Source organism: Ascaphus truei, chromosome 8, assembly GCF_040206685.1.
Source record: "Ascaphus truei isolate aAscTru1 chromosome 8, aAscTru1.hap1, whole genome shotgun sequence".
NCBI lineage: Eukaryota > Metazoa > Chordata > Amphibia > Anura > Ascaphidae > Ascaphus > Ascaphus truei.
This window is the reverse complement of record NC_134490.1, coordinates 69,397,993-69,500,012: the sequence shown is the minus strand read 5'-3', so window position 1 is coordinate 69,500,012 and position 102,020 is coordinate 69,397,993. Positions and strand designations below refer to the sequence as shown.

Below are 102,020 nucleotides of genomic sequence, written 5' to 3'. Positions count from 1 at the left end.
AGCTGAAGCACACTCATTTTAGCTATGGGGAGAGGGTTAAACTAGCTGGTGCTAAACCGCAAGCCAATAGGAAGCTGCAACGGATGATGTTGCAGCTTTCTATTGGATGACTGTGGGTACCATCTTTGAAAATCCAGGAAGTAAACCGGCAACACGGGCATGATCGCTGCATTGAGCTCGGATTGTAAACATTTGTAGTCTCGGGTGGTACTCACAGAGATTGGCATTAATGACTAATAAAGATCCCACAAATTCCCTGTAGATTAAGGGAAAACAAATGTATCTTCACCTTATTGATGCTGGAAGGACCTACCCAGCCAAGGAGGAGAGAAACTGAAACAGACACACAGTGCAATTCCTCGGGTCATTTATTGAATTAATAAACAAATTACAGTGATAATCATATTCTACAAATAAAATCAAGGGCATTAGTGATAGTTTCATTTAGTTCATATTTTTCCTTATTATGGCAAATCAAGTGAAAATGTTTCCTTCTGATCTTTGTTTGTAACATATTATGACGAATAAGAGTAGAAATGTGTTCTCCTGACCCCGCTTTGTGCACCTACACCTCTGCATTACCCAGCATTCCTAGCAGCAGCCTGTTGGTCCACCGCAGCTGCCAGTGTTGGGAGTGTGAACTTTATCTTTCATCTCGTCTGCAAACTGAAATGGGTCCCTGATCAATTCCTGTTGGGAAAAGAACATTCAAAATTATTTAGGGAAAATAAAATAGCTGCAAGCAATATCACTCCAATAGTCCTCGTTTTCTTTATTCATTGGTGTTAAAAGAAGCACAGCCCGAATCTAACATAGGGCCCGGAGCAGAAGAATGTTTCTTTTTTCTCTGTTTGGATACTGTAGACTCATTTAGAAATAATATATAAGTGTGAAGTTCAAGTTGAGTTTGCTCCACTCCTGTAAGGGTAGCTATAAGGAGCAATTTAGGAGGAGTTACTAGAAACAAAGATTTGAGACACTATGGGGCCAATTCTCGTAGTTGTCAGGTCAGAAGTAGCGGAATGAAATGCGAGAAAAAAACCCTATTCTCTATTGCAAGTAGTTTATTCTAAACTGCTTCTATAAAAAGTAATAAACCACACGGTCTAACAGCCAATGCACACGGGTTGCACGTGCTTTAGAAGTGGAATGACCTGAGGTGGTGCGAACTCCATCCTCAGTCTGACGTATGGGTTTTGCCCTCTCAGTCAAACCCACATTTCAGGTTCTGGATGTAACTCGCAAGACCAATCTCGCCACCCCTGAAGTGGCATGAAAAAAAGAGAGTTTGCAGAAGCGGTTTGCATAACGGAGCCATGAGAATTGCAGTTTGTAAACAAATATTGGACAAACCAATCGGATTGGCAGAGCCAGAGTGAAACCGCTTCTAAAAAAGCCTTTTAGACACGAATTGGACATGCGAGAAAAGCTTACAGAATAGCAAAGCGCGCCAATACACCTCGAAGGTGCACTTTAGAAGCGGTTTGTCACACTTTGAAGCTACGAGAATAGGGCCCTATTTATCCAGCAGTGGTGCGCAACATGGGGGGCGCGAGAGTTTTATGGGGGGGCGCGAGGTAAGGGAAGGGTTGGCGCACCACCGGAGCAGAACAGGCAGAGGGGGGGGGCAGCAAAAAAAGTTTGCGCGCCCCTGTCTTACAGTAATTGCAAGATTTTGCATCAATTAAACCTCCAATTACTAGCTGTGGTAAAAATATATGGTAATATGTATCAAAAATTGACACTTAGTCTAAAGCCAATCTTTCTTATGATACTGTACACTATTGGTAAGAATGGTGTGGGCAGGCTATTTCCTATTAGCTTGTGGGAGTGATAGTGAGATACACCACAGAATGCCCTAAAACATTTTTACACAAGTTTGATGCAATGTATTTAGTAAAATGTATTCAATCCCAAGGCATTGCTGAGGTGGATAACATCCTAAGTCACCCAATGATGAAAAACCAACCCCACAGAGCAAGGAGCTTTCACACTCACTGCCACATGCTGATGGTATTGCTGCTGAGAATGCTCACGGTTTTGTGTTTTTGCTCAAGTTCTATTAATTCTATTGTTACAGGATACACACACACACACACACACACACACACACACACACACACACACGCCTTTGATTTTGGATGTAGAGAAATAATAGACCATTTGTCTTTGAGAAGTTGATCTGTCATCACATGGCAGTGGGCGCAGCAAGGTTAGTGATTAGGAAGGTTCAGCCTCCTGCATACTTATTAAGAACATTCTTTTCTAACCTTGTACGGACATAATGTTCCATTTTCCTCATTCATGATAAACCATGATCCTGGAAACATCTTTTTTGGACATCTGTACAAATCTCACACTAACATATTATTCTGCATCATTTTATAATTGGGTGTATAAATTATATCAGAGCTTGGGACCAAGTTACCACCCAGTGTCTTTGTACATTCAACATGCAGTACAAGTATACTAAAGAAGTACACCAAAAGAGAAATCCTAAATGCGGTGCACACCACACAGTAATAGACTGCTGGTAAAATGATAGTAATTAAGAATTGACTTTTTTTTTTCTTTTAAATGGGGTACCCTCTAACAGCCACCATCAGATCAAACCCCAACATCTCCGGGGTGATCATAGGAAAAGATTATAAAATATCTCTATTCGCTGATGGCGTGTTTCTGACCTTCTCGCACCCTTTAACCTCTCTCCCAAACCTCTACCAAACTCTCGAGAGCTATGGAGCCATATCAGGCTTTAAAATAAACCGCACCAAGTCACTGTCTCTAGCTGTCAACTTTCCAAAAGACACGATCAAACTCCTAAAACTCGAGTTTGATTTCACATGTAAATCTCATTACATTCCCTACCTTGGAATTAATATCACTAGGTCGTCCTCTACAGATCTACAGAATATGGTGGGCTACCTCACCCAAACCTTCTGAGATATTACCAAGCTTCCCAAATTAGTCATATACTATTATGAAACAGGTCGAATCCAACCCAGCTAACATTGAGTCTCTCCTCTGGCTAGCCAAAACAAATAGACTGTTGGGTACTCTATCCCATCCAGTGATCAGACACTCATTGACACTGTTGGACTGTCTGAAATACAAATTGAAACTCACATGGGAGTGTTCCACTATGATCCCACTCTTTGATAACCCGGACTTTGACCCAGGAGAGCAGCGGGAGCCTTCCAGGTTTGGAAGACTGCCGGTATCAATAGAGTTGGAGATAAGTTTTCAGAAACTGGGAAAACACAATTCCTGGAATTACAAGAGAAGAGACATTCACCTCCCTCAGAAATATTCCGCTACTTACAGTTAAAACATTTTGTCACACAATATCGTAATGCCAGGGTATCCCCCTCATCTATATACTTTGAGTGCCTATTTAGTGATCGATATATGGTGAAGGGCATGATATCCGCCTTATATCAAATGCTGATCAGCTCTGGGTCACAGTAACTGTGCCTACATGATGGTATGGGTAGAAGAGCTATGTGAGGTACAGGACGATTAGGATTGGGTGAACATTTGGAAATCTGTGATAAAGAGCTTGATATGCACTGTGGTTAAGGAGAACTCATATAAATTATTATTTCGATGGAATATGACCCCGGTCAGGCTCCATGCCATATATAATTTCCACTCACCGATATGCTTCAGAGGATGTGACCAGAATTGTTCAATGACAAACACTTGTTGGGGTGCCCGGTGCTGGCCCCTATCTGGAAGATCTTCTAAATCATAAATAGGATGTTAAGGGTCAATCTGAGACCTGATCCTTGGATGGCCCTTTTGGCAGACCAGTTTCAGACATCCCAAAAGCTCCTGCTAAAATGATCACACATTATTTCGGCCACGAGATCTTGCATAGTGGCGTCTTGGAAAAAGCAAGACGCTCCTACTCTAGCAAATGGTAAAATGCAGGATATGGCACATCTCCGCAATGGAAAAACTCTCACTGCCTGCCAATTTTGCTGAGCAGTCATCCAGTATCTTCACCCAATTGTCCTCAAATTCTTTTGATTGGAAGCCAAAAGATGGTATTTTCTTGACACGCAATCCTTTGGGTATCCTCTTCATTTTAAGATAATTTTTGAGGGTGGTAATATCCCACCAGAGTCTTACATCAAGGAACAAAGCTTTTTCTAATTTGGAGAAGTACATGGACAAATCCATATTGTCCTCACATGGTGCCTGCTCAGTACCTTCAAAAACATGTAAGGCTTTTTGTCTACATCTTGCAATGTTTGTGTACATAGGTATGTTTTTGGAATTCTTGATCCAATGTTTTCCTTGGTTGGTTCCATTATATAAAAAAACTCACAATTGTCACCAATTGATAAAAAAAATAGTGTGTACTGTATGTATTGCATACACAGTGTGTATAAATATGTGCTATAGCCCCCAAATAAATAATTGGTTTCCATAAATCTCGAAAAATGTCCATGAATACTCAAGCTACCAGTTATATAATGTCACAGAGAAGAATAGAACAACGTTCCTTGAACCAGTGCTACCAAGTGATGGGCATAAACAGCATGTGAATGAGGCTGTAATTAGTTAGATGGGAGAGACCCATAAATGTGAGGCAAGTAATGATAAAGATGATGTAAACCTGTCTTCAAAGCTCCGTTGTGGGGGTATGTGTATAACCTGTTGTCGGGGATGATACAGCCAGTAATAGTGCTCTACGCGTTTCGCAAAGGGTTTTGCTTCGTCAGGAGTCCTTTGCGAAACGCGTAGAGTTGCCGTACACCCCCAGCCCAGACGGACCCGGTCAGTGACGTCACATCCTGTGACGTCTCTCGAAGCGCCGACACCCCCAACGAAGGACGCGTGAGCAGAGAGCTCCCACTGGCAGCTGCATGCGCACCAGCTGCTGAAGTGAGCAGCGTCCACTTGAGAAGCTTCAGAACACCGGTATCCACAAGGGCGGACTTCGTACAAAGAACTGTGTATGGGGGTCAAATGTGAGTGGCCATTTTAATTTTTGAATGTACCCACTAAATTGTTTTACTCCCTACACTTAGTCTGCCTCTTCTTGTGTATACATTTGCATGTCACCTGGGAGCTGACACACGATTAGGACTGATGACATCATCATCAAGTCTTCTACCTGCACTCAGAGATTACCTTGGAAGGGTAAACTGCCTACTAACGATTGTCAAAGTGTGAGTGTGCACTCATTAGGTGTTTCATTCATTTATTCCATCACTTTATCACACAGTATTGCACTATGTATTTGTGTTTCATTCTTTGCATATTCCATGGTCCCTGAGCTCCCTGCATTTTCTCAACAAGCTACATCTACAAGAATCCGCTAGGAGGGTTGGATCGTGAGACACATACAGTGCATTCTCATGGCTGGTAACGTAGTATCATACATTGGCTACTAGGTAGGCTGACCATACGTCCCGTTTTTTCACTATTTACAGACCGTCCCGTCTTTTCTATCTAAAAGCCTATTTTGCCCCGTTTTCGGCTTTCAGCAGATCAGAAAACACAATAACTTGCTGCAGTCTTGTGTGGGTGGGGGAGAGTTGTGGTTACCACAGCTCTGCATTGATTGGTTGAATCATTATGATGTCATTTTTACACGGGAGTCTGGGACTTGTAGTTCACATGTCTGTAAATAAAATTGTAAAGGAAGAGAAGCAGGACTACAACTCCCAGAAGACCCTGCAGACAAGAGAGACCACATGACAAGAGATGGCCAATCTCAATCAGTGCAGTTGTGGAGAGAGACAGAGGCTGTGTAAGTGGGAGAGACATCACAGACAGACATGTGGGGTGACACACAGCCCCTTACATCTGTCCCTCCCACTGCAGGGGGACACAGACAGGGCACACAGCCCCTTACATCTGTCCCTCCCACTGCAGGGAGACACAGACAGGGCACACAGCCCCTCACATCTGTCCCTCCCACTGCAGGGGGACACAGACAGGGCACACAGCCCCTCACATCTGTCCCTCCCACTGCAGGGGGACACAGACAGGACACACAGCCCCTCACATCTGTCCCTCCCACTGCAGGGGGACACAGACAGGGCACACAGCCCCTCACATCTGTCCCTCCCACTGCAGGGCGACACAGACAGGGCACACAGCCCCTCACATCTGTCCCTCCCACTGCAGGGGGACACAGACCGGACACACAGCCCCTCACATCTGTCCCTCCCACTGCAGGGGGACACAGACAGGGCACACAGCCCCTCACATCTGTCCCTCCCACTGCAGGGAGACACAGACAGGGCACACAGCCCCTCACATCTGTCCCTCCCACAGCAGGGTGACACAGACAGGGCACACAGCCCCTCACATCTGTCCCTCCCACTGCAGGGAGACACAGACAGGGCACACAGCCCCTCACATCTGTCCCTCCCACTGCAGGGGGACACAGACAGGGCACACAGCCCCTCACATCTGTCCCTCCCACTGCAGGGAGACACAGACAGGGCACACAGCCCCTCACATCTGTCCCTCCCACAGCAGGGTGACACAGACAGGGCACACAGCCCCTCACATCTGTCCCTCCCACTGCAGGGAGACACAGACAGGGCACACAGCCCCTCACATCTGTCCCTCCCACTGCAGGGAGACACAGGCTGGGCACACAGCCCCTCACATCTGTCCCTCCCACTGCAGGGAGACACAGACAGGGCACACAGCCCCTCACATCTGTCCCTCCCACTGCAGGGGGACACAGACAGGGCACACAGCCCCTCACATCTGTCCCTCCCACTGCAGGGAGACACAGACAGGGCACACAGCCCCTCACATCTGTCCCTCCCACTGCAGGGAGACACAGACAGGGCACACAGCCCCTCACATCTGTCCCTCCCACTGCAGGGGGACACAGACAGGGCACACAGCCCCTCACATCTGTCCCTCCCACTGCAGGGAGACACAGACAGGGCACACAGCCCCTCACATCTGTCCCTCCCACTGCAGGGGGACACAGACCGGACACACAGCCCCTCACATCTGTCCCTCCCACTGCAGGGGGACACAGACAGGGCACACAGCCCCTCACATCTGTCCCTCCCACAGCAGGGTGACACAGACAGGGCACACAGCCACTCACATCTGTCCCTCCCACTGCAGGGGGACACAGACAGGGCACACAGCCCCTCACATCTGTCCCTCCCACTGCAGGGGGACACAGACCGGACACACAGCCCCTCACATCTGTCCCTCCCACTGCAGGGGGACACAGACAGGACCCACAGCCCCTCACATCTGTCCCTCCCACTGCAGGGTGACACAGACAGGGCACACAGCCCTAATCTGGGGGTGGGGGAAGGGAAGGGGACAGGGGAAGGGGAAGCTCCCGCGTCAGCAAAATGAGGATAGTATATGAAATCAAATAACACACAAACTGGTGCAATAGAGGATAAACTATAATAACAACATAAACAGACAGACAAGTTCCTCCTTGAATGCACTCAGAAAGGTAAGTCAGAGCGATATGGTTGATAACATTAAAAACCTTTTAATCACCAAATAGTAAGAACATATTGTAAAGAGGGAAATGGTAGAGGTAGTCCACGGCCAGTCCCTTAAAACAAACCAAGAAAAGATCTTCCTAAATAGGTGTATGGAAGATAGTGGGGACAATACACCACCTAGGTGTGGGCTACAGAAAACTGCAAAGTCTCGCCACAAAATAACTTCAGACTTGAGAACCTGTCCTGTTGGCAGGAATTCTATTATCAAAAACCAGCACACCTATAGAAAAAAGTATGCTGATACTAGATCTGAAGAAGGTGTGGGCTACAGAAAACTGCAAAGGCTCGCCACAAAGTAACTTCAGACTTGAAAACCTGTCCTGTTGGCAGGAATTCTATTATCAAAAAACCGGCACACCTATAGAAAAAAGTATGCTGATACTAGATCTGAAGAGGCGGTTCATATACAGTTCGTGAGTCACAGACAGGGCACACAGCCCCTCACATCTGTCCCTCCCACTGCAGGGGGACACAGACCGGACACACAGCCCCTCACATCTGTCCCTCCCACTGCAGGGATACACAGACAGGGCACACAGCCCCTCACATCTGTCCCTCCCACTGCAGGGGGACACAGACAGGGCACACAGCCCCTCACATCTGTCCCTCCCACTGCAGGGGGACACAGACAGGGCACACAGCCCCTCACATCTGTCCCTCCCACTGCAGGGGGACACAGACCGGACACACAGCCCCTCACATCTGTCCCTCCCACTGCAGGGATACACAGACAGGGCACACAGCCCCTCACATCTGTCCCTCCCACTGCAGGGGGACACAGACAGGGCACACAGCCCCTCACATCTGTCCCTCCCACTGCAGGGAGACACAGACAGGGCACACAGCCCCTCACACCTGTCCCTCCCACTGCAGGGGGACACAGACCGGACACACAGCCCCTCACATCTGTCCCTCCCACTGCAGGGGGACACAGACAGGGCACACAGCCCCTCACATCTGTCCCTCCCACTGCAGGGAGACACAGACAGGGCACACAGCCCCTCACATCTGTCCCTCCCACTGCAGGGGGACACAGACAGGGCACACAGCCACTCACATCTGTCCCTCCCACTGCAGGGGGACACAGACAGGGCACACAGCCCCTCACATCTGTCCCTCCCACTGCAGGGGGACACAGGACACACAGCCCCTCACATCTGTCCCTCCCACAGCAGGGTGACACAGACAGGGCACACAGCCCCTCACATCTGTCCCTCCCACTGCAGGGAGACACAGACAGGGCACACAGCCCCTCACATCTGTCCCTCCCACTGCAGGGGGACACAGACAGGGCACACAGCCCCTCACATCTGTCCCTCCCACTGCAGGGAGACACAGACAGGGCACACAGCCCCTCACATCTGTCCCTCCCACTGCAGGGGGACACAGACAGGGCACACAGCCACTCACATCTGTCCCTCCCACTGCAGGGGGACACAGACAGGGCACACAGCCCCTCACATCTGTCCCTCCCACTGCAGGGGGACACAGGACACACAGCCCCTCACATCTGTCCCTCCCACAGCAGGGTGACACAGACAGGGCACACAGCCCCTCACATCTGTCCCTCCCACTGCAGGGAGACACAGACAGGGCACACAGCCCCTCACATCTGTCCCTCCCACTGCAGGGGGACACAGACAGGGCACACAGCCCCTCACATCTGTCCCTCCCACTGCAGGGAGACACAGACAGGGCACACAGCCCCTCACATCTGTCCCTCCCACTGCAGGGTGACACAGACAGGGCACACAGCCCTAATCTGGGGGTGGGGGAAGGGAAGGGGACAGGGGAAGGGGAAGCTCCCGCGTCAGCAAAATGAGGATAGTATATGAAATCAAATAACACACAAACTGGTGCAATAGAGGATAAACTATAATAACAACATAAACAGACAGACAAGTTCCTCCTTGAATGCACTCAGAAAGGTAAGTCAGAGCGATATGGTTGATAACATTAAAAACCTTTTAATCACCAAATAGTAAGAACATATTGTAAAGAGGGAAATGGTAGAGGTAGTCCACGGCCAGTCCCTTAAAACAAACCAAGAAAAGATCTTCCTAAATAGGTGTATGGAAGATAGTGGGGACAATACACCACCTAGGTGTGGGCTACAGAAAACTGCAAAGTCTCGCCACAAAATAACTTCAGACTTGAGAACCTGTCCTGTTGGCAGGAATTCTATTATCAAAAACCAGCACACCTATAGAAAAAAGTATGCTGATACTAGATCTGAAGAAGGTGTGGGCTACAGAAAACTGCAAAGGCTCGCCACAAAGTAACTTCAGACTTGAAAACCTGTCCTGTTGGCAGGAATTCTATTATCAAAAAACCGGCACACCTATAGAAAAAAGTATGCTGATACTAGATCTGAAGAGGCGGTTCATATACAGTTCGTGAGTCACAGACAGGGCACACAGCCCCTCACATCTGTCCCTCCCACTGCAGGGGGACACAGACTGGACACACAGCCCCTCACATCTGTCCCTCCCACTGCAGGGATACACAGACAGGGCACACAGCCCCTCACATCTGTCCCTCCCACTGCAGGGGGACACAGACAGGGCACACAGCCCCTCACATCTGTCCCTCCCACTGCAGGGGGACACAGACAGGGCACACAGCCCCTCACATCTGTCCCTCCCACTGCAGGGGGACACAGACCGGACACACAGCCCCTCACATCTGTCCCTCCCACTGCAGGGATACACAGACAGGGCACACAGCCCCTCACATCTGTCCCTCCCACTGCAGGGATACACAGACAGGGCACACAGCCCCTCACATCTGTCCCTCCCACTGCAGGGGGACACAGACAGGGCACACAGCCCCTCACATCTGTCCCTCCCACTGCAGGGGGACACAGACAGGGCACACAGCCCCTCACATCTGTCCCTCCCACTGCAGGGGGACACAGACCGGACACACAGCCCCTCACACCTGTCCCTCCCACTGCAGGGGGACACAGACAGGGCACACAGCCCCTCACATCTGTCCCTCCCACTGCAGGGGGACACAGACCGGACACACAGCCCCTCACACCTGTCCCTCCCACTGCAGGGGGACACAGACAGGGCACACAGCCCCTCACACCTGTCCCTCCCACTGCAGGGAGACACAGACAGGGCACACAGCCCCTCACACCTGTCCCTCCCACTGCAGGGGGACACAGACCGGACACACAGCCCCTCACATCTGTCCCTCCCACTGCAGGGGGACACAGACAGGGCACACAGCCCCTCACATCTGTCCCTCCCACTGCAGTGAGACACAGACAGGACACACAGCCCCTCACATCTGTCCCTCCCACTGCAGGGGGACACAGACAGGGCACACAGCCCCTCACATCTGTCCCTCCCACTGCAGGGGGACACAGACAGGACACACAGCCCCTCACATCTGTCCCTCCCACTGCAGGGGGACACAGACAGGACACACAGCCCCTCACATCTGTCCCTCCCACTGCAGGGGGACACAGACAGGGCACACAGCCCCTCACATCTGTCCCTCCCACTGCATGGTGACACTAAAATAAAAACCCACAGTCTCTCTCTTCTGTCCCTTTGTGTCAGAAAGGCCGCCATATTTCATATCTGTCCCTCCAACAGCAGGGTGACAACTGTCAATATGTCTGCGCGGCGTCACGGCAACACAGTGTCATGTAAAAAATAATAAAAATCTCCATGTTGGCCGTCAGTCGAAGGTGGCAGCCCTGGTCCTGTGCCTGTCCTCCATTGCGGGGCCATGCTGCTCCCTGAGTGCTCACTCTGTCCTCCTCCTGAAGCTGCTGCTTCACGTGCCTGTTCCACTGCTGTAATTGCCTGGAAAACACACACACACACACTCTATTGGTACTCTAGCTGCGTATACAAGGTATTGGTACTCTAGCTGTGTGTATGTCACGGTAGCTTATGACAAGATATAATGAACACCAAATATCTGGGTTGAACTGAACGAGGCTTAGATATAATAAAATATAATTTATTCCTTAAATAAGGTGAACACAGCAATATGCAAATACAAAATAAAAGTACCGGCGCTACAAATGTCCCAGATACCGTGATCCAAATGGAAAGTCCCAGATGAAAAATTCTCAGATGGATGGTACAGGATATTTTCACAGAGTCCCAGGGAGTTGATAAGTCCCTTTAACGATGTCCGCAGTGATTAAGATAATATCTTGTGTGTTCGAGGGAGAGAATCTGTAACTGTGTCTCTGCTCTGTCTCGGTGAGGAAGTGACGCAGAGTCACGAAACGCGTAGGGAGGAGGAGCCTAGTGTTTGAGCCAGTCCAGCCACCATAGTCGTTCCGATGCTGTGAGAGCGCACCTGCACCGCCCTGTCGCTGACGTCATCGGCTAGGAGTTTCAGAGTACGCCATTCAGGAAGGCTCCCTAGTGTGCATCAGGCTGTAGACATGTTGCGGACGGCATCCGTGAGTTATATCGTCATCCCCCATTTACTGTAAGTGTGGGTGATTTGTGTTTTAAAGTTTTTAATAAAGTGTAAACGTATTACACCATTGTGTCAATCCTCTGTTCCTGCATGACATGCCTGACTTACGTCCCCTGTGAGTGCTGGTCGCTGCATGGAATAAGAGATCACTGCTGCCGGTCACGTGGGATCCGTGAAACACCGAGACAGAGCAGAGACACAGTTACAGATTCTCTCCCTCGAACACACAAGATATTATCTTAATCACTGCGGACATCGTTAAAGGGACTTATCAACTCCCTGGGACTCTGTGAAAATATCCTGTACCATCCATCTGAGAATTTTTCATCTGGGACTTTCCATTTGGATCACGGTATCTGGGACATTTGTAGCGCCGGGACTTTTATTTTGTATTTGCATTTGTTTCACAGGTTGGGAAAATCTGTTTATTAGTTTCTCTGGCAGCTTATATACCACTTAGAAGTGGTTTCACTTATACTGAGTGATCACGTTCACATCACCATTCTATTGCTATATTCACACTATTGTGAGTCAATTGCACATTGTAGATTAGCGCTTGTTAAGGGTAATATTGTTGTTTGTATTGAACACAGCAATATAGTATAATTAACAGACAAGAAGGTAACACTTACTTAGGGTTTGGGGGATGGAGAAGTATCAGCTAGCAATTCTCCAGCAATCCGGTGACATTCCAGGTGGAATCAGAAGCACAACTAAAAACTGTAGGGTTGGCAGTTTATATACCTGTGCAACCCTATTCTTAATTATCTGTATCCAATCCCTAACGTGGAGACACAGACTTACCCATGCCCTCCAGCTAATTAGCTCATGTGTACTGGGACTCTATGGGTAGCCCCATAATTAAATCAGGGGCAACGATCCGTTTTACTAAATGAAGTATCTGCATTGTCTGTAGGTGTAGACATAACACGTACAAACCACTCCAGTTTAATGATTCTCCGCCCTCAGGTAACAATTAGACTGGCAGAGTTTGTTGATTGATACTGAATCTCTAGACATTGGGTAAACTATCAGGGCAGTTACTTTTTGATCATCGTGCTTAGGCTACTCAGCCGTCTGCTCTTCATGACTTATTAGCCTAGCAAATGGCGTCTGCATTTTCAGAACAGATCCAAAATAAAATACATATACTTTAATATCTACACATATCTAAGTTCCATTCTGGTGGGCTCAGTGGGTCGACCTTTGCCAGTTTTTAATGCCTACAGTGACTTCACATATTGGCCAAATATGAACTCTCTGCGACCTCCAGAATTGGAGATACAGAAATGCACTTTAAAACATTAATTTACATGCTTATAATGAAACATGGGAACAGGGGAACATACATTTTCAAGGTATAATAATGTGCAAACCTCATCCCTGGACCGCAGTCGAGTTAACCCCTTGTCTCTCTGGTGAGGTCAGGGGATGGCCATATGGGGTGCAACCCCTTTAATACCGGGCCACCCCCTTTCTCCCTCTACAGGGGTACAAGGTATTAGTACAGTACTTCATACTCCCTGCCTAGTGGCATCACACTTTGAACACTGTCTCCATCTGCGTGATGTAAAGAACCGGTGACAGTTCCCTGTCCTGCTCTGTGTCACCTTCCCTAAAGCCATGTCACCCGGGAGGGGGGAGACAGGAAGAGAGAGAGGGGGGAGAGACAGGAAGAGAGAGGGGGGAGAGACAGGAAGAGAGAGAGGGGGGAGAGACAGGAAGAGAGAGAGGGGGGGAGACAGGAAGAGAGAGAGGGGGGAGAGACAGGAAGATAGAGAGGGGGGAGAGACAGGAAGAGAGAGACAGGAAGAGAGAGAGCGGGGAGAGAGAGGGGGAGAGAGAGGGGAGAGAGAGACAGAGAGAGAGAGAGAGACAGAGAGAGAGAGACAGAGAGAGAGGGAGGGAGAGAGGGAGACAGGGAGAGAGAGAGAGAGAGAGACAGAGAGAGAGGGAGGGAGGGAGACAGGGAGGAAGAGGGAGGGAGGGAGGGAGACAGGGAGGAACACAGAGACAGGGAGAGAGTGAGGGAGAGAGATATAGAGGGAGACAGACAGTGAGATTTTTTTTTTTCGTGGTGGTACCGTGTCCGCCGGAGGGGGAAAGCTGAGAACTCTCTCAGCATTCCCAGAAAAGTGGGGCAAAAGCACACAGCACTTACCCGGCATCTGGCAGCTCTTCTCCCTGTCTCTGCTCCTGCTTCTGCTTCCGTCTTGCGATTGCAAGCTGCCTTAAAGAGACAGTGTGTCTCTGCAGTGTGCTGTGAGAGTGTGCAGTGTGCTGTGAGTGTGTGCAGTGTGCTGTGCGTGTGTGCAGTGTGCTGTGAGTGTGTGCAGTGTGCTGTGAGTGTGTGCAGTGTGCTGTGAGTGTGTGCAGTGTGCTGTGAGTGTGTGCAGTGTGCTGTGAGTGTGTGCAGTGTGCTGTGAGTGTGTGCAGTGTGCTGTGAGTGTGTGCAGTGTGCTGTGAATGTGTGCAGTGTGCTGTGAGTGTGTGCAGTGTGCTGTGAGTGTGTGCAGTGTGCTGTAAGTGTATGCAGTGTGCAGTGAGTGTGTACAGTGTGTGTGCAAAAAAAAACGGGGTTGAGCTGTACTTTGTAAGTTATAAGAACCTTTCCACTACCCTCCCCTTTAATTTGCTGTTGCTAATTTGTATGTTTTATTTTGTGTACTGTACCTTTCAATATGAAACCCCTTGTTTAATAGCTCTATTGTTGTGACTGGGTATTAGCTCACGTAGTCTTTAGTAAGTTGGTATATAGTGTATGTGGTGTAATTTGGTTAGGGTGTTTACTGGGAATTCTGTGACCCTGGCATGTGGCTTGGGCCACATTATCCCCAGTAATGCTTAAGTAGCAGTATCGATAGGGACGCTGATTGTTGAAGTGGCATTGACTCCTTGTGTGAGTCAGGGTTTACCACGAGTGGGTGGGGGTGTACCTTGTGTAGGCGTGGGTGGGGGTGTACCTTGTGTAGGCATGGGTGGGGGTGTACCTTGTGTAGGAGTGGGTGGGGGTGTACCTTGTTGTAGGAGTGGTGGGTCCCCTCATAGCCCGGTTGATGGCAACGCTACCTCCTAGTGAGTTTAGGCTGGGATTGTTACTGTATATCCGCTGTGTTTCATTCACTTTGCTGTGTGATTTCTGGAAGCCCTGGGACCTCTGAATTAGCGGAGGTCCAATTGCCCCCTAGACACTCCTAGGGAATAAGATTTTAGGCTAGAACTGTTATGGTGTGTGCACTGGGATTGTGTACCTTGGGTGTGTGATTTCTAGAAGCCCTGGGTCCCTCTAAGTTGGCATAGGTCCCATTGTCTTTGTCATACATCCACTTGTGTCGTTACGATTTTTGGCCCCTTGTACATGTGTCATGTAGCCCATTAAGCGATTATCCCGTTTCAGGTATAGTATTAGTTTCATATCCAGGCAAACCTTTGTGTGTTTTACCCGTACTATGGATCAACTATGGTTTTACTTGCCTTGTCCGTGAAGCCCCGCCCACTCTGCGTTATTGTTTGGAGATTAAGGTAACATCACGGGTTGCCATGGCAAAGCATTGTGTATATATGGCGCATAGGAGCATAGGTCCGCCCACCCCCGAAGAAGTTCCTATTCGGAACGAAACACGTGTCGGGTGACGTCACTAGTGCGACCGGGCTAGTAGCAGCCTAGCCAGTTCTCAAACACAGCACGGTGTACTTCGTTAGTGCTAGTTAATAAAGATGTGGGCCGAAACAGGATCCCACTAGCTAGCACTAGAAGCCTGTCCAGCCCAATCAGGGTCTTATTGTGGTGGCTGCGGATGTTGAAAACCCAGCGCTTTTATATGTTGCATGTCAATCAGCCACCAAACGCTGAGCTGGAAGCTATATGTTTCCATTCTAAGTCACAGCTTAAACAAGGTAATAACCCTGTGCTAAGATCTTTCTTACTATAGTATGTAACAGCATACCTATTGTTAAGACTATATTATAGCTGTGTGTCTGCTAAATCAGTGAATACACTGCATCTCCTAATTTATAGGAGATGCACTCTGAACTAGCAGGATCTAGACTCTGCATTTCTATATATATTGTATGTCTTTATTTATATAGCGCCATAAATGTACATAGCGCTTCACAGTAGCAATACATATCATATAAAAAAAAATAATATAAATAACAGGTCCTGGGAATAAGTGCTTCAGACATAAAAGTAACATTAAGGAAGAGGAGTCCCTGCTCCGAGGAGCTTACAATCTAATTGGTAGGTAGGGAGAACGTACAGAGACAGCAGGAGGGAATTCTAGTAAGTGCATCTGCAGGGGGCCAAGCTTTATGTATCGTGTCCAGGATTATCCAGTGCTATTCATATGCTTCTTTAAGCAGATGTGTCTTAAGGTGGGTCTTAAAGGTGGATAGAGAGGGTGCTAGACGGGTATTGAGGGGAAGGGCATTCCAGAGGTGCGGGGCAGAAAGTGAGAAAGGGTTAAGGCGGAGAGAGCTTTAGATACAAAGGGGGTAGAAAGAAGACATCCTTGAGAAGAAAGCAAGAGTCGGGATGGTGCATAGCGAGAAATTAGGGCCGAGATGTAAGGAGGGGCAGAAGAATGTAAAGCTTTAAAAGTGAGGAGAATTGAGTGTGAGATACGGGATTTGATCGGAAGCCAGGAGGAGAGGGATTTCAGGAGGGGAGATGCGGAGACAGATTTAGGAAAGAGTAGAGTGATTCTGGTAGCAGCGTTTAGGATAGATTGTAGGGGAGACAGGTGAGAGGCAGGTGAGAGGCAAGAAGGCCGGACAGCAGGAGGTTGCAGTAATCGAGACGTGAGAGAATGAGGGCCTGAGTCAGAGTTTTAGCAGTTGAGTAACAGAGGAAAGGGCGTATCTTTGTGATATTGCGGAGGAAAAAGCGACAAGTTTTAGAAACGTTTTGAATATGAGAGTAGAATGAGAGAGAGGAATCAAGTGTGACCCCTAGGCAGCGTGCGTGGGCTACTGGGTGAATGATCGTATTTCCAATTGCAATGTGGAAGGAGGTAGTAGGGCCAGGTTTGGGAGGAAGTATATGGAGCTCTGTTTTTGCCATGTTAAGTTTCAGTTGGCGGATGGCCATCCAGGATGATATTCCAGAGAGGCATTCAGAAACTTTGGTCTATATAGCAGGTGTAAGGTCAGAGGTTCAAAGGTAAATTTGTGTGTCGTCAGCATAGAGGTGATATTTAAACCCAAAAGATGTGATTATGTCACCTAGAGAGAGTGTGTAAAGAGAAAAGAGAAGGGGTCCCATGACAGAGCCCTGCGGTACCCCCACAGAGAGATCAATAGAGGAGGAGGAGGTGTTAGCAAAAGAGACACTGAAAGTACGATGGGAGAGGTAAGAGGAGATCCAGGATAGAGCTTTATTCCGAATACCAAGAGTATGGAGAATGTGAAGGAGAAGAGGGTAGTCCACGGTGTCGAATGCTGCAGAGAGGTCGAGTAATATGAGCAGAGTGTAATGACCTCTGTCTTTGGCAGCATGCAGCGATACTGGATTTTTTTCATCCACTGTTACACCATTAGACCCTAGGTTGACCCCATTATATTGATTCGAGCTGTACATTGGAACATGTTATATAAAGGTTTTATGTACACAATTGTAATCACATTAACTCTCTGGTTAAATTAGTACCTTGCATTTACTATGCACGCTACTCCTATTGGCTAACCATTTACCCTATTGGGATCTCAGCATGACTGTATAAAAGGCCCCCACATAGGTGTCTAAAATATCGCCTGATGAAGCACAACTCCGTGTGAAATGCGTTGCGAAAGCCCTACAGCGTTATTGGGAACCAGTCCACTAGTGTACCAAGCCTCAGCAGTCCCACAAACATCTAGAGACTCTTCGGTACGCCGGAGTAATTTTCTTTGGGAACCGGCATTTGAGGCGGGCTACCATCTAAGGGTCCTACGGGTCCTGCAAGAGCTGCAACCCGGAAGGAAGAGCAACGTGGTGCCGAGCCAGGCAGCCCCAGCGCGCGGGTCTACCTCGTAAGCCTCAGCACCATCTCCCTGTGCCCAGGACACCACCAGGACTGCTTTCCTCTGCCCTGTTCTACTGGACGTACTTACCCCCTATATGTAAGTTTTTATTATTATTCAATTGTTTTAATTAAATCTTGACCCTTGGTGCGCTTTTGTGTTCCATTTTCTATTGGAACATACTTACCTCTGCTATCACTATCACCAAGTGGTATCCTGACGTTTATAATGGATATCTGAGTGTGATAATTTGGTCAACAGGGTTTTCTTCAGTACCCAGTGAGAATATACTCACCAGTGTTTGTTAACATGCGCTTTATCTTAGGTTTTAATTAGTAGTATTTTTTCTGTTTTCTGACTAGTTATTAAAACTTTATTATTTTTTGGTTTTAGTGAGTGCATCAGAAGGGATTTCTGTTTTCCCTATTTCTGTTTATAGGTCCTATTGTCCCCAGAAACCACCAGGGTATAAGAGTAACTTTGTAGTTCCCAGCGAGAGTCTGTAATCACCGGGATTGGGTGAGAGGTACCCCATGTATAAGAGCATAGCTCTTGGGGTGGGTTCCACCCCAATGGTCATGGGTGGTGATGCTACTATCCTAACAGAGTAGGTTAGGAATAGTCAGTAGGTTTTCGGCACCTATTTTTCGCAAACTGGAATCCCTCACGATCAGTAGGTCCAAGGTGCTTTCCTGGTGGGCAGAGTCTGGATAGACTCAATGTACCGGTGACCCGCTATTTTTGGGTACCATCAGTCTGCCGTTTCATGACACCTGCCATTCCTGTTTGTCACCTGTCCTGATCCACTTTGCTCCGGTGCCCAACATCGTTGAAGACTCAGACCATTAACCAGGGCTGCCCCAGTTTGAGGAAGAGTCTACTGCAAAAATCTCAGCAGTTCAAAATTCTTCATCAACAACAGGAGGCAGAAAAGCAAGTGCGGCAAAGCAGCATATCACGGATCAAATCAACAATCCACAACCACACATTCTGCTTCAGTACAGTCTGTTGTTCTCGAAACTGTCACGTCAGCTACTTCCGGGCCCACAGATAAGACAATCATGAAATCATTTGCAACTGTGAGGTTTTGCCGATGACAACACTCACTCATTGTAATATTGTCCAGTGCTCTATTGCAGTGTGGAACACTCACACTCTGTAATGTCAGACACTTTCGTACAGCAGACCAAGAGCTCCCAGGTTGTTACGTACAACTAATTAGCAGAGCTCTCTGCTGCCAACAACCCAACTCCTCCCTGTCTTCTCCATCCGGTCACTTTCACACCTTGCTTTGGGTGATGAGACCTGGATTATGGAAAGAGAAAGCTTCTCCCCTTTTCTGTCCATAACAGCAGCACTTTTAATAGCTTAACTGAATTGTATGCTGAGAAGGGACCTCCTACTGACACTCCCAGCATTACCATGTTTCCATTCATATAATTATGGGGATAATATATTAAATATGCCATTCATCTATACATAAAGCCTGTGATAGAAGTGTGATGGTCCTAGTAACTCCTTATAAATGAGACTCTTCAGTTATTTGGCATTTTTTATGTTTATCTAATTTCTATTCCCATTTTAAGTCTAAACAAGGAAGGTTATTTAGGCTGAATGGTTTAAGTCTGGCAGGGGCACTTGTAAGGCCGTAGACCATATGCCTCTGAAAATAAAAAACTAAAACACAGTGATAACATTTAACCCACTTTGTTTTATTTATGCTGAAGAAAAATTATTTTAAAAAAAGCAAATGACATCTTAATAAGGTTGGATATTCCAACTCTTAACATTAATTCATCAAAAATATAAAAAGACTAATTTATACATAGCATAAAAATCTGCACTAACTCAATACTAATATTCGCTACACCTTATTTATTACACGCACTCTTCACCGTGTGCAATGTTGTGCAATGTTCTATTTTGCAATTACCTGTACTACTATTACAAGTTTGGCTTTAAGAAAACAAGTGCAAATTGTGTGTGGTTAATATTTTAACAACATTATGTTTTACTTTCCCTGGGGGCAGATTGACCAGGACAAATATCCAGCAGTTTAGGGGAGCTGCCCAGCCCTATAACAATAATAGCCTTACATACATTTCCAGCAACAAACTACCAGCTAATGATGTTCACTTTCCTAATATTCTACTGCCGTGATTTGGGCTCATATGTACAGTACGTAGCGGTGCTAAGTCATGTGACGCCCTATGGCTGCCTATTCACTTTAAATAGCCATAAGGTGTGATACGGCTTTGCACCGTTTAGTTAGTCTGGGCCTTATTGGTGTTGAATTTCTGAAATGATCTTTTAACTAATTTAGGCACAGCATGTTCTTTAGTAAATGTGATGGCTTTATTTAAGCTGGGAATATTAGGACATGTGTACAGTATTTTGTATTGTTATCTTCAGATGCCATAAGGAGGAGTAAGTAGTCAAAACGTAAGTTACAATATATAATAACATCACATCTTTATTGTGACAAAATAGCTAAAAATGAGTTTAGTGACTGGAAAAATATAAAATATATGATTGTACAGTGTGACGGAGTTATGTAGCTGCGTATGTAATTCATCATTACAAGTCTTCCATTAAATACTATGTGATAATAACACTTTGTTAAGTATGTCGGAATTCTTACATCCTACACGATCATGTCCACAGGTAACTTTGCTTTAGGAATATATTTCACAAAACTATTCTCACACAGCTGGGAATGAGCCACAGTGCAACACATTTTGTGTCATTAGCCAGCACTTGGTAAATCAAATATCATGAATGAGGCCCATATGTGGGTGCTATGCAGCTCAGAGTCAGTCCCATCTACTGTATACCAACAAACTAAATATCAATCAATCTGGTCACAATACCAAATATACTCATCTAATGGAATGAGACATTAATTTAAGTGAAACATTCATATTCTAGAGTTCGGATGTTGTGTGTGTGCCAGGCTTGTTTATGTACTACATTTCCACTTTGCTGCCACAATAACGTTGTCCATCATCTTATAATGGCCTGGTTATACAAAGCTATTATGTCAAACCGAAGAGTACAGTATTGAAAACAGTATGAAACACTTCATTACAGCATTAAACTGACCTTCTTAGTGTAACACCCTCCAGAAGAAATTCCTTTTTCAAGGGCCCGAAACAGAAACTCATCGGCAAACCTAGAATTCTTCAGGATGCCGCATAATTCTTCATCCACTTCTGCAACTTCACCTTCCTGACGACAGAGAGCAAAGTGACATCATTACAATGGCCAAAGCAGTGATAATTTCCACACGCATTGCTCATTTCTAATTCAGATCATAAATGCAACCCACAGTGACTGGTACTGATATAATATACGCACTCTTAATGTTTTAAGCTTTCTTTTAAAGACAATTATACCCAGGGCTGCGACGGATCTGGCCGGTGCTGGAAGTTGGACCTGGCCAGGTCCAACTTCTGTGTCCAGCTGCTGGGCCTCTGGTTGTCGGCTGTTGGGCCCCGGCTCTCCCCAGATGCTGTGGGCCCCTCTGTCAGGCCGGGCCTCTCTCCCACCGGTGCGCACCGGAAGCTGAGCGTGACTTCCAGGCGGGCCCAGCTTCCAATGTGCCCCGGCGGGAGAGAGGCCCACCAGCAGCTGGGGAAAGCCGGGGCACCAGAGGCCTCAGACCACTTCAAAGGGAGGTGTGTTTGTTATTGTGTGGGGGGGGGGGGTATTATATTTTGTGTGTGTGTGGGAGGGGGGTATTGTATTTTGTGTGGGGGGGAGGATATTGTATTTTGTGTGTATGTGGTGGGGGGGGGGTATTGTATTTTGTGTGGGGGGGAGGATATTGTATTTTGTGTGTATGTGGTGGGGGGGTATTGTATTTTGTGTGGGGGGGAGGATATTGTATTTTGTGTGTATGTGGTGGGGGGGTATTGTATTTTGTGGGGGGGGGGTGGGGGTATTGTATTTTGTGTGTGGGAGGGGAGGGGGTATTATATTTTGTGTGTCAGTGGGGGGATATTGTATTTTGTGTGTGGGGGGTTTGTATGTGAGTGTGAAAGAGGGATTAGGGGGATAATTAAGTGATGGAGATGGGGGGGAGAGAGGGGGTGGAAGAGGGAGGTGGGGTAGCGAGTGGGAGAGTGAGTGTAGAAAAGAGGGGGAGAAGGGGGGAATAGAAATACATGGGGAGAGGAAGAGGCTCTCGAGGAGGAGTGGGAGGGGGGATAGAAGATGGGGCTCTCGAGGAGGTGTGAGAGGGGGGATAGAGGGAGCTCACGAGGAGTGAGAGGGGGTATAGAGGAGGGAGCTCGCGAGGAGGTGTGAGAGGGGGATAGAGGAGGGAGCTTGCAAGGACTTGTGAGAGGGGGGCTAGAGGAGGGAGCTCGAGAGGAGGTGTGAGAGGGGGAGAGAGGAGGGAGCACGCAAGGACATGTGAGAAGGTGTGATAGAGGAGGGAGCTCGCAAGGACGTGCGAGAGGGGGGATAGAGGAGGGCGCTCGCAAGGTTGCAAGATAGGGGGGGCGTGCTTGCAAGGCTGCCGACATGGATTTAAATAAAACCAAAAATTTCCAGCAGTGCTTTATATTGAAATGCACAAAGTGTTATATTTTCTAACAAAATTTGCTTTCTACATTGTCACCCAGGTCAACCTATTTTCTATCTTCACAGAACCAAGCACTAGAAGCTCATAAGAATATCCCCAAGTTGTTTTCTAGCTGTGCCTTAAATGAGAAGTTCTGCACCTTGAATGTGAAGTTGGCATCAAATTGCAGCTGGTTCTCCCAGCCAGTGACTCCCCCATTGTATATAGCCAGGCATTTTATCTTCTCACGGTTCTGCGGGAGTTTGAACAGGCGAAAGGTGGCAGAGACAAATCTGTAGTCACCTAAAATGAACATGAGACCAGATGTTGATATAACCTTCGTGCATAGTGCTGTAGGATGGGGGCTGGTTGCATCTGAAATGTGTTTGATTGGTTGAAGGCAATTTTTTTGGGCCAAAAAATATTCGTATTCCATATTTTCACAGGTGAATAAACATCCCTGATTCATTACAAATACACCAGGCTTTTCCTGCGAGCTGTTTTTTATCTCGTTATTTTAATAAAACCTGTGAGCAGAAATAATTCATTAAGACTGATCCGGTTTTACGAACATTAAATAAATTACACTGACGCTCAAAACCCATAAGGTCTTTGTCAAAAACCTTGAGAATGACCATTAGTACAAAAAGATGAGGGATCTTCTAAAATAATTATACACTAGAATTATTCCGATTCAAGTAGATACAAAAGATAAAAAAATCTATGATAACAAATCTATATTGTTAGGATACCAGAAAACGCCTTTTATATCTTCGGTTTACCAGAGCTTATTTACAACATGTAAATTTGCACTTGCGTGCCATTACTATATACAGTAGAATGTCATTGGAATTTTTGTTTTATATAAAGAAGTGTCAAGGTTAGGTATAATCTAGCTCATTTCAGCGGGTCTTTTCTCCCTGGCTGCGTGCAGAATTCAGGCAGCACATCAAGGTCTTTGGCTGCAATAACTATCTAAAAAATGTAGCTTTGCATTTGAAACAACCAAAATACCACATTATCTGCAACCAAACCTTTCAATGCAATGATATGAGTAAATTAACTTTTTCATTGTATACTATAAAATATACACAAAAGAACTAAAACATTCTCTAATTAATGCAGTACAAGGTGCACTCTGCTGGTTACATGCTCTCCCTAACTTATATTTTCTACACTCTACATTGTTTTTGGATCTTTTTATAGTAGTTGAATATAAGCGAGTAGTGCCCAACTCTAACCAGGAACTTTAGATACAATAAATTGTTCCCAGCATTTTCTTAGTCTAATCAGGAACTTGTTCCCTTTCACAGGAAGGAATCACCCTGACTGTATCGTCCTACTGAACACCCTGCTGATTCTATTTACTGTTGAGAGAATAAGGGCCATATTTAAATCCCAAAGAGTTGTTAAGGTGCCTATTCATTTAAAATGGGGTGTAAGGGCCTTATAGTTTAACACTGCTTAGTAAATATGGCCCTAAGAATATTTAAAACTATGAAATACACGGAGAACTTTAGTGAAGAAGTGGATTGGAGAACAATTATATCATATGTTTGACCTAAGTGTTAGAAAATCTGTGTTAACTAAAATCATGTAGCCATCTTTTATGTGAGATTAATTTATATGTATACAGCAATAAAGATGAAAGACAGCTACTGGAATAACGCCGCATTAATATGGTGGAAACCTCTCCCAATAAACGTACTGATAATGTCTTCCAGCGCCTTGTTGTTTATAGTGATGTAGCTGGAGGTGACTAAACGCGGGGTGCTGAATCCAATCTCTTCAGCAATCTGGAAGAGGTCCTTCCACCATAATGCTCCACTAATGCACTCCCCTGCATCACAAAAGATAGGAAAACATCATTAAAAGGAAAAGTTGTATGAACCCTTCTGGAGACATGATAACAACACACTTATTTTATGGAAACATATCTGAATACAAGGGTTGTGTGTCCAATGTAGCATAAGCTTTTTAGTGTTTTACTTTTCTAATGGGATACAAATCAGAGTCTCGTCGGCCTTTGCTATTTAGAGATGTTCATTCTTGAAGAATGTTCCTTCTTTGCGACTAATCACTATACAGTATAGAGTGGTTGGTGCGTTATGTTTAATTTCTACATCAGCCACCTGTCATCTACCTGTCCACAAATCATCTGTCATTTTGTATCACTGATTTACTAAAATATCACTGCACCAGTAATAGTCAGATGAATGCATTGCCCCTAAAGTACCTCTGCTTTCCCAAATGTAAGTCACTTCTGATTCTTCCATGCAGGCTGAGGCTCCAGAGAAATCTGCCTGGGTTTCCTAGGATAACATTGTCACCCGAAACAGCACTCCTTTTATTTTCAACTCTAAAAATGAATGTGAGAGTTGTGGGCGGCTTCCACAGACCAGGTTGTAGGCTCCAGTCCATCGTGCACCTTACCTTCTCCCAGACTGCTATGCGGTCATGTAACCCATCTGCACGTGCAGTGGTGCTGTTCTCCCCATTGGACATTATAGGATAATATTTAAAGGGGGAATAGGAATGCTATTTGAGATATGCATTTTATTTTTGGGTTTTTGGTTTCCAGCACTTACCCCACAGTACTTTGTTCTCTCTCAGTTCATTAGGAATTCCTTGGTTAGCATATACATCGCTAAAGTACATTTCTCCGCCATCCTAAGAAATAGGAAGGTTTTTTTTATCAGTATTATCACACGCTACTTGGAAATAGGGGAAAATTATAAATAAAGCAATAATATCAATACATATGCATATAAAATAGACACATGTAAACATATATATCTAACTTAATGACTTTATGCTTTGATAAATTTCAACATAATGTGTTGCAAACATTTTTTTAAACACTGTTGTGTCTAGCTTACCTTTAACACCCTGAATGCCTCTCTCAGCACTGCCTTTTTATCAGGGGAAAGGTTTATCACACAGTTAGATCTGCAATGGAGCAAAATAATTATAATTTATTAGAACCAATCACAAATATCAGGGATCGGTACTGGGACCCCTGCTTTTTAATTTGTTTATTAATGACCTTGAGGTTAGCATAGAGAGCAAAGTCTCCAATAGAGATGTACCGGGTCAAAAAAATGACCGTGTAACCGGTACACGGGGAAAAGAAATTACCCGGCTAGGTAACCGGGTACCCGGCTGGGTAGTTTTGACGTACCTGCACCCGGCGGCGGAGGATAAGGAGGATGTCCTATAGTAACGCTCCTGCTCCGGTCACATATTCCTCTGCTCCCAACGCCACCAGCTGAAGGATGTCTTTCTCTGCTCCCACCACCACCAGGAATGTCACCGTGGTCCTCCTCACCCTCCACCACCGGCTTCAGGTAAGTCTCTTCTGCTGCTCTGCTCCTGCCGTTCTCCAAGAGGAGGACCAAGGGAGCAGAGCAGGATGGAAATACCCGGCACCGGCTCCCAGCGCCCTGGGCCGGTCCCGGGTAATTTCCAGGTACTTTAAATATGGCCAGGTACCGGGTAATGTCCGGGAACCCAGTACATCACTAGTCTCCAACTTTGTTGATGACACTAAATTATGTAAGATGGTAAAATAAGAGCAGAATGTTATTTCTCTCCAAAAGGACTTGGATAGGCTGGAAACTTGGATATGTAAATGGCAGATGAGGTTTAATACAGATAAATGTAAGGTTATGCATTTTAGAAACAAGAATAAACAGGCAAATTACAAATTAATTTGGGATAAATTAGGAGAATCCTTGGAGAAGGATTTAGGAGTGCTTGTAGACAGCAGGCTTAGCAATAGTGCCCAATGTCAGGAGGTAGCTGCAAAGGCAAACAAGATCTTATCTTGCATTATATGAGGAATAGATGGAAGGGAAGTAAATATAATAATGCCCCTCTATAAAGCATTAGCAAGACCACACCTTGAAAATGGAGTACAGTTTTGGTCACCACTCCATAAAAAAGACATTATGGAACTAGAAAAAGTACAGAGAAGAGCCATCAAATTAATAAAGGGGATGGATAATCTGTACTGTTTCCATAATGAAGATCTTGAGGATAAGGTGTTAGAGGTACATCTGGCACTGAAGGTTTTAATAGACAACAGCTAAATATTACTTCTCATCCCCTGATCTGAAGGTTTCTCAAGATTCCCTGGGACCTACATTACACGGGTCAATGGTATTTATACAGGGTCTTGTTATAATTAAAACTATATTATAAACCTTTATAACAGACTATAAATGTGTGTTAACCACGTTGTAATTAACACATTAAGCTAGGGAAACATTTCTTTTATAAACATTTGGCAATATAGAATATATAAGCTTATTTAATTACACGATGTAATATGCAAATGTTCAATAAAAAGCTACCTACATGATAATATCATAGCTCTCGTCCTTTAGGATGGCAGCTTGAAGATTTTCAATGTACCCAGAAATGAAGTTCACATTGGGTTGCTGGAAACCAAATCTCTTTGTGTGATAGTCAATGTATCGTCTTGCTACTTCCACCTACAAAAAAAAAAGCTTGCCATGTGTCTCCTAAACATGAGTAACCTCTACTGAGGTGAGTTCAACGATGGGTGCTCTGCAGAAGGACCCTGAAAGGGCAAAGTAACATATTGTTTGGGGAGTATAAATGCACAATCTATGGGAAGACTACAGAGACAGAATGCAGTATAGGCAAATCTTCTGCACTAATGTCTACATTCACCTTCATGTTGCAAAATGTAGCATGATAATATGCAATGTAAATAAATATTGTAATTCGCAATAGAAATGGAGATGTTAAGATTACTTAAGGGTAGTAATCCGTTTTATATAGCGCTGCAGTATTGATAACAGTCACTTAAGGAATTATATGCAATATTTGGCCAGTTTTATGTGTAATTAACAAGACGCTGTTGGAGAGGTGGGATCTTTGTAGTCTGTGCACAACTGGATTACATTTTCCCCTTAAATACATCTAACCCAAGTTACCTACAGGAGTGGTGAAGATCTGACGGGCGTAAACAGTGCAATGTTCTTATTTACATAGGGATATGACATTTTGTGTGTTAAGACTTCCCTTATGAACATTCAACTCAGTGTAATCTCAGTGTATTACAAGCCCGCAGACAGTGTAGGTAAATGCTGCAGATATATATGAGTCACAAGCATTGAAATAATCTGCAGGTGTAAACTCACATCCAGGAACCCGCTCCATATCGTGTACATTACTGTACCTGCTCGTCAGTCATGTCTATCCCAGTGACGTGTCCTCGCTGTCCCACCAGCTTGCTGAGCACGTAACAATCCCTGCCACTCCCACTGCCCAGATCCAAGATCCTGCAGTTCTCCAAGCACTCCGGTACCACAATGCCACAGCCATAGTACCTGCACAAGCACAGACATTGATGGCAGCGGCAGAACTACTTGGCCCAGCCACCTACACCAGCATTTTTCCTATTTACTTTAAAGGTTTAATCTCTGTTACATATATCAACAGATGTGCTTTGTGATCTAGTGATGAGCGCAATGTGGGTTCGGTTATAGGTTAGATAACTTACTTTTTTTTAATGTTAAAAGAAAACTTATAAAGTTTCCACCATGTAATTCTTACAATGAACATACAGTAATACTCACTGTGACTGAGATACACAGGGAAAGGTGGTCACATTACAAATAATCAGCATTGCGTTCTAAACTGATTATTATTACACACTACTCTGCTCCTCATTGAACATGGATTCCATACCGTGAGGAGACGTCTTCATGAACATCACTCAGTGCGTCTCTTATGGATTTCGGTAACGGGTTAGATGGAGTTACACAGGCGTTGGTTTTCAGATCCTTTGCCGTTTTTAAATATTTTCCATAATAATTCTGAAGAAACAAAAATCTGCACCTGAAACCTATATTCAAGAAACACATCCCATAGATATTACCAATAACTCAACATTGTACCAAATAACGTGGGATCCTTCCCTTGCCACCCTACAAGCCCGCGTTAACTCCGGTGCTTTAATTTAAAGCAGCAATCCCGACTAGGTTTTTTTATTACATAATTGGAACCAGGGGGGCATCCAGAGCCAGATTGGGCTATTTTCAGCTCAGAGGACCCCAGTTTACAGAGATAATTACTGCCTAAGTTGCTGGTGTCAGGTCTTCAGATGGGGAAACAACATGGCCATTTCAATCTGACGAGATCCACCAATAGGAAGCTACGATCATCAGTTGCGGCTTCCAATTGGTCAAACAGTGGCCGCCATATTGGATTCAAGGTGAGGGACACCAGCAACTAACACTGTAGTTATCCCAGTAACCAGGGGGCTCCCAGAGCTGAACAATATTCAAAAATATTTAACAGACAGCACTCAATAGTGTCCGACATCTCCTTACAAGGATCAGCAAAACTTCAGTATAAGTACTAAAACTCTTCATGTTATTGGAGAAGAACAGCAGAACAGTACAACGTTTAAGGCCTTTTATGAGGTAGGTATGGCTAACTAAACATAAATAGAAACGCTGTTTAAATATCCCACCAAGTAAAGAATAGACCCGGAAGTGACATAAGCAATGACTAAGCAGTATACATCAATGGGAATAACAGAAGTCAAATCGCAAAGCCAGTCGGGGAGCCATCTTGGATATGACATCATGCGTTTTAATGCTGATTATCCTTGAAACGCAGGGAAGAAAACTTCAACCTGATCGTCTGAATCTCAAGGCTACCGGACTCCCTGGCAACGCTCCTAAAACTGGAAACACACAACGGAGAACAGGAGGCACGAGATAAGAGCATGAGATAAATTACAACTTCAACACCAGGAAAAGGACAACAATATATCAAAAAGAGATAAATGAAAATGTAAACCAATATATGAATATAAATATAACAAAAGTGTACTGGACCAACCGACACCAATAATATAATAATAATTCCTTATAAAATAAATAAATAAATAAAATAAAAATGTAAGAGAACTGTAACAAAAGATTTTATGTAATAAAGTGTACATACCCATACAGTATTTCAGAATTGAATAATCCCTCAACCGAACAAACTTGTTGTGCTATAAATCTATGTAATTAACACACTAGTGCCTATATAAATATAAAAAAGATTACATACACAGAAAATCACATACACAAACGTCATTAAAAAAGTGAATAAAATGGCAAATATACATTATAGGAACACTTTAAAATCATTAATTTCATTCATCCCCATGCAATCTAATTCATAAATGCAACTGCATTCTTTCTGTAACAATGCCTTAACTCCCTCACCACCACATCTCCATGGAGAAACCCAACCAGTAATTTGAATGCGTAATTGAGATATATTATGCCGCTTCTCTCACTGTAATTATCCCGGTAACCGGGGGGCTCCCAGAGCTGAAAGCAGCACAGAGCAGATCCAGGGGCCCTCCTGGTACCAATTATGTAAAGAAAAGTCACTTTTTTCCTGGGATTGCTACTTTAATGCATTGCAGGTAAATGCTTTAAGGACATTGGGTGAAGGCATCATTAATGCGGCACTACCATCTGCTTCACCTCGGAGTTTGTTTTCACACCAGGAGAATGGGGAATGTGCCGCCCAGATTAGGGTTTCAGGAGACAAAACATTCCAACCACAGTGACTGTCACATATATGGTCTTAAATAAGAAAAACATTGTATACTAGTTGAGTGGATGGAACTTTTTGAAGTGAAACTTCCTTAGTGGCGCCTCATTCGTGATGGGGCAAAAAAGAATTGTGGAGACAGAAATGAAACGGATGTGACGTCAGTGCTGGCAGTTGAGGCCGGGCTGTGTTCTGGCTCAGCCCGACCCCAACACTGACATCACACCCGCTCCACAAATCAGATGCGGCGGCGGCGGCGATAGCCGCCGGCGCCGCTCCTAATCACCCCCCTCCCCCCCCCCCCGAGCCCCACACCCCCCACACACCGTGACATATGCGGCGGAACTGCCGCTGCCATGCCGCGCAGCCTCTCTCCTCCCTACCTCCGCTTTCCTGCTGACATGCGGCAGCGGCGGCAGCCCTCAAAATTTAATTGGCAGCCGGTGATTCGCTGTCACGTAAGGTGTGTTAAGGGGTATTTAATTCCCCTCATCCGGCACGGGCTCTGTGGTGCTGCCCGCCGTGGAGTACGCTGCTCCGTGGTGGGATAGCTGAGGCTGAGGCTCCACCCCCTGCCCTGTCACTCCTGCTTTGGTAACGGGACCACGTGTCGCCGGGGGGGGGGGGGCTGGGAGTCCGCAGCTCCGTGTCCGCATTCACACAACACAGAGAGAGAGACACACACTGACCAGCTCCTGGGACCAGGCCCGCTCTCTGTCCCAGCCAAGCGCTCTGCCGGGTTGGAGACTCAGACAGAGCCCCCCTGCGCATGCCATTCCTCCACCGCCGTAACGGCCGCCGCTGCCCGCGCCCGCTGACATGCGCGGTAGTCATGGCGATGCTCACAGGCGGCTCGGAGTCCTCCTTGCGCTGCCGGGTGAATGAGGACGGCTTTCCCCCCCCTCCTCCTCCCCCGCTCAACATACTCACCGCCGTCACAGCTAACGAGTGCCGAGATCCTGCACTGGTGCGGCTGCGCCGAACTGCTGCTGCTCTCCGCGGGGGCCCACCAAGTTAAGGAGTTCTCCAGCTTCGAGGCTGGCGCTGCCAACCAGTCGAAGGCTGTGTTCGTGGTGAGCTGCGGGGGTGAGTGGATGGGGTGTACTTCACGGCTGAGGTGATGTGGGCGCCGCTGCTGCTGGTCCCGATCTCCCCACACATATTCCTGGCCCCGGCCTTCTCCTCTCTCTTCCCGCTGCTACCTGGCGGAGACCTGCAGGCTATCAACTGCAGCTGGCGGACAAGAAGAGGATCCCGGGGTTGAGGACGTGGAGCTGCCCTCCTTGCCCCCCGAGCTACAGCTTCACATCCGGAGCCTGGTTTCAGGACTCAACCACCTGATGGAGGGTATCGGGGTGAGAGAGGAGTGCTTCTCGCCTCCTGCTCCAGTAACGCGGGAAGCGGGGGGGTTTGAGCGTGCCGCTTCCCACGCAGCACTGCCGGAGGGGGGGGGGGGCCTCTTAAGCACAGGGGGGGGGTGAGAGAGAGTCAGGAGACTCTGCCAGAGCCCCTGCGGTCCGCAGCTCGGGGGGGGGGGGGGGGGAGAGAGAGTCAGGAGACTCAGCCAGAGCCCCCGTGGGTCCGCAGCTCGGGGGGGGGGGGGGGGGGAGAGAGAGTCAGGAGACTCAGCCAGAGCCCACGTGGGTCCGCAGCTCAGGGGGGGGGGGGGGGGAGAGAGAGTCAGGAGACTTAGCCAGAGCCCCCGTGGGTCCGCAGCTCGGGGGGGGGGGGGGGAGAGAGTCAGGAGACTCAGCCATAGCCCCCGTGGGTCCGCAGCTTGGGGGGGGAGGGGAGAGAGAGTCAGGAGACTCTGCCAGAGCCCCCGTGGTTCCGCAGCTCGGGGGGGGGGGGGGGTCTTGGGAGGGGAGTCAGGAGAGAGGGGGAAGGACAAAGAAATAGAGACACACATACACATAGACTGACACACATACACACACACAGTGCCTGACACACATACACACACACAGTGCCTGACACACATACACACACACACACACTGACTGACACACATAAACACACACACTGACTGACACACATAAACACACACACACACACACACACACACACACATAAACACACACCCACACCCACACACACTGACTGACTGACTGACACACACACACACACACACACTGACTGACACACACACACACACTGACTGACACACACACTGACTGACACACATACACTGACTGACACACACACACACACACACACACACACACTGACTAACACACACACACACTCACACACACTGACTGACACACACACACTGACTGACACACACAAACTGGCTGACACACACACACTGGCTGACACACACACACTGGCTGACTGACATACACACACACACACACTGACTGACACACATACACTGACTGACACACACACACACACACACACTGACTGACACACATACACACACACACACACACACACACACACACACACACACACGCTGACTGACACACATACACACACACACACTGACTGACACACACACACACACACACACTGACTGACACACTGACACACACACACACACACACACACACACGCTGACTGACACACATACACACACACACACTGACTGACACACACACACACACACACTGACAGACACACATACACACACATACACTGACACACATACACACACACACTGACACACTGACTGACATACACACACACTGACACACTGACTGACATACACACACACACACACACACACACACATACATACATACACACACACTGACTGACACACACACATACACACACACTGACTGACACACACACACTGACTGACACACACACACGCACGCACACTGACTGACACACACACATACACACACACTGACTGACACACACACGCACGCACACTGACTGACTGACACACACGCATGAACACACATACACACACTGACTGACACACATATACACACACTGACTGACACACATACACACACACTGACTGACACACATACACACACACACTGACTGACACACACACACACACACACACTGACTGACACACATACTGACTGACACACGCACACGCAGTTACACGAGGAATTCACACTTATTGCAAATACAGGGGATGTATGCCAAGCACGCACGTTCTAAGTCCAAATTTATTTGTGTTTTGTCAATGAAATTGTATTTTGATTTTTAATTAAAACATCACAAATACAATTTCTGTGACAAAAGTCAAAGAAGTTTCACTTACTATGCGCGTGCACAGCACACACAGCTTTTTTTCATGTCAGATTCCATCTCAGGCCTCTATTCAACACGCCTCAGTCATCTTCTCCTTGCTTAGTGCAGAGTAAATGAGTACTTCAGTATTAGGTGATACCTTTTATATTTGGACTAACAATAGATATTATTAGACAAGGTTTCGAGAGTTCGTCAGCAATACTGATTCATAAACATTCCATGAGTTTAACACAGATGTAAAAAGAAAACAAGATAGCCATCTAAGGCCGAGTCCATGCTCCCTGCTTGCTCGCTGAGGCGCGCTGAGGCTCAGGGAAAGCGGGTGCTTTCCCTGGCCTTGTGGTTGCTTACCGCACGCGCTCTCAGCAGCCGTCAGGGGGCGGTCCGGGGGCGGGCACGTCACTGGCCGGGGGCGGGCCAGTGACGTCACGGAGCTGGTTCGCCCTCATTGGGCGAACCGCTCATGTGACCGGCCTGTCTCGCCGGCAAGCGGGGGAATTTAAAATTCCCCTAAGACCTGCGCTTCCACAAGCGAGCGGAAGCGCAGGTGAGCCCCTACTAAAGCCGCTCTAATTGCGGCTGTAGGGGCTCAGTGCTGAGCGGGAGCGCGCGTCAGCAAGCTTCCGCAAGCAAGCAGCAAACATGGCCGAGGCCTAAGGCAGATGATGCAGAGAAGGAATATTATTAGGGTTAGGGTTAACCCTTGCAGGCGCACTTACCAGAACGCCCTCCTGCTGTCTGTACGTTATTCCTACCTACCAATTAGATTGTAAGCTCTTCAGAACAGGGACTCCTTTTCCTAAATGTTACTTTTATGTGTGAAGGACTTCTTCCCAATATGTGTTATTTATATTTGTAATTTATATGATTGTCACGTGTATTACTGCTATGATGTGCTATGTACATTAATGGCAATTAATGGAAATATATAAATATAGACATACATATATACATAAAGAGAAAGGGCAATAGATGGATGAAAGGGAGAATAAGACACATGACCCTAAATCTATCAGCAGTATGCAGGGGGTGGGGATGCAGGGGGGAAGGGGTTCATTGTAAAATTCACAGAGGCAGGGAGAAACATTACAAAACTATATGGTAGTGGGTTAAACCCCCTATATCACCATTGAGTCCTCTTATTTACAATCTCCTTGCTTAGAAAGATTCCAGCTCTATAACATTTACGGTGGGAGTTAAGCACATAGGGCCATTTTTACTAAGCAATGCTAAGCCAGAAGACACTTTATGCCATATTCAAATGAATGGACTATAAACTACATTACAGCTTAGCATTGCTTAGTAAATATGGCCCATAATGCTTATTATTTGACAGTACCATTGATCCATTGGCTCCCTAATGCCTCTTACGGTGGCATCACAGGAGCAGATAGAAGCCCAGGACTGTGTAAATCATGTCAATAAAGCGAGTCTTGGCTCGGGAGAAATGAAATGATGCAATAACAGCCTTGCACATATATATATTATTGGCATTGTTTCAACATGGAAACTAATTAAATGAATAAGTGAAGAATGTGTGTGATGCACATAGGAAGCCCTGGCTTCATGGAGGTATCACCTTGACATCTTCATGTGTTTGTTGACCTTGTGAGCAACAGCTGGACCCGGCAGCACTAAAACAAGAGCAGATATTCAGACATTACATTAGCAGTTTGTATCCTCACAGTTTCATTAAAACATGGACTTGGGGCTGTTAGGAGCCCGGTCTCGCTGAGGAAAACCCTACACGTGTTCTTCAGAAGCACAATGTTTATAGGAAATGGGTTGCTGAAGATGAGCAGGTTTGGCTTAGAAAAGACTCATCACAACTCTCCTGGGTCTGTTCAAACATTAAAACCTCCTATAGTGTTATAGTAAAACTACATAAACAATCCATCATACCCTACTTCATATTACCCAATTTTTAGTTGGTGGCTCCTTTCAACAAACCGTTTAATGTTTTGTACATCAAGTCTTACCTTTCTTTTTACACCCTCCTACTGTCTCTGTATATTCTCCCCATTTACCAATTAGATTATAAGCTCTTCGGGGCAGGGACTCCTTTTCCTTATGTTACTTTAATGTGAATATGAAGCACTTATACATGTTATGTGTTATATTATGTCACGTGTATTACTGCTGTGACGAGTTATGCACATGTATGGTGCTTTATAATGACACACATACAGGATATCTGTTTCTACAGTATAAGACTGTGCAATAGAAAACAATTACTGGTATTATCTCCATAACAAATTATATGGGTCAGTGTCCAGCTAACGAACATAACCACAGTTACAAGAAGTCATTTTATACATGTGTCACTGCTACAGACCTTGCAATTGGCGTGAATAAAAGGTGAGAAATGCCTGATCCTGCACATACACTTACACCACATACAGGTATATCACAGGCAACCCTATGACCCTCAATCTATCCATAGTGGGAAATGCAGCAATATGGTGGTACTGTATGCATTCATTGTAAACTTCTGCTTGTGTTACTTTTCTATGTATCTGCCACAGTGCCTATCAGAGGACTCCTTACATTGCATTGTCTCATTTAATGTATGCACAGTAATTCTGTTATATTTCTCATGTTTCTGAAGAAGTTCCCCACACCCCGGCTTGTAAAGTACCTGCTATTTAAAACCTGAATTTTCTCTAATAAACACCATATTTTGCCCCCTACAGAAAAGGATCAGACACTTCTTAACAACACACATAATATACACTCAGAGAGCACTCTGGGCATGTGACCTGTGCACCTTATATTACGTGATACTTTAGAGAACACATTTACTGCACGCACATTAGCTAATAAAACTAATCAGCAATCTTTCAAGCTGTTACCTGCACTTCGACATTTTCCACGCCCTTTAAAAATGGCAGCTCCCTTGCAGCCCATGATGCATTGCTGTTTAAAGCTACAGAGTACGGGATATTATGCTACAGATAGCAACATAGGAAAATACACATCACAGCTCCTAAAGAGGATAATGGACAACCCCCTGCCTAAAAGTTTATTACACCGTTTTTTCTGCAGAAAATGAAGATTCTTCATTCATTTCCTTACATATGATGCGTTTCTTGGTCACAGGCATCTAATACATAGCACAGCTTCCATCACACATTAGACTGTGCAGTTTTTTGGACAAATCTTATTATTATTTATTATATACCATTATAACCGTTACAGTGGGGAGGGGGGGGGGGGTTTATGTATGGGGCTACTTACCAACGTCTACTACTGGCTGCAAAACTGGAAAGGGTTGGATAACAGATTTACCAAAAGCTGAAATCTGATACCAATGTTTCAGCGTTGGGCTTCGTTAGGCGCCGCACACAAGGTACAGCCCTCTATGGGGCCGGCCCCAGTAACTCCCGGCGAGCGCCTGCACAAAGCGCGGAGCGACCACCTTTGCCAAAAGACGGCGGCCGGACGTGGTCCATGTCACGCGTGATGTCATGGCCGCGCTCCGCCGCGCCCAATCCCCCCGCGAGTTGCCTGGAGTCCATCAGATCGAGCTGATGCAAGGAACACGCACAACTCGCACTCTGGGGCCGCAGCCTTACACACATCAGGGTGATGTTTAGTATTTTTTAAATACAGGTGCCACAATTATTCTTTGTATTCAAGGTCACACCCGTGGAGAATACTCATCCATTGACCCTATTGTCTATTTTGTGGACAGTTACCCTAATATTGCATGTGTTCATAGGACTTGTATGTTAAAGCTGCAGATGTCCCGCAAGGCTCTGCTCTGGGGCCCCTACTCTTCTCAGTGTTCATCATTGATCTTCCTACAGCTTATAAGGGAGCTTCAATACACATGTATGCGGATGACACAATCTTATATGCACACAGCCATAGCCTCTCCGACCTTGGGCACATACTTCAATCTGACTTTTGAAACTTGAAAATTGGATTTACCAAAACAAACTGTTTTTAAACACTGACATGACTGTAACAATGGTATTTGGGACCAAAGCTACATTTTTAAAGCTTACAATGAATGAGGTCCAGATCAGAAACAAAGCTAATACCATCCTAGCCCCTGTTACTAGTTTTAAATACTTGGGCATATGGTTTGACTCCCATTTAACATTTGGGTTGCACATTGATACCCTGACATGCAAAACCTATGCCAAACTAGGTGTTCTTTATTGGAACAAATCCTCCCTGGTTCGCTGGTCAGAAAGCATCACACAGCAGATGCTAATGCCAATTATAGACTATGGGGACAGTTTGACTAGATGATTTCAAGTGCTGGTTGTATTAAGTGTGCAGTCAGAACCAGGAGGAGTTTGAACAAGGAAGGGGTTAAACAAGGTATAGTAGTATATTAAAGTACCGTTTATTGTTGGTACGTATAACTTCATAGTTGCAATAATGAGCAGGATTGATGCACATCTTGCCACATGTATGTGCACTTGGAGCAGCTGTTCCAAGGAGCAAACTGCTGTGAGAAGTGTGAGCAGGTGGTCTCTTTATAGTTAGAGATTGCTGATCTGAAGAGGAAACTTGCAATATCGAGGGACATTGACAATCTTGAAAAGGGTTTAGTGCTCACTCAGCCGGCCCTTGCTTCGCCTAGTGGTGCTGATGGTGGGACTGTTAGTGAGGAGCAGGTAGGTAGCTGGGTAACAGAAGGGGGAAGTAGGGGCAATAGGAAGGCCAGTTCTGAGCTGACCCATCCCAATAGATTTGCCATATTGAGTGAAGATATTGGGATTGTCAGGGCAGAAATGGTAAGGCTGGGGGAGACTGATTCCTCTAGCAGCCAGGGGAATCGTTCCTCCAGCACAGAGGGGACGGAGGATGCTCAGATTCCAAGAAAGATTGTTGTGGTAGGGGACTCCATTATTAGGAAGGTAGATAGGGCAACCTGTTGCCATGACCGCATGAACCGAACAGTTTGTTGTCTCCCGGGTGCTTGGGTTTGGCACATTGTGGATCGGGTAGACAGATTGTTGGGAGCGGCTGGGATTGACCCGACGGTCTTGGCACCAATGACTAAGTTAGAGAAAGATGGAGGGTCCTAAAAAATGATTTTAGGGATCTAGGCCAAAAGTTTAAGGCAAGGACCTCCAAGGTAGTATTTTCTGAAATACTACCAGTGCCATGCGCTACCGCAGGGAGACAGTCAGAGATTAGGGAGGTTAATGCATGGCTAAGAAAGTGGTGCAGGAAGGAGGGTTTGGGGTTTTTAGAGCACTGGGAGTCATTTTCTGAGAGGTGCCATCTTTATGCTAGGAATGGATTGCACCTCAATGAAGAGGGATCTTCTGTGCTAGGGGGGTGAATGTTAAAAAGGTTGGAGGAGATTTTAAACTAGGATTGAGGGGGGAGGGGAATGAAACAGATAATGAACTAAATAGAATAGATGAGGAAACAATGGGTTTTGGAGGTAGAATGGGGGCAAGTGCGAGTTTGACAAGCAGCGAGACACCCATAGTAAATAGAGATAATACTAGAAAACTTCTAAAGACTAAACCGAATTGGCGCAGAAAGGAAGGAGCAGATAAGATTATAGTACAGGCTGAAAAAAAAAACCTTAAATGCATGCTTGCTAATGCAAGAAGCCTGACAGATAAAATGGGGGAGCTTGAATTAATAGCTGCAAGAGAGCAGTATGATATCATAGGCATTACTGAAATATGGTGGGATGAAACTCATGACTGGACAGTTAATTTAGAGTGTTATTCCCTTTTTCGGAAGGATCGAGCAAATAGAAGAGCTATCTTGCTCGTGGGCAGCGCAAGCGTTACAGAAAAGACATTATGAAACTAGAGAGAGTGCAGAGAAGAACCACCAAATTATGAGGAGAGGCTAGCTAAATTAGATTTATTTACATTAGAAAAGAGAGGATAGGATAACATATACAAATATATTGGGGACAGTACAAGGAGCTTTCAAAAGAACTGTTCATCCCACGGGCAGTACAAAGGACCCGGGGGCATCCCTTAAGGTCGGAGGAAAGGAGATTTCACCAGCAACAAAGGAAAGGGTTCTTTACAGTAAGGGCAGTTACAATGTGGAATTCATTACCCATGGAGACTGTGATTGCAGATACAATAGATTTGTTCAAAAAAAGGTTGGACATCTTTTTAGAAAGGAAAGGTATACAGGGATAAACCAAATAAGTAAAGATGGGAAGGATGTTGATCCAGGGAGTAATCCGATTACCAATTCTTGAAGTCAGGAAGGAATTTATTTTTCCCCTTTTGAGATATCATTGGATGATATGTCACTGGGGTTTTTTGTTTGCCTTCCTCTGGATCAATAAGTGTAGATATAGGATTAAGTATCTGTTGTCAAAATTTAGCGTAGGTTGAACTTGATGGACACATGTCTTTTTTCAAGCTCATCTACTATGCAACTATGTAAGTATATGGCACGATACCCCGAACCCACCTTAGCAAACCTGATACCCTCTACAATTTAATATGTCGTATTGTCCTCCAATGCAACTACAACACACATCACTGCGAAATGCTCCAAGAACTAGATTGAACATCATTTGAGTCTAGGCGCAAAGTTCATCTTCCCTGTCTTGCCTTCAAATACTTTCTGGGCAAGCTACCCCTATATCTGAACAAGCTCCTCACCCCTACCACATGCAGCACTTATCTGAGATCTGACTCCAAAAGACTGTTCATGGTACCAAGGCTCAACAAAGTATCCGGCAGCTCTTCCTTCTCTTACCGTGCACCTCACAACTGGAACGATATACCGGAGACTCACAGCCGCCACCAGTCTAAGTTCTTTCAAAACTAAGGCTAAGGCCCCGCTCCCTCCATCAGCGCTCCCGCACTGCAGACAGGCGGGGCGCTGACATACACAGACCGCGATATGCGGTTTGTAGGGAGCCGGAGCCGGAGCGGGAGGTGGGCGGGAGTGGGAGGCTTGAGTGGGAGGGGGGGCGTGGCTTGAGTGGAGGGACCCGCTACTCTCCCCCCCCTCCCTCCACGGGCTCGGGCTGGACCTGGAGCTGCTGATGGAAGTAATCACAAGCAACTCATACACACACGCAGGCACTCTCTCACACACACACACACACACACAGACAGAGGCAGGCACTCACGCACTCAGGCACACACATACACAAACACAGATAGGCACTCAGACACACACATAGACACACACAGACAGGCACTCACGCTTTCCCTCCACACTCCTCCCCGCTCCCCGAAGCCTCTCCTCCTCCCGAAGCCTCCCCACCTCATTGGCTCACAGCCACACCACGTGACGCGTCGACGCTTGGGATTACAATTCTCTTGTATCCCCTAGCGGCTGACGCGTCACAGCGTGTAGTGAGCGGTGCAGCCAGGGGGGACCGGGACCGGCTCGGGAGGATTCCTCTGCTGGTGGGGAAAGCACGTGCAGCCGCCCGCGCCGCCGGGCGCAGCGGGTCCCAGGCCTAAGGCTGTCTCACATTTTAATCTGGTCTGTAACTGTTACATACGCCTATAACATATGTTATCTCTTAGGATGCGGCCACGCTGCCGCTGACCGCACGGTGCTTGGCGAGGTTACTTCTAGCAATTTAAATTTAGACGTCCCCGCGCTCGTGCTCGGGCACACACGCTCACCCACGCTTGGCACTTAAATAAACAAAAAAACTGTATTTGAACCGCGCTCATCTTGCCTGCAACGCCCCCCCCCCCCCTCTCTCTCCCACCCGCGCGCTTGCGAAATAGCAAGGACACCCGGGCTCATGCTTGGAGAGCTGGTAACGTCACTGCTCTCCAAGCATGAGTGCTGTCAGCGCCAGCATGGCCGCAGCCTTACTGTGCATGCAATGTCTTGTCTATAATGTATAACCCTGCTCATTTAATGTAACCATATATTTGTCATCATAACTCTGTGCCCAGGACATACTTGAAAACGTGAGGTAACTCTCAATTTATTACTTCCTGGTAAAACATTTTATAAATAAAATAAATAAATAAGCAATATCCTTCATGTTTTTTTTAATAAATCAGTTCTGTACTATGAGAAAATATGTGTAGCATTTTATTTTTAAAACAAAGCTTAATGACATTTTTTATGTATTATAATGTAACAAGTATTTTTTGTTTCTATAGCAACCATTTACAAAGTCACATCCACTTCCTCTTCTGAAACAGACTGGCACACCCCTTTTTGAGCCCTGCCCTCTCTCTATCAGTGCATCAATTGTATCTAGTGACTGCCTGGTCACATGATCTTCCCCACAGAACTTTGCATCTTTGGTCCTCTTCTGCTACACTGACAGCCATTTAGTGAACCCCCGAGCCGGATCTTCGCCGATCAATCACAGGAGAACGGATCTATCGACAACTTAGCTAATTACTTACCATTGTGTGGATTGTATTGATGCACATATTAAAGGGAAAAAATGGAAACATTTTTTTTTTTTTAAATGGCAGCTTGGACTACTTATTTAAACTTATATAAAGTTAACACCAAAGTAGATCAAGATAAGATACCAATGAGCACAATTCCTGAATTCAGATAAAAGGTACTTTCTTCATTCCGCCTAAATCAGGACATTGTCTTTTCACCATCATTCTATCCCAATCCTGTAACACTAATCGTTTCATTGTCTGGATCCGGTCAGAGCACTCGCGGCTTACCTGAAGCGTACCAAGTCCTTTCAAAGATCAGACAGATTGCTCATTCTTTATGAAGGTCCTTGCAGGGGTCTAACAGATTTTAACAGTACTAGCTCTGGGTGGATAAAAAACACTATTCAGATCTCATATCAAGCTGCAGGATTCAAAGCTCCAACAGCCCTTTGGGAACACACCACCAGTCCATGACGACTCCTTGGGCAGATAAAGGATCACCTGATGTAGAACAGATTTGCCTGGTAATCCATTTCCACTTTTATTAGACACTATAAAGTGGACGTGTGTAACTCTTCAGATGTGTAAGGTGCTACAAGCAGTAGTGAAGTAATTATGGGGGTTCCCCACCATCATTTTAATAAGCTTTGGGAAATCCCATTCGTTCCTGCAGCCATGTGGGATACAGAGGAAAGGGAGAAATGTATTTGTGACGGCAGGGGCAGAGACCAGAATATTAAAGGTTAAGCCCGGTTTCTGGCCCCTATCCGTCTGATATACAGCATTGCCCTGTACACCCATCTACCTGTGGTTCATGTAACCAGCATGTTATCTGTTGACGACCAAGAAAATATGCCAATGAGCATTTTTTAAGTCATAAAATACCTGGCTGCTATAAATGCAAGGGATGTTCTGTATGTAATTCTCTTATTGTTGGGGACTCCTTCTGCCACCCGATAGATGGTAACAAATGAAGGATTAACCACAGAATTACGTGATACCACACGTTATTTACTACCTTAAATGCCCATGTGGGCTCACATACTGTATGTTGGGAAAATCACACTGGCATTGAAGACCAGATTCATCGAGAACCGCAGCAACATCAAAAGGGGCGAGGACAACACTACCCTGTTAAAACATTGCAAAGATCATAGATATAATGTCTCATCCATACGGTTCACGGGGAGAGGGGACGATATCGACAGACTATTGTTAACACGTGAGTCATTTTGGATTTTTTCATTGGAGAGCCTCAAGCCTCATGGATTAAATGATGACTTTGAATTAACTTTCTATAAAATATTTTTTGGTTCATGACTCCTTAGGTTTTTTATTTAAAAAAAATGTTATCTGTAATTTTTTTTATGTGGTTTTTTTTTCCATATCTTTTGATTGCATACAGGCAGTCCTCGGTTATCTGACACAATGCGTTACTCAAAATGGCGTTGGATAGCGAAACGTCTTAAAACGAAACACTTTTTCCCATAGGAACACTGTTTAAATGAAAGGTTCTGTTCCTGAAGGCATTTTTAACACTAAAATACACCAAATATTTTACGCAGGCAATAAGATATGCAGCACGCACACATAAATTATATAGTGTATATACTGTATTATATATAATATAACATAATATATAATAATATATTATATAGTATAATATAATATATATATTATATACACATAAACAACTTTGCAAAGCGTCGTAAGAGCGTTGGATAAGCCGTTTTGGCGTTGTAAAAATGAACATAGGAATGCATTGCATAGCGTTGGATAAGACATTCGTTGTAAAACGAGGACTGCCTGTATATCTATATATCTTTTCTGTTATTTCAGTTATTCTTTGGTATACAATTTTTTCACTATGGTCCTAAAAACAATTTGTGCATAGTCTAACATTTTTTCATATTTTTTTTCCTTTTCTCCCTTTTTTGTGCTATTTGTCCTTTTTCCCTGTTGCCTAGTTCCTGGGATCCCCCGCGCTGTTCCTTATCTCAGTAACACGGACCATGCTGAGGCAGCGTCGGAGATGGACTAAGCGGTGTACTCTGAGGTTGTGCCAGAGACACCCCAAGACGAGGCTGTCTGCTTTTCTGAAGCAGGCGATTTAAACTTTTCTGCCTGCAACTTGCATCCAGTGTTGCCTGGAGTTCCCAATACCCCGCAGGAGTGGAAGCTGAGCAGGGTAAGCTATTTCGGAGGCGCTAGGCACCTACGACTGATAGGATTCCCCCTCTATTGTGTTTGGAGTGAGTATAGCTCTGTTGGTGATAGTGTGTTGTCTGCTGACTCCGGACAGAATAAATATACTTTTATTTGATCTCTGTCCTGTCTGGTGCTTGATCCCATGAAAGAGTACTGGTCTCCCGTAACAGTATTCACTATATTTTCCTTTCCTCTAGTTCCGTCAAGGCAGCATACCCCGCTTCCTAAAACGTCAGTCTCCTATAAAGTAAGAGGAGTTTTCAGGTGTTATATACTTGTGCTGTATTGACTATGCCTATGTTGAAGCCTGAAATATTTTGGAAACTGGAGTCCGGAAGAAGAGGAGTTATTTACCCCCAACACGATGACTTCTTGTACTATCCCTAAGAGGCGGTTAACAAATTAGCTGCTGCCATGACAGGACAATTTAAAGGGGGTTATGCTGCACTCCACAAAATAAATAAAGTATACAGTTTACCGGTGCTGCTTGTTTAAGGAGGTACCTGTCAGGTATGTTCCAAAGTGATACTCAGGAAAAAAGGATCCAGCGCTCCACGTTTTTTTAAAGAAAGTAAATTTATTGTGCCACACAACGTTTCGACCAATAGGTCTTTCTCAAGGGACTAGGCATACACCAACTGAGGATAAACCCAGTATATATATCATCTACCAAAGACAATACAACAGGTGAAAACAAGTAAAAAATCAGCTGGGGTTTATCCTCAGTTCGTGTATGCCTAGTCCCTTGAGAAAGACCTATTGGTCGAAACGTTGTGTGGCACAATAAATTAACTTTATTTTAAAAACCGTGGAGCGCTGGATCCTTCTTTCCTGGCCATGACAGGACAAGAAGGAAAATATTACGAGTAGAATTCTCCATATTGTTTTATTCTATGGTTTTCCATGCTAAATAATCGTTTTACATATTTAACTATAATTTAAAATACTGTGTTTCCATTTTGTACTTTACAAAAAGTTGCATTTTGGCACTTCCTTTTACATTACGTCATGCACTTTACATTTATGTGACCCTCTTGGTTTGGGGTTTTGACAAACCGTTGGTTTACGATACTTGAGTTGAGTATCAATGGTCTATAACGCCACTATTCAAAACATAATTTGTTACGCTAACTTTGTAAACGAACAAGAACTGCAACTATTTTCAGAATCCCAAAATGTGTTATGCACAGAGAAGAAAATGCCAATTTCATCGAACTAACATGTTATTTAGTGTAAAGTAAAACAAAAACAATGTGCAAAATCCATGCAGAATATAATGTAGGGTGAAATCTGGCACAAAATACACTGACAACCCCTAGAACTTGTCCATGTTGGGGGAGGCCATTAAAGCAGCATGTTTGCACTTTGCAACACTCCAGTTAGCTGTGTAATAATAGGCCGGGTAGGGTTGGATCCACATATCTTTTTTGTGGTACTATGCCCAATGTCCAGTTTCTATAGAGCTTCCAATAACTTCCATTTAGCCAAATACGTTCAAGTGGAAGCAGCAGCTACTGAAGGAACTTTGTGGTTTTTAAAGTTTCACGCTGCAAAATTAATATTTTATAAATATAGATTATAGATGAAATATAATGGAATATTGTAAAATAAACTGCACTAGCATACCGAGTAGTATGTGCACAAACGAGCATCTAGATTTTAAATAGTAGATGATGCTGTTTTATTTGGATGTACATAATATACTGTTTTTTTAAGGCATGCTACTAACAAGCTATGCTCTCAAGTCAAGCAGTACTCTCATTTAAGTAAAGAAGCACAGCTCTTTTGCATAATCTGTCCTCCAAAACAAAAAAATGCATCACTTACTATTTAAATACTTATTTTTACAATGCAACTGGACTAATATACTGTAGCTGATAAAATCTAACTTGTAATGCTGAGGTAGAAACAGCATTTAAACTGCACTGTATTGACCAAGAAGGTTAATTTTCTGCATGTGTTCTAGCCCAAGTCTACATCTTGGTTCCTAAACAGACACAACAATATTTCTCATTTTCATTATGTGCATATATTTGTATATAAACATTATACACCGTTCGCAACACTGCAAAAAAACAGAACATTTTTTATTATAAGCATTATAAAGTTTGAAGTGGCAGTTATCATGCTATACCGTACCAGCATTACAGTGGCTATTCATAGATAAGTGCTGACATTTTTTACGGTGAGCTGAAAGTTAAGTAAAGATGGCAGCAGCAACACTGAGCCCCCTACTCTATAAATGGCAATAGCGCCGACACGATCACATGGAATGCCCCATCGAAGTCAGTGACAGATGCACAATGATGCTGAAAATGTTAATTGCAGGAGAGAGCTGTGTAGTGCTAGGAAGTATTATAGAAGTAACTTAAGATCCTCTTGCATATGATGGAAACAAATAGATGGAAGTTAATACATTGCTAATTAGGTGTTACCCAGCTTCTCCATATCGTAAATGAGGAGTTAGTCCATAAAATAGTGCAAACATATCCATTCATTTCCATATTCATGGTGGTTGCATCAACATGGATAGCTGAATCCCTCTCAAGTAAATCACAAAAAAACATCCTCCTGTTACAGTGGTATCCTTCCGATCTGTCTTCTGAAAAAGTCCATTGCATATCAGGAGCTTCTCATTTCAACAAATGCTTCAGCTGGTCCTGGAGGTTTGAAGATTGCTCAATACTACATAAGGAACAGATTTGAAGAAAGTAAACATTAAACACTGAGCAGTATTTCATGGCTTCCTGGAAATGAATGAATGTTTAATATGAAGCAGTGTGGATTATACCAAAGTCAGGGCTAATGTGACCACTGCATGCTTGAATTTGTGTGTTTTAAACTGTCCTCATTCTGTCACAAGATCATTCCTACACTATAACTGGACTGGGTGATTCCTCATTTGTGAACAAGACCAAGTTGTGCTGTGGTTAGTAAGAGGCACATTCCATGTGAGAAAGGTTCTGGAGAATGAAGAGGGCTCCTCCCCACCACCTTAATGAGGCCATAAGTAAGGACTGGGAGAGGAAACCTATCTACCACAGAAACCTACACATTCCAGGCATAGAATTACCTAGTTTATACTGTAATGTTTCATAAGGACTCTGAAGCCTTTGTTTCAACATCCCAGGTGTGTATTCAATATTTTCTAATCCTGTAGGGCCTACTTGTTCAGGCTCTTTAAGGAGGCAATCCAAGCATCTTATAAAACATTTTTTTTTATGTATATATATGTGTGTGTATATATATATATATCTATCTACTCGCCACCTAGTCCCGCTCCCAATCCCGCCCTGCTTGGTGTCGGCCATGAGGAGGTCGCCACGGGGTCAAATCCAGTCGCCACGGGCCTGTATTTTAATGGATTTGTCGAACACTGTATATATATATATATATATATATATATATATATATATATATATATATATATATATATATATATATATATATATATATATATATATATATATATATATATATATATATATATATTGTGACAACCAGGGGTTGGTAATAAACTCCATATACAGGGCTCCCAGGATACTGAACAGTTTCTGTCCTGTCTAAGCTGAACAGGGCAGCCTCGTAGTACAGGCACTCCATTCCACAGTTTGTCTGCTGCCAGTTTCTGTCACCTGTCATGCTGATTAGAGTTCAGGTATATAAGACCTGTTTCCTGTTTCCTCTGGGCCCCGCCCAAGAGCCTGGGAGGCTGCTGAACTGCAGAGGGGTGAGAAAGCCTCTTTCCCAAATCGCTTCATTCATTCTGTTAGTTTGTCTAAAGACTGCAAAGGTACTTATTTTGTTGGTGGAAGTGGACAAGCCACTTCCAACTCTGAGTCAGGGACATCTAAGTTTTAAGTTATCGCTCAGACGAGCAGCTTTTTGTTTGGCTTTGTTTTCTGTTTACACTGTAGCAGTCCCAGTGCCTGGGACTGAATAAACCAGGTATAGCCTGTTTAAAGGAACAGTACGTGACGTCTCATCATTTAACCTACCCTAAAAGACCGTGTTCTAACAGTCCCGGACAGACGGCGGAGCCCCGGAGTAAGCCGTTTGTCACATATGGTGGAGAATGCGGGCAGAGCACTAGGGGGTCTGCGGGTTGAAGAACTTTGAAGAAAAAAAAAAAAAAAAAAGTTTTTTTCATCCTCTGCAAACAAGATGGAAGACGTGGTGGGTGCGCTGGTACGCAATGTCGCTGCCCAGAAAGACGCGAATGAAACCCAGCAACAGCTATTAATAGCCCAGCAAGAAACTAATGCAAACCAGCAGCAGACGAATGCAGCCCAGCAACAGCTGCTAATAGCCCAGCAAGAGATTAATGCCAACCAGCAACAGGCGAATGCAAACCAGCAACAGACGAATGCAAACCAGCAACAGACGAATGAAGCCCTGCAAAACGCGAATGCACACCAGCAAGAGACAAACCGCTTGCTGAGAGAGGAGCAACAGCGGTTCGCTCAGGGCTTACAGCAGGAACTCGAGATCCTGAGGGGGACTATCCGTAACCTTCCACTGGCAGCGGCAGCCCCAGTTCCGAAAATGACCAGGGCAAGCCACTACCTTCAGAAGATGGGACCCTTGGATGATGTGGAAGCCTATCTTCTCACGTTTGAACGCACGGCACAGAGAGAGGGATGGCCAGAAGCTGAGTGGGCTGGTCTAATCGCACCCTTCCTAAGCGGCGAACCCCAGAAGGCTTACTTTGATCTAGAGCCAGCCGAAGCTAACGTCTATGCAAAGTTGAAGTTCGAGATCCTCGCCCGCCTTGGCGTAACCACGGCTGTTCGTGCCCAAAGGTTTCACGCATGGTCCTTCACGATGGATAAAGCCACCCGAAGCCAGATGTATGACCTCATCCACCTCGCCCGGAAGTGGCTACAACCCGAGATCAACTCAGCAAGCCACATCGTGGAACGGTTGGTCATGGACCAGTTCTTGAGGAAACTTCCCTCTGCCTTACGCCGTTGGGTCAGTCGGAGTGACCCCCACAATGCGGATGAGCTTGTGGCCCTTGTAGAAAGGTACAGTGCAGCAGAAGAGCACCCACAACCCACAGTCGTGGAGCAACCCCACTACCCGAGGTTCCAGGACTCTTCCAGAGACGGTAAAAGGGTACCGGGGTTAAGGGGCGCTGAAGAGCGGCGACCACCTTCACGCCGCTCCAGCAACAGTGGTTCGCACACTAAGGGCAATAGCCAACATGGGGAGCCGGGAAAAGGCTCTAAGTGGGACACAGACTATGTACCTAAATGTGTAAATTGTCATGAGAGGGGCCACACAGCAAAAATCTGCCCACTAAATGATGAGCCCATGCAATGCAACAGCGTGGAACCTTATTCGCTGTTGTCCCAATGTATGGGCCCTAGCCCAGAGGACCCCTTGAATAACCATCTGTGGGCATTTGTAAAGGTTAATGGTAAGAGGGTTCGGGCACTTCTTGACTCTGGGAGCATGGTCACACTAGTGTCCGAATACCTATTGCCCATTAAGAAGAAACAGGTAAACAGTTCACAAAGAGTGGCAATTTGTTGTATACATGGGGATAATCATGAATATTCCACTGTTGATGTTTTTTTTGAAACAGAATTTGGTTCTTTAGATTTCAAGGTGGGTGTTGTACCCAAACTGGCACATGATGTGTTAATAGGGACCGACTTTCCCCATTTTCTAAAAATGTGGTCCCCAGCTCAGAATAGCGCCCAGAGTTCAATAGCGGACCATAACGAAGTGTTAGAAGAAACAAATCCTTTCCCTTTTTCAGAAATGGATGTTGACGAGGGCCCAAATAAGAAGGGGGAAAAGGAGGAGTGCTGTGAAATTCCCTTCCCCATCACTACTTTGGTAGGGAATACCCCAAATCAAGATGTTGATCAGGCACTTACCACCCCAGTACAGGATAAGACCCTCGCTGACCTAGAGGTCAGTCCTGGGAGTTTTAAGAAGGCCCAGTGGGAGGACCCCACATTAGCGGTAGCAAGGGGAAATATACGGGACCAGAATAGTACTCATGGCCAACCAGATAGGTCACTTGCTTACCCCTACTTCGAGGTAGAGAACGACCTAGTATATCGGGTTGATAAAAGAAAATCAGTTACAACTAAACAATTGTTGGTACCACGGACATTCCGTAACGTAGTATTACACCTCGCACATAGTCATCCATTGGGGGGACACCTAGGGGTGGAAAAGACAAAAGAAAAGGTTCTCCGAAGCTTTTATTGGCCTGGGGTTCTGGCAGAAATTACAAACTATTGTTCCTCATGCCCAGAATGTCAGATCACCGCCCCGTTCAAAGCATACCGCAGCCCATTGGTACCCCTTCCCATAATAGAGGTACCATTTGACCGGATTGCTATGGATCTAGTAGGACCCCTAATAAAGTCTGCTAGGGGACATCAGCATATATTGGTAATATTAGATTATGCTACCCGATATCCGGAGGCAGTTCCCCTACGTAGCACCTCTGCTAAAAACATAGCAAAAGAGTTAGTACTTCTGTTTTCCCGGGTCGGAATTCCTAAAGAGATCTTATCTGACCAGGGAACACCATTTATGTCCCAAGTAACAAAAGAGCTATGTAAACTCCTAAAAATCAAGCATCTCAGAACCTCAGTCTATCATCCACAAACAGATGGTTTAGTGGAAAGGTTCAATAAAACCTTAAAGAGCATGTTACGCCGGGCGGTCGATAAGGATGGGAAAAACTGGGACTGTTTGTTACCATACCTGTTATTTGCCATTAGGGAAGTTCCCCAGTCATCCACAGGCTTCTCCCCGTTTGAACTATTGTATGGCCGACACCCAAGGGGCTTACTGGATATAGCCAAAGAGACTTGGGAACACGAGGTTACCCCTTACAGAAGTGTAATAGAGCATGTTGCCCAGATGCAGGACCGCATTGCTGCAGTCCTACCCATAGTGAGGGAACACATGGAGAAAGCTCAAGAAGCACAAAGGAATACGTATAATAAGGGTGCTAGGGTCAGAATTTTTTTTCCAGGTGATAGGGTACTAGTTCTGGTTCCCACCGTGGAGAGTAAATTCCTTGCTAAATGGCATGGGCCATATGAGGTCTTGGAAAGAGTGGGAGAAGTAAATTATAGGGTAAGGCAGCCAGGTAGGAGGAAACCTGAGCAAATTTACCATATAAACCTACTCAAGCCCTGGAAAGATAGAGAGGTCTTGTTAACCCTAGTACCCCCAGGTCCGTCAGAGAATCAAGAAACTGACCCAGAGGTTAGCATAGCTGAAACACTGTCCGTGCATCAGAAACGAGAGGTCCAGAGTTTAGTGAGAAGGAACAAAGAAATCTTCTCTACACAGCCAGGTAAAACTAACGTAATTAAACATGACATAGTCTCTGAACCGGGGGTCCGAGTTAACCTTAAACCGTACCGAATCCCAGAGGCCAAGAGAGAGGCTATAAGTTTAGAGGTTAAAAAAATGCTAAAACTAGGCGTAATTGAGGAATCCCAAAGTGGGTGGAACAGCCCTATAGTTTTAGTCCCAAAGCCAGACGGTACAACAAGGTTTTGTAATGACTACCGGAAACTAAATGCGGTGTCAAAATTTGATACTTATCCTATGCCCAGGGTGGATGAACTTGTAGAGAGACTGGGCAAAGCCCGATATCTCACAACCCTAGACCTAACAAAAGGGTACTGGCAGGTTCCCCTCACAGAAAGGGCAAAAGAAAAAACAGCCTTCTCAACCCCAGACGGCCTCTTTCAATATAAGGTGCTGCCTTTTGGCTTACATGGAGCTCCCGCCACATTCCAAAGAATGATGGATAAAATTTTAAAACCACATGTTCGGTATGCTGCCGCCTACCTGGATGATGTGGTAATCCATAGTGAAGATTGGCAGTCCCACCTTCCAAAGGTCCAAGCTGTGCTCGACGCAGTTCGGTCTGCTGGACTAACTGCTAACCCCGCTAAATGCACTATTGGTCTGGAGGAGGCCAAGTATCTGGGGTATTCTATTGGTAGAGGGTTACTCAAACCACAAACACTCAAAGTAGAGGCGATACAAAATTGGCCAAGGCCAGTCACAAAAAAACAAGTAAGGACCTTTTTGGGGTTAATTGGCTACTATAGGAGGTTTATTCCCAATTTTGCAACTAAGGCAACCCCACTAACCGACCTCACAAAAGCAAGAGGACCGCTAATGGTAAAGTGGTCCCCCGAAGCCGAACAGGCCTTTAGAAGCCTGAAAGAAGCTCTCTGTGCCCAACCAGTGTTGGTCACACCTGACTTCTCCAAAGAGTTCGTAGTCCAAACCGACGCATCTGAGGTAGGGCTGGGGGCGGTACTCTCCCAGGAGTCTCAAGGGGAGGAGCACCCCATCCTTTATTTAAGTAGGAAACTAAATCCCCAGGAGAAAAATTACTCCATAGTCGAGAAAGAGTGTCTCGCAATAAAGTGGGCTGTAGAGACACTCAAGTATTATCTGTTGGGGAGAAAGTTCCGATTGGTCACAGATCATGCACCCCTTACCTGGATGTGTCAAAATAGGGAGAAGAACGCTAGGGTGACCAGGTGGTTCCTAAGCCTACAGCCCTTTAAATTTTCTGTGGAACACAGGTCGGGGCACAAACATGGCAATGCCGACGGGTTGTCAAGGATGCACTCCCTAATATCCATGGTCGCTCACCCCTCGAGGTCTGAGCTGGGGGGGAGGATATGTGACAGAAACCAGGGGTTGGTAATAAACTCCATATACAGGGCTCCCAGGATACTGAACAGTTTCTGTCCTGTCTAAGCTGAACAGGGCAGCCTCGTAGTACAGGCACTCCATTCCACAGTTTGTCTGCTGCCTGTTTTCTGTCACCTGTCATGCTGATTAGAGTTCAGGTATATAAGACCTGTTTCCTGTTTCCTCTGGGCCCCGCCCAAGAGCCTGGGAGGCTGCTGAACTGCAGAGGGGTGAGAAAGCCTCTTTCCCAAATCGCTTCATTCATTCTGTTAGTTTGTCTAAAGACTGCAAAGGTACTTATTTTGTTGGTGGAAGTGGACAAGCCACTTCCAACTCTGAGTCAGGGACATCTAAGTTTTAAGTTATCGCTCAGACGAGCAGCTTTTTGTTTGGCTTTGTTTTCTGTTTACACTGTAGCAGTCCCAGTGCCTGGGACTGAATAAACCAGGTATAGCCTGTTTAAAGGAACAGTACGTGACGTCTCATCATTTAACCTACCCTAAAAGACCGTGTTCTAACAGTCCCGGACAGACGGCGGAGCCCCGGAGTAAGCCGTTTGTCACAATATATATACAGTGTTCGACAAACCTATACATTTGCTCGCCCCGGGCGAGTGGATTTAACCCCCGGGCGAGTAAATATTGGCCCAAGCAGCACACGTTTGGTACTAGGTGGCGAGTAGATTTTTTTGTGTGGCGAGTAGATTTTTTGGTGATTTGTCAACCTGTGTGTGTGTGTGTGTGTGTGTGTGTGTGTGTGTGTGTATATATATATATATATATATATACCACCTTTGATTACCTTTATTAAAAACTAATTACCTAAGCTTCTGATCAATTTGTTCTCCTGTGATCAATCAACAAAATCCTACTTCCCAGGGTTCACTAAATGGCTGCCTTTCAGTTTAAAATGAATCCTTCAGTCAGTGTAACTCAGCAGCTACAATGTATCCTGATATTACTAAAGTAAAATTATATATTGTTACAGTTCAATACTCAAATTGTTGGGAATATTAGCAACAAATTATCACAAGCAGGAAAGTGTTACAAAGATCTTGTACTGCTGGGAAAGTGTACTAAAGCATACTATAGAAATCAAAGGATTATCCGTATATTACAACTCATAAAAATGGCATTAAGAGTTGAATTACATTTTTTTTAAAAGGTAGTAAGCATCTAATACTACAGAAGTGATTTTTATTTATTTATTTTTAAAAACACCTTGGATATCGCTTGGATTGCTCCTTTAAATTGTTACTTTATATGCTTCTATAAGTAGCATACATAGGAATCTAATTCAATGCACAACTCAAACACCACAATGCAATAATCTTCGGAAAAGGTACTAAAACTGACTTACTTCTTCTGAATAGCTTCTTGTCTAGAAACAAAAAAGATAAACCTATTAATAGAGTTTGTGGGGTTCGGACATTATTAAATATATAGAGAAAACAGAAGGAATCTTACTGGTACTGCAGGTGAGTAGTTATAATTGCCATTTTCCTGAGGCTCTGTAAAGATGTAAAAAAAAGGGAATTTTAGTGTTGTGCAAGATAAGCAAAAGCTGCAATATTGTGTGGGCTAGAGGGTATACATTATAATTGGGTGTTAAACTCCACCAACCTGAGTCTTAGTGGGAAAAGGATCTTAAAGTTGACGTTTTTATTAATGATAGCAAATTAAGCCATTTTCAACAAATCAACCAAGTACTTATTTGTCTTAGGCTGCGCTTATAGTGCCTGGTGATGTGACGTCGCTCCAAAACAAATCCATTGACTCAGTCGCAAGCGCTTATAGTAAACGCGACGGGGCGACGGAGCAACCAAAAATGTTGAAGCCGGGTAAATTTGATTTTTTAGAAACAGTCGCCACATGTGACTGTCTCTAAACCAATCAGAGAGCTGCCCGCCCCCTTCGTGAGGTCGCTGGCCTTATCGCCAGCGACGTCGCTTAAAATTAAAGTATAACTTTCTCTAGTGGCGACGGCTGACGTCATCGGTCGCGTCGCCGGCAGTATAAGCGCTGCCTTAGTTGTTTACTCACTGTAGTCTTACATAAATGGGCAGACAACCAGCAATATTCATGGATTTGGTAGATATTTAAAATATCTGCATTCACAGATTTGAGTCAAAAATAAAATGGAAATGATCAAGTATAATAGATTAGGAGAGCTCAACTCCAGTGCTCTAGTCCCCCCAAACAGGTCAGATTTTCAGGATATCCAAGTTTCAGCACAGGCGGCTCAATCAGATTGAGACACCTGTGCTGAAGCTGGGATATCCTGAAAAACTGACCTGTTTGGGGGGCGGGGAGGTTGAGGACTGGAGTTGAGCACCCCTGTAATAGATAACTGTAATCAACAGGGAACACTACTGCAATGGTGCATGGAGGGGGCATTACACATTACCATGTTTTTGAGGTGTCATTGATATGAATTGTGATGACCACTCTGGGTTTTTAACATAGAGTTGTCCCTGTAGATACTGCTGCAGTAAGGCACTTGTGTAATGTGTTTGCAGGTGCGACAGCCCTCAAGGGAAAGTATCTAGTAATAACTAAAGACCCGACACTAAATATACCTAAAAAGCTCAAGGATGAAGAATCGAATTTAATAACTAACATATTTTTCTTACATCTTCAGAATGTAAAATGGTATCTTCTTGCATTACCATATTTCTTGCTGCATGGCCAAGGAGCTAAAAGAAAAGAAAAACAGGCAAGGAACCTGTAAATAGACCAGTATTGCAATGGACTGCTATAAATCAATGAATGCGTATGCATACTTTTGTAGAGGTACACTGAAGGTCCTTAATGTGTGCAACATTCACAAACATTTATACACTTAAATAATAACCTATAGAAGGAAATTAATGGAGAAGTTATTTTGTACCTTTTGCTAATTGTTAAAAGTTACTTTTTATGTACATTTCATTTCATTTATTTTTTTTGTATGTATTTGGGAGTGGGAAGTTTTTTGCATTGGGGGTGGGAAGTATTTGGTATAAATCTTGAGTGGGGGGGTGTGAGGGAATGAGTGCGGAGGGAGAGAGGGGGTGAGTGAGGAAAAGAGTGAGTAATAGTGAGACACTGCCGACATGGGGGCTGCTTAAAATGTTTGTCCTGGGCCCCACGACTTCTGTTGGCGGCCCTGCAGGACTCACACTCACTCCATCCGCAGAACTCACACTCACTCCATCCCCAGGACTCACACTCACTCCATTCCCAGGACTCACTCCATCCCCAGGACTCACACACTCCATTCCCAGGACTCACTCCCCAGGACCTACAATCACTGCATCCCGGACCCTCCAGTCACTCACTCCCCGGGACCCACTCTCACTAGCCACTCCCATCTGTCACTATCCCCGCCCAACTCCCGGGGTAACAGCCAATAGGCTGCGTCCCTCACCTCTGAGCTGCGCGAGCCCTTCAGCACCTGCTTGGTGAGGGCGATGACGTCGGTGCCGCACGTGCCGACCTTCTCGATGAGTAATCCCTTCACGGACTGTCCGAAGCGCACCTGCCCGTCTGCGGACGCCGCCATCTTGGCAGCCGCTTCCCTCTCCATGACGTCACAACGACGGGGCGTTTAGCGGCTCAGGAAGCTGAGAATGGCGAAGGCGGCGCTGGGGACACGTGGTGTGTGGCTGGCGGACCGCAGTACTGGTCTCCAGACTCTGCTCTACATGTGATGTCCAGCTAACATGTGTCACTGTCTCACATCACAGAACCCACTGTGCTTTCTTTCAGTGAAAGATGTAATAATAATAATAATGAAGAAGAAGAAGAAGAAGAGAAGTATCCCTGCTGTCTGCTGATTAGGAATGGGTAATGATGTGAGTGACTCCTGTAGTAACACATCTGGCTGGTGTGTGACGCGCACTGTCACTTATCAGCCCATTGATCTGCTCACAAATATCTGCTGATTGTGGAGCCTTTTAAATATTTTATTTATTAAAAAATAACTTTTTTTTTATGGTGGGGGGGAAAAAGTGACAAAAACCCTAAGTATAGATATACATATACATACATACATATACACACACACACACACACACAGTATAGATGTAGAGGTATCTGTACCGTGTTAGCTGAGCTTAATAATAAAAAATGAATAGGCTATACCGCTCTGTGGCTAACACAATGCTTTTATTTGTGCGAGCTTTCGAGATACACTGATCTCTTCCGGCGGTGTTACAATGAATAAAGCAAGCAAAAGCTATACTATAAACAGTGTCTTTTGGAATGTATCTGTGACTGGGACTGTGAGGGATAGGTTTCAGTCACAGATACATTCCAGGGCGCACTGTTTAAGTTTAACCTTGCTTGCTTTATTCATTGTAACATCGCCGGAAGAAGAGATCAGTGTATCTCAAAAGCTCGCACAAATAAAAGCATTTCGTTAGCCACAGAACGGTATCATCTATTCATTTGTGTGTGTGTGTGTGTGTGTGTTAACCACTGACGTTAGCGATACATTACATGAACTCTGCGTTTTCACATCTTGCGTGGTATATCAGGGGATCACGACAGGGCCGACCTTAGGCTTTGCAGGGCCCAAGGCAGCGGGCCCCCACTGTGAAAAAAAAAAAAAAGTTAAGAGACTTACTGATCAGCCCTCTAGCAGCGTTGCGGCGTCATGACGCCGTGATGTAATATGGCATTACGTTGCCATGGCAACGCGACCCCATGGTGGCATGTGACATCATGTCGCCATGGTATGATGCCCTGGTGCTACGCTACTGTTGGTGGCTTGCTCCACAAAAGGCAAGTGAACATTTGCTCATTAGATGGGTGCAAATAAATGTCCAACCTTTCAATATATATGAAATAGTCCCCAGTCCGGTTCTTTTCTCAATTTATTCAGAGACAATAGAAAACGTCTTTTACAGCATAATCTCTGTCAGTTACATCAGGTTTTCAGGCAGATAGAACGTAGTTATAGAGTAGTAATTAGACTGTAAGCTCCTCGGAGCAGGGACTACGTTTCCTTAATGTTACTCTTATGTCTGAAGCACTTATTCCCATGACCTGTTATTTATATTATCTGTTATTTATTTGATTACCACGTGTATTTCTGCTGTGAAGCGCTATGTACATTAATGGCGCTATATAAATAAAGACATACAATACAATAGAGTAAGAGAATCCTTAACTTAGTTATTCTTAGGCTAAGGCCCCGCTCCCTCAGTCAGCGCGCCCGCACTGCAGACAGGCGGGGCGCTGACAGACACAGACCGCGATATCCGGTCTGTAGGGAGCGGGAGGTGGGCGGGAGTGGGAGGCTTGAGCGGGAGGGGGGCGTGGCTTGAGCGGAGGGACCCGCTACTATCCCCCCCCTCCCTCCCTCCACGGGCTCGGGCTGGAGCTGCTGATGGAAGGTAATCAAAAGCAACACACACGCAGGCACTCATACACACACACACACACACACAGAGGCAGGCACTCATGCACTCAGGCACACACATACACAAACACAGATAGGCACTCAGACACACACACACTCCTCCCTGCTCCCCGAAGCCTCTCCTCCTCCTGAAGCCTCCTCATTGGCTCACAGCCACACCATGTGACGCGTCGACGCTAGGGATGACAATTCTCTTGAATCCCCTTGCCCTAAGGCCGACCCTGCGTCTAAGGCTAAGATTATAGTAGGCGCATGACAGAGGGCATGGTGTCCCACGCACCTGTCGCACGAGCGATGAGTGCACAGCGAGGGAGCGATTGGGGAGGCGTGGCGGACGCGTCACCAGGCTGGTTCGTCCTCATTGGCTGAACTGCTCACATGACGTGGTTGCCGCACGGAAAAAACAATCATTTGTAGTTTCAAAAATCTGCCGCGCGGTGCTCTGTATCGTGCTTGCGCTTGCACACATTATGGCTGGCCAGATACAGCTGCTGCAGTTTGTTTGCAAAATCGCACGCTCCGACGTGCCTACTGTAATCGCAGCTCAAGTATCAATGTTTCACATTAAATACCCCGCTCAACCAATCCAAACAGACCAATAATTATCTATGGCAATTTAACATATTATACATACATAAACAAATAAATACACACAGTATTATCAAAGTGTACAAAGCAAAGATGGGAACAATCAAATCTTAGAAAAACACTAAAGTGTATAAGGGCAAACAGTGCATTTGAAGTGAATAATCATATCATATATGTAGGATAGGGATAAATAAATACATAATAAAAGAAAACAATTTATTTTATTTATAATAATTTAATCAATTAATTTGTCTCTGTGTGTACAGTATATATAAGTGAGTGCATATAACTAAACGTAAAATGTGAATATACAAACCAACTTAAATGGATGCGTTAATAAATATCAAAAACACAAATGTATACAAATGAATAATTGTTGGTTCATACATAATTATGTGATATGTATATTGATAGACTATTTTGTTAATGAATATTGTAATATATGTAACTGTGTCTTTAAAGGTAGTAGTAACATTTCAGATCCTAAGGGGCCAGCTCATTATTCTTGCAGATGCAACAACATGGGCAGTAAGCAGTCTGCATGTACTATTTCATTGATGTGTTTGTACATTCAATAAACACCATGGTTTAAAAAAGTAAGAGGTTCCTGGTATTTGATATGTTCCTAAGAATCGCACTAGAGAGATCAGAAGTTTAAATAGTAAACAATACACAACAACATATATATATATATGTTGTGTATTGTTTACTATTTAAACTTCTGATCTCTCTAGTGCGATTCTTAGGAACATATCAAATACACAGCGATATATGTGTGTGTACATTAATAGCACTATTTAAATGAAGATATACATACATACATATATGAATTTACATAATTTTTTTTAAGTGCAACAAACATACAAATTTACAATAACACTACTTTTTTTTAGTTTTTATAAATGTAAAATGTAGTCATTCCAAACTGGGTTTACAAGAACTTTAATTAACTTAACTATTGATAAACTGTTGCGTTGGGTAAATAGTGGTTCCTTGTAGGAAATATGGTTAAGATGCACTGTTGTAGGAAATATGGTTAAGATGCACTGTTGTAGAACATATGGACACTTCCAGCAGCAAAGGAGTTAAGGCTTTGTGGTTTAATACACCCTGATTGGCTGCTGCTGTCAGTCCCACATTATTTATTTGGAGTATAAACTGAGATTACCATTTCAAGGTGATGAAGAGACTCCAGTATGATAGCACTGCTAGCCGGCGCGTTGCTTTTGGCCCTTGCTGTAGCTCTCTTCTCTTTCTGGAAGCTACCAAGAAGAAGTCATGGGAAAGTCAATTACCCCAGGAGTTTGCCTTCCTTGCCTGTTATTGGGAGCTTACTGCACCTAGGAAGCCACCTACCTCCACACCTCCTCTTCTGCAGCCTGCAGAAAAAGTATGGCAGCCTGTACTCTCTGATGATGGGCTCCCATTATGTAGTTATTGTAAATAACCACGAACACGCCAAAGAGGTTTTACTGAAGAAAGGGAAAACGTTTGCTGGAAGGCCTCGCACAGTGAGTATGACAAATATGCTTTCATGCCACGAAGTCATTACGAAGGTTGCTACCTCCCTTACATACTGAAGGTTGGACTCACAAGGGGTTATTGTCTTAAGGGCTGCTGTCAATGCTCAATAGTATTATGGTGGTATGGGGAAACACTACCTTTTTTATTTATTTAAAAGGGACAGGGGAGGGAACCCTTTGCTCCAAATATTGCTTGGAGGGAAAGCGAAAAAAGGAAAATCTAGTGTAGTATATTATGAATTCTCTATGATCTCCAAAAATTAATAGATACTGCACTCACATTTAGTGCCCAACATATAGGTATTGATTCATTGGGTGAATCTCCTTCTTGGTTTTGCTGTCACAGGAATTTTCTCACAAGGAACATGGGGGGGGAAATAAGAAAACACAAAGGACACAGCGCAATATGTAAACCAGTGTTTTTCAACCAGGTTTCCTAGGAATCCTTGGGTTCCCCTGACATCCCGAAAGGGTTCCCTGCAACTTTCTGGTCATTTGAAAATTGTATAAAATACTGAAGAATTTACAATGCATCCGATCTCAGCCACGTTATTAGAGAGGGCTGGGGTTCCTCAGAATTTCACTTGGGGTTCCTTAACAAAAAAAAGGTTGGAAGCTACTGATGTAAACTATAGTCTTTAAATAGTAGGTAACTACAAAATGCTTACAAGGTTGCAGTTCTTTTAGGCATTGGTTAAAGCTTTTTTGACACTTAAAACTACCAGTTTGTTGCAGTAGGGGAGAGTTTCCCTTCTCGCGTGTAAATCCGTTCCGATTTTACTGGCGTCTGACGTCACCATCCGGTATGTCGCGTCACATCACGGGGGTCTCGCTCACTCACTGCGTCTCATTTGCTTCTGCAGCTTCTCACCCTTTGCGTTTCACAAGCTGAACTTGCTTCCTCAGGGGATCATCAGAATAAACCACTATGTTCGTTTACAGTTCCATTTCCATGTATTAAGAGATGGATTTTACAAAATCTATGATTTTTAGAGCACCAAAATGTATAAACCTTTCCAAAATGAGTTTCACCCAGCAGTGAACAGGTAAAGAAATCAAGCGCGGTGACACTCATTTTTGAAGGCACTTTAACCACTGATTTTGTTGACTTCATTTTGCAGAATTGGGTTAATATTGGCAAAAAAAATAATTCACTTAAATTTCAATAGGAATTTTTCTCCTCTTTGACTAATCTGTTCTTTGTAGCAGGAAGGAAAAGAAAAGGCGTAGTAGTTAATACATTAAAAAAAAAAGATATTTCAGATTTATTTTCTCTATATTGAAAAACAAAGAATGTATGTAAAAGGAGAAACAGATTAAGTTTAACATGGAAAGGTATTACAAAGCCCTTGTAATGTCTGTGTTGGGTGCTGAAAATGAACCTTGGACAGGTTCAGAGATGTCCCCACAGAGCAGAATATGCAGGTTATGACCCCCATACAACATCCTGTGAAATGTAAAATGCAACACTGGAGAATAGATCAGCTCTGCAGAAATGGGACTCAAATCTTCTCCAGCAAAGGGGGCAGCTTCACAGCATACAGTATTTAATGAGGGTTTTTTTGTTTTGCTCTCTGAATAAAACCTTGGACATTTAAAAAAAAATGGAAACAATGTGTTCCGAGATAAGACTTTTAAAAGCAGCGGAGTCTGGAGCAATAATAAAAAGGGTATTTTATAAAAAGAATGTCATGTTTTAATCAAGAGTGGCAAATGCACCACTTAGTACATAAAGCCATATACCTTTTATTAGAGAACTGGTGCATTGGTTGTAGTTCATTAACCCTTTGCTGCCAGAGGGGCCTGCAACACATTACTCAACAACATGTCCCTGCAACATGCCAGTTAAACAGCACCGTCTATACAACACACATTAGAAAACACTGTGAACCTTGATAAACGCGTCTCCCTGTTTTATCTATTTACTTAGAAGAACGATGCAATCTTCAGACACACTGAATAAACACATTTATTGAAGCACTCGGCAGCCCCCCTTCACTTTCTGTTTAAGTGGTACAAGAAATAGCCTGTGCTAATTAGTGAGGCATCGCCTCATTCAGACAGGTCTTTGCTACTAATGTGCTATGCTTTCTATGAGTTGTGCTTTTTGTCATGAGAAATACACTGCAACCAACCTCCAGAATCCCCACTCCTTTAAATGTCAGCACATTTCATTTTATGTTTGCAAATGGTCACCCCTGTGATCTTCTTAAAGATACCGTATGATCACTTCAGCCTTGGAATTGCTGCTGCATCTCCCTTTGAGGGTGTGGTCGGTAGGTAACTTTACTTTGCATACAAGGGCTTTCATTCCAACATTTGCAGTGCTTTTAAACATATACAATGATAAAAACAACCATTAAGAAAGTCAGGGGTGCTCAACTCCAGTCTTCAAGACCCCATAACGGCTCCGGTTTACATGATATGTCTGCTTCAGCACAGGTGGCTCAGTCTTTGACTGAACCACTGATTAAGCCACCTGTGCTGAAGCAGGGATATCCATTTATGTGGTAAAGGTTGGGGTTTCTCAGAGCTTGTTGGGAAACAGTGTATTTTGCTGAAGCAGGGATATCCTGAAAACCTGACCTGTTGAGAACCCCTGACATAAGTGATGTTATTGAGTCTGTCTTTTTGAGAGGAGGAGCTCAGCAAGGTAATGTCATTTTGGGGGCCTTTTTTTTTTTTTTTTAATGTCCTTATGGTGAGCTAACAAAGTAGGCTGCATTAACCCTTTAATGCTGTATTCAACTCCATTAAACAACCTGGCAAATGATCACAGGCTAGTGCAGTGCATTCAGAACGTGTAGAGTAGAAGTGCTTATTAGCATACCCACAGGATGCTTCGGTTTAAGAAAGAGATAGAGCATGTTGCTATCCTCACTGTGTACAATAAAGTTGCCCTAATAGGGTTAGGGGACTAGTACTTAATGCCACTGGCACCATTTATAATTAGTACAGACAAAAGTCCCATATGATGAGAATAACAGGGTATGGCAACCCATAAAGCAGACTCACTTTTTTCCAGGAGTATCCAACAGCAGATGATTGAATGGCGTGAATCTACCAGATAGGCAGCAGGAACAGGTAGAAAACCGGCAGTGCACTGCCAAGAAGACCAGGGGGAGGCTCACGGTTGCAGCAGCAAAAATTTATTGCATAAAAAAAGATTGGACTAAATGTCCCCCTTTGCCACAGCAAAAGTCCACCAACGCGTTTCGGGCTCTATGCCCTTTCTCAAGGTGTCGAGAAAGGGCATAGAGCCCGAAACGCATTGGTGGACTATTGCCGTGGCTAAGGGGGACATTTAGTCCAATCCTTTTTTTATGCAATAAATTTTTGCTGCTGCAACCGTGAGCCTCCCCCTGGTCTTCTTGGCAGTGCACTGCCAGTTTCCTACCTGTTCCTATTGACTTCAGTGGAATTTTTCCTTATATACATATGTTGCCAGATCTGCACCACTTCTGCCTTGATACAGAGACCCCATAGACACCACGTCCATATGTGTTTTTGATTTCAAGGTGACAAGTGATCTTTTGACGAGAGACGCGAAAGATATTGCCTTTGCGAACTACAGCCCAAGCTGGAAATTCCACCGCAAGTTAGTCCACTCGGCGCTGTCCATGTTCGGAGAAGGGACCATCGCTATCGAGAAAATCAGTGAGTAGAGAAAGGTGTTGTCTGTCTGTTTTAACTCCTACAATGTAATGTATGTATATCTTTATTTTTTATAGCACCATCCATGTACATAGCGCGTCACAGCAGTAGTACACGGGACATAACACTATAACGCATAGTGGGAATAAGCAATTAAGACATATAAAAGTAACAATTGGAAAAGGAGTCCCCTAGTCCGCAGAGCTTACAATCTAAGTGGTAAGTAGGGAGAACTTTCATAGACAGCAGGAGGGTGTTCTGCTAAGTGTGTCTGACACATTACAAAGCCACAATCTAATATGTTCCAAGTCCATATCTTCATACTTGTTTCTCCTTGCTGAAACTTCCAGGATCACAGCCAGATCATTCCATTAATGATTTAAAAATCCAAATTCTCAAAGAAAGCACGGAAAACATTTGAACTCAAAATGATAATGCTGTTTGACACCAAAAGAAGAGGACTTACTGCTGATATCGGGTTTCTTACACTCCATCAGAATTATTTGCAATGTTTCTTCATATAACCATTTCCTTCATATAACCATTTTAATAATTAACCCCTTCTCCGCCCCCCTTCACACTGCTGATGGATATATGGTCATACATTCTCTTCACATTTCTCACTATCCCTTTCATCCATGTATTGCCCTGTCTCTTTATTTACTATTCCCTTTGCCACTCCTTCTCTACCTCATCTGCCTTTACATCTGTGTTAAACTCATGTACAGCAAACAAAAATACCACATTGTGAGTACATTCACATGTCTCACATAGGTCTGCAACCCTGCCTTTCCCCATTATCTCCTAGCATGCTATAGTTTCACTGCTGCCAGGGATTCTGGGAAATTACATGCAAATGAGACGTATCATTTTTTTGATGCTTATCCATTTCATCATGTACCCCTTTACGCTTATGCCTGCAATATTACACAACATTTTCAGCACAGCCTGGGTTAAAGAAGTTAACCTGTGGAATCTTTTGTGAATCAGTGTTGCTGACCTGAGGAAGAGAATAGAATGCGCTCGAAAGCTTGTCTTATAATATCTATTGTTAGTACAAATAAAACAAGGTATCAGATTATACTGAAGTGCTCATTTTCTCTGCACTCTAGGAACTGAACAGAAGCGAATATCTGTTATAGTTAACACAATGTCCTTTTCGGCCAAAAATGTGACTTACCTTGACCGCAGTGAGTTTTGCTGTCAGTCTTCCTGCTCTTGGGTTCCTCTGTCTGTCTCCTCCTGTTGCTCCTGTCCTCTGTCCTTATAGTTTCCTGTTTCCTGTTCCTCCCTTGACTTTGTTTTGTGTCCAGACTTCATATGCCTATGCTTCTGTTTCTGTTCCTGTTTAGTCCTGCACATAGTAAAGGCCCTTGCTAGTGTTCTGGCTTGTCCCTGTTTGTTTCCTGGTCTCCGTTCCTGCTTCCCTGCCCTGTTCCTGTCTTTCTGCTGCCAACCCCGGCGATCCTGCTTGCCACCGAACCCTGCCTGTGACCCCCGACGATCCTGCTTGCAACCTGCCACCGACCTCGGCCCATGACCCCAACAATCCTTGCCTTCCCTGATTTTCTGGCCTTCGAGGTCCTACCTGCTCCTGGAGTCCCTGTGACATTTGCTGACTGGCGTTAAGGCGTTAGCTCCGTGTTTCGTTAAATCAACAGATCTCTGTGGATCTGGCCCTTAGGGTGAAGCGTGAACAGGTTTTATTGATGTAATTTTGGATGACATCACAATTTGATTTTCAACTGTAATATGCAGTGGCACACACTGTTCAATGGGGTTATTTGTGATTTCACTACAAACTCTTTGGCTTTTATTTAATATACTATCTATCTATGTCTTGTATAGTGCATACACAGAGCTAACCTTGCTGCTATGCACTTTTTTAAACTTTAAAAGATGGCGCAATTAATCAATCGCTGTTTTCTGATGGACATGGGGAGGGGGTTCTGATGGACATGGGGAGGGGATCCCATTCCCCGGCTCCCTGCACTGAAAGGGCACGACTTTTATAAGCTGCTTCCCAGTGCTGGAGAAGACTTCAGCTCCACTCGAGTCAATAGGACTCAAATCTCCTTCAGCACGGGTAGGACATCTACACAAAGGGAATAAGGACCTTAGTATAGTAAAATACAAGGTCAATTTGTGATCTCCTGCAAGAAATTGTGCATGCTCTACTAGTGACAGCTAGTGACAAAGGATGTGTATTGCACATCCAGCAGTACATGAGTACTCCATAAAACACAACTAAACTGCACACTAACTGTGTAATGTGTGAAATGATGTCAGCTGTTTATAAACACTGATAAAGTGCACTTTGTGATGAAAGAAATAGTGATATTTAAATATCAACACCGTGAAAAAGTAACAATATAATTATATAAAATCTCAACCTTCAATCACACACAAAGAGTCTGCTGCTGGTCACCTGTGGATGGTTCAACATCACACGAATGGACATGAAAAAGAAAGAAACACAGCGCACAACTCATAGGGTTAATAAGTAATTATATTGAACTAATTAAAAGTGATAATATTGCACGTACAAAATAATCCGTTAATCAAGCAGGGCATGTTTGGGGTGCATGTTTCTACAACTGGACACGGATGACTTGCTTTTAGGGTGCTCCTCGTAAGCAGCTACCTCCAATCCAAATAGAAGCGTTTTCTCCTCAGCAGCTGCAGTTTCTCTGGTAGATTTTGTCCACAGCAGAAACCACAAATCAAAGTCCAAATGGTAATTCAATGGAACAGCTGTAACATGTACCCCAAACATGCCCTGCTTGATTAACTGATTGTTTTATACGTGCAATATTATCACTTTTAATTAATTCAATATAATTACTTATTAACCCTATGAGTCGTGCGCTGTGTTTCTTTCTTTTACATGAGTATTCCATACATTATATTAGCTTGTGTCAACATCACGTTAAAACATTACAGACAAAGGTTTTAAACAAATATCTAGCTTTGTAAATAAATTGGATCTCTATGTACTCCTTTCAATATCTTAAGGATAAATGTAAACGTGCATAAAAATTAGTTTTTTTTCCCAATCTGCAAGCAGGGCCGCAGACAGCTTTTCCAGGGCCCAGGACTAGAGTTTTGTCTCCCCTCCATCTCACACTCCCATCTCTCCCCTCCCTCTCTCCCACCACCTTTCTCCCTCACCCCCACCTCTCTCCCTCTCTCCCACCCCCCCCTCTCTCCCACCCCCACCTCTCTCTCCCTCCAACTCTCTCCCTCATGCCCCCACCTCTCTCTCTCCATCACTCTCCCACCTCTCCCTCTCTCTCCCACCCCCACCTCTCTCCCTCATGCCCCCACCTCTTTCTCCCTCACGCCTTCACCGCTCTCTCCCTCACGCTATCAGCTCTCTCCCTCATGCTATCAGCTCTCTCCCACCCCACCTCTCTCTCTCCCGCCCCCCACCTCTCTCTCCCACCCCCACCTGTCTCTCCCACCCCCACCTTTCTCTCTCTCTCTCTCTCTCTCCCACCCCCACCTCTCCCTCACTCCCTCCCCCACCTCTCTCCCTCTCTCTCCCTGTCACGATGTGCTCACCACAAACAAGGCGTGACTGTGGGGCTGAGGTGGGGATGGATATAAACACTACCCAGAGCCGCGTGGGCACGTCTGGAGTGTAGGTTGGTCAGGATAGCCGGGTCTGGGTTGGAGAGGTACGGATAGTCGATATACTTGCTGGGGTCTGCGTTGGAGAGGTACGGATCGTTGTAGGTACTATTAGTCGAGGTCCGGGTTGGTGAGCGGAGAATAGTCGTTTGTACGGTGCCGAGGTCAGGGTTGGAGAGGTGCGGATTGTCGCAGATAGCCGGGGTCAGGAGTACAGAAGACCGGAGTCAAAAACAAGCCGGTTCGATAACAGAGAGCTGCGAACAAGAGGACAAGACAAGACTGCGAGGCTAGGAAGCAATGAATACAATGGAACAGTGAATTATGCTCAGCCAATGTGCCAGCGGCACAGCTGAGAATATATAGGAGAGAGCAGAAGATGTAGTGGTGGTGTGTCAGCGGTGGTGATCACCATTGTCCGCTGTGCAGGACAGGTGTGGGGAGGCGCCCAGGTGGATTACTGAGGACTCGTCTCCTGTGCGTGCTGGTCACGGGTTGCACGTGCTCGTTGCGCCCCGCTGACGAGTCCAGAGGTGGGCCGGTGAGGGAAGCATAAAGCTTAACCATAAAGCATGGCGAGCGGTATATGACACGAGAGGAGCGGGACCCCCGGCAGCGGGGAGAGCGCAGAGGGCGGCGTGACTCTCCGATTCTTACAGTACCCTCCCCCCTTCAAGAGTGACCTCTGGGCATTTCCAGGCAGGCTTGAGAGGATATTTCAGATGAAAAGCCCATACGAGTCTGGGAGTGTGAAGATGGTGATGAGGGACCCAGGTGTGTTCCTCTGTCCAAAACCTTTCCAGTGGACCAGATACTGTATAAATCCTCTAGAGATCCTGGAATCCACGATGGACTGAATTTCGTATTCCTATTGCCCTTGTATGAGAAGGGAGCTGGATGTGAGGAAGAATGGGGAAAGCGAGAGCTCTGGAAGGCAAGTTTCAGTAGGGAGACATGAAAGACGGGGTTCCACATTGACGGAGGAAGACGTAGGCGATATACCACCGGGTTGACCATCTCTATTTTGGAAAAGGGTCCAAGGAACCAGGGTGCCAGTTTGGGCGTGTGCACCTTGAGGCGTATGTTTTTTGATGATAACCACACCTTATCTCCTGGACTAAATTCCTGGATCTTGCGCCGGTGACGGTCCGCCTGGAGTTTCGGTCTGGCTATTGCGGTCCTAAGATTTTCCTGGATCCCTTTCCATGATTCCTGTAGAAGGTGAATTCTGTTATACGCAACCGGTACCTCAGAAGAAGATGTGGACATCGGAAGGCAGGATGGGTGAAATCCGTAGTTAATGAAAAAGGGCAACTCTGATGGACTCGCTGCGCAGACTATTGTGTGCGAATTTAGCCCAGGGGAGAAGGTCTGTCCAGTTGTCCTGGGTGTCAGAGACGAAACAACGCTGGTATTGTTCCAAGGACTGATTGGTTCTCTCTGTCTGACCGTTAGTTTAAGAATGATACCCAAAAGAAAAGTGAAAAGAGATGCCCATCCTTTTCGAAAAAGAACGCCAGAACCTTGAGACGAATTGAGAACCTCTATTGAAGACGATGGTCTGTGGTACCCCATGTAAACGAAAAATCTCCTTGACAAAAATATCTGCATACTTGGATACGTTGGGGAGACCTTTCAGTCGAATTAAGTGTTTGTGCTTGTTTGGAAAAGCAGTCAACAAGAATGGTGTTCATCCCCTTGGAAAAAGGAAGCTCTACTATAAAGTCAATAGACAAATAGTTCCAAGGACAATTCGGAATGGGAAGAGGAAGTAAGAGTCCAGGTGGTTTGCTCTGGGGAGTCTTGCTTCGAGCACATGCCGAGCATGCATTGACAAATTCTTTAATGTCCTTTTGAATGCCAGGCCACCAAAAAGTTCGTTCCACAAGATCGGGGGTTCTTCTGGTACCAGGATGTCCAGATTATTTGGAGGAATTACCCCATTCTAGAACTTTCCCCCGGAATCATGGTGAGATGAAAAGGCGGCCCTCCGGGACTTCGAGATCCTCAGTGATACAAGATTGGTCTAGTAGAATGTCGTCCAGTACGTCAAATGTGTTGGCGGAGATAATGTACTTAGAAGGAAAAATTGTGTCTAGATGATCTTTGGATTTATCGTCCACTATGAACTATCATGAAAGAGCATCAACCTTGACATTTTTGGATCCCGGTATAAGGGAAATTATATATTTGAAGCGGGGGGAAAAAGCGACCAGCGGGCTTGTTGAGCACCTTGGCGACGAGAACCTTCTATGTTGAGCAGATTTTTGTGATCAGATAAGATGATAATAGGGTTCTCTGTACCTTCCAACAGATGTCTCCATTCTTCGAGAGGAAGCTCGATGGCCAGGAGTTCCTGGTTCCCTACGGTATAATTCTGCTCCGCAGAATACATTTTTTAGAAAAAAAAGCACAAGGGTGAAGCCTGGCCTGAGGTGATCTTCTATGTGATAAGATGTCTCTGGCCCGACATCTGATGCGTCTACCTCCAAGGTGAATGGCAGTTTGAGATCCGGATGTATGAGGATGGGGGCGGATACGAAGGCTCCATTCAGGAGGTCCAAGGCTTGAATGGGGGCTGGTGGCCAATAAGCAGGATTTGCTCCTTTCTTGGTCAAGGTGGTAATGGGAGCTACCGTAGAGAAGAAATGCCGAATGAATCTACGATAATAATTCGCGAAGCCTAAAAAAACGTTGTACGGTCTTAAGTGTAGTAGGGCGAGGCCAGTCCAGAACTGCCTTTACTTTGGCTGGATCCATGGTGAACCCAGAGTCATATGATATATCCCAAAAATGACGTGGAAGTTTGATGGAACTGGCATTTCTCCAGTTTGGCAAAAAGATGATTTTCATAAAGGCGTAATAGTACCTGTTTGACATGACCGATGTGTTCTTGGAGAGATTTGGAAAAAATCATGATGTCGTCCAAGTAGACAATCAGGAGCTGATTTAAGAAGATCCCTGAAGATCTCGTTGACGAAGTCTTGAAAGACGGCAGGGGCATTGCAGAGACCGAAGGGCATGACTAAGTACTCATAATGGCCGTCTCGAGTGTTGAAGGCCATTCTCCATTCATCCCCCTGGCGAATCCTTACCAAATTGTTAGCACCACGCAAATCCAACTAGGTGAAGATGGTAGCCCCTTGAAGGCGATCGAAAAATTCCGAGATCAAAGACAAAGGATAACGATTCTTAAGGTTAATTTTATTAAGACCCCTGTAATCGATGCAGAGGCGAAGAGAGCCGTCCTTTTTTACAAAAAAAGAATCCTGCTCCGGCTGGAGAAGAGGATTTCTGAATGAACCCTTTTTATTAAATTTCTTGGATGTAGTCAGTCATGGCTTTTGTCTCCGGGAGTGAGAGCGGATAAGACCTTCCCCTGGGAAGAACTGAACCGGGTAAAAGGTCAATAGGGAAATCGAAGTGGCAATGCGGTGGTAGAACCTCTGATCTTGCCTTGTCAAACACATCACGGATTTTGCTATATACCTCGGACAAAGAGCTCGTCTTCTCTCCTGGAGTAACCGACCCACATATCTTTTGGGCGGAGACCACGCAGTCTTCAGCACAAGGGATGCTCCACTAGATAGGTTCTTTATTGGTCCAGTCGATATGGGGATTATGGCGTTGACTCCACGGGAGGCCCAGGATCACTTCAGAAAGGTGCGAATCACATCCAGATGGATCTTCTCCCTATGATCCTCACCGGTCTGTAAGTGGAATAGTATAATCTGCAAAGAAATGAAGGCTGGTTGTAATGGCCTTTGATAAAGTCCGCATCCGGACGAAACGCGTCAGAGTTTGTTCTTGCTGATGTTCACATTGTTTATTTAATAAAGTTTTTTATTTTTTCTAATGCGTTTGGCTGATTCGAGGAGCTGTGATCGCCGTGTCACCCATTTTTTCCTTTCACCTTGTTCGTCATTTCCGGCTGGAGCACGCGGACACCACACGCAGCAGGCAATCGTGCTGCTCAACAATCAGCATCATAGGCAGATCACAGAAGTATATCGTGAGTACTGACCGCTGATTCTAACATCTGAGGACACAGGGTGCAGGTGAGGTTTATGTTTACCGGAATTCATGGACTTACCTTTGGGCATTTCTCTGGACGTGTCCATCTGTACCTCTACCAGCGTTGCTAGCCCCCCACCCTGCATTAGTCCGACTGGATACACTTTCTAAGTGTTTTAAAACAGTACTAAGTGGTGTCGTTCTCTTGCTACTATTGGACTGGTATATCTACTACCTCGGTTTTGGTAGCCGCAGATTAATATGGGGGCCATTCCCCAATTTTTTCTATGGCTGTAATGGCCGACCATCAATGGCTTCTAATCCTACCGGGAAAGGAACAACGAGGATAGGAAACAATGAACACAATGGGACATTGAATTATACATATATAGGAGAGAGTATCCAATTAGAAGAAGATGTAGTGGAGGTGTGTCAGCAGTGGTGATCACCATTGGCCGCTGCGCAGGACAGGTGTGGGGAGGTGCCCAGGTGGATTACTGAGTTTCTCCTGCGCGTGCTCTTTGCACCCTACTGACAGTGCGGCGTGGGTGGAGTCCAGAGGCAGGCCGGAGAGGGAAGCATAAAACTTCGAGCTGGTGTGTGCGCCCCACATGGCGAGCGGTAGATGGCGCAAGAGGAGCGGGACCCCCGGCAGCGGAGAGAGGTAAGCGGGAAGGGTGCCGAAGGTGGCGTGACTCCTCGATCCTTACACTCCCGTCCCCACCTCTCCCTCACACCCCCACCTCTCCCTCTCTCTCCCTCACACCCCCACCTCTCTCTCTCTCTCCCCCTCACATTCCCACCTCTCTCTCCCACTCCCACCTCTCCCTCTCTCTCCTACCCCCACCTGTCCCTCACACTCCCACCTCTCCCTCTCTCCCCCGGCCCCACCTCTCTCCCTCTCCCTCTCCCCCTCCACACCTCTCTCCCTCTCCCCCTCTCTCCCTCCCCCACCTCTTCCTCTCTCTCCCGCCCGCACCTCTCCCTCTTTTTCCCTCCCCTACCTGTCTCTCTCCCTCTCCCACCTCTCCCATCTCTCTCTCTTCTCTCTCTTCTCTCATCTCTCTCTCTTCTGTCTCTCTCTGTCTCTCTGCTGTGAACGTTTTTGTTTTTTAAAATTCACCATATTTCACTGGCCATATACCAATTTCAGGAAACCCAAATTTCTCGCCAAGAGTAGAGAATCCCCACTTAAAAATGTGGCAAGGTAAAAGAATACTACATGTCTTCGATGTCTAGGACAAGGGGAAATGAACACTACAGTATGTATATTTAAAGAAATAAAAAATAAATACGATCTTACAGATAATCATATTTTTGCTTACATACAGCTAAAGCATTACATAGGTCACATAGCAGCAAAATACCCAGGATTTTTTGGAGCAAAACAAACTAGATACATTGATAATAAAACCAAAGATAAATAAATTGACAGCCAAAACAATATATACACCAATGATTAAGGAAGGCAGTGAAAAAATATGGGTATGGGTATGAGAGAGAGAGAGAGAGAGAGAGAACGAACACACAACAACAACACAAACAACCCTTGAGTCATTAGAAGAAATAACAAAAGGTATGGTGGCAGGAGGGAAGTGTGTACCAGAGCATATGTATCACCATGTCGAAAACATCTATACGACACATCCATTAATATTCACACGAGGGGGCAGATTTTATTCACTGTGTGTGTAAATGTTGAAAAATAGAAACATTCTGGTACAAAGTAACAGTATATATTAAAAGTGTTTTTAATGTCAATGTAAGTAGAGAAGAAACAAGTCTGCTTTTGGGGGACCTTTCTAAATACAAAGGGAGAGATGAGAAAATACCAGAGGCACTCAACTCTATACTTGTACTAGTACTAGTACTTGTACTAGCGAAGAAAGTTATAATGAACAAATGTTTAGAGAAGTCCCCACCCTCAAATCGGAGATCTAGAAAAGGAAATATTTCATTTGATAGAGATTTAATATATGATGGGGATCCAGTAGGTGTAAAATTTGGAGAAAAATCGATACCAATTATAAAATGTGTACCAGATGAAGTTGTATTATCATGGGGTCAAAAGAGATATATCCGGTCGGAAAGGAACGTAATGCAAAAAAGAGAGAAGAGATGACTTGGATATACAAATTTAAACTTGATTATATATTATTCAGATTAACGTTTAATGAAGAGAGATTAGGGGATCTACCCGAGTATCCCCTCTCCCCATTCCCTGTTATTTCTATGTCTGTGTTGAGTTATGCAAATATATATATGTATGTGTGTGGGAATAGTATATTAGAAACCACAGCAAATATTTTACAAGGTTGACTGCTAATAGGAATGTTTTAGTAGAAACGAGGTAGCTAAGAAAGGAACATGTATTGATACTGTAGTTGAACTCTCTAATATGTGTTGTAAGCAAAGAAAATTGAAAAAGTGAATAAAAATGTTTGAGCAATAGATCCTTGACAATGATATCTGCCTCAATGTATCAAGAACTGGCATATGCTGTAGATTCCTTCATAGAACGTATCTAATTTTCCCCCCAGAAGTATAGAGGTATGAGAGATAGGGCAACGGTTAGACAGGGAGGTCAAGTCGAAGGTGTCATTCTTGAGAACAGGTCAAACAACAGCATGCTTTAAAAGAGATGGAAAAGTGCCAGAGCAAAGAGATGAGTTACCAGATATGAACTTATCCATGGTACATTGTCAACCTACACATATTGAAGAGTCCCTTAACAGTTAAGGGATAGGGTTGGTGTTACCTTGGAGTACATATAGTAGCTGAAAATGTAGGATCATCACCAGTTCCTTATTACCAGAGACAGACTAGCTAGCCCTTGCTTTGCAGCTCATTCCAGGAAAACTTAGGCCCATATTTACCAAGCTGGACTATTCTACAAGATACCTTCAGGCACCAGAACACATATTCAAGTGAACAGCCCATTCAAGTGACTGGACCATAAGGTGGAAGGTGTCTTATGAAATAGCACTGTTTAGTAAATATGAACCTTATTCTTCATCAGGAAAAAAAGTCTATAGGGATATACAGCATAAAACTAAGGCATGTTAAGCCTGTTCTTTGCAATCTGGAACAGATGGTTATCCAGTTAACCCCCTTTGCTTCCAGAGGGTTGCTCTAAAACTGAAATATCTTCCAGTACTGGGGTTTGTCTCCCGTATAACCTCTCAGGGAACATCAGGGTTCCAAGAAACAGACAATAAGTTTATATCCAATGAAAACAGTGATGATAAAAACACTTGTTACCTTTATATGCTCATTCGCATGTCGCAGATGGGTCCCCAAACCTGCCTTACCCCATAACCACTACAGGGCTCCATTGCTGCCAGGGGTTCTGGGTAATTCCTTGCAAATGATCATTCATAGGGAGTCATTTGTTGGTTCCTATCCACTTTAACACTGAAATACATACTATCCATCTGAATGCTAACCACCAAGCAGTGCAAAGAACCACAACTGATCTACACCATACATCTAGCTTCTGTCTCTGAATTACTATATTGATAATGGACTGCGTAAATATACTTTGTACATAAAGACATTCTTGTTTTGGATAAGAAGTGCTCAATACCTTTTATGACCGTTCTATTTTACAGACTGAAACGTGTATTGTGTAATTAAACACGTAGGGGTTTTTTCTGTCACTGCTTTCTCTCCCAGCATAGTATGACACGTTGATTAATGGTAATTCTCTTTCACCAAATGACAAACACTGGAAAGAAACAATGATCCAGACAAAAGGGAATACAGAGAGAGAGTGCACACTTTCGCCAAGGAAGAAACACTATAAATGTGTTATAGAAAAATGTATATGGCCCAACATACAAGGATCCCCATTTTAAATAACAATCCATTTCATGATACAGTTAGAGTATGTTTCATTTTTCTTGATTGATTGTGTCTACGCATTAGCGAGGTCACTGTTTGAGTTTCGCATTTTAACTATTATACCTATTCTAGTTTCTCGCGAAGCTGCGTCCCTGTGCCGGACACTCAGCAGTTTCCAGGACAACCCGTTGGACATGGCACCAGAGTTGATGCGAGCAGTCACCAATGTGGTCTGCTCTCTGTGTTTCAACACAAGGTACAGCAGAGGAGACCCCGAATTTGAGTCCATGCTGTATTACAGTAAAGGCATTGTGGACACTGTTGCCAAGGACAGCCTGGTTGATATCTTTCCATGGCTACAGGTGAGGCTTTAGGGTACCACCCTATATTTTGATGATCTTCTTTTTTTTTTATTATGAGATATCTCCAGCCCAAGCAGTAGATTTTTCTCACGCAGTTCCTGATATAATATAGATGTATAGGGAGAAGTTAAAAAAATGAGAGCGAGTACTTTACTGAATGAGTAGTGCATGCATGAAACTGCCTCTCTGCAAAAGTAGAGGAGGAAAATAAGTAAATAAATACAATTATGATAGTCACAATAAAATCCTGAGCATTTGGGAAATCTGTAACAAAAAATTAAAAAAAGACATATAAGGGATCATTCTTTATACAATGCAGCAGTTTTGGGCCCAAATTTCCATAGACTTTAGTGGGGATTATCAGCCATTTCAGCATACCTAGAATAAGGTTCTAAGTGGGATCACAGACATCTGCAACCAATGTCTATGTTTATAATTCTTTTTTAAATGGTATACAGCTCTTGTAAAAGTATTTCAGACACTGGATTGACTCAACAAAAAGTATATTATGGAATAATAGAGCTCAAATCTTGGCCTTTATCCACCTATTTTGTCTAAATAAACAATTTCCTTGGATGTTTGATACAGACATACACGCATACGCATACGCATACGCATGTCTCTCTAGGCCAAAATTGACAATATTGACTATTGACTATTGACTAAAGGGTGCTAAGGTTTAGTATTTTATTTATAAAATGTTTTACCATTACCAAGTAATACATTGAGAGTTACCGCTCATTTTCAAGTATGTCCTAGAAGGACAGAAATGAGCGCAAATGGTACATGGAAATTAATGAATTTATAAAATTATTGCGATTATACAATACAAATATTAAAATACACATAGGATAAAATTCCTCAATATTACAATGATACAATGTTACCGAACCCCGAGGATGATAGAGAGGTTAATGAGGAGACAAGAAGAGTGCATTCTTTCTTCCTTTGCAAAGTTAGAGACAGCATTGAAGTCCTCTTCTTAGCATATATACTACAGAGTTTGGGATTGTTTCTCGTGTCTAAAAACAACTTACTTGCCAGTTGTGCCTGCACACACCATCCCCTTCTGCTGCAATCTCTTGCCTCCTGGATGGGAGATCTCTGGAAGGGGCTGCTGGTGTAGGCGAGGTCTGCAGCTCTGCAGCCAGGGAGGCGTGTGCATAGGATATGACATACAATCCTTGCTAAGAAGGGGGGCTCTCTCAAGTTCAACAACAGAATTTGGTGTTATTATTATTATTCTGCAGTGTGGTACAAGGAGGGAACAGCAGTAATATAAACAGAGTGACAAAATATTTAAGCAAATGATTGCACACCAATACAATAAGTACTGAGGTCTCTGCTCATAGTTTCATAGTAGTAGTTACATTGTCACATAGGGGTAGTTACAAAGTAGTAGTTACATAGTTACATAGTAGTAATTACAGAGTTACATAGTTAGATAGTAGTTACATAGTCACATAGGGGTAGTTACAGAGTAGTAGTTACATAGTTACATAATAGTAGTTACATAGATAGTAGTTGCATAGTCACATAGGAGTAGTTAGAGTTACAGAGTAGTAGTTACATGGTTACATAGTAGTAGTTACATAGTTACAGAGTTAGATAGTTAGATAATTACTTAGTCACACAGGAGTGCTTTTTCATTTTCTGTCTTTACACCATGTGATGGTCTCTAGCTGTGTTATGTTTATGTGAATTACTGTGTTATAGGTCCTGTTTTCTATTTTTTCTGGTAACCTGCAACACGTGATTGCCGCAACACGTGACATTGTAAGGGAAAGAGGTAGCATCACTTTAGGTATAAAGCTGCCATTCTAAGGGCGTTAGGTCTGGCGTCTGAAGGGGGCCGTCCTTACTGATTCCCTTCCTCCTATAAATACGCGCGGATGATGCTGTACGTGACCTCCTGACGAAGCACGTGGTGCGAAATGCGTAGAGGTCACGACAGGTCATTCTGCGCGTGTTTGCTGAGAGGCTGAGACGGAGCCTGCCTGAGGCTCAAGTGGTGGTTGTTTTCATCTTCCCCGATGCCGCGATCCGGATCTTGAGCGGTCATCCGTGGACCCCCACCTCTGCCTCAGTGTGAGTGTTCGTTTCCCCCTGTCAGCGGTATTATAGCCCTCTATGGCGGTTTTTATTCAAATCCCCTTGGGCTGTTAGTACACTCTTGGTTTATTTTTAACATTGACTGTCTTGTGTTGTGTGTGTTTTACTGTCTTAGGATATTCTATGTTTAGAGACCATATGTATGGTTTATGTATCTGGGCAGTTTACCCATTGAGCTGAGGAGGGGTTGGATCCTCTCAGCTGTCTATGTGTTTGTTTTAATAAATAATTACTAATTCTTTCCCTTGTGCGCATTTGTGCATCTTTTTTTCTAGGTTAATGAGGGTTATTAAACGGGAACACAAGCACGGTAAGTTGGATTGCAATGTCCAGGTACAGGAGCACCTTAAGCCAAGTGAAGTGGACCCCCACTCCTCAGTGGTGTTATCAAGGAGCTCTCGTTGTAGAGGGAAGAAGGGGGGGTTGGCTCTGCCAAATATGGTGCAGACTACTGGTTACACTGATAGCACACCAGAAACAGGTCAGCTCTGGTAGGGAATGCACCCGCTCCCGGTATTGGCAATGGTCCTGTGAAGGTGAGGGAATCCGCTCCGAAATAAATAAATGAAACGGCATTCCCCATTATCAATCCAAAGAATAATAATGGCACACATGTCCCTATAAAGGACAACAGAGGAGTAGAACCCGGGTGAAATAATATAAGGGTTCAAAGAGAGCGCGCGCACCACCACATGACAGAAGATCTAGTACACCGCCACATTTACAACTAATCCCTGATGAAGTAGCACCTGCTACGAAACGCGTTGGAAGGAAGGAATAGATTGTGTGCTATCCTTTGGTGTATTCATCACATACAAGAGCTCTTTATTTTGTGATGTTTACACATTGCTTTTCATGCTCCAATAAGAAGCAGTGAGTATAACTCTCAATGGACCTGCGGCAGCTGTTATACCAACTTAGGTGATTATCAACATCAACCTCACTCGCCTGGCCGACTGACTTTTTCTTTCTGAGATCGAAAGCGGGCGGATACCTACCGGGTTCTCTCTCTACTTATGACGCAGTGGATGCTGGGTCCAGAGATCAGGAGGTTATTTTGGAGCTTATTTCCTCACTTTCACAGGACCATTGCCAATATCAGGAGTGGGTGCATTCCCTACCGGAGCTGACCTATTTCTGCTGTGCTGTGAGTGTAGCCAGGAGTCTGAACCATATCCGGTGGAGCCAACCCCCCCCCCCCTCTTCTCCCCTCTACAACGAGAGCTCCTTGAGAACACCACTGAGGAGCAGGGGTCCACTTCACCTGGCCTAAGGTGCTCCTGTACCTAGACATTGCGATCCAATTTACCATGCTGGTGTTCCTGTTTCGTAACCCTCATCAACCCATCTACCATCCTGAGGGTTCAGTAACATTGTATCATTATAATATTGAGGCATTTTATCCTATGTGTATTTTAATATTTGTATAGCATAATCGCAATCATTTTATAAATTAATTCTTTTCCATGTACCATTTGTGCTGGTTTCTGTCCTTCTAACCTCTCTCTTGATGCACTGAGCCATCATCATTTACTAGCTGCACTTCACATGGTTAGAGCCGTCACATTTATTTACACTTAAATTGCGTTACCAATTGGTGCTCTTCTCTTTACCATACCCACTTAGACACTAATTTTTGCACTAACATTTTATTACACATTTCACTTTTAGTTTAAAGCACACTCACCCTCTCTCCTCATGCCCTGACCACAGAGTTATGATGACAGATACATGGTTACATTAAGTGAGCAGGGTTATACATTATATACAATACATTGTATGCACAGTTTGTACATAATGAGATAATATATATTATAGGCGTATGTAACAGTTAAAGACCAGATTAAAATGCGAGAGCTTTAGTTCTGAAAGAACTTAGACTGGTGGCGGCTGTGAGAGTCTCCGGTAGATTGTTCCAGTTGTGAGATGCACGGTAAGAGAAGGAGCGGCCGAATACTTAATACATCCTAACTCCCATTCATTTGAAATGCGTAGCACCCTTTAGTGAATATGGGCCGAGAAGTGCATTCCTTATACATTTGGGAAGTCACTAAACAAAACATGCCTGGGTTGTTTTTCATCTTTTTGGTTTACGAGGACTATTCAAGAGTGGCACAAAAAAAGGCATTGTACTGATAGCTGCGTATAACTTTCCCATAGTAATAAGAAAACACGATGCACATGAGTAATACGAGGAATGTGTCAATATGTTGTATAGACTTCTTTATGTGACCTATTTCATTACAAAACAAAGAACCTCAGTGACAAGGATCTTGTTATTTCTCCCATGCAGATATTTCCCAACAAAGACCTGAGTTTATTGAAGAGGTGTGTGGAAGTTCGAGATAATCTTCTCCAGAAGAAGCTCAAGGAGCACAAAGTAAGGGTTTCAAATAGTCTGTATAATGTTAGCAAACGGAGTGAAATCCACCTACATACACATTGTCTAAAATAGTTTTCAAAAAATACATATGACAACAGAGTTTGGCATTCATTACTGCAGGAGACACAATCAAGGATGTGGTAGCATTTAAATTTCCTTTTAGACCTTATATTTCATACCATCTCTCTTGTATGATCAAGATACACAGAGGGCTCATAATGTGCCATTTTCAAAATGAGTAAGCATGTCATACCTAAAGGTGGCAACACTCCCGTCCAGACCCTGAAATACAGGGAGAGTCCTCGCCCAGACACTCCTTCATACAGGGAGATTCCTCGCCCAGACACTCCTTCATACAGGGAGAGTCCTCGCCCAGACACTCCTTCATACAGAGAGTCCTCGCCCAGACACTCCTTCATACAGGGAGAGTCCTCGCCCAGACACTCCTTCAAACAGGGAGAGTCCTCGCCCAGACACTCCTTCATACAGAGTCCTCGCCCAGACACTCCTTCATACGGAGAGTCCTCGCCCAGACACTCCTTCATACGGAGAGTCCTCGCCCAGACACTCCTTCATACAGGGAGAGTCCTCGCCCAGACACTCCCTCATACAGGGAGAGTCCTCGCCCAGACACTCCCTCATACAGGGAGAGTCCTCGCCCAGACACTCCTTCATACAGGGAGAGTCCTCGTCCAGACACTCCTTCATACAGGGAGAGTCCTCGCCCAGACACTCCCTCATACAGGGAGAGTCCTCGCCCAGACACTCCTTCATACAGGGAGAGTCCTCGTCCAGACACTCCTTCATACAGGGAGAGTCCTCGCCCAGACACTCCCTCATACAGGGAGAGTCCTCGCCCAGACACTCCTTCATACAGGGAGAGTCCTCGCCCAGACACTCCTTCATACAGGGAGAGTCCTCGTCCAGACACTCCTTCATACAGGGAGAGTCCTCGTCCAGACACTCCCTCATACAGGGAGAGTCCTCGCCCAGACACTCCTTCATACAGGGAGAGTCCTCGCCCAGACACTCCTTCATACAGAGAGTCCTCGCCCAGACACTCCTTCATACAGAGAGTCCTCGCCCAGACACTCCCTCATACAGGGAGAGTCCTCGCCCAGACACTCCTTCATACAGGGAGATTCCTCGCCCAGACACTCCTTCATACAGGGAGAGTCCTCGCCCAGACACTCCTTCATACAGAGAGTCCTCGCCCAGACACTCCTTCATACAGAGAGTCCTCGCCCAGACACTCCTTCATACAGAGAGTCCTCGCCCAGACACTCCTTCATACAGGGAGAGTCCTCGCCCAGACACTCCTTCATACAGGGAGAGTCCTCGCCCAGTCACTTCTTCATACAGAGAGTCCTCGCCCAGACACTCCTTCATACGGAGAGTCCTCGCCCAGACACTCCTTCATACAGGGAGAGTCCTCGCCCAGACACTCCTTCATACAGGGAGAGTCCTCGCCCAGTCACTTCTTCATACAGAGAGTCCTCGCCCAGACACTCCTTCATACGGAGAGTCCTCGCCCAGACACTCCTTCATACAGGGAGAGTCCTCGCCCAGACACTCCTTCATACAGGGAGAGTCCTCGTCCAGACACTCCTTCATACAGGGAGAGTCCTCGTCCAGACACTCCCTCATACAGGGAGAGTCCTCGCCCAGACACTCCTTCATACAGGGAGAGTCCTCGCCCAGACACTCCTTCATACAGAGAGTCCTCGCCCAGACACTCCTTCATACAGAGAGTCCTCGCCCAGACACTCCCTCATACAGGGAGAGTCCTCGCCCAGACACTCCTTCATACAGGGAGATTCCTCGCCCAGACACTCCTTCATACAGGGAGAGTCCTCGCCCAGACACTCCTTCATACAGAGAGTCCTCGCCCAGACACTCCTTCATACAGAGAGTCCTCGCCCAGACACTCCTTCATACAGAGAGTCCTCGCCCAGACACTCCTTCATACAGGGAGAGTCCTCGCCCAGACACTCCTTCATACAGGGAGAGTCCTCGCCCAGTCACTTCTTCATACAGAGAGTCCTCGCCCAGACACTCCTTCATACGGAGAGTCCTCGCCCAGACACTCCTTCATACAGGGAGAGTCCTCGCCCAGACACTCCTTCATACAGGGAGAGTCCTCGCCCAGTCACTTCTTCATACAGAGAGTCCTCGCCCAGACACTCCTTCATACGGAGAGTCCTCGCCCAGACACTCCTTCATACGGAGAGTCCTCGCCCAGACACTCCTTCATACGGAGAGTCCTCGCCCAGACACTCCTTCATACGGAGAGTCCTCGCCCAGACACTCCTTCATACAGAGTCCTCGCCCAGACACTCCTTCATACGGAGAGTCCTCGCCCAGACACTCCTTCATACAGAGAGTCCTCGCCCAGACACTCCTTCATACGGAGAGTCCTCGCCCAGACACTCCTTCATACAGAGAGTCCTCGCACAGACACTCCCTCATACACGGAGAGTTCTTGCCCAGACACTCCTTCATACAGAGTCCTCGCCCAGACACTCCTTCATACAGAGTCCTCGCCCAGACACTCCTTCATACAGAGTCCTCGCCCAGACACTCCTTCATACAGCACATGGAGAGACTCCTGTGAACTAAACTGAACACAACTGAAATACCTGGATAGACTTTCCATATCCAAATTAGCTTATATCCCAGGATAAAATCCTGTTCTAACTTTAACGGACCTTTCTGGATAGGCGCTGTTGGGGGGCACACCACTTTTGCATACCATTAGCACTAACATCCATTATAGTTACCAGCCTTTCCGGCTGAAAACAGGATCTTACCTAACGTTGTTGAGCTTTGGAGATGCACATTAAGGCATAACAGGACATTCACTTAGGTTAGTGTCTCATTACGTAATTATAATTCCCTGTGTTGTATTCTCTGTTTTGTAAAGCACTGCGTACATTGTGGGCGCTATATACAGAAAGATTTGCATACATTAAATCACTTGGTGTACCTCTGTGAATATGGGCTTATGTGCTTATAATGCATCCACCCTTTCAGCATTACCACCTAAAGTAATCTGATTAAGCAGAGGAAATAAAACAATGTGATAACAGATCATCAATGGAATAATACTACGCAGCAGCGGATTTGAAGAACCGCCGCCCCTTGGCACTTACCTGTGGCGGCCACCCCCTTGTTACTGCCCTACTCCTTCTGCATCGCAGTGCAACATGGCGTCACGTTGCCATGGCAACACGGCGGCATAAAGTAATTTGACGTTGCACCGTCATGTTACCATGGCAACAAGACGCCGTGTGACGTCCGTGGAGTTATTTGATGCTGTGATTCCGAAGGAGTAGGACGGGTAGCAAGGTGGCGGTCGCCACAGGTAAGTACCTTCCCATCAGGCCCGAGAACGCGGCATTTGTATATGGGGGTGGACATTTTTGCCACCCCAAAATTTTGCCGCACTAGGCCCGGGGCCATTTCGGGTCAAATGGAAAATCCGCCACTAATAGAATGTGATACAATGTGTAGTGTTATCATTGGTATCAAAGCAGCATTGGAAGGCATACAGTCTCTTTCGGGTTCTGAACAATAAGTCCTAGTCATCCCTTAGCTCAGGGGTGTTCAACTCCAGTTTTCAAGACCCCCCCCAAGATCAGGTTTTCAGGATATCCCTGCGTCACTAATTTAGCCACCTTTGCTGAAGCTGGGATACCTTGAAAATCTGACCTATTGGGGGGTCTTGAGGACTGGAGTTGAGTACCCCAGCCTTGCCAAAAAGAAGTCTCCCTCCTCTTTCAATATGATTTTTATTATATATATATATATATATATATATATATATATATATATATATATATATATATATATATATATACCAGCGAGCAAAAGGAGTACAGTGGCTGGTCAGGATGGCGAGCGGGTTGCCGGAGGTCCATGGCGGCGCCCATAACAGGGTGCTGCCATGTTTGGTTGCACGCGCATGTGCAGTGAACATTGCGCATGCGCAGAGTGAACCCGAGCTGTGGCGACCTTTAGATAGAGGCGCACATGCGCAGTGGACAGCTTGAGCGGCGGCCATGTTAGGAAGAAGCTCCACAGGGGAACTACAACCCCCAGAAGCCACCAGGGGAGATTCTCAACACTCTGTCGGGAAGCCAGTGGTTCAGCGTCCTGGACCTGAGATCTGGGTACTACCAGGTACATATGAGCGCCGTAGACCAAGAGAAGATGACATTTGTATGTCCCCTTAGCTTCTATCAATTCACCCTCACGCTCCAAGGCATTTGTGGTGCTCCGGCCACATTCCAACGTTTGATGGAGAAGACCTTCGGAGATATGAATTCCCGGGAATGCATAGTGTACCTGGACGATATCATCGTCTTCAGTAAGACACTGGAGGAGCACGAGGAACGTCTACTGAAAGTGCTGGATCGGCTGGGCAAAGAAGGCTTGAAGTTGTCTCTGGACAAATGCCGGTTCTGCCTCACGTCCGTGACCTATGTGGGACACAGTGTCCGCAAATGGAATAGCTACCAACCCTACCAAGGTTGAAGCTGTGGTGAACTGGCCTAGACCAGAAAACATAATGGAGCTACTTTCCTTCTTGGGATTCTGCGGGTATTATCGCCGCTTTGTGGAAGGATACTCCAGTAAGGCCAGGGTCCATAATAACCTTCCAAAAATATACCCAGAAGATTCTCATCAGAAGGCCACCTCCGCGAGGCTACCCTTCAAAGACACGTGGATGTCCGCCTGTGAAAAGGCGTTCATTGGCCTAAAGAAGAGCATAACACAGGTGCCCGTCTTAGCTTACGCTGATCTCGAGCAGCCCTATATCCTTCATGTGGATGCGAGCTTCAAAGGCCTGGACGAATTTGCATCAGAAGTAGCTGGCTGGCATCCGGCCATTAGCATACATCAGCCATAGCTTGACCCCCAGCGAGCAAAATTACCCCTTTCACAAGTTGGAATTTCTCACTCTCAAGTCGGCGATTGTTCACAAACTCCACGACTACATGTATGGAGTTGCCTTTGAAGTACGCACGGACAACAACCCGTTGACGTACATATTGACGTCTACCAAACTGGACACCACAGGCCACCGGTGGCTGGCGGCCCTTTCGAGCTATCAGTTCACCCTCAAATATAATCTGGGGCCCCTGAACATCTGGACAGAGCATCGGCTTCAAAGACCGGGACTGAGTAGCACACCGGACAACGGACTCTGGGATGAAATCCCTGGCCCCGAAATACGGGCCATGTGCTTGACTGTAGCCATCGTGGAAGACAAAGTGCGTTCTCAGAACTGAGGGTTGCAGACTCCCCAGGCTGTCCCTGTCGCCTACTGCCACCCAGATGGCATGAAAATCACCTCAGACAAAATTATCCCCTGGAAAGAACTGGTACTGTGCCAGATAAAGGATCCAGTGGCTGGAGCTATCCACCAGGCCATTCAGCAGGACAAGCCCTCATTGGTGAAACGTGCTCCCACCGACACGGTCGCTGTAATAATGCGTGAATGGGACTTGTTAGACTAGACCATTGTCGATATCGACTGGGTGGTTCCATAACATAACCACCCGGATAGAAGGCAAATGGTCCTACCCAGGAACCTACAGCATATGGTCCTACAATCGCTACACGATGACCATGGGCACCTTGGAGTATATAAGACCTGTGGTGTGTATGTATTATATGTATATATATATTATATATCTATATCTATATCTATATCTATATCTATATCTATATATACGATACCGTTAGCACGGGAATCAGCAGACAGCACTCAGGTTAAGATTTGAAGAATATATATTGTAGAAAAGACACAAATCACCAACGTTTCGGACCCACACTACCCTGAGGAAGGTCCCATTTGTGGGTTCGAAACGTTGGTGATTTGTGTCTTTTCTACAATATATATTCTTCAAATCTTAACCTGAGCGCTGTCTGCTGATTCCCGTGCGAACGGTATCATATGTGTATCTACTTATTATGGGACATGCACCTACCCTATTGTGCTTCATTGGAGTGCCAGCTGTTCATCTTTATTTATTTATAATGTGTGTGTGTATATATATATATATCATTTCCCAGAATCCCTTGCTGCAGTGGAAGCGCTGTATGCTGGGCGATATTGGGGAAAGACAGGGTTGCAGACCTGTCTAAGACATGCAAATGAACATACAGTAATATTTACAGTTGCTATATATATATGTAGCCATGCTGTAAAATGGTCTGCAGTTTTCTCTCCTGCTGGCAGTAAGCCTGGTAAGTTACAGGGTTGCCAGCAGTAATCATGGAGGTTTGCCCTCACACCCTGGTGAGGTGCCCTATGTATGGATGGGAGTGGCTACATACTCTGAGTCCCCAGTTAGTGACATCAGAGATGTGCCTGCCCCCTGAGGGATATAAGGCACAGCACTGATCAAAGTTAGTCGTTGGAGTAAGGAACAAGTCTGGGTTGAGTCTTGGGAGTGAGGGGCCCACTAGTGCTTTAACTGGTGGCCCCATTCTATGTTAATTAGCATCAAGCTGACAAAACCATACTGTGTCCAGGGACCTGGCACAGGGGTGGTCTCCCCGAGGGGAGAGGGGATCCCACTCCATTGGGAGGGTGTACATTTGAAAGGATAGCACAGCAAGATGTGTGGCTAAGCTAATCACACTAAGGGGCAGTTGGCCCGCACCGTAAGCCACAATAAAGACAAACTTGATCAAAGACATTCTCCTGTGTGAGTCTGGAGTTACTCTACAGAGGATGGCACCACAGAGGAGTTCCTCATCAGAACCATCTCCTTGCGGACGCAGAGATCCTGATGAGGTGGAGGCGCTGCACTGGATATAGGTAGGACTCATGCACACTACCTCAGCTGCCTGTCTGGGTTGGCAATCCCCACACAACATCATGCGGGAGACTCAGGAGTTCTGTTGCCAACAGGTGTACCACCAGACACGACCATGTAATGGGGACTGGTTAGACCACAGGGGCCAATGTGAGATTGGGTGGGTCAGGCCATACAGAATACCCGTTATATATATATATATATATATATATATATATATATATATATATATATATATATATATATATATATATATATATATATGTATGTATGTATGTATGTCACAGTCTAATTTTGGGGTCAAGCTATAAATTTGAAAAGATATTGCACACAAGAATAACAGAATTTATGATACTTATCAAAACACTGATGCAGTGAAATGTTTTTGGTCTATACTGGAATGTACCATTCATACTTTGTGTTATAGACTTGCTAAGTTCTTGATTATAAGCGAAGGAATAACGTGGCAGCAACGTCTTACTTAGCTGCAATGATCAGAGTTTAGTGCTCAGGCAGTTTGTACAAAATCTGGTTTATGATTGAGTAAAAAAAAAAGAACATTTTACTTGAATGTCTCTTCAAAATATAAAACTAAATAGAATGACATACAAATGTATTATCAGATTAAAACAGAGAAGGATAAATAGTGCAAGAGAGTTATATTTTTGGCCTGGCTAACTGGGACAAGCTCAATTGATGGATTGTTCTTGGTAGCACCTGTTAAAATGTCTACAGCTGGTGGGAAATGTGATGTCTGGGAATAGTGAATGTTTTTACGGTGCTTGAACACTGAAGTCCTGTTTGTTAATCTATGCCATGATCTTGTCTGCCAGGAGGCGTTTTGCGGTGAGACCGTGAATGACCTGATGGATGCTCTTCTAAAAGCAAAGCTCAGTACAGAAAACAACAATAGCAACATTTCCAAGGAGGTGGGGCTGTCGGACGATCACCTCCTTATGACTGTGGGGGATATATTTGGTGCTGGAGTGGAAACCACCACCACGGTTTTGAAGTGGATCATCGCTTATTTATTACATTATCCGGAGGTAAGGCAATTTCACTGAGCGACATCTAGCAGGGAGAGAGATCCGGTGCTGGGGTAATACTGGTCTCCTGGAGGTTACTGTACAATTGTTGGAGGAGTGGAGATGCTGTTAGAATGATGCTACCATTGGTATGCACATTTCCTTTGAAGGGAACGGTGTTTAAGGCCACTACGCTCTTGGAATTCCAATTCCCCTCTGCTTCTGGGTGTCTTCTAACCTTTATTACTGCTGGCGATACTGTACCTGGGACACATCAAACCCATTGCTGTTCCCTCCAGTACCAATTGGGTTAACTATGCCAGACGGTACCGTTACCGTTACCACATCACTCTGCAATACATTGCTGTCCCATCCAATACCAAGGGGTTTACCGATGCCTGTGTTATTGCCTAGGGCTGGTGTCTACATTTACTGGTGCTGTTCCACTTAGCCTGTAAAAAATGTTTGTGTATGTATTGTGGTTAATCTTTTGGGCCTTCATTTGAAAAAAACAAATAAAGGGATCTCAATTTTTGACATAAATCGTAAAAATAGTATAGATCAGGGGCCTGAAGATCTACCAACACGTCAGGTTTTCAGGGTATCCCTGCTTCAGCACAGGTGGCTCAGTCAAAGACTAAGCCACTGTTTGAGCCACCTGTGATGACGCAGGGATAGCCTGAACACCTGACCTCTTGGTAGCTCTTGAGGACTGGAGTTGGCCCTCCCCTGGTGTAGACAGTGTAACATAACCAACTCATGGGAGCATATATTTGAAGTAGGTAAGTCAAATATTGTGCCGTGTATTTTTTTCTGAAACCTGTTTTTAAATGAGTTCTAAGAAGTACTTCATGTTGTAATTATTGTAATTACAGAACTATGTTAGTGAATAAATGTATGGAAACATGTAACCAGCATATTTGTTTTGTTTAATTCATCAAGAGTCCCTCACGTATGATCAAACACCTTCAATAAAACCAATTATTCGTACAAATCTTTCCATGTATTTTTTTTTTTTTTTTTAATCATAATACTTTGCCTGTTGAACATAAATGGATCAAAAACTCACAGGCACAAGTGAGCAGATACAAGGTTTGGTTCCCATCATTTACTCGACCACTTACTGTAAAAACTAGGTTCAGAGAAAGATCCAGGAGGAACTTGACATGAAGGTTGGGCTTGGGAGACACCCAGTGATCAGTGACAGGAGAAGTTTGCCCTACTTGGAAGCTACTATCTCTGAAGTACTGCGCATTCGCCCTGTTTCACCATTACTCATTCCTCACGTAGCGCTCAGAGATTCCAGGTAGGCATATTCATTTCAATTCTTTTGTTGTTCCCCTACTAAAGTGCATGGATTGTGTGTGCGTGTGATAGTGTTAAGTGAATAAGATGGATCTCATCTTATGCCGTAGAACAGGAGGCTGTCCATGTGTGGCCAGGACATACAGGAGACCAGTGTATTTTAACCTATTTTTGGTTAATGAACCCTATAATTATCTTGGGAAATTCTGAGGAACCACAACCCTCTCTGACAGAGTGTCTGAGATCAGATGCATGGTAAGGAACCCCAACCCTCTCTAATAGCGCGTCTGAGATCAGATGCATTGTAAGGAACCCCAACCCTCTCTAATAGCGCGTCTGAGATCAGATGCATTGTAAGGAACCCCAACCCTCTCTAATAGCGCGTCTGAGATCAGATGCATTGCAAATTCTTCTATATTTTGTACAATTTTCAAATGACCTGAAAATTGCAGGGAGCCCTTTTAGGGATGCCCGGGAAACCGAACGATTCCTAGGAACCCCTGTTGAAAAACATGACTGTAGACAGATAGCCATAGGGGGCTATATATTACAATGCAATAGTGCAAATCGGACACTTTCGTAGAGCTTCCCATTCAAAAACTCCTGTCCTGTCAGTGATTAACCAACCCTGCATTCTTTATCACCTTTGTCTTCGTATCACTACAATATGTTCAGTATTCTGTGGTGATTAACCATTGGAACAAAGCATGTTTATCTTTTAACAGCATTGGGGAATACACAATTCCAAAAGAAGCTCGCGTGGTTATAAATCTCTGGTCTCTTCACCACGATGAGAAGGAATGGGCCGACCCGGAAGTTTTTAATCCAGGTTTGTATTTTAATTGGCTTATTAATAAAGACTGGCTGGTTATACTGTATTTTAATTGTTTATTTTCAATATTTTACCTGATTAGTGGAGATCACTCCGTGAGCGCATATTGATTTAATTAATTGTTATTTTAGGGGATAACATAGCAGTTAAAAATTCCAGTATCCGTAAAATGTAGGTTTTCTATGTTGTGATTCCTTTCAGGGGTATCATAGATTAAATTATAGAATATAGATGTTGACACCTCTTAGATTTCTTCTTTAAGTCACACTGGGGCTCTGGTTCTGAGTTTGTTTGCCGTGAACAGGACCACCGACAGGGGGCGGGCAGCCGGGGCAGGTGTCCCGTATCCGGTGGCAGCAGGAGACCCGGTGGCCGGCGCTGCAAGTTGGCCCCGACCTCTGGCCAGGCCCAGCTGCCGGTCACGGCCGGACCCCGGCTCTCCATCTGCTGCAGGCCTCTTCCTCACCCTCTGTCCCACGCTGAGCTTCCAACACTGGCGGCGCGCGACAGGCCTCTCTGGTGTCAGTGCGCCGGAAGTAAGCTGGGCCTCAGCTTCCAGTGCGCAATGTCTTTGGAAGCTCCGGCATGGGACAGAGTGAGGAAGACGGAGCCGCTGCAGGCCACTGGGTCCGGCCTGACCACCCCCAAGGTAAGTCTATTTTTAAATATGCATTGGGGGGAGTGGGTATGTTTTTATATGCATTGGGGGGAGTCGGTGTGTTTTTATATGCATTGGGGGGGAGTGGATGTGTTTTTATATGCATTGGGGGGAGTCAGTGTGTTTTTATATGCATTGGGAGGAGTGGGTGTGTTTTTATATGCATTGGGGGGAGTCGGTGTGTTTTTATATGCATTGGGGGGAGTGGGTGTGTTTTTATATGCATTGGGGGGAGTCGGTGTGTTTTTATATGCATTGGGGGGAGTGGGTGTGTTTTTATATGCATTGGGGGGAGTCAGTGTGTTTTTATATGCATTGGGAGGAGTGGGTGTGTTTTTATATGCATTGGGGGGAGTCGGTGTGTTTTTATATGCATTGGGGGGAGTGGGTGTGTTTTTATATGCATTGGGGGGAGTCAGTGTGTTTTTATATGCCTTAGGGGGTGTGGGTGTGTTTTTATATGCATTGGGGGGAGTCGGTGTGTTTTTATATGCATTGGGGGGAGTGGGTGTGTTTTTATATGCATTGGGGGGAGTCGGTGTGTTTTTATATGCATTGGGGGAATGGGTGTGTTTTTATATGCATTGGGGGGAGTCAGTGTGTTTTTATATGCCTTAGGGGGAGTGGGTGTGTTTTTATATGCATTGGGGGGGAGTCGGTGTGTTTTTATATGCATTGGGGGGAGTCGGTGTGTTTTTATATGCATTGGGGGGAGTCAGTGTGTTTTTATATGCCTTAGGGGGAGTGGGTGTGTTTTTATATGCATTGGGGGGAGTCGGTGTGTTTTTATATGCATTGGGGGAGTGGGTGTGTTTTTATATGCATTGGGGGGAGTCAGTGTGTTTTTATATGCATTGGGAGGAGTGGGTGTGTTTTTATATGCATTGGGGGGAGTCGGTGTGTTTTTATATGCATTGGGGGGAGTGGGTGTGTTTTTATATGCATTGGGGGGAGTCAGTGTGTTTTTATATGCCTTAGGGGGTGTGGGTGTGTTTTTATATGCATTGGGGGGAGTCGGTGTGTTTTTATATGCATTGGGGGGAGTGGGTGTGTTTTTATATGCATTGGGGGGAGTCGGTGTGTTTTTATATGCATTGGGGGAATGGGTGTGTTTTTATATGCATTGGGGGGAGTCAGTGTGTTTTTATATGCCTTAGGGGGAGTGGGTGTGTTTTTATATGCATTGGGGGGGAGTCGGTGTGTTTTTATATGCATTGGGGGGAGTCGGTGTGTTTTTATATGCATTGGGGGGAGTCAGTGTGTTTTTATATGCCTTAGGGGGAGTGGGTGTGTTTTTATATGCATTGGGGGGAGTCGGTGTGTTTTTATATGCATTGGGGGAGTGGGTGTGTTTTTATATGCATTGGGGGGAGTCAGTGTGTTTTTATATGCCTTAGGGGGAGTGGGTGTGTTTTTATATGCATTGGGGGGGAGTCGGTGTGTTTTTATATGCATTGGGGGGAGTGGGTGTGTTTTTATATGCATTGGGGGGAGTCAGTGTGTTTTTATATGCCTTAGGGGGAGTGGGTGTGTTTTTATATGCATTGGGGGGAGTCGGTGTGTTTTTATATGCATTGGGGGGAGTCGGTGTGTTTTTATATGCATTGGGGGGAGTGGGTGTGTTTTTAAATGCATTGGGGGGAGTGGGTGTGTTTTTATATGCATTGGGGGGAGTGAGTGTGTTTTTATATGCATTGGGGGGAGTGAGTGTGTTTTTATATGCATTGGGGGGAGTGGGTGTGTTTTTATATGTATTGGGGGGACTGGAGGTCTTTTAAATATGTATTAGGGGGGTCTTTTTATGTATTGGGGGGAGTGGGGGTCTTTTTAATATGTATTAGTGGGGGTCTTTATGTATTGTGGGGAGTGGGGGTCTTTTTATTATGTATTGGGGGAGTGGGGGTCTTTTTAATATGTATTAGGGGGGGGAGAGTGGGGGATGTATCTCTAGTCCTGGGCCCCGGGAAATCTGTCTGCAGCCCTGGCCGTGAACATAACAGCTGGGGTGCTCCTGGCACCTTATATATTAGTAATGCGCTATATTCCTTTCAGATCGTTTCTTGGATGAGGATGGAAACCACGTGCACTCTCCTTCCCCGAGCTACCTGCCCTTTGGAGCTGGGATTCGAGTCTGCCTGGGGAAAGCCTTGGCCGAAATGGAGCTCTTCCTCTTCCTGTCCTGGATCCTGCAGAGGTTCAGTTTTGAGACCACAGAGGAAGGCGCTTTGCCGGATCTGGAGGGCGAGTTTGGCGTGGTGCTGCAGGTGAAAAAGTTCAAGGTGACAGCCAGGCTGCGGGAAGTCTGGGAGCAAATGGAAATATCCACATAGACATGGACTCGATTCCCCGAGATCACGCTCATCCTCGTCCCATATCTGAATAGTTTGCTATCTGCTCATTCAAAGCCAAAGGATTTACAGAGCACCATGTTTTTCCCCACGGCTGCTCTGAGATTTTTAGCTGCGGCTACAACAGTGTCTGCTTCTCCTTTCACTTAAAGGCGCAATCTCAGCAATATCCTGTGTGTGTGCGGTTTTTAAATAAATCTGTTCTGTGGTATTAGATAATACTTACTGCATTTTTATTTAAATGCCACTCTTAATGTCATTTTTAATGAGTTGTAATATACTGAGCATCCTTTGATCTTTATAGCAGGTTTTAGCCCCCCGCCCCCCCCCCCCAGCAGTGCAAGATCTCTGCAACAATTTCCTGTTTGTGATCATTTGTTGCCAATGTTCCCAGCAGTTTGAGCTGCAAATTGTAACAATAGATAATGTCACCTTAGTAACATCAGGATACATTGTAGCTTCTGAGCTACCCTTACTGAAGGATTGATTGAAACTGAACGGCAGCCATTTAGTGAACCCCGGGAAGCAGGATCTTTGTTGATCGATCGGCAGCTTAGGTTATTTTTTTATTTTTAAAGTGCCGCTTTGATTGCCTCTTTAAGGATGTAGTTGAAATAACTGCCTACTTTTTATTTTCACGGTCTATAGTCCCATTATTATCGCTTTTTATCATGTTAGTCTCACATTTAGTTTGGAAGCTAATCAATATTTTTCGAATATAAAGAAATATGTATATAATATTTTTTTTTGGACTTCATAAAAAAAGCTGCCAGTATATGGATTTTTGATGTGTTACAATCTATGCAAAGGATGGTTGTTCTCCCCCCCCCCCCCCCCCCACCCAACCCCAAGTTATTAAAAATAAAATAAAAATGTCGGCCAGTGAGTTTTTTATGCAGTATTTTGTAACACAGAAGGCCTGATCGCTGCAGCATTCCCTTTCCAGTTAAAATACCATGAAAGCATGTGTACCTAACTGCATACAATGCTACTTTATTAGGGCCTAGCAAAGCGAGCAGTCGTGGAAGAGCACAGGGCATTTGGAGAGCGTCTTGCCACAGACTACAACAACTCCAATCCTCAAGAGCTAGCAACAGGTCAGGTTTTCAGCATATCACTGCTTCAGCACAGGTAGTTCAATCAATGGCTCAGTCTTCAAAGACTGAGCCACTTGTGCTGAAACAGGGAAGACTGAGTTGACTACCTCTTGACTAGATCGAATAAATAGGATCTAACCCCTTTTATGCCAGAGGCTCTTGCATCCCATTGGGAAGTTACACCTATTGGTCATCAATTTTGTATAACCAATTGCAGTAATGTTATATATACATGGCAGTTTTCCATGCAGGGGGAGGGGGGAGCGCAGAACTCCTTAGCACAGGGGAAAAAAATTCCTCTGTTCGTTTTCTTGCATTACCCATAACTTCATAATCACTATGACGTATTCTTTTTTTTATTATTATTGCTTCCCTAAAATAAAAAATTTCAGAAATGAGTTCTCTGGAGTGCATAAGAAGATGTGTTATAGTTGATCACGTACTTGTTTTGCTGATTTTCACTGACATGTATAAAAATAAAAAAAAAACCAAGACGAAACCTTCTACCAATCTAACGCGTCAGAGCATCAGCCCCGCAAAGTTTACCGTGGAAAATGAATGAGATGCTTGAGTTAATATTCCGCTGCTCTGCACCTGAGATCCAGATGCCAAGAGAGATGTCTGAATCAAACTGCTGCACCGGTAATCAACACTTCCACAGTCGTCAGCTACGATTAATTGGCACGGCATATCCAGAGGAAATGAGGCTGCATAATTAGATATTCAATCGCAGTGATTTTTATTTCATCTGTTTATCTAAAAAGAGATGTATCTGCAGGGTACGTTTCCAGTATGAGATGATGTAACGGTGTCGCTGCTCGGGGTGCATGTTTTATGTAGGAGCGATACTTACTGGGCAACTAGAAGGTTCGTTTACAAGTGTGTCGCACAGTCATAGATCCCTATTCAACATGGCAGTTAATGTATCATGTACTGTGCATTAACAAAGGGGTGCTCAACTCCAGTCCTCAACCCCCCCCCCATCTATCACCTCCCCCCTCTTCTCCCTCCAACACTCACTCTTTCCCCCCACCCCCACTATCACTTAAATACCTCCCTCACCCTCAATCTAGCTAGCCGCTACGGTAATGGAGCTGCTTTTATTTTATTTTAATAACACAGTATTGAAGCAGGGGGTCTCCTGAGCAGAACGACATTAATTTCAGCCCCTGGGACCCCCTGCTTCCTAAGTTCCAGGCCATGTATGGGGTGCCGGTATGTCCCTGCATTGTTTAAATCTCCCGCGTCACGTGACCAGGACATTTAAACTTTGCGCCGATACCGGCACCCCCTGTAACTCGGGAAGCAGGTCATCCCCGAGGCTGAAATTAATGCAGTTCTTTAACTATAATTTGTCAAGTTGGATGTAGCACTAGGGCTTTTTATCCTTTGTTATATAAATGAGGCCACAATCCTAATAGCGCTCCTTTAGACACAATATGGGTTCTGAGCTTACAGGGGCTGTGTGTGATTGTATCTTATCTCCCACTCATCATGGGACATATATGGCTGGGAGAGAATGATTTTAAACCCAAATGAGTATAAAATACCTCAACACCCTCTGCTACAACCCTTAAAATAATTGTAACCTCATCATTGCATTCGAATGATTTTGCCGAAGGCATAGATACCGTTTTTGTTAACGCAATTTCTCATTTTGAAGGGGGAACAAAATATCTGATATGCAACCCAGACACCTGGTCATATTTACGGTCAGTACAATCCTGTATTTCGGCTCTTCACAAAGCTATATCTTGTATCATTAATTGCACCAGATTATAATTATCTTACATTATGGGGGATCTTTACCAAGTAATATAGTGACCTTCTCACCACTATCTGCCAGCCAGAGGAGACCACCCGAAGCTTTATGATGCCATATTTGAAGATACCATGGCCAGATCAGGTCAAATCTCTGGTACAGCTGTATGCGGTCATCAGTCACTTCACTTATAAACATGTTTCTTTTCACTGTTTTATTGGCCCATTAATGCAGATACCATCACAACCCCAAGCCAATCTCGCCAGAAGCAGAGGAAAGTAGGTGTCTTCGAAATGAAAGTTAACCCCTTTGTTGCTGTTTTTTCCCCCCCACAAAACTTAACATATTTGTCTTTAGCGTGACAATTGCATGATATAAATCCTGCTGTGTGTGCATTGGTTGCTGGTGTGACTTTTATCCACGTGCTGGTTGCAATTCCTTCAATTTCTAATTTAGATAATTAGTTTATAAATCATTGATAAATGTAAAGGGATCAAAATCTAATCTATTGCATAAAAAAAAAACAAACACTCATGTATTGTAAAAAATATTTTGACAAAGTGAAACAAGAGATCAGCGAGTTCAAAATCAAGATTTTTAGGTACAGAACCAAAGTGAAATAGAAAGACACGTAAAATAAGTGACAAAGAAAATTATATTGTGGCACTCAATTTAATTCAATGAAATCCCGACAAAGCTTTGCAATTTCATTCTGGGACCTCGCTGAGAGAACGTACATTCAGGTTTGACATTTGTTACTGATGGAATACAATTGGACATTTTGAAATTCCCTGTGTGTTATATTTGAAGAGTTAAGACTTAAAAGTCAACTTAACAAAAATATTTGCTAATTAATTTCTCACACACAATTACTATGAGAAAATATTTTGAAAAAGCAATTTACACCTGTTTATTATTTTGTGTATTAGATCAAATTAAAATGAAGGAAGGTAAACAGAAGATACAGTAACTACACACTATACAAATCAGTACTCGCTGTGGTCACCTACATGCAGTATACTTTCAAGGTAGATCATGAAGGCGTTCCTTACATGTTCATTTCTATAGTGTGGAAGGTTGCAGAAAGGATATACAGAGGTTAAAAAGGCATCCATTATTACTACAAACCAATAAGGGATATTCATTTATCTCCTGATTGTACCCATTAGTAGAACAGTAGTACAAACAAAAGAGGGGCATCCCTTAAGGTTGGAGGAAAGGAGATTTCACCAGCAACAAAGGAAAGGGTTCTTTACAGTAAGGGCAGTTAAAATGTGGAATTAATTACCCATGGAGACTGTGATGGCAGATACAATAGATTTGTTCAAAAAAAGGTTGGACATCTTTTCAGAAAGGAAAAGTATACAGGGATATACCAAATAAGTAAACAAGGGAAGAATGTTGATCCAGGTAGAAATGGATTGCCATTATTTAGTCAGGAAGGAATTTATTTTCCCCTTATGAGATATCATTGGATGATATGTCACTGGGGGGTTTTGTTTGCCTTCCTCTGGATCAAAATACTGTAAGTACGGCTATAGGATAAAGTATCTGTCATCTAAATTTAGCACAGGTTGAACAGCAACCTCATCTACTATGTAACAAACACACATTGCATATAATTCTTGTCAAAACATATTTCCTATCTTTATCACATTTATTATTCTCCATCAGCCGGGGGTACCAGTGATATTGTGCAATATAATGCATTAGTGCAGGGATGCGGGCCCCACAGCAGGGGAGGAGGGTGGGGGGGGGGGGCGGCGTTTACAGAGGCTCTTGCTCTTCCCCACAACATTTAAATGAAATGCCGGGGGTGGCGTGAGGCCTCTGTAACTCTCTCTTACCTGCTCTCAGGCGACACGTCGCCATGATAATGCAATGTCATTACGCCGCCTATGCCAGAGAGCTGGTAAGGGGGGGGGGGAGAGCAGGCAGGGGGCGCAAACAGAAAAGTTTGTGCACCCCTGCATTAGTGGATATGTTCAGCAAAATATACATCCCAGAAAATGGTCATGACTGAACAGAATTAAGGAACTTACTGGCACTAATAAAAAAATAATTAAAAAGACAATAAGGCCCAACAAACTATTATATTGTTTCATGTTTCTACATACCCCATATAATTATTTTTAACCCCTTCGTTGCCAACCCCCCCCCCCCCAACATATTACTGCACTAAGTAATGCAGATTCTTTCGGACTGTGCAAAATAGGAGCTACTTGCACCAGACATCCATCTTTTTGTTCTCATGTTGAAATAGCGTGATCTATATTCAAAAAGTATTATATGCTCACACAATGAAGCACAACAATTATTTCATAAAATGCTGGAAAATACACTGCCCCTTTCTTCTAACGTTAACCAAGACTAGGGACGCCGCATTTAAGTTTTTAGAATATGGGACGCCGATATCCAGCATGAAATTGCGACGTCATAATGAGGGGTGGGTGTCCTGGTATTATGAGAAGGCCAGACGGTGTCCTAACTTTATTTGAATAATTTAGTAGGGCGACATCTATTGGAAAAAGGTAACTATTACACTCAAGGAGAAATCTATTACGTTTTTAGGAATGATTTAATTACAGTCATTTCACGTCAAGGCACCAAAATACGGGACTATAATGCGTCCTGACAGACCTTTCCGGGACAACAGAACCAGTCAATGAAATAAGGGACATCTAGCAATCCTAACGGAGACTGAAGTGCCAATGCGAGAGGTAACAGAACCTTTTTACCACCATGCTTTGCTCACATGTTGCAAAGTCATGTGATTGGAATGCAATGTTCTCTGTACTCTGTGTACAGTCTTAATAGGAGAAATAGATTCTTACACGTGGTTGCAAAGCAGTGCTAGTTAGGTTCTTCTTTTTGGTGGGGGCTGAATACTTGTCACCGCTCAGTAAGTGGTGTGAGCGAGATTCACACATCTTTCTCGCAATAATAGTCTCCTGCTATTTTGATGTGCAACCATTTAAAAAAACTTTATTATGCTTTTCTGCATTAATAACAGCGTGGAAACCCTGAATTAGTATTTCACAAGCACAAAGCTCTGTATAATTTTTTTACCCTTCGTTCTATGCATATTGTTGCTATACACATAGTTACATAGTGGATGAGGTTGAAAAAAAAAAGACGTACGTCCATCAAGTTCAACCTATGCTAAATTTAGACCACATTACTTTATCCTATATCTATACTTCCTTATTGATCCAGAGGAAGGCAAACAGAAAACCCAGTGACATATCATCCAATGATATCTCATAAGGGGGAAAATAAATTCCTTCCCGACTCCAAGAATTGGCAATCAGATTACTCCCTGGATCAACATCCTTCCCATACATGTTTATATAGAGTCAATGGCGTATACATCCCTCACAGAAACAGACCATTCTAACTGCAAAAGAGTACAGCACATGATAAAAACACAAGAAAAAAATGGATTTCTACCCACTTGTAGACTCCTTTGATAATGCGGGGTACTTGAGATGTTGCATGTAAGAATGCCCAGCAATCCTTTTTATATTTGCCGAAGCAACAACAAAAAAAAACAAAAAGCAGTTTGGTCATCGGCATTAAGGATCCAACTTCATAGCTGGGTTCATTATATCAGAAAGAGCTACTTTTTCCTATACAAGGCTAATCTAATCTCTTGGTTACAAAAGACTTGTAGAGCAAAAGTACTCTAGTACCTTGTCTGCAGATCTTGTTTCTAGGGCAGTTCGGAAAAAAGTAACTGCTGTATCTGTATGCATTATTTCTAGTCTACCCTCAACTATTGTTCATTGGTAAATGGTACATTGTTCATGGACCTTTCATCTCTGGACCGAGTATTTAGACTTTCCAGTTAAGGCTCACCATTTCTCCAGCGTAAACCCTAGGAAGCACTAGCCGTGGCAAAACAGGAGCCGTTTACACCTATTCAACATGTAGAATTAGAAAACATTTACTTTACATTTCCTGACATTACTAACACGCAGGATCAAAGATAATCCTCTAGTAAGTGATTATCACTAGTGGTGACCCAATGTAAACCACACGGAAGTCCTCTGTGCATACTAGCAATTGTTAGCTTCTCTGTATAGTCGACCTGGAAATGCTAAGAATTCCTATTTGAATGTTATTCAAACTTTTTGGTTTTCTAGAATTCTCCAGGCAAAAAAACCCTCACCTTATTGTCAAGCACAATAACCTGTTTTTTTTACAGTAACGTTTTCACATACGGCTATATGGGGTTATTCATTAAATTACGCTGGTGACAAAAATCGGGCAATTGAAGTCAATGGAGTTTCTGTGCAACAGTGCCCTGATTGACACTAATGCAGTTTAATAATTCCCTACATGTTATTGAGCAAGTAAAACATCAATGACTGAAAGCGTGATTGGAAGGATCCAACACTATTGCTGACCTTGTAGTAACAATGGAACCTTTATATGATCGTCACTCTCTATGGAACACCTGGCTACCTATTCTATGTACCCCTATGGTAAAGTCAATGATGGGTTTCCATAATGCACACAATGTCTAGAACAGGGGTGGGCAACTCCAGTCCTCAAAGGCCACCAGCAGGTCAGTTGTTCACAATATCCCTGCCTCAGCACAGGTGGCTCAATCAGTATCTCAGTTGAAGATTAAGATACCTGTGCTGAGGCAGGGATATCCTGAACACCTGACCGGTTGGTGGCCTTGAGGACTGGAGTTGCCCACCCCTGGTCTAGAACCTTCAAATGTAACCTACTCTAATAAAAAGTATACAAACATAAAAGGACATACAAAAAAGTAGCATATCATTCACAGCAGAATTGGTTTTGTGGCACCCCAGGATTTTCTTGAAGACACGAATGAAGCTGCAAGTCTGAGTATTTCTTTGTTTTCGAGTCGGCCTGCAGTATTCGGGAGACGTGCCTGGGCGTTCCAGCAACTACAGTGTTAAAAAGACCAAAATATACCACGGCATTCAAATACAGTCTGCAGACGGGAACCGGTCCCATCCTACGGTTGACAAAATAAAGACCTCTCCTTTATTACGATTCAAGTCGGTGCACTGGCACTTTTGCTGCAACTTACCGTTTACCTAATACTTTGTAGCATGGGTGATCTACACATCTATAAAGCCAGACTGCCCCGATTCACGTGCTTCATTCTAATAAGGAACTTATTTAGCCGATTCATTTTCATTTTCATAACGTACATTTAAAAATCAATGAACACATGCACCCGATTGATTATCCTAGAGTAAATTTCTGAAGGAATACAATGAAAAGACCAGTTGCCTCCACCTTTGGCACTGAAGTAGTTGCATAAGTTTTTGATCCCCAATATATTCCTTCTTAGGGACTCCAATGAGCACCAGTGGCCAACGCACCATTAAAATAAATGGTGGTACTGTGCTTCAATGGAGAAGATCATATGTCAGGGATTACCAACTCCAGTCCTCAAGGGCCACCAACAGGTCCGGTTTTCAGGATATCCCTGCTTCAGCACAGGTGGCTCAATCAATGGCTCAGTCAATGATTGAGCCACATGTGCTGAAGTAGGCACATCCTGAAAACCTGACCTTTTTGGTGGCCCCTTTGGACTGGAGTTGAGCATTCCCGCATAATACATGAACAAGCAAACTTTAGACAGCAATTAAAATACCTATGCTAAAAGAGGGGAAAGGACGTGTAGCATTAGGTTTGTGAACAAATACGTGAAAACAAGAGGTAACTGAATGTATTACTTCCTGGTAAAACATTTTATAAATAAATAGTAGTAAATTCCCTTTGCGCTCTGGTCCCATTACCCACCGGATCAGTTCAGGGGCACAAGACTCCACACCTGCTGCTCTTTGTAAAGATCAAATACAGAACAAACCGTATTTAAATCCCATATCCGGGCTACTTCTACAGCAATAGAATCCAAGATATGCGAATCCCTTCCGGCTCAGACGCCTGAACATGCACAATTATTTTATTCTCAGACTCAACCGTACCATGAGCCGCCTGTTCGTGTGTCAAAGTGGAGTCTGTTCCTCAGTGAGTGATTAACGACGTGACCTTCACATGAACTG

The 102,020-nt window shown here is 44.6% G+C and overlaps 2 protein-coding genes across 5 annotated transcripts; one reads left to right on the top strand and one right to left on the bottom strand.

The window, feature by feature from the left end:
- Positions 1-363: 363 nt before the first annotated feature.
- On the bottom strand, positions 364-56,376 carry BORCS7 (BLOC-1 related complex subunit 7). Of its 4 annotated transcripts, XM_075612509.1 has the most exons (14): positions 56,001-56,376; positions 55,225-55,287; positions 54,059-54,102; positions 53,952-53,972; positions 34,931-34,985; positions 28,261-28,388; positions 27,749-27,899; positions 26,899-27,035; positions 25,419-25,488; positions 25,128-25,209; positions 24,248-24,379; positions 22,700-22,842; positions 21,075-21,200; positions 10,821-11,338 (listed from the first exon to the last, which is right to left on the bottom strand). In XM_075612509.1, the coding sequence occupies exons 1-14, from the start codon at positions 56,157-56,159 to the stop codon at positions 11,159-11,161; spliced, it is 1,491 nt and encodes a 496-aa protein (XP_075468624.1). In that variant the 5' UTR covers positions 56,160-56,376; the 3' UTR covers positions 10,821-11,158. The 4 variants fall into 4 exon arrangements, with proteins under 4 accessions (XP_075468622.1, XP_075468621.1, XP_075468624.1 ...); XM_075612507.1 differs by lacking the exons at positions 10,821-11,338; positions 53,952-53,972; positions 54,059-54,102; positions 55,225-55,287; positions 56,001-56,376 and adding exons at positions 364-690; positions 36,204-36,249; XM_075612506.1 differs by lacking the exons at positions 53,952-53,972; positions 54,059-54,102; positions 55,225-55,287; positions 56,001-56,376 and adding an exon at positions 36,204-36,249 and having other exon boundaries at positions 10,801-11,338.
- Positions 56,377-59,750: 3,374 nt separating this feature from the next.
- On the top strand, positions 59,751-94,600 carry CYP17A1 (cytochrome P450 family 17 subfamily A member 1). Its single transcript, XM_075612505.1, has 8 exons — positions 59,751-60,097; positions 63,628-63,766; positions 75,386-75,615; positions 80,021-80,107; positions 87,774-87,986; positions 89,102-89,271; positions 89,996-90,099; positions 92,813-94,600. Exons 1-8 carry the CDS (start codon positions 59,783-59,785, stop codon positions 93,088-93,090), a joined length of 1,536 nt encoding a protein of 511 aa, XP_075468620.1. The 5' UTR covers positions 59,751-59,782; the 3' UTR covers positions 93,091-94,600.
- The last annotated feature ends 7,420 nt before the right edge of the window (positions 94,601-102,020 follow it).

What these genes read in the sequence shown, in the direction of transcription:
- BORCS7 (XM_075612509.1), bottom strand. Translation starts at nt 56,159, where the DNA reads ATGGAGAGGGAAGCGGCTGCCAAGATGGCGGCGTCCGCAGACGGGCAG. An exon ending in AGGGCTCGCGCAGCTCAGAG is followed by an intron (nt 55,288 to 56,000) that starts GTGAGGGACGCA and finishes CTTTTCTTTTAG; the next exon opens with CTCCTTGGCCATGCAGCAAG. An exon ending in GAGAGCTATGATATTATCAT is followed by an intron (nt 25,489 to 26,898) that starts GTAGGTAGCTTT and finishes GCTCCATTGCAG; the next exon opens with ATCTAACTGTGTGATAAACC.
- CYP17A1 (XM_075612505.1), top strand. Translation starts at nt 59,783, where the DNA reads ATGATAGCACTGCTAGCCGGCGCGTTGCTTTTGGCCCTTGCTGTAGCT. An exon ending in ATATCTTTCCATGGCTACAG is followed by an intron (nt 75,616 to 80,020) that starts GTGAGGCTTTAG and finishes TCTCCCATGCAG; the next exon opens with ATATTTCCCAACAAAGACCT. An exon ending in GTAGCGCTCAGAGATTCCAG is followed by an intron (nt 89,272 to 89,995) that starts GTAGGCATATTC and finishes ATCTTTTAACAG; the next exon opens with CATTGGGGAATACACAATTC.